Raw genomic sequence first — 144,179 nt, 5'->3', positions numbered from 1 at the left:
CATATGGTGGCATAGTAACAGCACGCATGGCAGTCTGTGTGTACACCATTTGTTTAAACACCTGTCCACATGCATGTGTGCAGGTGCTGGTCACAGGTGTGTCACACACCGTCCTACACTGCCATGTGCATACAGTCCGCTATGTCGCCTTTACATGACAGCGCTGCCATGATGCATACCCATCGGCCATGCGGGTTCGACCATATGTCACATTGCCACTGTAACCCCTACCACCACCCAAGTGCAGATATTGGCACAGCTGCCGGATACAGTGGTAGTATGCAGGATGCACCACATACTGCTGCACGCCTGCACAAATCCCATGTAGCGGGTGTGGCATTCCTAGCACTAACATGTGTGCAGGAATGTGTGCCCATGTATGCCACAGATCGGGGAACTATGTGCCACGTGCCACACATCACTGTACGCCATGGTAGACAAGCCGCACCTCCCCCAATGAACATAATACATGTGACAGATGCAACTATATAGCCAGACAGGGGGCTGTGCTCTCTCCAACCATGACCGGCAAGACCACGCGGGAGGGGAAGGACACAATGCACACCACATACCCAGTGTCACATGTGACTATCGCAAATGCTAATCAAACACATGAACACACTAAGACATACCTGGAGGCACTGTAGGACATGTCACGAACCTAACGAGCCCTCTGAAGCAGACACACAAGCTACTGCCTCCACAAGACATAGGACATGCAACACATAGTTCTCAACATCAGTGTGCTAACCTGGCAGAGCCCCAAAGGCGACACACACACTGCCAGACACACCTGTAATGGGTGACGCCACTGCCAGACACACCGACGTCCCACCCACCATACTGAACAAGGGAATGATCACAGTAGGCTGCTTGACGGGCGCTGGAATACGCCACATAACACACGCACTCAGGTCACTCCGCAGCATGTACAGGTATGACGCGGTCATTGCCCATGCTGGTGTCAACGACTGGTGGCATACCACCCTGGGATACATTACAGGAGACATAGAGGGCCACTCAGATTGTGTAGCCCAGGCCGGCATGTCCCTGACCCTGGGCAGTATCCCACCCTCATCAAGTATGATGCCACTATACTGGCTCAATGTGGTCACCCTTGATAATGTGCCTGGTTACCGGTGTCTGTCTGAGGGGATCCGGATTCCTCTTACCTGGGATGACATGCTTGGCACGCCACGCCCCTTCGCATGGTATGGCTGGCAGCTGTCACCCCCGGTCTTCAAGGGTTTGGCGAAGGCACCTGCCACCCCCACAGTGCTCACTGCAGGCACGGCTGGAATGATAAACCTACCACCCTACACTACAAGCCTGGAGAACACACAGGATAATACAGCTCACTGCCAGTGGTCTACGGCCAAGCTGCACACCCTCAAATGCCCTCCTCAGTATGGAGGACATCGATGTCAGTGCTGTGACTGAAACATTGGTCGGGGCTGCTGAGAGCACCCCAGCACTGTCGGGTCATACCCCATATCATGCGTTCAGGACCATAACCCGGACATAACACAGAAGGAGGGGGAGTCCCCATTTCCATGATGGATACACACACCTCCATGTTGGCAGAGATGCACGTAGCAGCGGGGAATATCCAGGTGCAATTAACCATGGCTAGGACTGCCCTACAGTATGTTGCATGCTACAGACCACCCTCCCAAACCCAGGATACCTGCACAGCCGTCCTGAAGACACTGGTGAGTGTGAATGCTCTCACAACACCGTCATATTGGGTGACATCAACCACCCATACATAGACCGAGAACATTACCCAGGACACAACACCCTACGCCAAAGGTCCCAGGTGTTCATACACCTGACTGCTGTGGAACACCCATGCACCATACCCACAAGGGGGGACGTATACCAGTTCTGATCATCACACATGGGGAGGATATGCTCCACACAGGATGTACATCCCTCAATGGTGATGTCAGACCATATAGTGAATCCACTGGTAATCCGCATCCTGCACCCAACACCGGCATGGGAGACCAAAGTGACGACCTCTCCACAGCGAACCACACACATCATAATGACCGTGTGGTACCCTACAAGGCCTCCATGCCAGTGGTAAACACAGGCCACACTGCTGAAACCCTTACAAATGCCTTCTCTGAGCACCCCCAGGGATGTCTGCACCAAGCGATCATGATAACATCAGGACCTTGTCCACCGAAGGCAGGCACATGGTCTGGTGGACCCCAGCCATTGACAAACTGTACAACAACAGTTGGAGCTAATACATGACAGAGCAATATCAGTACCAGGGAAGGCATCACTGATTAATACCGGCGTTAACATACGATCACACATACAATCATCCAAGGTCGCTTGTGGGAGTGGTACTGCAGAGGACACATAAGACAACCATAGGGCCTTCCTTATCTGTGGTAGGGAAATGGGTGGGAGCACACAGTCATGCCCTGAATTACTCCAGAATGGTACAATGATCACTGAACCCACAGACATTGTCAACAAACCAGCGGACATGTTCCATGCATACATCTACCCCCCCCCAAGAGGGGACGTATCCATCCCACCAGAGTCTAGCCTCCCAAACATCTCGTATGCCCAGGAGAGATCTGATATCTGTTAAGCGGTGAACACAGCACCAATAGGACCAGATGGTGTCCCTGGCTGTGTGCTACACAACCTCATTGAGGCCCTCGCCCCACACATAAGGCCGCTGTGTCATCTTAGGCTTACTACGGGCTAGGTCCCCGCTGGATGGCATACGGCAGCTGTGGTCCCACTACACCAGGGTAGTGCTCTTATGGACTGTAGACATCCCTGCCCTATCAGCTTGACAAGCCTTGTCAGCAAAGCTGTGGGGAGGTCCATACTGGAGCCCATAAGTACAGACAGTGGTGTACAGCCAATACCGGAACATACCCACATCGACTTAGTCAAGGGCAGATCCTGCCTCCCAAACCTGCTCGACCTGTCTGGAGGGGTCACTAAGGCCATTGATGGGGGGTACATCGGTTTGCACAGACTACCATGACCTGGCGGGAGTGTTCAAACAACACTCCACGTGGGACTCATGGAAAGGCTCACCAGCGTACATCTGGAGACATATGTCACACGATGGTTTGCCAACTGGATGGAGGTCACACCACACAGGGTTTGTGTTCCTGGTGCCATTTCAGACTCCAAGCTGGTCTCGAGTGGAGGCCCACAGGGCTCAGTCCTGGGCCCCCTCCTGTTCGGCATTCAACCTTCCAATGTGCATGCAAACATAGGGGGATTGTGGCAGACAAGGTATGCAGATGACTGCACACCGGCCACCATACTCAACACCCCATCAGACACGGACATCCACCTGGGGCCTCAAAGAAATGGATAACTGGTGCCAGAGCCATGGCCTGATGCTACATGCCAGGGAAGGTGCAGACCTACCCAGTGGGAAGGACATGTTCGCCCTGACGTACCATGTAGGTGGTAATCCATTAAACATGGTGGACGTGTTCAGGGACATGGGTACCACACCTGTCGGTAACCTCTGTCGACACTCACAATGCCAATGTGGTTGGGAAGACATTCCACTGTGGCCACCTGGTCAGGAAGGAATCACATCCACATCAGGGGAGTTCATTGTACCCCTGTACTCTTCACACATCAGACCAATGATTGCGTACAACGCCACATCTGGGATGTACCTAACCTGACACCTGCAGCACTCGGAAGGACCACAAATGTTCCACAACACAGGGATAAAGGTGCTGAGACATGTGTCACACGCTGCCCGACCAAGGGGACTCCGGCTGTATACCTTCCCAGCACGTCTGCTCTGTGGTGATCTGTGCCTGACATACACGGCCATGTCTGACCTGGTTGACATGGACATGTTCCACCTCCTAGGCTCCAAGCATACACGGGCACAGAAGCAACTGACAGAAACCTCAACACGGACATAAATAGGATGTGCTGGGGGAACAGGGTCAATGCCCAGAGACCCCCTACAACATGGAAAGGATTCCCAGCCCATGTGAAGCAGAGCCCCTGACTGACTTTGTCCAAGAGTAATCCTGACGTGTGGATGTGTGATCGTAGGTATGCGCCAGGCATCATCTCTGTGTCACTGCTGGACAGAGGGACAGCGGACCGATGGATGTGGTATCCTCATCCTAAGGGGTGGTGACAGCCACACACACTCTGGCTAGGCTTACACATGCCATAGGGCACATAGCCTGGTATGTACCTATGCGCCTATGTACCTGTGTAGGGGTCCATGCAGGTTGCGGGTACCTGTGGTATGCTGATATTGCCAGATGTGCCTGTGGGTACCCCACAGCTACATGTGGGGGACTGATAACAGTGCTCCCAGTAGGCACATGCAAGTACACCATAACTGGCATACAGGTTAACTGAACCAACATGGTGCTACACATGTAACCGCCACGCATACCGTGTACACAGATCAATGTATGCTGCACCTGCACTACATGGTATGTCTGCTGCATGATGTCAGTGCATGACCCACATCACATACGCACCTGTCACCTGTCATACACAACCACTGCAACCTACACATCACGTACTATGCGGACACAGGTATCACATACTCCTCTCACTATCTTGTCCACCCTGTGCATCAGAATATGTTTGCATAACCGTGCACCAATGGTGTGGATCACGGTGCTGCGGCAGAGGCTTCATCATATGCACAGGGTGATATGTGTGCCAGGGGCATAGGCTGTACCAATGGATGACATCATGTGTGTGTGTAAGGGCCTGTGCATTTACTGGGCATGACTGTGCAGAATGCATGTGGATGTGGTGGAGCCCTACAGTTGTGTCTGCTATGTGTGGGTATGTGTGTACACAGTTCAGCCATCTGTGATGCCTACACGGGGTATACTTGGCAGCCCCAGACTGTACAGTGCAGGTTGTGCGGCCACGTGACCCGTGCCTGCCTGGGGTCGCACGGGCACTACCGGGTGGAGGTATGGAGTGGCCACTCTCTGATGACACATGTCCGCTGGAACCGTGTCCACACTGGGACCATCCAGGGCCACGTCCACGTGGCCTGCTGTGTCCTGGTGTGGTTGGTGTAGCACCAGCTGCACTGCTGCTGCTACCAGCACTGTGTGAGTGGGCATGAGAGGTGGCATGCACACGTTGACCTGCACTAGGTGGTGTTGCTGGCCTACGGCCACGTGTCCTACGCCTCACCCCTACCAGGTGTTCCAGCACAGACAGCTCACGCTCACGGATTGACATGCCTCGGTCGAGGATTCCAACCATCTCACCTAATCTCCTATCCAGAACATCGGCAAGCTGCTGTTGAGCATTCGCCAATGACTGGATGTTCTCATTTAAGGAACGGATTGCGGCCCTCTGCAGCCTCTGCCCTTCTTGGTTCTGCCGTTCGGCACATGCCTGTTCTGCCATTACAGTCTGAAACATGCGTCTGGTGATACCAGCTGCTGCACCCTGTATGGCAGGTGCATGTCTACCAGTGCTCCTCCTACGAGCAGCACCACCCACATGCCTGTGTGGCACATCACCAGTCATTACACTGGCAACATGGTGTGTACCCGCACCTTCTGTAGCCACCACACATTCCGGCTCGGTGCCAACAGACGCTGACTGTCCTTCCTCTATGGGCAACGGTGATGTGGTATGTGTCGGCATCTGAACCGTGTGCGGAGATGAAGGGGACATAGGTGGGATGTTATCCAATGGCACAGCTTCTGCCCGTGACGACCCTGCCTGTGCCTCATGCACATGGTCATCACCGCTAGTATCTGTGGGGACACTAGCATCAGATGGACCGCAGGAGGGGAACGCACCTACAGCACCTGTGAATACAAAGACATACCGTAAGTCACATTACACACACGCAGACACACACGCAGACACACACACACACGCAGACACACACACAGACACACACACACACACACACACACACACATGCGGACACACACGCTGACATACACACGCAGACACACACACATGCAGACACATCATGCATGTGATATTGCAGGTGGCATGCAGCATTCCCACACCACAGCCCAGTGAATGCAGCCCAGACATTAATAGTGGTAGTATGCATACTGCCCTGGGGTGCACACTACATCAAGCAGGTGTCTTTTAGTAGGCTTGCAGTACACACATTCATGGTAGTTTGCATGCATCAAAATGATACACCGTGTGGCCACGGGCGGGTTAACAGTACACATGGCTGGCGTCACTATGTCATGTACACAGCAAACATGTGCGGTAACATGTGGACATGTGACAATGGTGTTCCACCACATGCACCACATCAAAACGGATGTCACAGTGCAGTGTTATGTGTACAGGCTGCAGATAGAATGCATGTGTAACAAGGATGTCTGTGCAGGTGTGGTTGGTGTGAGCTGTGCACATAGCTGTACAGTGGGGAGTACGGGCACTGTGCCACTGCATGGCAGCAAGACACAGGTATGTTTCTGTGCGATGCGTAACCTGGACGCATTGCATTGCCATGTCTGCAACACAGTCATGCTGTTCCACAGCACGTATATGGTAGACATTGGTGGCACCTCTATTGGCTGCAGACAGGCATTTCATTTGTCTGGTGTACCACATCAGATGTACAGGGGGTCCACTACAGCTATGACCGCACTATGTGTGGACAGGGTGCAACGGTGACTACCCACTGCGGATGCACTGTGTGGCAACATGCCTGTAGGTATCACCCATGGCCATGTTTGACTGGTTCATGGACAATTGTGTGTGATGGGCATCGTGTACACATCCCTGTGGTGGCCCATGTGACATACACCCGTACTAGTCTGATGTGTCACATTCCCGAAGGCTATGCAGACATTGTGGATGTCTGCTATGTCGCATGAGGTCATGTCATGGTGTGGCAATGTGGTGGACAGACCACCACGTGCATGGGACATGACATGTGCCATGTCACAACGTATGCACCCAATGCAGGGGCATAGGTCACAGTGGTAACACCTGTGTGCTGGCCAGATCACAGCTCACTATGTGGTACTGTGTGCATACCGCAAAGGCATACCGATGCATACTACACATGCAGCCATTGTAGAACACCTCCACCATTGTATGCATAGCTGACTGCACATATCACACCGATGGGTTATGTGGTGTCATGCCGGTCTATACTAACGGTTGTATCTACTGTACATGGGTGGCGTGTGTCGGGTGGTGCAACCTGTATACCGTGACTGGGGCAGACCCAGGTGTGCATGTCATACCTGGACACATGGGGAATATCTATACACTATATCATGCCTATTACTAGCAACAGTCTCACCTGTGATGGACCCATGTCTGTGCGACACGCCAGAGGTACCTGTATAGGGGCGACACAACAGTATGCACATTATCCATTACTATCGCCACGGTAAGCACTGTGCATGTCACATCATGTACCTGTGTGTTAGCATGTGCTATGCACATGTCTGCAAACACAACGTAGCATACTGTAGTACGCAGCTTGTGTGGCCATATACCTGGCATGTGTTGGTACATTATGTGGTGTACTATGACACCCACACCTACGTCAGTTATCATACAAACATGCAAGACTGACTTACCAGGCAGCTCCAGGCTCGTTGGTTGGGAGACACCCACCTCCACGATGGCAGCGAGTGTTTCTGCATGTTGTTCCATGGGTGTCCCCAGACTGGCCAGGAGCTCCTCCGTGTGTGTGAGTGGGGGCTGGGTTGGTGGCCCACCACCTGTCGCACCTTGTTGTCTGGCGATTGCAGCGGCACGCTGTTTCGCGTGCCGAATTAGGTCTGTGCAGTGTCTGCGGATCTGCTGGTAGGTGCGGTTGTTGCCGCCCACGTTGTTCACCCTCCTGCGCAAATCCTGCCACACGTCATCCCGCTGCTGTGCCTGTTGTGGCACATGGCTGAATAGTATATCGTAGTTGTCGTGGAGCAACGGTATAATCACGTCATCCTCCTGTCGGCTGAAGGCAGGCAGCCGGGAACGTGGCATTATCTGTAAGACATAATGATGTTGACAGGTCACATTTACACTGCTGTACTGGCATACTGCTGGACATATGTTGCTATGACATGTACAACATCTGCACAGTAATCTCTGCGATACATCATGGCAGTGACACAGCCGACGTGTTGCTGTCACACCATTAAGCAGTGGGTTTCATATCATATCTGTGTGTCACCTCATCACACTGTACACGCACCATGTTGATGTTAGCCTGCTGTGGACATGTGTACCTGCCTGCACCTGTGTCCATATCAGTTGGCACATGTCCCCATGTGACAGCAGTTCTACTGTTCACCTGGATGCTGTGTATATGTCACTAGGCATCACGTACGCGGCCATTATGAACGTCAGTGGTGGCACTGCACACATACACATGGACACCTGTACATGCATGTGTTGTGCCATGTACATCTACACAGCACTGTACGGGTGTTGGCCAACCTGCCACAGCTCACCTGTGCTGCACATGTGATACACATGGGACAATGTGTAACCATGTGACATTAGCAGGAAAGGTCATGCATAGCATGTGCGCACGCACGTTGTCCACAGCAACACACAGCACCTGTAACACCACAGGGTGCATCACTGCCACATTACTGCTGTGGACGTTTGATAGTGAAAGTGCCTTTTGTCCATCGCACCATGTAGGACTGTGATAGCACGTGCAGCCTTGCTGGGCAGGGCTGCATGGTATGGCAGGGTATGTCACATACATGGCACTGGGATGTGACCCACCTGGGGGGTACTGATATTGGCAGGGTGGCTGTCCATTCCATATGTCATTGCTATGTGTATATGGACATTACACATGTCTATCATCATGGTGTGGACACTGGCCTTCTGCAAGGTAGGCTGCACGCTGCTTGGTGGGGGTGTGTCTGGTGCATACAGGTATCGCACATCCATGCATACACATTAACCCTGACAGGTGCTATGTGCTGCGATATTGTTCAACACAGTGCTGTATGTGCCCACACACTGCTATTCCGTGCACATGGATGGTTGCCTGGCCTGACATGGGTACCACATATGTCTACATGCAGTGCCTGCTGCCACACCCATGTCAGCTGGTGCACCGCACAGCGCCATCCCTCCCACGGGGAACGTGGTGTTGGGCACAGCATAGGTATCCATGTATGGGGACAGGGATGTTCACATAGCAGGGGCACTGATGGTATCGTCGATCTGACCATACACGTATGACGCACCCCTCACACATACAGCCCATTCAGTATGTTGTTCGCAACACTGACACAGCTATACTGCTAGGCCAGGGACATTCCCAGATGTACATACACAGATGCGTGCACATCTGTCTGTGGCATGGGCTAAACTATTGGTGTGGTTCGGCACATAACGTGTTTGAGTGTGGCTGGCGCAGACCTACTGTGCACATGTCTACTCAGTAAGCCTGTTCTACAGTAGCCAGCGGTGATGTGCTGTGCACATATCAAATCTGCACATTGTGTTGGTGTCTGTCTGTCCACGGACCAGTGGTGGGACACACAGTGGTATTGGTGAACATATATGCATGCCACCCTGTACTGCTGTACTGCTAGCTTCTCGGGTGCTAATGTGTCATAGACATGCACACCTTACCCGAACAGGTGGTAGTGGGTTGCCACCCGTACCCATCTCCTCTTGTGGGTTGCTATCATCCAACATGCTCTTTGTATTGTATGTTCAGGCTATGCACCTGTGTGGGGCATGTGGGCATGCAGTGCAGTACTGCGTGCCTTTGCACCCATCGCAGAACATGTCACACAGGTACACTGGCAGCCATACACTTCACAGCTTGATGATGGGACAACACATGTTGTACACACGTAACACATATCCTGTGGGACATGGTCAAATGTACAGGCATGTCCAACAGTCACGTACCACTGCTACCCCTACATGACGGCTATGCAGGACATGTGGCGGTACAGCAACTGTCACATGTACACGTGCAATGCCCCCCTACCTACATGGCGTGGTACTGTCTGTGGGGCATATGCGTCTGCATCCATGCTATGGCCATAGATGACAGTTGTACATCGATATGTGCAACATACCTCATTTGGTGTTCTCATGTGTGCATGTTCAACATGTCTACGCATTGTTTGTGTCTGTCACACAGTCATTGTTGTACATGGTTTAGATGCCAGCCATGGCGTACTGTGTGTGATTCCAGGTGCTTCATTGGGATGCCAGCATTGTACATTATCACAGCGTATTCCAGCCATCACATAGCCGTCCTAGCTGACACTGTTATCCAGCCAGTAGGAGGTGTTCCGCCATCTGCACATACATCACACAGTACGAGGGCGGCTGACACCCATTCTGGGGACAGGGTTCTGACCGCTGTGGATGTGTGTGATGCTGTCGATGACCATGACTGCGCCTGATGGTCACATCTGGATGTCTAACATTCACAACACACACCTACCTTCACGTAGCAACACATCATCCACAACAATGGACATTCCTCCCAGAACACTGTGTGCAGTATGTCTGTATGACCACTGCAGGCACCACTGGTGGCCCCCAGCATGGCAGCCAACAGCACCAGTGTATATCCCGTGTGACCATGGGTTACACCATTCACAACACACCTGTCTCAGATGACCCTGTTGTGGATCACAGTGCAGTTCCACACATCATGTTACACTATACATCATGCACTGATATGTTGCGGACGTGTGAACATATGCACACATGACACATCACCTGGTACAACATGTCTGTCTTACCACACGTTATTGTGACCACCCTGTGATGGCATTGTACAGGCTACGTGGACTGGGACATGTGATGGCTCAAAGGTATATTCACCCTCCGGGTGTGTGTCTAGCCAAGAGTACAGTAGGCAGTGGTCTGAACACAGGGATACTGTACATTGGCCCACTCTGTCACTGCGACTGTTGACTATGCTCATACTGTACTTATACAGGCATGTGGTATCTGACCAGTATGACAGTCATGGTCGATCACACTACTGTGGCACACATGACCTGCGGACATCTGCCTAGGGTGTGGAGCCCACATGTACATCTTCACATGCTATGCTGCCTCTGCGGCGGTGTCACATGTCTGTCTCCAGCAGGGCTGTAACAGGCAGGCACGGCATGCGGTGATGTGGGACAATGCTTGCACCTTCCACTGTGCTGCACACAAGCAAGGCACGCACACTAGTGCACGCCTCACATTTATCTGCGGTGCCTGGGACCTGCCTCCATGCTCTGCACAGCACACCTGCAAGTCCAGATTGTACACGGATCATACCTCCCAGGCACATACCTGGACTGCAACACACACAGGTGAGGGGATCCCACATCACACAATGTTTTGCACACATACTGTATATTTGCCGAACACAATGCATCGTAGGTGCTCCATGTTCGGATACCCATGTTTGTGACCACTAGACACATTGTAACATGCAATAGAGATTACACTGTACACCACAGGTTACATGCTGGCTGTGTTGTCATACTGTACATTGGACCTCGGACAGCTGCTACTGCCATGTGCTGACAGCAACCCACACTTCCCTAGTATGGACTCCCATGTACCCACACATGCTTGGCCATGCACTCCACATAGCTGGGTGACACATTACACAACACATACCATACCTACACTACCCTTAGCATGCACGATACCTCCATGTGTCTGCTGTGTTAAACCCGGGGATATCCCCCCGCTGGTAGATGAACATATATGCTTCACGGCCCTGCTAGCCACACCCTGGACACACACCCATCGCAGCATACATGGTACATGTGCTCTACAGCCGGTACTACTGACGTCTGCTGACGGGGGTTGTTAATGGCATGGCACCCCGGCAGATGGACAGTGTACGTAACTATGCTGACACATATCACAGTGCACTTCCGCAACATGTACACAATGGTAGGGACCATGCTATTCCACACAGAGACATGGCGGTACTGGCCTTTTCACAGACGCCACGGTGGTAGTCATGTTCCATGCACATCTGCTGTATGGGTACATGTGCAGGCTGTTGCACGGCGGGTATGTTCACATGTGTGGGGTGCATCACTTGACAGCCATGGTGGGTCCTCGTGGTCCATCACATGCTCCAAGGCTAGCTACCTATACATGACTGCCGCACATTGCAGTGTGGGCCCTCAGGCAGTGTGGTGGTATGTCTGTGTTGTTTGGCTACATCCACATTCGATGTCGCATACAACAGTCACCCAGGCATTTCTGACTGAGATAATGTTGGCGACATGCCAGGCAATGGTGTACCTACCAACAATACACACTCTCACTCACTACAGGGTTGCAATCCATACATGGACATCGCAGTGTCCCTGTGGACACATACCTGGTACTGCCATGCACACGTTATGTCCTAAGACACTGTCCCAATGTCACCTTCCGATCTCCCTAGCTGTTATGTCCCGCCAACCTGTTTGGTATGTGTCTCCACACCAGCCCACTGAATTAACTGCTAGCCTGTTGTTGGACATTGTGTACCTTGACCGCCACACTACCGCATCTATCGCACTACACATGGGTGGTACTGCATTGCACGTGTGGGACTGCATTCGTACACCCATGACTGGACCATTCAGTATGGCACTGGGGCATGTCCTCACATACGTGCTTCACACACTCATTGATGACCTCCATGCCTTTACTGGCACCCTTGTTGGGCTTCTGTGTGCCACAGCACGCCACATACACATGCTGGCCACCTGTCATACCATTGCATGTGTGGTTGGTGTGGTACAGAGGGTAACAGATCAGACATTGTCCCCACATTGCCCTTCAGCACCATTCCACATTCTGGTATTGGCAATGTACACATCCACAGTCACATCATACCCTGTGTCTCAGGATGTTACGCTATATGACTCCTGGACAGGACACACAGTGGTGCAAGCATATCATGCTACCTACTACATGTCAGGTACATGTGGCATTACACAGTCCTCAGTCATGGGGCCCCTCATGTTCACTATTTGCTTACATACAAAACATGCTGTCACAGAGTACTGTCCATGCCTAGATATCCCACATCTACATACCTGGCACCATTGTAGCTCCACCAACTCATACTGATAACAACCGTACAGGTGTCGGTGTGGCAGATACATCGTGTGGGTGTGATTGCGTCAGGATGCATCACACATGGTGCATGCACATCACCTTTGCATAGCAACAGTCATCCACTGGGTATCACATGGATACTGTCCCCATACATGCATATCACATTGTACATGGTTGCTGTACACACACATGCCCCACATGGTGCTGTGGTTGCCGTATTCCACTGTGGCATGGGTACACATCTGCATGGCCACACATATCTGTACTGTGTGTGTTGCTGGTACATAGGTAGCCACTGTACCTGTGCCATACACACATCTACACACGGGCAGGGTTACAATAACACATTCGTGGTGTACCTTCCACAACGGCTACGACTTTACATGGCACGGCATTATCATGCCATGATGTGTACCAGGCTCAGACAGTTTACATATGCAGATGACAGACTGGGAACACATCTGTACTCATCTGCATACCACATACACAGGGGTGTCATCTACTCTGACATGGGTCATGTCCTCCGCATTACTGATGCATGTAGTACTCATACATGGCAATTGCAGTGGGCGGGGTGAATGGAGCACTCCTGCATATGTGCACACATGCCACATTGCATGGCCTGGGCTTCTGTGTTACTTCCGCAGACACAACACACACCATGCTGTGGAACATAGGTCCTGTGCACATCCCACAGGGACACACTGTGGCACTGTTCATGTGATAGCTCCCTTGCTGATAGGGTGACACATAGTCATGGTACCACCACAGCAGCAGTACTGTGTAGACATGCAGTTGACATCCACCTCTGCTGTTCAGTGGACACTACCATGGGGAGGTGACACTACTGTGTACACTGCACATGTGTTTACACATGGACCTGCCGGACTTCATTGTTGCACACATTGCACCTGCTACAGATCGTTTGGACATGGTTACTTGGTGTTCCTTCCATTTTGGATGGCTATTCTGCTACTACTCTGTCCCATATGTACAGGCCATACGTATCCTGTTAGTGTACATACCAATAGGCCATAACTCCATTATGCATGATATGCCTGTGATACTGTGTATGATGTCTGTCATATCCACCATGACAGCTTTACATTACACATAGTTGACATAGTAACCCCTACTGCAGGCATATGCACGCCAGGCGCATTACGTATGACATCGACGGTATATGCCCATACACATGTGTGCTGTGACAGTATACATACATGTCCTATCCCCTGCTGTGGCACTTCCTTGTTGGACATCCACTGCCAGCATCGGCATGGGGGGTGGCATTGTTCTGTGTTATGCCCCCCTGTGGCAGCCCTTGTGTTATCCCGCTGTGTACATGATGTCCCACTGCTGTGCACACGGTGTCCACAGTCGTTGGTATGCTCAGCGGATTAGCACTACATAACCACCTTTCAACACTCTCTGCATTATGGACAAGTATCCTTACTTACAAACACCATTCACATACAGTGCAGCTTCACATACACATCATGCATTACACACCAGTACATATCATGGGTTATACATACCTTTACTGTGTTTCCTTCCGCTTTCTCCGCTGCGTCTCGCTATTGCATTGTCTCACTCTATCCGCTTTTTGATTTGTAGTTCGGCATGAGCATACGGTTTGAATATCCTAGAGTCATCCTATATCCGCCTTCACCCGCGACATGTGGGTTCATCACACCAATAGCTGTTCCTCGGTGTGTAATTGTGCGCATATCACCTGTGCATCTACTCCATTCGCACAGTACGATCGTAACTAGGGCATGGTTGCATTCGCCTGGGCGCTGGTTATTTGCACTACCTTCGTGGGAGATGGTCTGTATTGTGTTATGTTATGTAACTGCAGCCGCTTTGTGTGGCGTCAGGTACATTTCGCAGTGGTGTTAGCCGTGGATTGTGTGTGTTGAGTATGGTATTATGTTCGACATGTGGGTGTCCCTGTCCTGGCGGCGTCTGTCGATGGCGTTTTGCATTCGGATGTGTAACATAGCTCTTGTATTCCTTAAACAACGGATGCAGGTATGCATCCGCTGATGATAGTGTTTCCCACACGAGATGTTGCCGTTATGCCGCTGTCATTGACTGCCTGTATGTTTGTGCTGCTATTGGCGGGCTTGTATCCCTTTGATATGTGCGATGGGGAATATCGAGGTTGTGGGTGACGGGTACGGGTGGGCCTTGCATTTCTACATACACGGTATGCTTGTGTGTGCTCCATCCCTGCCTGGGGAGCTGGCAGTTACCTGTCTGTTGTTCTGGGAGTGTAGGTTGTGTTGATGTCGCCTGGTGTCGTATCGCCTGCATGTGTGCTTCCTGCATGTATTCCTCCGCCACATCGGTAGTATATCTGCGGTTGTTCGCACGCGCGTCAATTATCCCTTGGCATTTTGTCCCGGATATTTACAGTCATTGTGGTCCTGTACTGGATGGCCTGTATGTTAGTGGTTGCCACCTATTCGGTGGCGATTGCTTGTTTGACACTCAGAGAACACACAGTGGTGTTTACGGCCATCGGCCAATACGAGCCACGCACCCAGTACCGCAGCGCGTTTGCATTTCGTACATGACTATTGCTGTGTAACGCTGTGCCGACGACGCTTTGCAATTAACATATCGGTGTCATACATACGGTCATGATTTGTACATACGCCCTTTGCATTTCATGTTGGCTATATTCCTGTGGTACATTCTGGGACATTTTCACTTTGTATCGCTTTACGCCACCGCCGCCTAGCCAGGAGGGCTCTCAGTACTACTTTGGGGGTACTGCTGTACATACGCCTGTGGTTCCTATACTGTATGCCTACACATGTTGTTCCACCCTGTCACATGGCACCAACATACACATTTTACAGTGGCACACACATTAAACTCACACAGTGGAACACATGACACCCTCACCGCGACACATACACATACCGCGGCTGTCATAGGACGGTTGCACACAGTACCTGCGGGCCCACATCACCGGTATGTGTCTACCTCCACCCTCATATCCTCATAATATTACCCGCTATGTACTGTTACTGTACCGCGTGGCTCGCATCATCCCACTCGCGATTATGCATTTAGGAAGGTTGACCTTCCATGGGTGGCGGTTTCCGTTCTGTCAACCCTCCTGATACTCTGGTTGTCGCTCATTATGTTTACTATGTACAGATATCGCTGCCTTACTTCTCTGTCACCTTGCATCCCTCTGATTCCCTGTCTTACCTGCCAACAGTCATCCACTGGGTATCACATGGATACTGTCCCCATACATGCATATCACATTGTACATGGTTGCTGTACACACACATGCCCCACATGGTGCTGTGGTTGCCGTATTCCACTGTGGCATGGGTACACATCTGCATGGCCACACATATCTGTACTGTGTGTGTTGCTGGTACATAGGTAGCCACTGTACCTGTGCCATACACACATCTACACACGGGCAGGGTTACAATAACACATTCGTGGTGTACCTTCCACAACGGCTACGACTTTACATGGCACGGCATTATCATGCCATGATGTGTACCAGGCTCAGTTTACATATGCAGATGACAGACTGGGAACACATCTGTACTCATCTGCATACCACATACACAGGGGTGTCATCTACTCTGACATGGGTCATGTCCTCCGCATTACTGATGCATGTAGTACTCATACATGGCAATTGCAGTGGGCGGGGTGAATGGAGCACTCCTGCATATGTGCACACATGCCACATTGCATGGCCTGGGCTTCTGTGTTACTTCCGCAGACACAACACACACCATGCTGTGGAACATAGGTCCTGTGCACATCCCACAGGGACACACTGTGGCACTGTTCATGTGATAGCTCCCTTGCTGATAGGGTGACACATAGTCATGGTACCACCACAGCAGCAGTACTGTGTAGACATGCAGTTGACATCCACCTCTGCTGTTCAGTGGACACTACCATGGGGAGGTGACACTACTGTGTACACTGCACATGTGTTTACACATGGACCTGCCGGACTTCATTGTTGCACACATTGCACCTGCTACAGATCGTTTGGACATGGTTACTTGGTGTTCCTTCCATTTTGGATGGCTATTCTGCTACTACTCTGTCCCATATGTACAGGCCATCGTATCCTGTTAGTGTACATACCAATAGGCCATAACTCCATTATGCATGATATGCCTGTGATACTGTGTATGATGTCTGTCATATCCACCATGACAGCTTTACATTACACATAGTTGACATAGTAACCCCTACTGCGAGGCATATGTGCACGTCGTGCACATTACGTATGACATCGACGGTATATGCCCATACACATGTGTGCTGTGACAGTATACATACATGTCCTATCCCCTGCTGTGGCACTTCCTTGTTGGACATCCACTGCCAGCATCGGCGTGGGGGGTGGCATTGTTCTGTGTTATGCCCCTGTGGCAGCCCTTGTGTTATCCCGGCTGTGTACATGATGTCCCACTGCTGTGCACACGGTGTCCACAGTCGTTGGTATGCTCAGCGGGATAGCACTACATAACCACCTTTCACCACTCTCTGCATTATGGACAAGTATCCTTACTTACAAACACCATTCACATACAGTGCAGCTTCGTCATACACATCATGCATTACACACCAGTACATATCATGGGTTATACATACCTTTACTGTGTTTCCTTCCATTTTCCGTTGCGTGTCTCGCTATTGCATTGTCTCACTCTATCCGTTTTTGATTTGTAGTTCGGTATGAGCATACGGTTTGAATATCCTAGGAGTCATCCTTATATCCGTCTTCACCTGCGACATGTGGGTTCATCACACCAATAGCTGTTCCTCGGTGTGTAATTGTGCGCATATCACCTGTGCATCTACTCCATTCGCAGCACGATCGTAACTAGGGCATGGTTGCATTCGCCTGGGCGCTGGTTATTTGCACTACCTTCGTGGAGATGGTCTGTATTGTGTTATGTTATGTGTAACTGCAGCCGCTATGTGTGGCGTCAGGTACATTTCGCAGTGGTGTTAGCCGTGGATTGTGTGTGTTGAGTATGGTATTATGTTCGACATGTGGGTGTCCCTGTCCTGGCGGCGTCTGTCGATGGCGTTTTGCATTCGGATGTGTAACATAGCTCTTGTATTCCTTTAAACAACGGATGCAGGTATGCATCCGCTGATGATAGTGTTTCCCACACGAGATGTTGCCGTTATGCCGCTGTCATTGACTGCCTGTATGTTTGTGCTGCTATTGCGGCTTGTATCCCTTTGATATGTGCGATGGGGAATATCGGAGGTTGTGGGTGACGGGTACGGGTTGTGGGCCTTGCATTTCTACATACACGGTATGCTTGTGTGTGTGCTCCATCCCTGCCTGGGGAGCTGGCAGTTACCTGTCTGTTGTTCTGGGAGTGTAGGTTGTGTTGATGTCGTCTGGTGTCGGTATCGCCTGCATGTGTGCTTCCTGCATGTATTCCTCCGTCACATCGGTAGTATATCTGCGGTTGTTCGTACGTGCCGACTATCCCTTGGCATTTTGTCCCGGATATTTACAGTCATTGTGGTCCTGTACTTGGGACGGCCTGTATGCTAGTGGTTGCCACCTATTCGGGTGGCGATTGCTTGTTTGACACTCGTAGAACACACAGTGGTGTTTACGGGCCAATACGTAGCCACGACCAGTACCGGGGTAGCACATGCGTATTTCCGCGGTACATGACTATTGCTGTGTAACGCGGCGTGTCGTTTTGCAATTAACATATCGGTGTCATACATACGGTCATGATTTGTACATACGTCCTTTGCATTTCATGTTGGCTATATTCCTGTGGTACATTCTGGGACATTTTCACTTTGCATCGCTTTACGCCGCCACGCCTAGCCAGGAGGGCTCTCAGTACTACTTTGGGGGTACTGCTGTACATACGCCTGTGGTTCCTATACTGTATGCCTACACATGTTGTTCCACTCCGCCTGTCACATGGCACCAACATACACATTTTACAGTGGCACACACATTACACTCACACAGTGGAACACATGACACCCTCACCGCACACATACACATACTGCGGCTGTCACAGGGACGGTTGCACACAGTACCTGCGTGGCCCACATCACCGGTGGCGGTGTCTACCTCCACCCTCATATCCTCATAATATTACCCGCACATGTACTGTTACTGTACCGTGGCCTGGCGATCATCCCGACTCGCGATTATGCATTTAGGAAGGTTGACCTTTCCATGGGTGGCGGTTTCCTGTTCTGTCAACCCTCCTGGATACTCTGGTTGTCGTTCATTATGTTTACTATGTACAGATATCGCGTCTTACTTCTCTGTCACCTTGCATCCCTCTGATTCCCTGTCTTACCTGCTGTACTTTATATATGTGTATGTGTACGGGTCCCATTCATAAGACCGAAACGCTGATTCCCCGACGCGGAAATTACCGACGCCAGATGACCGACAGGTACGTATACCGACAGGGTGATTCGCCGACAATGGAAAGACCGACAAGGGTAATCTGCGATCGCGACCCGGTAAGTGTGCGAAAGTGACGGAGGTAGGAGTGGTCAGGTAAGTGAGTTAGGGTTAGGGTGCAGGTAGGTGATGTGTACGTTAGTGTCGGAGCTTGGGCTAGGGGTGTGTAAGTGAGTTAGGGTTAGGGTGCAGGTAGGTGATGTGTACGTTAGTGTCGGAGCTTGGGCTAGGGGTGTGTAAGTGAGTTAGGGTTAGGGTAGGTGAAGGTGAAGTAATAGTGTCGGACCTTAGGGTTAGAGTTTGGGTCAGGGCTAGTGTGTATGGTATGTAGTGTCGCTTGTTGTTTACGTTCCGTGTGTCGGTGTTTTGGTGTTCGGTGTTTTGCGTTGTCGGGTTTGTGTCGGGTTTGTGTGTTGTCAGTTATTTGGCGTCGGTGAGTTTTGTGTCGGGGAATCGTCGTGTCGGTGTTTAGAAGTAGACCCATGTGTACATATATTTCTATGTGTGTAATGATATCTATCTCCATATCTGTATATGCACATATGTACATGTCTATATGTATACACCTTGCGGCGAACGTGGCAGCATACAGCAACGCTTCTGCTGTAGGACCCGCGGTTAAGGTGTTGGCTCCATGCTCCGCTGGCTGTTGGGTGCAGTGTTTGGGTGCTGCCTATGTTGGAGTCACACATGGGACCACCCATACGGTACACATTACGGGTGGCCATGTTTGTGTGCCGTCCATTTCACTGTGTGTGCAGGTAGGGAGGTGTCAGTCCATGGGGCCTACGCTGTCAGAGTATGTGCTATATTCCCTCTTTGCCAGGGCATAGGCATATTGGGTGCCCGCCTGCCTACTGGGGCTGGCACAGTGTGTTCATGGCGCTGAACCCTCTGTGCCTGTGCTGGCCTTGGCAGTTGTGGTGGGCTTTGTGGCCCTTCACCATTATGTCCCTGCAGCAGCTGTTTCCGCAGGATCATATTATGTAGCATGGCACATACTATGAATATGTGGGCACATGTGCCTGGAGAGTACTGCAGGGCTCCACCGGATGTATCCAAGCACCGGAACCGTGATTTCAGCATCCCAAACACACGCTCTATGATTATTCTGGTTTGTGCGTGTGCCTCATTATGGCATTCTTGCATGTGTGTGTGTGCATTTCTGATGGGAGTCATCATCCACGGCTCCAGTGCATAGCCAGCATCCCCCACAAGGTGGCCTTGTGTGATGTCCCCCCTGGCGAATACCTGATACAACTGTGAGGCATGCCAGATATGGGAGTCGTGGTAGCTTCCAGGGCTGCCAGCACACACATCCATGATAATGCCCTGCGCATTGCACACGACCTGGCAATTGATGGAGGGGAATCCCTTGCAGTTTATGTAGCGTCTACCCTGCTCCCCAGGTGGTGACTTGATTTGTATGTGCATACAGTCTATCGCACCCAGTACCTCCGGGTATTGTGCCACATGGTGGAAGTGGCGCATATTGCTAGCCAACTCCTCCTGAGATCTGGGGAAGTATATATACTCATGGGCATGTCGTAACATTGCATCCAGAAACTGGTGTAGTACCCTGGATGCTGATGCCTGTGAGATGCCCATTATATCCCCGGTTGGCCTTTGAATGGTACCTGTAGCCAGTATTCGCAAGCTTACACATACCTTTGTGTCCACTGGGATGGGCTCCCCTCTGTTGTTTCTTGTTCTCAGGCATGGCTGGCACAGCTCCGCTATTTGCTGTAACGTGTCCCTGTCCACCCTGTAACGCTCTACTATCTCCAGGTCTTGTAGCCCCTGGTAGGTTACCCTTGGTCTGAACACTCTGCTTCTCCTCTGAGGCCTACGGTAGTTGTCGGCACCCTCCTCCGCAACTCCATCTGTCTCTGACACATGCTGATGTATCACGGCCACGGCGGCACCCAACATATACATTTTAAAAGTTCCCCGTGTGTTTACACCTAGAGTGCGGCGTTTGGGAATACACGGCTGTGTGTTGTGTGCATTCACACTTTATACTGTTGTGCTGTACACCCGGTGATGTCATAGGGTGTGTCTGTGCGGCCGTATCTGTGGATTATCTTCTGTGTTTTACCGTTGGCACTGCAACGCTGTTGCCTTTGGTGTTGCATTACACTTGCCTGTATTGGTTTAGCTTTAGACCTTACCTTACTGTTTCTGCACGTTGCGCATACTATTTCCTGGATTGCATCCTGCAGTGCCCTGTCATGTGTCATTTCTGGGACATGGCATATCATGCATTTTGTCTGCCGCCGCCGTTATGCTACCTCTCTACTTGGCTGTGCTGTATCGGTTCTTCACTCTTTGCATTCTGCTACCTCCCCTACTTTCTTTGCATTCATATGCCTCCCCTATCCCATTTTGCGGGTTTCTGCATGCAGAGTTGTCAGCTGCCGCCAATTGGCCTTCGTGGGTTGATTGGTGTTGATTGCTCATTACGACTCCAATTACACTGCTTCCGCATTTCCTCATATTCTCCGCATCACCTTCCTGTATCCGTTGTTGTTGACGGGCGTCACATGACTGGGTTAGGGGAACGTAGTCATCCTTGTGCACATGCATCTCTGTGCGCATTGTGTGCTCTCAGCTCAACTATTTCCCCACACGCCGGTCCTGCTGCTGTGATGTGCATTGTACAGCCCATGTTTGCTGAGCTCCAATGTGCTTCCTCCTACAGTGGCACACCGCTCTGCGGTTGACATGTATTCCCTCTGGGTCACTCCTCGGTGTATTACCGCTGCGCCGTTTGGTGCAGCCTTACGCTGGCGGGGGTTTTGCGATTCAGTATTATCTGCCTCATTTGCATGGCATTGACTACTAATTCATAGTTACGGCGCCGAACACTGCTGCCACTCCTTGGCAACCCTTGCGCCGTGGTTGTGGCTTTCCATGCATACTATGGTGTATTGTGGCTGTGAAGCTGATGTGTATTATACTGCTCTTTTATGACATTGTCATATTATTTCATTGTTTAGCACCTTCCGCGGACATGTCCTGGGGTTCTGCTGTGGTTTCTGCGGACATACCATTTATGTCATTATTTACATTTTGTGCATGTTTTCTTTTGATATTCTCGGTGTCTTTCGCCATTGGCATGTTGCAACAGTATGATACCTGACGTTGACAGCCTTCCGTTACTCCTATGTCATGTTTGGGTATATGTAAACCATTTTTTTTGGTTTACATTGCCGTGCCCTTATGCTACGCCTGCGCCACTTTGTGGATCGCTATATGCCTTCATTTGCATGGTGCAACACCGCACATGGGGTGTTTAACATACCTACGCCGAGGCGGCGAACTCAGGCGCGCCGGTAGTGCACGTGGAATTGGATCGTACCTGAATCGCTCGGCGGCCATATCTGGCATTGTAGCGCCTACGCTATGCGTGCGCCTGGAGCAAGGTTCATGAATCCCAGGGGTAATGAATAATGACAACATGTAAGAGTCATAAACAGCATGTACCTCAGACAATGTGTATGACTACATATGGTTTGGGTCTGTCAATGTGTCAGGTTAATAGCACCAAACTTCTAAATGTGTCCCTGATGTTGTTATGCAGTGTCCCTGATTCAGTGTTCATTCTTCTCCATTCGTATGAGAGGTCTGATAGTGACAGAAAGTGCATATTCCACTGACTACCTTAGAAAGATGATAGAATAGGTTAGGGTTACTACCTATCCACCTTTGTGAGGGACAGTCTCCTTTGGGCAGTTGTGTCCTGCAAAATAATTAAAAATATGGAAAATGTCCTGAGATTTTAGGACAAAGATTTCCTATGTTGTCTGTTGTAGTTGCATAAAACAATTATTTTGTATCTGAAACACCTAAATGATATAAGAAACAGAATAAGCAACTATAATGCTACAAGAATAAGCTTTTATTTAGGCAAAACAGTGTAGTTCTTTCCTTTGTACTGGATGTGGGTATGTTTTGCCCTGCAAAATCAGATGTTTCTACTTAAAAGTCCCACCTTGGGCAATTGAAAAAGTGGCAACCCTGTAATAGGTATGCAGTAGCATGACTCGCCCGATGGATGTGGGTCCCAAAACCCAATTACTTGTGTGTATTGAAGAGTCTCGGTTCCCATGTATCAGCCAGATGGGAGCAGATTGTAAGAGGAGCACACAAATAATATGAATAAATCACTGGACAGGCCGCAGATTCCGTACTGTCGAATGGCATGATGTCGCCTAATGGGCAGCCATTCCCGATACTGTAGGCATGTAATCTGATGTAATACTCATCACAAGGTAATATTGTGGTCCTCGCTCCCACCCAGGGTGTGAGTGTCAGATACAAGCACCAATGTCGGTGCATTTGCAAGGGCGGGAGAGAGCGGGTGTAAGCCTGTTTGGCTACCAGTATGCGAGTATTGCACTGGTAAAGCAATGTAGAGGCTAACTGAGTGTGAGAAGCTGTAACCAGAGGTTAGCATTGCTTAACACCATGCAAACCCATGCACACCCGCTCACAACTGCTTTAATGTGCCTTACTCCCTCCTTATCCAATGGCCTTGTTCTGCCCTGCGACCAAATAAATGTCCTCTGCAAGGCTCGGAACCAGGACCCTGCACACACAGCTAATGTGATTTATCAATACCCCAAGGCAGATATACAGACAACGGACAGTACCACAAACATATCATACAGTGCAGTCATTCAACAGTATAGGAATGTATCCCATCATGTAGATGTATATGTGAGTGGTTATGTCCAGTATATAGGTACATACATATATAGAGATATATCAGGAACATATCATGCGGCAACAAAGCATTACAAATGAATGGAACGGGAAACACCAGCGATGCCTGTATTATGTAGTGTTATTGTTCTATGTAATCTCAAGACTCCCTCAGTCAGACGTGTCATTCATACACGCAAACAGTTGTACATTGGCCGTATACATCACTCTGTGCATGTAATGTACATTAACACAACAGTACCTGCCCAATCATTATTTGTGAACAGTACTCATGCAAGGTGCTGTGTGCAACATCCTCATCATGATAAAGGTAAATGGGGTAACCATAGAGGGACCGGTAGTGTTGTGTGTACAATAGGGTCATCCTCATCACATGTACCTGGACCATTTAGGAGTGATGTGCATACCAGGATCATGCATCTGTGGGACAGGGGTGAGGATAACAGGAGTATGTTGTGATGTATATTACAAGGGTATATGTGTCCAGTGGGCACGTGTGTGAAATGGACAGCTATGTATAGGGCAGATGTTGTCCTAGGAGCCGATTGGCCTTATGTTTCCATAGGGTGAGGGTCAGATGTGGGGGAAGGAGTGTAGGTATGGCTGTGGAGGATAGGTAGGGTAGGATCACAGACAAGACAGCATACAGGGTTGGTATATGACACGTGGGGGCATACACCTTGGACGGGGATGGGTGTTCGGCATTCACAAGCCCATGGGAACAGTGGGACGGAGGTCCCCAGCCATGGGCAGCCACCACTGCACCCAAACAGCTGCAAAGGAGGCAGTGCTGGGGGCTGTCCAGGATGGGCAGCATCACCCTGTAAATGTGACACTCCACCCTTGAGCTTGCGTATATGGCTTCGGAACCCCTTAGTGAGCCCCCAACACAACATGTCCGGGACAGCACGACAGCAGACATGTATCTGTCTGGTCCTCCTCCCAGGGGGGACATACCCCATCCTCAGTGGTGGTACCACCAGAAAGTGGTGCAGAGCCAACAGAGGTTGATGTCCAAGGCTGGGCCCCAGATGTGCTGGTGCCCGATGCCATAGTCAGCTGAAGTGGGACAGGAGGTTCTGCCGTGACCTCCCACCCATTCAGCCTATGGTGTTGCAGTTTAAACCCACATATGGCTTAGTGATAGACAACAGCATACAGGATTACCTACAACAGTATGCATAGATATCACCATCAACCCAACACAACAGATGGTATACATTTGCAGAGGGAGCACAACACATGCATATATACTGCATGCCAGCTGTACAATGTGTAGTAGACGTGTGACCGCAGCTATGAACAGTTGCCCATTATTGGCTTGACACTGGGAACCCTAGACAGTGTCTGTCATACCACTGTTTCATGTGACATATGTCCAGTCAGGGATGCAATGGCAGTAACATATCCCTATCATCATGTACTGTCTGCAATCCTCACACTATGCTCCTGCTGTGCACAGATGTGTGTTCAGTGTGTAACACAGGAAACAAATGGTTCCACACACTGACCAGTTCACAGATGGCCCTACAGATGGGGGTCCCTCACAAACAGAGTACTGTCATGTTGGTATTAAAACATGCAGAATAGCCATTACCACACACAACATGTTAAACAGGTAGTAGTCTCAATGCAGCATAGCTACACTTACATGCTGTAGTCATGTGTGGCACATCACCCTCCTGTCTTTAGGCTATTCCCCACTGTGTATGATGTTTGAGGTACATCCAGATATCATCTGTGATGCCGTTTCAGAACACCACATCCAGGTACCACTCACAGCGACTGTCATGGCCAAATACCAACATATTTTTCCTAGATAGTGTACTGTGTTTATCATACGAATGGCTATGGGAATACCATCACAGCTGTTCCACATGCAGTCAGCTAGAGGAGGACTGCAATAGGTGCAGAGGCCATCACCTGATCATGTTCATCACTTACAATACACATGCTGCTGCTGGGCAGGTGTACACCTCCACATCCACCAGAGAGTGTGTGGGTGGGACAGGCAAAGTACACCAGAGAAGGGCTTGGAGACCTAACCCTAAGCATTGTCTGCCACATGCCTAACAGTACAGGGGTCAAACCCCTGACTGACTAGTCATCACTATTGCATATGCATGATGTTACTACATGTGCCACAAAGCTGACATGTTGCTGTGCTGTAAGAACATATGTGTGTAAGTGAGAGACATCTGCAACAGAGATAGTAGACATAAATTAGGTGTGGCACATATGCCTGTCCACATGAACGGATGCCATTGTCACCACTACCACACTCTCTAATGGACTCACAATGACACTCTTTGCCAGGGCCACAAATACATAACCTAACTACTCTGTTTGCCACACTGCAGTAATGCACAGGACTACATGCACCACAGGGGATATCTGGAGGTTCTATGGGCTAGGGCATGTGAAAGTGTTTGACATCTGTTGGTATGCCAACGAGGGTTATACTGGGAATGACTGTGGTTGGGAGCATCATAACCCACACACAGACACAAGGTGTCAGTACTGACATGCATTTATGCATTGCTGCATGGGTGTGTAGTGGTTGGTTGTGCAAGATGGCTGTACAAGACTGGTGAGGGGTACTCCTTGGCATCGCATCAACCGATAATGGTGTGCAGTGCAGGGGTGTAGTGCCTGCAATGTCCCACACAGATGGCTACTGCATGATCTGTCCTGACATCTGGGTTACCAATGTGTACGGCCATAGCTTTGCAATGCATGCTACATTTGTGTTTGATAGTCCTTCACATGGACATTGCCTGGGACGTGCATGTCCCACAATACTGTACAGTGACATGTACAGGTGTACCTGGTTTGGCAGGCACATGTGTACACAGACTGTAATCCCCTGATATGCCAATACTGTCCTAGTGTGGTGAAACCTGCTTATAGTGAGCAGGTCGACCCTGCACCTGCATTGATAGTATGATACAGGTATTCCCTTGTGTCAGTGGCATTGGTCCATACAGGGCACATGCATATGGCATTGTATGGCCTCTGTGGATCAAATTTGATGGCACCACATATGTTGCAGGCATCCAGTGGGAACATAGTGAAGGCACAATGTCCGCAAATATGTGCCTATTGTACAGCTGTACAGGGTGCCATGTCCTCTGCAGGCCACTGCATTCACACCATGCCTACTATGTGTCATCAATGTGCATGGTACTAGCAACATAGTGGGATATCCTAGGCACCTGTGTTTGTGCATGGCACATGGGTGCAGGATGTATATCAGGTACAAGTAGGGTTGCATACGTTGTTCACCAGGCCTTTTGCCAGATGTAGGGGTATGGTTTGCCAACACAGTCCCATGGCTGACTTGACAGCTGTACTCCTCATGATGTGTCCAATGTGTCATAAAATGGACACCATATAGCAAAACTACAAAATCCACTCCCCAACATGTCCAGTGGTAAGACACTCACAGCCACCTCTACACAGGCTCTGACAGACAAACACACACTTGCTATGTCCTGTATATGAACCCCAACCTACCATATCATACTGCAGCAATATGCTTTTAGGGCACACGCTACAGTGAATATTGGGTTACAGCACACCTACAGATGTAGACCTAGGTGGGTGACAGCAGAGTGATTGACAAAGGTGGTCATGTGATTTGTACAGAGAGTGCATACTCTAGAAAGCACTGTACTTGTCTCATGCAGACAGACACACACACCCACACACACACACACACACACACACACACACACACACACACACACACACACACACGCATGTCTGGGAGTAGAACACCGACATAACTACTTTATTACACTACAGCATTACGCAGTTACAGAATGCGCTACCGAGATTACTGGGACACAGCACTCCCAGAGGTGTATTTGTAGGTGGGTGACATCATCAGCCTTGCAAAGGTGGGTATAGGAATTGTATGGAGTTTGACCAGTCTAAAAGCATTATTCAGTCCTCAGGCAGACAGGGACAAACACACATACCCACACACACACACTTGGCAAGTTTGGGATTAGAACACCAATCTAACTACTTTACTACACTACAGCATTACAGAGTTACAGAAAACGCTACTGAGATTACTGGGACATAGCACTCCAGAGGTGTATTTATAGGTGGGTGACACCATCAGCCTTGCCAAAGGTGGATATAAGAATTGTATGGAGTGTGAGCAGTCTAAAAGCATTATTCAGTCCTCATGCAGACGGGGACAAACACACACACACACACACACACACACACACACACATACACACACACACACACACACACGTGGTGGGAATGGAACACCTGTCTATCTATAGATCACTATTACAATTCTACATAGTTACGAGTTGCGCCACACAGACTACACCTTTCAAGGCTGTCATTATGACCTTATAGGAATGTGGACATCAACAGGGATGCTGGCAGTTAAGATGTACATACTTGTGAACCTGTGTGTTTAAAGTAGGAATCCATCCTAACCTGGAGTATGCCCATCTGTGGAATGGATGACTACTATCACTATACAGGGTTACAATGGGCATGCCCATACACAGAGGCACATAACTGACACAAGGTGTCACTGGGCATGCTCACACACTTAGTAGCACAGGGTTGTTTGGAATGCACTATTTGTCCATCTACACAAGGTTATACTGGGCATGCTCATACACTTAGTAGTACAGGGCTGTCTGAGATGCACTCTGATTCTAAACATGGAAGGCCACAGTGGCCATGCTATTACAGTTAGATGTAAAGAACACATTGTAATGGGCTCTGGTGTTAGTAGTTGTCATTGTTAGCAGGAAAGCTGCTCTACATATATCTGACACTGGTCTTTTACACAACGTCTGCTGCTGTCCATCATCTTAGATGTACCATCCTATACCAAGCACAATACCACCACTCGCAGTGATTTCTTGGTAGGAGTGGAAACTGCTTGACCAACACAATGAGCCTTGCTAGGAGTGGCAACTGCTTGACCAACACAATGAGCCAATGTCCTGCTGTAAGTACAAGATTGTCCAGTGTTTGTTATTCTGGGATGACATGACTGACAGTGGACAGGCCTTTGACAGATATCACATGCATCCATGATTCAAGGGAGTGGGGATAATACCCAAGTCACATTCACCCATATAGTGCCTTTCCAAGGCAAATGTACTAAACACAGGATAACACCCTGACACCTAGAGGACAACTGCATTGTATGCTTATGCTAACCAGTGCTAGATGTGTAGCATCCATAATCACAGCTGCTCACTGTAGATCCAACAATGGGGAGTACTGACATCTGTGCAGTGAGGAACACCTAGCTGAAGGCTCTGTAGTGCACAATAGCACTACCACCATATACCTCAGAACCAGACATGTGAGCCATAACACAGGTATGGACCGCTCCACGTGGTGGTGTCCCCACATACATAGAGGCTACTCTCATGTACTGACCGGTACCCCCACGAAAGACATCACAGATGAGTCAGGTGCAGGACAGTGTCAAACGCTGCATTCTAGGATGTAAACCACAGACGCCACCATGCCCTCGGACCACCAACACACATCCATACATGTTGTAGGACATATGAGTACACCACCATGTGACCCTTGACCAGTAGACTGTACAAAGCTCTACATCAACTGTAGAGAGTACCCATGTACTGACACAGTTGCATCATGTGTTATGCAATGCAATGATACCACTGTCTGTAACCAGGTCAGCTGTACACATACCAGGGGCCCTTGGTTATTTACAGCATTAGCAGATGACTGTTGCTGTGCACCAGTACACACCCTCATGTTTGGATATGACATGCATGTTCCTGCCCTGGATATGTACGTGCCACACACACAAAACATACATGTAAATAGCATAGCTGTTGCTGTCCTTTGTGCAGGTGGCTACAGCCATTACACACATGCAAATGGAATGTAGGTCCATGGCTGCTGAATGCTAACAGTACATAAGGTGTGATATCAATGTTGACAGAGGTAACATTCCCTCTATACCGGTCACCCATTACACTTATCATATCATACAACAGTCCATGTGTCATGTACGTCATTACACATGTCCACCAATTGCAATGCCTACAAACATGCCCAAATGACAGGATTGTAGGACCTACACACATGTACATGTAGTGGTGTGCATTCAGATACCATGTGTGTGCAGTTGCTAATATATGCAGGTGATGTGTATCTTAGTACATCATGCAGTTGCAATGCAGCCTCAACATTGCCAACTGTATATGATGATATGCTGAATGTACAGAAAGATGTACCTCAGGTATGGACAGATGTGTGGAAATAACTAAGTGGTGGGGCATCTTTGCAGATGGATGTTTGCTGAGGACAGCTCACAGGTGTGTCACAAGCGGTCCTACAATAACCTGTGTAACCGGTAAGCAATGGTTTTGTTAATTGAAGGACATAACACACAACATAGACAGCGGTCAAGGTGACACCGAAGATAAATCACTTGATACTTGTAACAGTTAAGACCTCCCATGTGCATATGTCAGCACTGTTGCCAAAGGAAGCGTCAGTACACTTTGTAATGTGTGCAATACTGCTGTAAGTCTGTCATACATATCATGAGCTAGGCAGGTGTTTGATTCACAGTATTGGCATGTGTGGTTGCGTGTGTGTCCATATATGTCACGTATGGTGGAGAATACATCTCAATTTTTACTCACTCTCCTGTACACTAGTGTAGACATCTGAACAGACTGCAATGTTGAAAGCAAGACATAGGCAGGGGCATGTATCTCACACATATGAGGTATCTGTATGTGCGTGACATCCATGTATTCAATAGTAAATGCCACAGTGTGTGTGTGTGTGTGTGTGTGTGTGTGTGTGTGTGTGTGTGTGTGTGTGTGTGTGTGTGTGTGTGTGTGTGTGTGTGTGTGTGTGTGTGTGTGTGTGTGTGTGTGTGTGTGTGTGGCTGTCTAGTCCCTGGAGTGAGGATGTATGTTACCATACTGAACTGATAAGACCCCTTCCCCCATCCAGGTGATGCAATCTACTATCCGTGATGATGTCCCTGATCTTAGTCCATACTGACTACCTGTACATGTGTTTTCTCTGTGACGTGTCATGTAGGTGCACAGTACTGTAATGATGATTTGCACATAGGCAGGGGTCATCACCTCAACAGTAGCAACTGTGTGTGAGTGTGTGTTACTGTGTCGGTGAATCCGTGAGTGTGTGGGTGTGTTACTGTGTCACTGAATACATGTGTGTCAATACCTGAGTGTGTGGCTGCAGTTGTGTGTTGGCATCCTGTCATGGGAACATGGATTGCTGCTTCCCAATGAGGCATCACACTTCCCACTGGCCTCTACTCTTGTAATCAGCTAGACTGCTCTCTTACCTCACCACTCCATGTAACTGTACCTGTTATGTCACCCAGTATGGATGTCATGTCTGTAGCCACAGTAGCTTAATACACAGCTATCATGCTCTTGGATCAGTAGACATGTTTGCAACATGGGGCATTCTCACTGTTATGTGGCAGCTATACGGTGCGTGGTGGTATATTCATACATACCTGTGAGTAGTCCACATTGACATATGGGAAACTAACTGCAAACATTGACATCCACCGGCACGTGCAATTAGACCTGAAGGAGGAAAGCAGAACATCATGACCAACATGCAGTTACTGTTGTTACACAAGGCACATACTGTTAACAGTACAAAATGCATTGTACACCTGTAGTACATGGTATGTCTGCTGCCTGTCAACAGTACTCAACAATTGTAAACTACACTTATCTTCCTAGTCTGTTCACCCTGTGCATCAGACCATATGAACATGTCCCTGCACCAATGGTGTGGATGTCAGTGATGTGGCACAGGCATCATCATATGCACAGGGTGATAATGTTTGCCAAAGGCCTAGGCTACACCATTGGATGACATCATGTGTGTGGGATAGGGCCTGTGATTTAATTGCGCATGTGTGGATGTTATGCGTGTGTGTGTTGCGGTGCCCTACATATGTTTCCAGTGTGTGTGTGTGTGTGTGTATGTATGCACACAGTTCTGGCATGTATCTAGCCTACACAGGGGTATTATTGACAGCTTTGGACTGTACAGGCCAGGTTGTACAGTTCACGGTGTCTGGCCATGGACATGTGACCTGTGCCTGCCAGGGGTTGCACGGTCACTACCAGGCAGAGGTGCAGATTGGGTACTGTCTGATGACACTTGTCCACTGGAACCATGTCTCTGTTGGGACCGTCCAGGGCCATGTGCACGTGGCCTGCTGTGTCATGGTGTGGATGGCACAGCACCAGCTGCACTGCTGCTGCTACCGCCACTATGGGAGTGGACATGTGAGGTAGCTCGTTTATGTAGACCTGAAACAGGTGATGTAGCAGGTCCACGTCCACGTGCCCGATGCCTCACTCCTACCAGATGTTCCAACACAGACAGCTCATGCTTGTGGATTGTCATGCCATGGTCAAGGACTCCAATCATGTCACCCAACCCTCTATCCAAAGCTTCAGAAATCTGCAGTTGAGAATTTACTGTTGCCTGAATGTTGTTGTTTAAAAAATGGACAGCAGCCCTCTGAAGACTTTGATCTTCTCTGTTGTGCCATTCAGCACGTGCCTGTGCCTCCATTACAGCCTTCAACATGTGTTTGGTGACACCAGCTGCTGCGCTCTGTCTTGCAGGGGCATGTTGGCCAGAGGTCCTCCTATGAGCAGCACTGACCACGTGCTTGTGTGGGGCATCACCAGTCAGTTGGCTGACACCATGGTGTGCAGGCACACCTTCCATAGCCCCCACACTTTCCTGTTCCAAGTTACCACATGCCAACTGTCCTTCCTCTATTGCCACTGGTGATGGGGTATGTGTAGGCATGGGATCTGTGTGCAGGGATGAGGGGGATATAAGTGGAATGGCAACTAATGGCACAGATTCAGCCCCTGACAACTCTGCCTGTGCCTCAATCATACATTCATCATCACTGCTAGAGTCTGTGGGGACACTAACATCAGATGGAAAGCAGGAGGGCAACACACCTACATCACCTGTGAGGGGCAGACAAGAACTGTACATTCCAATCTATACAACAGACACACATGCTATGGCACCCAACATGCATGTGATATGACAAAAGACATGCAACATGCATGTGATACAGCAGACAGCATGCAGCACAGACAATAATAGTGGTAGTTATCATACATACCTGGGTTGCACACAGCAGCATGCATGTGTCATAGCAGAAGTCATGCAAATTACACAATCAAAGTAGGAGTTAGAATACATCCCTGTGTTACAACATGTAGACCAGCACAGGTTAACAGTACACCTGCTTGATGTGTGGCATATGACCTAGACAATCACATGTAGTATGACATGTGATCTGCTGACATGTGCAATTACATGCATAGATGTTTAACACAATGGTGTCCTGTAAAATATACAGTGGGGTAATGGTGTCCCAATGCAGTGTTGTCTGTCCGCCCTACAGATATACTGCACATTTAGCTGATGTGCATGGCCATTGCAGGGAATCATGAGGCATCTCTATTGCTATACAGTGTGAGTTACAGACAGTTCATAGCCATGACTGTGTTCGGATACAATACATATAAACTGTGGAATGTGACCCACGTCACTGACATGTATACACACTAAACCATGATGTGGAATGTCTGACACAAATCACTGAAGGGTATACGGATGACACCCCTACACATCTGCAACCATATTGCTGCTGCCTGGCAACTATGGCCAGACAAGAAACTCATCAGTACACCATGTCCCACATGACATCTGTGTACCACACACACACACACACACACACACACACACACACACACACACACACACACACACACACACACACAAGGAGCAAGTATGACATTTATGTCCAACACCAGCAGGGGGAATGTACTGTATCTGTGGGCTGATGTGGATACTGTACAGGTGACTGCTGTCATGTCGTGACACACTCAAGATGTTCAACACATCATATGTGGTGGATTGATGTCACACCTACACAAGATGAGCAGAGGCCTGTAGGATGTCTAGTGTTCCACATCTGCAATATAACCATTACACAAAGGCCATAGTTGGACCATGTGTAGCCAATGTACGACAGGGTGTACACACAAGCACATCATGTCTACTGTGTGTGTTGCTTCATGTCTCTGGCCATCCTCCATGGCCATGTGTGTACATGTGTTGGCCAAATTATTGTGACGAGCATCTATTTCACATGTCTGTGTTGTCTCATATGACATACACCCATAGATGTCTTATGCTCCACTGATGACAGGGTTATGCAGACAAAGGGTGGTATGTTTGGTATGTGGGATACGTTTTTCAGGATAGTTAGGCAGTGTTGCAGCCAGGCCACTAGATGTCATGGACATGTCAAGATAGCACATCACATTGTGTGACATTCATAGCAGGGCTATGATCCACCCTAGTGAATCCCATGGGCTGGCCATACTCCAGCTCACTGTGTAGTACTGTTTGTATTACCCACATGTGTAGTTCTGATCTGTAGTACATGTCCCAACAGTGAACAGCACCTCCACCATTGTATGCACAGCTGTCCACACATCTGGCAATGACAGTTTGTGAGGATTCATGTTGGTGTTTCACATAGTTTGCAAGTGTTGCACATGGGTAGCCATTGTGATGCATTGCAGGTCCAACCTGTATATTGTGACAGGATCATACATTATGTGTACATGTGGTAAATGGCCACATGGCAGATAGATCTGTACATTACGATGCCTGATAAATAATAACAGTCTCACCTACATTGGGCTGCTGTTGCAGCGGAACACCAGAGGTACCTAAATAGGAGTAACACCGCAGTATGATCATTATCCATGCCTGTATGATAGCTACAGGGTGCAATGTGTATATTAACACATACACCAGTATGTTAGACTATACTTTGGTGTATGCACATGTGTGCATACACAGAGTAGCATACTATAGTATGCGGCATGTGTGTATACATGCCTTGCATATGATGTTTCATTACATATTGTACAGTGACACATGCAACTATATGGAATATAGTTGTTATTGGTGCAATAGTGACATACCAAGCAACTCCAGGCTCGGAGGTTGAGCGACACCCACTTCCACAATATCGGCTAAGGCTTGTGGATGTTGTTCTGCAGGTGTTCCCAGGTTGCCCAGTAGCTCCTCGGTACATGTGAGTGGGGGCTGGGTTGGTGGTCCACCACCTGTTGTACCTTGTTCCCTGGCGATTGCATTCACATGCTGTTTTGACCATCTAATGAGGTCTGTACAGTGTCTCCGCACATGCTGGTATGTGCAGTTGTGGCCACCCACATCATTAACCCTCCTGCGAAGTTCCATCCACAGGGCATCACGCTGCTGTGCATCCTGTGGCACATGGCTGTTTAGGATATCATGATTGTCATGTAGGTATGGGATGAGGGCCTCATCCTCCAAGCGGGTATAAGGAGATAGCCTTGCATGCGGCATACCTGGAAGACATAATGATGGAGACAGGTCATAGTAACTTACAGAGACATACAGAGCTACAGCTGAACATACATGTGTATCACATTTATTATGATTAAATAGTTGTCTTTGCAAATCTACATGACACTGACATGTTTGTGTCACATTATTATCACCATATATGTGTGTGTGCCACCTAATTACATTGCTCATACTCCATGTGGATGCTGTCTTGGTGTGGGCAGGTCTGTTTGCCTGTACTGGTGTTCCCACCTATCAGCACATGGCTGGATGTGTCCACATTAATGCAGTCAATCTTGATGCTGTGTATATGTCACATATAATCACTTACACTGTCTTAACGGACATGACCTGTGACCCTGCAGACCTGCTCATGGAAGGTTTTACATGTATGTGTTCTGCCATATACATCTACACAGCACTGTACAGCAATTCAACATCCTGCCATGTATCACCTGTGTTGCACATGTGATACACATGGGACACTGGCTAGCCAGATGGTATTTGCAGGGCTGGATATCAGCTATAGCATGTACAGTCAAAGTCAACTAGTAGGCTATATGCCCTGGGCCATGTATGAATCTAGGATGAAAGGTTACCTAGCTGTAGCCAACAGGCGGGTCTCTGGGGCCAGGTGAAGCAGTGCCACATAACTGATCCACAGGGTTAATGATACATTTACCATGTGGTCATCACACCATGTCTGAGAGGAGGGTGATGTGCAGCTTTGCTGGACAGGAATGCATAATATGGCAGGACTATGTAAAGTGTATGGGACAAGGATCTGTCCAGCATGTGGTGATCCTAGTACTAGGAAGGTGGATGTCCATGAAGTATGTGTGAGATCAGGATGTGTACATGTAGCATGTCCAACATCACTGGGTTGGACATGGATTTATTCAGGGTATGCATCATGCTACATAGTGGAGATGGGGAATGGGAAGGCTGGTGTAGGCCATCTGAACATGGCCAATACCCCTTAAAGGAAATATGTGATCTGATATGGGTCACCTGAGTGTTGTGTATGGCTGGACAATGATCTCTATATTCACGGATGGCACTCTGTCATGATTAGGGTTGCCATATATGATGACCTGACAGGTGTGGTGACGTAACTATCATAGGAAAGACAACTGCCCAGCTGGATCCCTTACACACAGTGTCTATTATGTTGACCGCTGCCTAGGTGGTAGTTCATGGGTACAGGGTTATTAACATCGGGGTGACAATGCAATATGTAGCTGTCAGACTGTGGCCATATGTCACACACACACCTCACCCACAAAGCCCCTTCTGTATGTTGTCCACAACACTCTGCGTCGGCTATTGCTCCTAGGTCATAGTCATTTGCATACTTCAATAGGCAGATGCCTTCTATTAGTCTGTGTGGTATGGACTACAATGAGAGGGAGTACAATTAATTAGCCCTGTCTTACTGTAGATGGCACTGGTGTGATATGCATTTATTATTCAGACACCTTCTGTAGTGTTGGTTCTGCCAGCAGTCCCGTTGCAAAACACTCCTGTGACATAGGACTGTACATCTAGTATACTGAGTGTAGGTGGAACACAGTATGGATGATGATGTCATATGACCTGGCAAGGTTATGATATGAAGTGTGGAATCAACCTTACTGTTATCTACATCTGTACTGCTGACATCAAATCGTTTGATCAAGGTTTATGGCCTTTCAGACTAGACTCAGCAGGGTAGTAGTGCAGTACCTCCCATTATCAGTGGTGTCTCCCCCTTTGTGGGTTGTGATACCTGTTGGTGTGCATCATTCAGTGTGTACACAGCCTAACATGAAGCTATGTTTTACATGATGTGTATGTGGAGAGCAACTTGTTTTGCCATATGTGTATGATACAACCTGGGATGTGGACAGGTCCCATGCAGCCTGAGTGCAGCTTGTACCTGCACAGTTGTGGGTACAGGGGCTCTGTGGTGTACATGGATATATGATTGTGTACCTGTTGGGGGGAGGCATTATGTTTATGTTATCCAAGACCCTATGTGGATTGCTTATTCATGCTCAGCACTTGTTCAGAACTTGTAAGCACTATGTAAGCTATTAATTACTATAGCACTCAGTCTTCCTCATTACCTAGAGGTAAACAGGTTATGTACATACTTTTCTCACTTGCTTAGAGTAAAAAAGCTCTTGTACTCACTTTCTTCACTTATCTAGGGGAATTAGTTTTATATTCAGGCATGTCCAAGGGTCAGCTGCCAGTGTTCTCTCCTGTCTATCTGATGAATCTAGACATCTTGAGGCAATGTAGACATTGCCTCATGTACACAGACAACCCTCTCCGCCTACCACCCAACACTACAACCTGTGAGATGCACTTATCTAGCCAAACTGGAGGTAAAGCTTTCTCCAAACAAGACTGACCCTGACAGTTATGTGGAAAAGGTAAACATTCACACCACACCACACTCATCACATAGTCTCACTGAATCTACCCCACCATTAACTGGGAAAACTACTCATGTACCAACTCATTATCTCAACACTTTCTGGAATTCATAAACATCAATGCTCTGGATCAACTTATCCGCACACCCACCAGGGGCAACAATATCCTAGACCTAGGCATTACCAACATGAGTGACCGGTGTTCCACACCTGAAGTCAACTCCTCGTTGGTCCAATCCGACCATAAGCTGAACACCCTTGATATCCACATCCCACCCCCACCCCCCATTAAGGAAACCACAGTATAATATGTCTACGAAGCCAACTTCATGCGTCTTAAGACAGATGTGGTGAACTTCATGACACCCATGCAGATGGACAATACTGTTACAACTGCTGAATCCCACACAAATGCACTCTATAAGCACTTACACGAGTGCATGAATCGTGCTATCCCAAACAGAACCAGGACACTATACTCCTAATTAAGGAAGCCAATCTGGTGGTCCCCTGCCATAAACAAACTGTACAACAGTAGGAAGACACTGTTGCAAAAGAGAGTACAGTCCCATGTGTAGAGGAGCTCCCTGGTCAGCCTCAGTAAGAAGGTGAGATCCCTTATAAGATCCTCCAAAGCTAGCTACGGAAACAAAACTGCCACTAATTCCAACAACAACCACAAAGCATTCTATAGCTATGTCAAATATCTCACTATCAACACCCAGATCTGCTATGAGTTACAGCTCAAAGGCACGAACATTACAGAACCAACTGATATTGCCAACATCCTGGCAGATAGGTTCAGTGCTACCTTTCCCCCCCTCTCACCCCCTAAAGGGCCCATATCTATACAGGAAGAGTGCAGAGTCCCTGTAATCACAACTACGCAGGTAAAAACTGCACAATCTAAAGCCAATATCACAGCATCCATGGGACCAGACTACATCCCAGGCTGCATTTTACACAAACTTCAGAACGTACTGGCTCCCCACCTACGCATCATGTTCAATAATAGCCTCACATCGGGCTTTGTGCCCCCTGAATGGCACACAGCAACAGTTAACCCACTCCACAAAGGTGGCACCACAACGGACCACAGGACCTATTGCCCAATAGGCCTGACTAGCCTGGACTGCAAGGCTATGGGGCACATCATCATGGATCTCAGTCACAGAGACATTGAGTACCTCCAAACCTTTGACCCCTCCCAGTTTGCCTTTGTTAAGGGCAGACCATACCTTCTAAACCTGGTGGACTTCATAGAGACAGTTACCAAGGCATTAGATGAGGGTAAGGAGGTCCACACAGCCTACCTTGATCTCTCAAAGGCTTTCAACACCATTCCCCCTTCTGGAATTATTGACATACCCATCCACCTGAACATTAACCCCTACGTCATGTGATGGTTTGCAAAGTGGCTCATGGACAGAACTCACACAGTGGGAGTTGCATACCCTAGGTCCGACTGTATACCAGTTACAAGTGGCATCCCCCAGGGCTCAGTCCTAGGACCCCTCATGTTCGGTATATAATTCTGTGACATACAGGCAAGCACAGGAAGGCTTTGGCTGAAAAGGTTTGCAGACGACTGCAAACTAGGGGCCATAATTGTTTCCCTAGCTGATATAGACACCCTATGGAAGGGTCACACTGAGACGGATACCTGGTGTCAATATCATGGCCTCAAGTTGAATGCCAAAAACTGCATAGTCATCCCCTTTGGATGTAACTAATTACCCGCGGACTACCACATAGGTGCTAGTCCCCTACATACAGAAGAGGTAATAAGGGATCTGGGAACCCCAGTAGATGGCAATCTCTCCTTCGATACCCATAATGACAAGGTGGTTAGAATATTCTTCTACGTGGCCCCCCTAATCCCTAATGGGTTCAGATCCAGAACAAAGGAGGCCATTGTGCCTCTCTACTCATGACTTATTAGACCCATTAAAGGATACAATACCCCATTTGGGATGTACCTTACAAGACAACTGCAACAGCTTGGAAGACCACAGCAGTACCACACCAAGAGGATTACTGACCTCAAACAGATGACCTATGCAGCCCAACCTAAGAAACTCCAGCTGTACACGGTTGCATTCCGCATACTCACAGGTGATCTCTGCTTGACATACAAGGCCCACTCAGTATTGCTGGAAATGCTCCACCTAAACAGAAGCCCCTGAGAGCCACATACACTAGGGATATACACCTAACCACAATGATGACTAGGACATGCTGGATGGATAGATTCCTGACCCGGAGACTCCTCATGCTTTGGAACATGATTCCAATATACATCAGGCAGTGCCCTCACTAGCACTCTTCAAGGGAAACCTTGACGGGTGGATGGGAGACAGACATGTACCCCAGGTATCACTGCAGTGGCTCTGCTGGACAGAGGCACAGGGAACAATGGCTCTGCCATTCAGAGCACAGGGAACTAACCTAAGGGGGTGGTGAAACCAACACACTCTAGCTAGGCTTATAAATACCCTTGGGCAGACAGTCTGGTACCTACCTTTGCACTTATTACATGTCTTATGTACATGGATAGTTAACTAACTCTTCCAATTTACTTTGCTATCATGCTGATAAACTGTTAGGTGACTGCACGACATATGTATCCTGTTATTGTGTATTGTAAATGCCAATAGACATAACTAATGTTTGTCTAACATAACAGTAATGCTATGTAACTTGTAATACATATCTGTCTACAATACTGTACATTACACAGTTATTGGCACAATATCCCACAAAGCAAATCATAATTGCACAGTGGGCCAACCTTTGACATGTTATTCTCAGTAATACACCCATACACATGCCTACTTTTACAATATATCAACATATACTATCCCCTGTTATAGCACATACTTGTTGGACCAGCCCTGCCACTGACATCGGCTGGTGAGGAATATTTGGGTTCAAAGCCCTTATATAGCATCCCTTGTGGTGTATGCAGTGTTTGCCTTGTGACCTACAGCAGTACACACATAAATACTACAAGTGTTACTATGCTCAACAATACATCACTACAAGATAACTGTTTCCACTATATGGATTGGGTGCACTTTAAATATTACAGAACAGGTACTACATACACAGACATACTGAGTGTTCTACATACCTTATTAGTAACCCAAGGTGTCGTTGACTGTTAATTCAATCCTTTTCAGTTTGTGTTTCAATCTTCTTTGTAACGTTCCGCTGGTATATACAAATGGTTTGAATGTGTGATAAGCCATCCTTTTCTAGTTAAATATCGGTAACATGTGCTATCCTGACCACCAATTGGTGTTCCAAAGTAGTTAATTAGATGCACCTTAGCTGTGCAGCTGCTCCATTAGCCAATATCATGGCAACAGTGGTATATAATTGAGTACTCCACTTGGGCATTGTCTGTTTGCCTTACTTTCAAGGAAGACGGCCTGGATGTGTTATTTGTGATGTATTTCAACAGCCATATGGAGACAGACAGAGATATATTAGCTTCATGACTCCCGTGGATTGTGTGTAGTGGCTAGAAGATGTTGTTATACATAGTACAGCTGTTATATTTCAAAACATTATTACTTATGCAGGGTTTGTTTGTACCTGATACTTCTGCAGATGTTTCAGTCTGGCAAAGATGTTTGGGCAGCTCAAGGCTGTATGGCTATGCATGAACTGTTAGGTGGTTTACAGTGTGCTCACCAGACATCCTTGGTTTTGTGTACATGTGTATCATACTGTGCTGTTAATCAGTAATTGGTAACACTTCCCGGTATACACACAACCCTCTAAAATGGGATTAGTGCAAACAAACCCTGTAACATCAGCAGCTGTTCCATTGTATAACAGCAACTATTTTACATAGGGCCATGTTAGTGTGTCTCTGACAAGGTATGTTAAGGCTTCTGCAGATGTGGTACAGTGAGTGAATGATTTGAGATGTTATTACAGCTTGTATTGTAATTTGTTTGGGTGTAGGGGTGATGTTAGTGGGTGTACATAGCAGATGCAAGTGTGTAGGAACTGCTTTTATACATAATCAATATGTGCATGAGGGTTCCTTCCTTATCTGAACACCTATCCTTTAGTGGACTAATACTATGGTAATTGCAGACTGATTCATTAAGGCACTGTTAATTGGTTCCTGTATAGCATGCAGGTGATGTTAGTCCTTGAATCCTTTCAGCAATACATCGGAATGTAATAAAGTGTTGCTACATGAAAGCTTTGTATTTCTGTCATAGGTATTTGCAGTCATTGAAGTTGTGTTGGTGACTGACCCTCATTGGCTAGGGATTGCCACCTTTTCAAATGGCCATAGTGAGACATTTTTGGGACACACATCAGATTTTACAGGCCGACACAAACCTATGGTCAGTACAAGGGATAGAACTTTCCTTTTTGCCTAAATATAAGCTTATTCTTGTAGCAGTTTAGTTGCTTATCCTGTTTCTTGTAACATGCAGGTATTTTAGATACAAAAAGAACTATTGCATGCAACTATTACATTACATATGGGACATTTGCCACGTTTAATATATTTGATCAGGACACAACCGCCCAAAGAGGGACTGTCCCTCGCAAAGTGGGACAGATGGTAACCCTATCATTGGCTCATGTCCATAGCACATATTTGTAATAGTGTATAGGCATATACTTTCCATATCCTTTGTTCATAAAGTTTGGTCGTGGCCGAATGTGTGATTGCTATGGTCCATGTTATACTCATATATCAGCACTTCAACTGCTGTATACAGGATACCTACGGAATCCTGAAACCACACAATTCCGACGCCCACAGTACCGGGCCCACCCACATTATCGACAGCGACAGTAACTCGCAAAAGTAACACAAACATGGAACACACACATGCACACACAGACACACTGCTACCCACCACATCCAAACAAACCATCCTACGTATGAGCAGGTGGGCAAGCCCCCCTACACCCCTCATGTGGGAGTCTGCACCCCCCACATCCCCCCTACTTTAATATTCTACCTCCTAGATCGTACAAACAGATGTACAAAGCAAACCCACACATACACATTACAGTCCCCCAGGAACACACCACACTCAGAACACACACTTACACACACTACAGCCCTCAGAAACACACTTACACACAGTAACCTACCTGAACCACAACATCAGAAGCGCTGACTAAATGTCCCGTAACATCGGGATTTTAAACCTCACGCTTCTGGTGTTTCAGTACTGTGGTCTTTTGGACTTTAAGCCTTGTGATTACACATGTCGGTATGTCAAGCAGTCAGTGTGTGGTAGGTATCCCATTTATATGTACCTCCATGGTTATGTAGATGTTGTTAACCTATTTATATATCTATGTATATATGTATATCCCTATATATCGACATATATCTCTCTCTCCCTCTCTCTCTCTCTATATATATATATATATATATATATATATGTTGATTTATATATATATATATATATATATATATATATATATATATATATATATATATATATATATATATATATATATATATATATATATATATATAGCATACACCTTTCATTGGGTGCATGCCAGTTTGTTCTATTTCCACACATTCCTACCTTTTGTGTTTTAATCTGTCAGTATACACAACTGCCATTGGTACATCTCAGGTAGCTTAGTGGTAGGTTATTGTGAAGATTGTGTACATGGTTGTGTGTACTAATCCTGGGAGTGGTAATTTTACCTCTCAGAGCAGGCACTGGTAGTGCAAGGGTGATTAACGCACATTTCAGCGGTTGTGTGTTCCAAATGTTTATTATTCTATGGAATACCACCTATATATGCAAGCTGTGATTAAGGTATACTATGTAACATGAAAATCATCTGAGAAGATTCCTGTCACAGGTACTCCCCATTATTTGGAACTACATTCCAGATTACATTATACGAAACCCCTCAATAACACTCCATGGAGTCCTTGCAGAGTGGGTGGGGAACAGTGGATAAACCCCAGGCATCCCACAATTGGCTCTGCTCCACAGAGGGACAGTTACTTAATCAATGGGGTGGTGACAGCAGACACTGTTTGGCTATGCTTATGAGTGGCTTTGGGCAGTTAGGCATGTACCTACCTATGTATCTATGAACCTATACATACAGTATGGATACATGCTGATAGCTTAATTTACTGTTCAGGTATTGAGTTACCTTGTGCTAATGGCAGTTGTGTGTACAATAGTTGAGGGCTACCTATGTAGGATGCACATAGTAGACCACCTATACATGACAATTTACAGGTGGTCGTGTGTGTGTGCATGGGCATGGGCATACTGGGCACGCCTCCGTCTGCCTACTGGGGCTGGCACAGGATGTTCATTGTCTGAGTCCCTCTGTATCTGCGGGGCCCTTGGCAATGGTGGTGGGTTGTTGAGGGCCTTCACCATTCTGTCCCTGCTGCAGCTGTTTCCACAGGACCATATTGTCTAGCATGGCACATACTATGAGGATGTGGGCACACATGCCTGGAGAGTACTGCAAGGCTCCACCAGATATGTCCAAACAACGGAACTGTGATTTCAGCATCCCAAACACGCACTCTATGATGATTCTGGTTTCTGCGTGTGCCTCATTAATGAGTTCTTGCGTGGTTGTGTGTGCATTTCTGATGGGAGTCATCATCCATGGTTCCAGTCCATAGCCAGAATCCCCCACCAGGTGGCCATATGGGATGTCCCCACTGGCAAATACCTGATACAGCTGTGAGGCATGCCAGATGTGGGAGTTGTGATAGCTTCCAGGGCTGCCATCACGCACATCCATGATAATGCCCTGGGCATTGCACATGAACTGGCAGTTGATGGAGGGGTATCCCTTGTGGTTTATGTAGTGCCTACCCTGCTCACCGGGTGGTGTCTTGATGTGTATGTGCGTGCAGTCTATTGCACCCAGTACCTCCGGGTGGTCTACCACACAGTGGAAGAGACGCATATTGCTGGCCAACTTCTCCTGCATTCAAGGGAAGTATATGTGCTCATTGGTATGTGGTAACATGGCATCCAGAAACTGGTGGAGTACCCTGGATGCTGATGCCTGTGAGATCCCCATGATATCCCTAGTTGGCCTTTGAAAGGTACCTGTGGCTAGTATTCTCAAGCTTACAAATACCTTCGTGTCCACTGGGATGGGTTTCCCTCTGTTATTTCTGGCTCTGAGGCATGGCTGGCACAGCTCAACAAGTTGCTGTATGGTATCCCTGTCCACCCTGTAATGCTCTACTATCTCCAGATCATGTAGCCCCTGGTAGGTTACCCTGGGTCTGAATACTCTTCTCCTCCTCCGGTGCCTGAGATGGTTGTCAACATAATCCTCCACACCACTGTCAGTCTCCAACACATGCTGGTGAATCAAAGCTATGGCAGCCCCTAACTTGTACATATTAAAAGTTCCCCGTCTGTATACACCAATGGTGCAGAGCGTCTGGGGGGCTTTCACACCTTATACTATTGTGCAATGGATGATGCTGTTGTAATTGGGTGTTAATGTGCAATTCCAGCTGCAGGGTATCTTAATTATGGGTTTTACAGCAGGTATTGCTATTGGGGGGCCTTTGGTGTTGACTTACTCTTGGCTGGCGTGATTCATCTATTGCCCTTTACTTCACTTTTCAACCCGATTCCCCGTCCATTGTTAGGCATGCATCCAGCTGCCTGCTTTCTTGTTTTGTACTTTCACAACTCAGAATTGTGTTGTGAAATGTGTTATGTAGCTGATATACTGCAAGTTTGCTTTGTTCTGCTGTGACAGTTCTCTTTTCTTTGCAGTATGGCACCTCCCCTTTCCTGTTCTGCAGGTAGCTTCTAGCAGCCTTGTTAGCTGTTGTCAATGTCCCGCTGTGAGTTCCTGGGTGTTAATTACTCATTTGTACTCCAATTACCATGCTGCAGCATTTCCTTATTGTCTTTCCATATCCTTCTTGTTTCAGCTATGGTGCACTCCATGCGCAGCCATTTACCAGGTTTCGAGCGCATTTTCAGCCACGTTCACATGCACTTTCGGTTACCTTGTGTGCTCTCAGCTAAGCAAAGCTATGGCTACTTCCACACCCCTATCCTGCGGCTTTGCTTAGCAATGGGCAACCCGGATTAGCAATGCTCCAATGTGCTTACAGCTACGGTCGCGCACCCCCTCTCTTGATGTCATGTTTACCTCCAAGCCACACCTCGGTGTTGTACCGCTACGCTGTGTGGTACATCCTTATGCCGGCGGGGAGTTTGCGATTCAGTATTACTTGACTCATTTGCATGGCATTGACTACTAATTCCTAGTTACTGTGCAGAACACTGTCACAGACCCTTAGCAACCCTTGTGCCATGGTTGTAGTGTAGCATGCGTGCCATTGACTATTATGGAGAATTAATGAATTGTGTTACATTGCAGTTTTATGATATCTAAATATATTTTCATTGTGATCCCATTTGCGCACCAATGCATTGCGGTTTTACTTTGCGTTAGTGTGACCATGACATTAAATGTTATTTTTTATGTGTTGTGCATTTTTTTTAATGCCATTGGCTATATATTTAGCCATTGGCATATATTAACATTATAATACTTAAGTTTGGTCCGCTTTCATGGCTCCAATTTTATGTTTGAAAAAATGTAAACCTTTTTTTGGTTTGCATTGTTTCATGCTTATGCTACGCCTGCACCACTTCATGAATCACTATATACCTTCATTTGCATGCTACACTGTTGCGCATTGGGTAATTAGCATACATGCGCTGGGAGCTGCGCAGCTGTGGCGTATGCTGGTAGTGCACGTGGAAACAGCTTGTACCTGAATCGCTCGGCAGCCATATTTGGCGTTAGATCACCAATGCTACACCGGTGCCTGGCGCAAGCTTCATGAATCCCGGGGATTATCTAATTAGAACACTATAAATATAAATATAAATATAAATATATATAATTGTGTAATAATATCTAACAAGCATCCATCCATATGTATTAGAGTGCATGAAAACAAAATTATTTACAGCTCAGAAAAAAATGCCAGTGTTTTGCAGCTGAGAGAAAAAAATACCTGTCATGACAGCTTTCATGTTTACAGCCCCAAAAATATTTATACAATGAAATCCAGTAGACAAACCACACAAAAATACAGAAAACAGTAGACTGCTTTCTGTATTTTTGTCTGCATTTTAGGTGGTTTTCTACTAGTTTTCTTTGTATTAACATTTTAAGGGCTGTAAACATGAAAACTGTCATGACAGGTGTTTTTTTTTTCTCAGCTGCAAAGCACTGACATTTTTTCTGAGCTGTAAATAGTTTTTATGCACACAAACATATGGATGGATGCTTATTAGATATTATTACACAGATATATATTTATTTTATATTTATAGTGTTCTAATTAGATACTGGGTGGCCACGGTGGTGCAGTGGTTAGCATTGTCGCCTCACAGCAAAAGGTTCTCCAGTTCGATCCTCGGCTGGGGTGCCTTCTGTGCGGAGTCTGCATGTCCTCCCTGTGGTTGCGTGGGTTTCCTCTGGGTGCTCCAGTTTCCTCCCACATCTCAAAGACATGCAGTAGGTGGATTGGACACTCTAAACTGGGCGTAGGTGTGAGTCCGTATGTGTGTGTGCCTTCTGTGGAAGGTTGGGTGCCAGGCTGGCAACTCGACACTGTAAAACTCCACTACCAATCATGAGTGGACAGGTGATCCGCTGTGGCAACCCCTAACCGGGAAAAGCCAAAAGAAGAAGAAGTGTTCTAATTAGATACTGTTTATGGTTAGATAGGTATATGTATTTTTCTTGTATCAATCTAGTTAGCTCTTTTTACTTATCGGTCTATGTATAGGATTTTAGTTCTTGTCACACACCTGATGAAGGCTTTATTGCATTACTTAGTTGAAAGCGATTTTAATTAAAAGTCAGTCTTTTTACATGTATGTTATGGTTTTCTTAATACCTGATTTTGTAATGTGGGTTGTAAATAGACAGATAGGGCAGGATTTACGAAAGCTTGCACAGAGTCTAAGAGTAGTGTAAGACTCCAGAAACCAATATGTCTGCCGAGCAATCCAGGAACAGCCAGCAGGGGCATGCATGTAAGCTCATAAAACTACTCTTGCACGGACAGTTTTAGGTTATGCAGATTACCTCATTTGCTGCTGAAAGCTATGCAAATGAGGTAAATTTGCGATCCAGGAAACACTAACCTGTCCGAGTAAGAGTAGTGTTATTTGCAGAAATGTACTTGGTTGGTAACTGAGTACCATTCTGCAAATAGCAAAATGGAGCAATGACAGCTCCAAATAAAGGATGCATCCAGTTGAGGAAGCATGCCAATGGCCAAATAGAAGGCCATTGGCATTTATATGTGTTGCAAAAAATTTTAAAAATTAAAAATTTTTTCCCCGATCCCCGATGTTTAAGCATAGCGCAGCGTCGTGCAAACTTGCGGGGCTCTAAAAAACAAAAAAGTAAATAAATAAAAGCCAAAAATAGGCATTTTGTTACAAATATACATCTGCCATGCAAGTGAATGTCAGGCTAAAGACAACATGGCTACTGAGTAGTGGTTGCTAAGGGGGGAAGCTCAGTGTGAGAGATGTAACCAAGCATTAGTAGGCAATCCTATGCAAATGAGTATAAGGATAGTGAATCCCAATTTTCCCTGCTATGTGAACCATGTCCCTAGAGTGTAAGAGTAGGATTACGGGAGTAACAGAGTAGTAGATAGGTGGCATCATGAGGGGGGTATGTATCAAAGACTGTAAGCCCATTGGAGCAGAGTGGCATGTGTCTGCTGTGAGTTATTGAAGACTGGAAGAGGCGTGTCCCTAGTTGTCTGAACTGAAAGCCAGAAACCGAAGGCATACGATGTGGTTACCACCAAAGTTTCTTGCAAAGATGCTTACACTGTGTGCTCATGTGTGCCCACCTGTAAACCCATGTAAGCCGGTGTGCACCTGTGTAAGCCTGTGTTAGACTGTGTAAGCCTGTGTGTGTGGATGTCCACCCGCCTAAGCCCGTGTAAGCCTGTGTAAGACTGTCTAAGCCTGTGTGCGCGGATGTGCACTCACCTTAGCCTGTGTAAGGCTGTGTGCGCGCGTGTGAGCTTGTGTGCACGTGTTTGCGTTTGTTTGCATGGCACTGCCCCCTGTGGAAACAGAAAGGGAAAAGGAAGGAAAAGTAGTAGTAGGAAGTTAACCATGGAGAACTAGCAGAGCTGCCAGGTGAAATCAATCGGAATCAGCCAATTACACAGGCAGTACACTAGCCCAGCCCAGCACTTAAAACTCTGCAAACAACATTCTCCCATGTTTTACTCAGAAACACTGTAACACTGCAGTATAGAAAGATTAGTGAAAACTTAAAAAGCTTAACTGAGACAAAAAATGATAGGGGCTGCCATTGCTATTATAAGGCAACATGTGCAAGATGCTGAGGGTGGTGCCATTGAGAATGTTGCTGAGCAACCCACAGTGAGGAGACGGAGAAGAGTGTACAGACCCAGGGTAACCTACCAGGAGCTACATGAGCTGGAAATAGTGGAGTGCTATAGAGTGGACAGAGAGCTCCTGCAGCAAATTGTTGAGCTGTGCAGGCCATGCCTCACACACAAAACCAACAGAGGGGAACCCATCCCAGTGGAAACCAAGGTATGTGTTGGCCTAAGAATACTAGCAACAGGTACCTTCTAGAGACCAACTGGTGATATGATGGGGATTTCACAGGCATCAGCATCCAGGGTACTGCACCAGTTCCTGAATGCCATGTCAGCACATGTCGGTGATCATGTATATTTCCCCAATTCCCGTGAGGTATTGGCCAGCAATATGCATCTCTTTTAGCAAATAGTGGAATACCCTGAGGTAGTGGGTGCAATTGACTGCATGCACATACACATCAAAGCACCAACCGGTGAGCGGGGTAGGGCGTACATCAACCGCAAGGGCTTCCACTCCATCAACTGCCAGGTCATGTGCGATGCCCAGGGCAAAATACTGAATGTGTCTGCTGGCTGCCCTGGAAGCTACCACGACTCCCATATCTGGCATCTGATGCAGCTGTACCAGACATTTGCCATTGGGGACATCCCTGATGGTCACCTAGTGGGGGATGCTGGATATGCACTGGAGCCGTGGCTTATGACACCCATCAGAAATGCACACACACCTGAACAAGAACTCCATAATGAGGCACACGCACAAACACAAAATGTAATCGAGTGTGTGTTTGGGATGCTCAAGTCACGGTTCTGGTGCCTGGACACATCTGGTAGAGCCTTGCAGTACTCTCCAACTACATGTACCCAAATTTTCATGGTATGTGCCATGTGCTACACAATATGATCCTGTGAAAACAGCTGCAGCAGGAACAGCATGGGGCAGGGCCAAACAGCCCCCACCATTGTCAAGGCCTACACAGGCACAGCGTGACTCAGAGGAGGAACAACCTGAGCCTGCCCCAGTAGGCAGAAGGAGGCGTGCCCAGTATGCCTTGGCCTTGGCAAAGAGGCAACGCATAGCACATACACTGGCTCAGTAGGAACCCTGGAAACGATACCTCTCCCTGACTCGCACATAAAATAAAAGGGATGCCTAACTCGACACTACCTGTTCTCAAAAATGTATAGGGAGTGTAGTATGTGCATCCGACATAGGCAGCCCTGCAGCACCACCGGAGGCATGATTGTCATGTTTTAAGCAATATAAAGCAGTGCTAAGCAGCATTTACCAATAGTTAAAATACGTAAACAAACTTGCCTGTGCCAACTAGTGCAATGTTAGGCAATGTTGAGCAATGTTGGACAAGGTCGGGCAAAGTCATGCAAAGTTGAGCAAAGACAGGTAAACATGCTCATATTAGCTTTACTGTCCCTTAAGCAGTCTGGTCTGCCTAGCATGAAAATAAAAAGTAGTGACAGGGCTCAAACCCACGATACAGTGCACCATATTCACAGTATTGCACCGCTAAGCCATGATAGCGTTTCAGTAGCACAGACACAGCAGGACAATTGTACAGTAATGCAAACACAAAGAAATGCTGTAACATGCCTCTAAAGGTGCATATGGGTAACCTTCCCCACAGGCCTATGCAGACAGAGAATATCAGGCCAGGCAGTGTGATGTGGGCTGTGTAGGCTATGAAGTTGCAATCTAATATATGTGGCATTGGATGTGAAGAAGTGTAGTACATTAGTATGCCTCAAGCCAGTACAATAGGCAACAGTACAGACTGAAATGGTGTACCGTACAAAGCAGTGCAGGCATAGCAAATGTGTATAAGTGTCAGGTGAACCCCTCATCGTATGTACACTCACAGTAACAATCAAGTGTGCCCCTGGGTAGAAATGTACAAAGAATAGCTCCCCCTCCCCTGTATGTAGAAATGTTGATAAGTCTAAGCAAAGTGTCTCATGGAAGCCCTGCAGGCACAGCATGATCCCTGTTGATCTATGACACAAAGGTGAGGCCTGCTGTAAAAATACAACTTGATTTTCCATACACATATAGTATAAATGTCTATACTGGGCGTGCTCACACACTCCAACAAATGTAGTGGATTTCGTTCAGCATCACAGAAAAAGGTCATACTGGGCATGCTCACACATTTAAAAAACAAAGCAAATGTTAGGCAACAACATACTGAAAGGTCATACTGGGCATGCTCACACACTTATGCCAAATACGGAGGTGATAATAAGTGATCTATGGACAAATGTGAATAGACATCTCTACTACCAGAAACACATTCACAAAGTTGTCAGAAAATCATGCTATGTGTTCACACAAACCGCCAAGGTCTGTGCATGTAGGTCAAAGGAGGTTCCCAGTACTCATCAGTCATCAGACCCATCAGAAAGTACCACAACACACTTGCGATGAATCTGACTAGGCACGTTCAGCAGCCAGAAAGACCACTGAAGTACCCTAACAAGAGGATTACTGGCCTCAAAGAGTAGCCCCATGCAACAAGACTGAACGTAACCCAATCTGTACCCTGTTGCATACTGTCTACTCAGGAGATCTCTGCCCAACAGACAGGTCCATGTCATGGCTACACTCAGATCTGTTCTGAGTTACAGCTCAATGGCACTAAATATACGGACACAACTGATATTGGCAACATCCTTGCAGATAGGATCAGTGTTAACTGTACCCCCCTCTCACCCATGAAAGAGCACATCTCTATAATGGAAGACTGCAAAGTTGCTGTCATCACAGCTGCACAGGTAAAAAGCATTCTCCAAAGCCAGTATCACAGCAGCCATGGGATCAGATAACTTCACAGGCTGTGTTCTTCACAAACCACAGAATGAACAGGCACCACACTGATGTACCATGTGCAGTCATAGCCTCACCTCATGCTTTGTGCCTGTTGAATGGTGCACAGTGACAGTCATCCCACTACACAAGGGTGGAGACACCATGGACCCCAGGAACAATCGGCCCATTAGCCTGATGAGCACGCTCTTCAAGGCCATGGAATTTATCATCATGCAACATATAAAAATTACATTTGTAATCCCTAAACCCTGGACCACAACCATGTAGGGATTGTAAAACGCAGATCATGTCACCTAAACCTGAGAGATGACATTGAAGCAGTCAACAGAACCGTCGACAAGGGTAAGGTGATTCACATAGCCTATGTTGATCCTGCCATGGCTTACAACACCACCGCACACTCTGGAAATATAGATAAACCCACTAAACTAGGTATAAATTGCTATGTCACAAGATGTGCTGATAACAGGCCTACTGACAGAACACACACTGTGAAAGTAGCAGACTCCAAGTATGACTCTGGACCAGTGATGAGTGCAGTACCACAAGGTCCAGTCCTGTGTCTTGTCCTGTTTAGTATGTACTTCCCTGAAGTAAACTTCAACATGGAAGGTCTGTGGCTACTGAAGTTTTCAGAGGACTGCAAACTAGGAGCCATAATTGTAAACACTAAAGATGTGGACATCCTACAAAAGGGCCTCACTGAGACAGATGGCTGTTGTCAAAGCCATGGGCTCAAGCTCAATGCCAAAAGGTGCATTGTCATCCCCTTTGTTTAAGGCTCTGTAGCCAAGAATGACAATATAGGCAGTAGTATACTTAACACTGAAAGTGTGACAAGAGACCTTGGGTCACAGGTGGACACTGGACACAACGGTGATAATCACATCCACACAGTAATCAGGAAACCCTGCTATGTGGCACACCCCATCACAAAATGTGTCTTATGCAGAATAGAAGAGGACATTGTTCCCCACTACTCATCACTCACTAGAACTATAAAAGAGTACAACGCCACTTTTGCTATGTACCTCACAAGCCAACTACACCAACTGTAAAGCCTGCAGCAATACCTCACAAAGAGCATTAGCAGCCTGAAATACATATCATACACAGACTATAACAAAATGCTCCATCAGTACTCCCTTGCATATCGCCTACTCAGATGTGTTCACTGCCTAACATACAAAGCTACGTCAAATGCAGAGCTGTTGGACATGCTCCACGTAAAACACTCACAATCCCCCTGACCTTTGGACCCAAAACCATGAGTGAAATACAAAAGGAAGGGGTGTACACATTTACCTTATGGATACCCCCACCTCCAGGTTAGTAGCATAGCATGAGGCCTTGGAGACCATGCAAGTGCAACTAAGATTGGGCAAAGCTGATCATCAGATTTTAGCCTTCTACAGATCACCTACCTTGTCACAGAACCTCACACAGTATTCCTGAGAACAGTGGAATAAATCAAGGTCCTATCAAACAACATTATATGAGGTGATTACAACTACCCAAACATTGAGTGGGAGAATCACTTGTGTACAACGTCCATTGCCCAATGTTTCCTAGAGTTTAAAAGCTCTAACACCCTGGAACAGCTAGTCACCATGGCCACTAGAGGTGACACCATACTGGACATGATCATCACCAACATGGGGTACCAGTGTTCCACAACAGAGATAAACCCTCACTGGTAATATCAGATCATAAAGTAATCACACTGGACATCCACATCAAGTACCCCCACCCAGCCAATGAAACCACCGTGAAGACATTTTCAAAAGCAAACTGCACACGTCCCAAGACAAAAGTGGAAGGTTCCAAAGACCTCTTGCTATAGGAGAATGGTATACAATCTGCCAAATCAGTTACAAGTGCACCCTATGAGCATCTACAGGGATGCATGGATCGAGACATCACAAATAAAACCACCATGCACTCCTCCAAAAATAAGAAAACAATCTGGTGGTCATTGGCCATAAATAAGCTAGACAACAGAAGGAGGAAACTAACACCTGATAGAGCCAACTTCACTAAAGGAAAGGCATCACTGATCATTATTAGGAAGTAGCAATGATCGCTCATGGAATCATTCAAGGACACTGTCAAAAGACAAATTGCCAAGGACTGTAAGAATAGCAACCACAAAGCTGCTGTAGCTTTACCAGATATGTAGGTGTCAACTTCCAAATATGCTGTCAGCTACTGACAAATGGTAAGGAATACACTGAACCGACTTTCATTGGCCACATCCTGGGGGACAAGTTCAGTGTAAACCTCCCCCCATCACCCCCAAAAGGGCATGTGTCCATCACAGAAGGATGCAGAGCCCCAGACATCATGGACATGCAGGTAAGGACAGCCCTCTCCAAAGCCAAGAACACAGCATCAATGGGAATGGATGGTGTCCCAGGCTGTGCCTTATACTAGGCCCAAAAGGAACTACACCCTCACCTACATTCACTGCCCAGACTCAATCATACCACAGGGTATGTACACAAAGAATGGCATACGCTAACAGTCATCCAGCTCCACAAAGGGGGTGCCACAACATAACCTGGAAACCATTGCCCTATATGCCTACTCAGCCTGGTCTACAAAGCTATTGATCAAATTGTCATGGAACCCATAAACAGAGACAATGGGGACCTCCAGACACTGGACTCTACACAAGCTCACCTTGTTAAAGTCAGATCCTGCCTCCTAAACATAGTTGACATACTTCAAGCAGTCACCAAGGACATAGATGGAGGTGAAAGTAGTCCACACAGCCCACCTGGACCTCACTAAGGACTTACCCACCATTCCCCACTCTGTCATCATGGACACACTTACCAGCCTGAACATCAACAGCTATGTCACAGGATGTGTGGCCTAGTGTCTCTCAGATCAAACACACATGTTCAGAGTTGCAGGTGCCATGTACGACTGTAAGACAGTCACAAATGGCATCCCACAGGTCTTGCTCCTGGGACCCCACCTGTTCAGTGGACACTGCTCAGAGGTACAGGCAAGCATGCAAGGAGTATGGCTGAACAGGTTTGCAGATGACTGCTAACTGTGGACAATAATCGACACACACATCCTCCAGAAGGGGCTTACAGACACAGATACCTGGTATCAAAACAATGCCCCAACAAGAATGACAAAGAATGCATAGTCATCCTGTTTTGCTAAAACAAAGTGCAAACAGATTACCACATAGGTGGTACACCAGTATGTATGGAGAAAGTCATGAAGGCCCTGGGGACACAGTTAGATAGTGAACTCTCCTTTGATGATCACATGGCCAAAGTGTTGAGACATTCCTTCTATGCAGCCCACCCATTGTCACCTAATGTAACACACTTTGTCTAGTCTGATGATGTCACCATCCTACAAATATACCTGTGGAAAGGAGAGCTCACAGTAATGTGTATAGCGTGTCATGTAAATGCATACTCCTGTAATAACATAAAGCATTTAGGTAGGGATTTGAATCCTGCACTTGACATGTGTGTGTGTCTGTTTGTGTGTGATCTCCTTAGAGAGGAGCAGCCTTTTTGGAGAGTAGTCAAACACCTTAAAAGTGGTATACTAATCTTTGTCAGGTCTGATGATGTCACCACCATACAAATATACCTGTGGAAAAGCCAGCACACAATAATGTGTGTAGCGCGTTGTGTTAATGCATACTCCTGTAGTAACATGAAGCAGTTAAGTAGGGGTTTGAATCCTGCACTTAACAAGTGTGTGTGTGTCTGTTTGTGTGTGATCTCCTTAGAGAGGAGCAGCCTTTTTGGAGAGTAGTCAAGCACCTTAAAAGTGGTATACTAATTTTTGTCAGGTCTGATGATGTCACCACCCTACAAATATACCTGTGGAAAAAGAGCTCACAGTAGCGTGTATAGTGCATCGTGTTAATGCATACTCCTGTAGTGACATGAAGCAGTTAGGTAGGGGTTTGAATCCTGCACTTCACAAGTGTGTGTCTGTGTGCAATCTCCTTGGAGAGGAGCCAGCTTTTGGGAGAGTAGTCAAACACCTTAAAAGTGGTATACTAATCTTTGTCAGGTCTGATGATGTCACCACCCTACAAATATACCTTTGGAAGGAGAGTCCACAGTAATGTGTATAGAGTGTCGTATAAATGCGTACTCCTGTAGTAACATAAAGCAGTTAGGTAGGGGTTTGAATCCTGCACTTGACAAGTGTGTGTGTGTTTGTGTGCTAACTCCTTGGAGAGGAGCAACCTTTTTGGAGAGTAGTCAAAACACCTTAAAAGTGGTATGCTAATCTTTGTCAGGTCTGATGATGTCACCGCCCTACAAATATACCTGTGGAAGAAGAACCCACAGTAATGTGTATAGCACGTCATGTAAATGTGCAATCCTGTAGTGACATAAAGCAGTTAAGTAGGTGTTTGACTCCTGCACTTGACACGTGTGTGTGAGACTGTTAGTCAATGGGTTGTGGGTTTTGCTTTTACTACTGTATGGCTCCAGCATGTGCATTGCACATGTGAGGTAGCTGTGTGGCAAATACATATACGTACATGTGACCTCAATTATTGCATGTGTGGGAACCCTGCTTTCTCCAAGAACACATCTGTAATCTATTCAAGAGTGTGCTGCTTTCCGGACCTTAGGTCACATCTGTATGCCTGTGACAAGGCCAGCCACTGCAGTGATCCCAGGCCTAGGTCAACTGTGTCACACACACTCATTATGGTTTCCATAGAATTGTGTGAGTGAGTGTTTATGGCCGAGGTAGATGTCAGACCTGTTCAAACGCAGCAGGGTCTATCACTGATGGCTATTCATTATAGGTGTACAACAACCTTTGTGGATATGCATGCAGACCCCTTATTGCTCATGTGATCCACCGAGAGATTCAAACATACCTTTGGAAATGTGATTATCAAAGGAGAGATGACGTACCACTTGGTTGCATGTACACATCGGTACGTGTTCTTCATGTTGGTAGCTAGTACCTATGTGGTACTGTGGGGATACTATGTTCCGTAAAGGTGGATGACTATGCTTTGGTTGGCTTACAGCTTTACAGCATGGGTTTGACAACAGGGATCTGTCTGTGTGATACCCTTGTGGAGGATGTGTGTGTCATCTATAGAATGCATTACAGGCCACAGTATGCATCACCACATGTGGACGGACATATCCCTGCTGTGACTGCTTGTACCTAAGAGAGCTATATGCCAAACAGGAGTGGTCTCAATAATGTGTGCAGGTGAATACCACTGGTTACTGGCATAGTATAGTACCTGAAGTGTCCAAATGTTACTGTGTGTCCTACATCTGTGTGTCAGTTGTCAAGACATCATCGAACGATTGGTTATGGTCAGGCTGTTGAAGTTGTGTATACTACCAGAATGCAAATCAGTGACAGATATTAACAGTATCACCCACAACACAGTGTCTAACCATGTCATACACACATGTGTAGTCAATTTCCGAAATGTGTGTAGTACAATGCATACTGGCCACCAATCAAGACTATGGAGTGTTACTGTGTAATATAGGGCATGTCACCCTGCCCATGTGTCCACTATGCATGTACATGCAGACAGTGCACCTCCACCATGTTCACAAATGTACACCTGCAAATTTGTACCACACATATACCACACATACTGTCCACTCTCTAACACATGCTGCCAATACTACACACATCAGCCAAGTGGCACGTGGGCGGACTATACACTATTGGAACTAACACTGGTGTGAACATTACTACATTGACAATCATAGCTTACATGCATCATGCATTCTCAGCCACACCTTCAAGCATATCATCACACTCTACTGCTGACAACATGCTAACATTGCTATACTGCTATTAAGTCACCCTGTGCATCAGCACCATGGTAGTCTGTTCCTGCATCAATGTCACAGATGACAGGAGGTGGCACAGGATTTATCATATGCACAGGGTATGTAGTTGGTTTGCCAGAGGCCTACAGTGAGCCAAGCAATCAACATGTATGTGTGTGTGTGTGTGTGTGTGTGTGTGTGTGTGTGTGTGTGTGTACTGCTATGGGCCAATGTTGATGTAATGTGTGTGTGTATGTGGTAGCCCTAGGTGTGTTGTTTATGTGTGTGTGTGTCTGCATGCACACAGTTCCACCATGTGGCTGCCATATACGGGTATTTGTGGGACAGACACAGACTGTACCTGCCAGGCTTTTCAGATCACCGTCTCTGGCCACAGATACGGTACTTGTGCCTGGCAGGGGTGCTACTGACACTATCAGGTACTAAGCCTGACTGGGTACTATCCCCAGAGGTAGATGGATATACACTGGACCCAGGCCCCTGCTGGGACTGTCCAGAGCCACGTGCACTTGGTCTTCTAGGATGGTCTATGAACAGCCCAGCCCCAACATTGCTGGGGCTGGTACTGGCACTACGGAAGCAGCTGTGACTTGAGGGATGTCCACAGCGACTGCCAGCTGCTGATGTTGCTGGCATACGTCCATGTCGACATCTCACCCATCCTGCACTGTCCCAACACATGGAGATGACATTGCGGAGGACATCTAATGTCTCACCAAAACGTCTATCCATGACCTTGTGTAATTACGAATGGCACCTGCTAGGTCACGGGTACTGTCATTTAACGTGGTGTTATGTGCCCTCTGTGCCCTTAGTCCCTGTCTGGTGTACCGTTCCATACATGCCTGTGCCTCCATGACAGCCTGGAGCATGCACGGGGTTGTAAGACCTGTGGCACATCTGCCAGTGGCATGATGGCCAGCAGTGCTCCGACGAGAACCCCTGGACATCTGCCTATGTGGTACCCTTCCAGACATCTAGGTACAGCTGCTGTGTTGGGATGCATGTGCCATAGATACTACACTGTCCTGGCCAATGCCCGCTGTACACTGTCCCTCAGCTAAGGGCATTGGTGGTGGATGTATTGGCAGTATGACTGTGTGCATGGATGGGGTGGACACTTGTGTACTGTCGATTGTTGGCTCAATGACAGACCCTGGCAAACATGCCTATGCCTCAACACACCTATCATCATCATCATCACTATCATGCTCAGTGACATCAGTTTCCCTGCTGCATTGAACCAGCCCAAAATCAGCACCTGTGAGAGGGAGACAGGAAACACACTTTACAACCTGTACATGATGTCTGCACACATGCACAGATGCACACATGAACACATGCACACTAGCACACATGCACACATGATCACATGCACACATGCACACATGAACACATGAACACATGCACACATGAACACATGCACACATGCACACATGAACACATGCACACATGCACACATGAACACATGCACACATGAACACATGCACATATGCACACATGAACACATGAACTCATGAACACATGCACACATGCACACATGAACACATGAACACATGCACACATGAGCACATGCATACATGCACACATGAACACATGAACACATGCACACATGAACACATGCACACATGCACACATGAACACATATACACTCCTCACTACAACAGACACACACAGACACACACACAGACACACACCACCAGCAATACAGAACATACTCAATAGCGTGTGATGGTGGGGTACAGTATCACAAGCCAAACATTTATATCAAACATGACAGCATGCAGGACTTGTGTTGCTCAACAGCATGCAGTGTGAGTGTAGACAGCCCTTCCTAATAACAGTATACATGGCTTTGATGCATGTGTGTTTTGTTCAGTGATTGGCCTCACCCTGGAACGCAATGTGTACATGGACACAACATTGCTGTGCAAGTATTAACATCTCTGCAATGTCCTGTGCACCATCACTCACAGGTATACATACCATGGCTGGATGTGTATCTGTGTGTCACATAGATATCCATTTCTGATTAGAGCATCTTTGTCTTTAGCAGACAATTGTGGACACAGGTTTAGCACATGCATGCTATGTATACACACAGAATGAGTGGTGCATGTATACCTGATGGGATACCATTGCTCAACATAGACATTGTACAGTGGTTATGTTGAGTGTAGGACATATTGTGGACATGCTAGTGCCAAGCATGACATGGCATGCTACCACACAACTGCAACATTAAACTTCACACATACACAGTGTGTGTCATGTGAACTATACACTCAATAGTATTACAAGACATGTGTGTCACTTTGTACAAATGGTGATTGCTATGCAGATTGTGTATCAGTGCATATGTTTGCACACACACAACACTGAGGTGCCTAGCAATTAATGATATGTGTAGTACTGTGGCCACTGTGACTGGATGTGGTGTAGCACCATGTGGCATCATCATGCAACATCATGTGGTCACTCAAGGCTGCTAATGTGTACCAGACTGGCACATAGCATGCTGTACCTGAACTGCAGTACCATGGCTACATTCACCATTTCACGGACAGTTGTTACATGGGTTCGTAAGGTGCACAGTAGGGGGCATTACCTAACATGAATGTGTTATGTGTTGAAGAGTGTAGCACAGCCACATGAGAGGACTCTACCCCTCAGGTATGTTATGTGTGCTGTGTGGATGAAATTTGGGATACTGAAGTGTGACCTTACAGCATGTGTCTGAATAGGCCATGTGTAGCATGTTAACATGTACTGCATATGACACAGTTGTGTGTGTTGTGTGCATGTGTATCAACTGTGCCTATCCAACATCCACTACAGTGTTGCCACAATTGTGTGGGATGCTCTGTGTATTGCATGTGTTTGAGTCAGCTACTCATGTTAGTGAGATGTGCATAGTATCACAGCAAACATGCACAGCATGCATTATGTGCTGGTGTGTGATGTGTACATGGCCTACACCTCACCTATGACATGCACATTTATTTAGCAATAATAAATGTAGAACACACTCACCAGCATGGGTCTGCTGCCTTGCTGTCACATCAGAGGGACCTACAAGGGTATGAGACAGTTTGCCAGTGGCAAAAACTGTGGCATTGCTACTGTGTGTTTGCAATCTTACAGTAGTACAACTGTTGACAGTCACAGGCCTGCATATTATATTCCAAAATATTATTACTGCACAACACTAGGCACCGCATCTTGTAACTACACACTACACATCTCACATAAGCATGATCTACCAATAGAGGTAACAGTAGTGTACAACTATGCCATGTTACCTGCACGCTCCATGTCAACTTGCTGGGTGGCTCCGGTCTCCATGATGATGCATGTCAGTATTTGTTGTTGCTGTTGTTGGCCAGGAGCCACCTGGCTCAGGAGCAGCTCCTCCAATCCTATGAGGGGGGGATGGATGGCTACCCCACCACCTGTGACAAGCTGTTGTCTACGGATATCAGATGCATGATGCCGGACATGTCTAATTAAATCACTGCAGTGATGGTGTACCTGCTCATATGGCCGGTTATGCATGCCTAGTAATTTACCCTACGGACAAGATCTTGCCACAGTGCAGTCCGCTCATGCTGGTCCTGGCTGTTTTTTGAGAACAGCATGGTGTAGTGTTGAACCATGGTATCCGTTATCACATCATCATCTGCTGTGCTATATGAGGGATTACGATGGTGGGCCATGACCCTGGAAGACAAAGAAACAATATGTGTGAGCAAGTCAAGTGGCACACTTAACATTCTAAAATACGGATATCATTTAACTGCCATATGTAGCAACCTATTGGCTGTCGAAGGATACACACTTTCAATACCACATATCAGTGCTCAACCCACAACTGCCTGACAGTGCCTGGCACACTCCATATATCAAACCATGTTCTGCACAGCAACAAAGATTAACCAGTATGTAAGACTATACAACAGTATATGGCACACTGTATGTGACACAATGCACCACCTAGCCACAGGGGGTATATATCATGCTAATGCATAATGTAACATGTAATCCATTGCAATGTTTGTAGGGTCCAGTCACAGTATTACCAGCATACCACACTAGTTATTGATGGCAAACCCCTGCCTAACATATGTGCTCATTTGTCAATATGGGTGGCATACTGCTGTACTACACTATACATGTTGCTAGATACACACCTATATCCTGTAACACACATATGACTGAAGCCATGGTACAGGCATACACACACACACACACACACATCAGATATACATACCAGACACAAAGGTATGGCAACACACATGACCTTTACCTGTGTACCATACAGTACTGTGTGTCAGTAGTTACAAGACTTTATGTCTGAGGTATGCCATCTGGAGGACTACGGGTAACAAACAAAACAGTGGTCCCAGGACATGTGTACATACACCTTGCTGTGCTGTTTAGGCATACAGCTTCAGGTTGTACTACAGTTCATTCAGGGGTTTGATTCACCAGCAGTCACACTCAATAAGCATACATGCACTGCTGTAGCCTACAATGGGACACCCCAGTCGACACCAACGCACTACGTCAGACCTTCTGCCATACTGCTTTTTGTGTCTAGCAATAGCATACACATCTTTTGCTGGAGATGACAGCTAGGACACTACATACCATGACAGAAACAGTTTCCCACTTAGCTATCACACATATACAGAACTCGGACACATTCACCAACACATTCACCATCACACTCAGTCAACCTCACAAAGCAATTATTGCAACATGTTCATGTGGGTGTGTATCAATTAGTAGGTAGGTTATAGGCTATTGGCCCTAGGACCTATAGATGTCTAGCCATAAGCTACCCTGGCCTTTGACACGTGGGTGATTTCATTTCATGTGGCCCTGTCAAGCAGAGCCACAGAGGTGATTCCCAGGGTGTATTTTCAATCTCACACATAATCATCAGGTTTATATATGACGACTGCTAATTAGGAGCTTCATTTGCTATTGATAGGTGGTTTGTGCCAGGGTATGGGATGTCTCTCAGATAGGGATCTATCCCTCCAGCATGTGCTGTTTATTGAGGTGACAAGGTTTATATCCCTAGAGCGTGTAGCTCGTAGGGATTGTGATCTGATTACGTGGAGCATGTGCAACAGCTCTGGGTTTTACATAGCTTTGCATGTTAGGCAGAGGTCACCTCTGGGTAGACGGTATGCGACACAGTCTTGCTGTAGGTTTTGGGATGGTCTGCATAGGGCATCTGTTTGAGGTTGGTATTACCCTTTGTGAGGTATGTCTGTGTCCTTTCCAGTTACTGTAGATGTCTTGTGAAGTACATACCACATGGGGCATTGTACTCTATAATGTTTTTTTTGTGTGTGGAGTAGAGGGGAACACTGACCTATACTTCCCTGGATGACACACCTTTTGTGATTACGTGTGCCATGTGGACAGGTTACATGACTAGTGTGGCACTGTGACAATCAAAGGGGAGACTACTGTCCACCTGTGTCCCATGGTCTCTTATCACACCTTCAGTGTTAAGTAGACTACCACCTATGTGGTAGTTAATGGGTACTGAGTTTTTGCAATGAGGGATGCCAATGCAGTGTCAACATTGAGCTTCAGTCCATGGCTTTGTCACCAGGCATCTGTTGCAGTAAATATGACCCTGTCTCTCTCTCTCTCTCTCTCTCTCTCTCTATATATATATATATAAATATATATATATATATATATATATATATATATATATATATATATATATATATATATATATATATATATATATATATATATATATATATATATATATATATATATATATATATATATATATGTGTGTGTGTGTGTGTGTGTGTGTGTGTGTATATACACACATACATATGAACATCCATTGGTATACATATTGATATACATATAGGCACATATACAGTCCACCTTTCATGGTGGGAATATTGAGTATAGGAAGGTTGTAAGGTATACAGTTATGTCATAATATTGCACAGTGTTGTGCGGAATGCATTGAAGGTGTTCTCAGCCCATGTAGCTTTAGCAGGCCTCACTGGCTGCAACACTGCAAACCTGATGAATCATACCCACAGCGTTCAACCACCACATGTCATATACCAGCACTGAAAGCTGTCTGGTTTGCCACACACTACAACCTATATAGGAATATGCACATAACAACCTTCAACAACATATATGTATCCACCTTTCACAAACAGTTGCAGTATGTCCCTTGCTCTATGCACTTGTACAGATGCTAATATATCTGACACAGACAGATCTCTCCATATGTGTGTGCCATACACACACAAGGACCACAATGTTGTAAGTCCATGTACCTCACGGCTGACCTGTTGTGCCTTGCTGCAACATGAACAGGTGTCACATGTGAGCACACAGTGATATTAGAGGGTGTATATATAGCTGCAAATGCTTAATTACCATACTAGCCTGGTACAGCTGTTGCCATTGCTAAGCTATACGTTGATATGACTATCATGCATTTGTTACTCTGTCACATCCATGGTTATATAGCTGTATGCGCTACTCCCCCAAGCAGACATTGTCCACACTACTGTACAGAACACAGTTAACATGGTTCAGATGTTTGACATTTAATGCTGAGCTACATATATCACAGTTATGGCCCACTGCACACAGCTACACACTGATATGTCCATGGCAGTAATTATGCAGGGCATCTGTGCATAGATACGTACTGATGCCACATATTGATGTTTCAAAGTATGTAGAGTGGTCTTCAAATACATCTACTACATGCCAGTAAATACATATCTGTTACATACCTTTCCTTTGTATGGGTTTATATTTCTCACTTAGCTGTCTCTTTGGCTGAATGTAATATTTTGTTTTATGTTTTATTATTTTTTGTTTTTATTAGTTTATTTTATTTTTTTTCCACTGGTGCGGGTGGGGATGTGAGTCTCTCTCTCACTCTCTCTGTCTCCGTGTGTCTCTCTCTCTCACCATCTGCAATGGGATGATTGCATGTGTGGCCAGCAGGTACACCATGCTTTTATAGGTATCTGCACATGTGATGACCTCTGCACCAATTGGTGGCCACCATTTGGTAATTGCATGCAGCCTGCTGTGTGGTAATTGCAGTACTCACTGTCATAGCAACCCAATGCTATTAATTGCTATGTCAGATAGGCATAGCCCTTTCAGCTTTCCAGAGTGGGGCCCATGCTTGTTTGCTGTGGAGACCATTGTGTAAGTCAGAAGGTTGGTATAGTCCTTATATCTGTAGCTAGGGGTCTAGCCATTGATATAATTGCTGTACTCAGACCTGAATGTTACCACTTCCACTACACAGCTGTCAGTGTAGAATTGTACTCACCCCTACATATGCTAACACAAGATACACGGGAGTATATAGTTTCTTTTCTACTTATACAATTTACTGCCATACAAAAGTAGTTATTGAGATGTATTCATTTGGCACATGAATTGTTTGTGAACTGCTATACTATGAATATTTATTCACTCACTTTTGAACAGTTTGTGCTTTTTTACTTTTGACATTAGCACAGGCTGCTCAAGAAAACTGTATAAATTTCTGTACTGAGTATGCCTACCTACATCCTTGGTAGACCCTGAACATACAGGTTTATTGTACATTTGGGTAGGGGTGCAGTAGGACAGAGAGCATTATGTCTTAATGTGTGAACTTTATCTTGCTGGACTTAAAGGGTTGCTGTGTACCTCTTAGTTTACCAAGGCAAGTAGTCTGTCTGTGTAGTTCCCAACAGTGGACCTATCCAGATGGTAGCCCGAGGTTAGCCTGTTATTTGTTGTGCATCACACTGGTCTTTTCAGCACTGGAACAATGGTATTGTCACATTTGGTTGCTACCAGTACATGGCTACATCCCTTGGTATTTCAGTGTTGTACTCCTACATATTGGGATGCTTCTGGAACTCCTTCCAAAGCTATTTGCACAGTGTGTAACAGCAGAATAGCTGATATGCCTGTGTGTTTCTGCCTCTGCCAGGCCTCTCAAACACTCAGGTACATATTTGAACAGACTCAGGGTAAAGTGGGTCGAAGTGAGGTACACCTTTACAATATTAGTAACATTAGGTTGAGACTTTGAGAGAACCAGAGCATATGGATTAATACACATTTCCTGAAGTACAAGTGGTGTCTAACTCTTACATTTTGTCACAGTTGGGGAGTATGGCATCTACCCTAGTCAGGTATGCTAGTATTTGTCCTGCTATAATACTGTGTGGGGGTTGTAAAGTGCTGCTGTAACATTATTTCCTGCTAGAATGGCTGGTTCTCTTTTCACTGTCATGTAATGCAATTCCACAAGAACTGCTGGTAAAGATCCACAGAACAGGATTGGTGTTATAGCATACCTATTTGGCCTTTACATTCACTCATTCTGATACGTGATATATTGGATTCAGCACCAATTTGTTGTATGTTTACCATGGCTCAGTGGTACTTTATGCAGTCTAGTGTGTACAAGGTCAGGGGCTTGAGACTGACAGAGGTATTTTATTTTGCTGCTGAGCAGAACAAGGGCCCTGTCATACAGAGTGACTAAGGCACTTTTAAGCAGTTGTAAGTGGGTTTGTGTGGGTTTGTGCGATGCTTAGCTAAGCGCACACAAGCTTAGCTAAGCTCAGTCGCACAAACCCGCTAACGACTGCTTAAAGGTGTTTACTCCCGCTAACCCCCACGCTCATTTCTTTGAAAGAAAAGAAAATGGGGAGATAGGAAAGTGGTGAAAAAAGGGGCACAAAGAGGGAAAGACAGTAGGGAAAACAGCTCAGGATGTGCAGGACGGGTGTAGGGAAGGTCCATAGCTGCCCATTTCTTTAACAGCAACAGCTGTGCATATACTAGTAATTTGAATGGAATTTTGAAACCTTCCACCCCTGAGAGAGGGGTGAGGACAACAAAGTATGTTGTGCTGCCAATTAAATTTCTGTTTGTGTCCAATGGACATGTGTGCAAATTGGGCAGCATGTATGGGGCGTAATTTTTTTTGAGTGCAGATTGCCCATTTTTTTTTTTCTGGTGAGAGTGGAATGTGGGGTAGGGGAAGTAGGTATATTTTGGGAGGTAGGTTGGGGAGGCAAACAGACAAGACAAACAAGAAGCATACAGGGGTGGAGTATGACACATGGGGTGGGTGAACACTATTGATGGGGAAGGGTATTTGGAAATCGTAAGCCCATGAGCCTACAGATGGCAACAGTGGAACTGAGATCCCCACCCATGGGCAGTCACCACTGCACCTTCACAGCCTGGGGGGTGGCTGTGTTGGGGGCTGCGTAGAAGGAGCAGGCTCACCCATGAGTTGCGCCACTCTTGCCTTGAGCTGGCGTAGAGGATCAGTGACTGAATGCTGGATCTCCCTATGCACCACAGCCCAGACCTTTCAGAGGGTGATTGGTGGCCCTCCTCCACCCACGCTTGCACAGGGGGGATGAGCCACATCCCCTGCAGTGCTTCCACCCAAAGGTGGCACAGGACCAACAGAGGAGGAGGTCCGGGCTGGGTACCGGAACTGCTGGTGCCAGGTGCCATCGCCAGCTGAGGTGGGACAGGTGGGTCCACTGGGACCGGCCTTCCCATATGTTCTATGTTTAGGAGGATTTAATGACAATATGGGTCAGCAATAGCCAACAGCATTCCAGTTTAGTTGTAACAGCATACAGTAGTATTCCCATTAACCCAACACACCAGAGTTCCAACAGTTGAACAGCAAGCATAACACATGCATATATAGAACAACAGTGGACATTCCAACAGCATGCAGGATTTATTGGTGGCAACAGGCCACCAAGATTGTGGTATGTGAACAGGGCACATGCATCGAAGTAAATGCAGATATTTATATAATAATAGGACATATGTCCCAACAAATGTTATGAGATTAGACATACCCATTGAGGTGTGGAATTGCATTGTTTATACACATACAGTAGGGTGTAAAAAGATACCTCCATTAACAACTTATCTATACTTATAGTTTACACTACATTCCTATTGATTGCAGTTAAATATCCCCTACATGTATTATTACACTAGGCAATGTCCGTTAAATTGTGAAATGGGTTTTGCTAGTTCTTGATATACCTGACCTGTATCTGACATACAAACTGTCCTGGATGCAGATGTTACTGCTACATATTTATATTTTTCATTTATATTTCTGTATCTACATATCTGGATGTGTTCAGGTGACATTATCAGGTATATGTTAACAGCCCCCTACATTTCTAGCAGCATACTGACATTTCTGGGGAACACATTAACAAGCTACTCATGTGCCAGATTAACCTGTACATGCTGGCCATTAACCGACAGTTGAGGGCTGTATATATGCTTAACAGCTACCGGCACTCCCTTCATCCACTTTATATGGGCCTACCCATGTGTGGGTTGACTGCATTTAATACAACAGTACTATTTCTATTATGCAAGGGCACAACAACATATCGAAGAAAGTGACACAGACACACTCTAGGAATTATACCTTTATTAATAACATTACACACTTTTCTAGTGGCTCTCTCAATTATTTGATATATCAGTGCATGCAGAGGTCTTTTATTCAATACTTTATATACCTTTATTAATGGGTTACAACACCTTTTCACGCTGTCTCACTTATTTTATATAACAGTACATGCAGAGAAGTTATTCCACAATTTCTATACCTTTATTAATGGGTTACAACACCTTTTCACACTGTCTCACTTATTTTATATGACAGTACATGCAGAAAAGTTATTCCACACTTTTTATACCTTTATTAATGGGTTACAACACTCTTTTTCAGGCTCTCTCACTTCTTTTATATGACCACACATGCAGAATATTTACTAACCTGCCTGGTGGCGCAGTCTTAGCAGCCTATCTGCATAGGCTTGCTGATTCGCAGCACGGACACCTGCAGCTGTGAAATAAATTAAGGGATATTGAGACATACCTATCCATAATATAGACTATAATAGCAATTCTTACATACTTCATTCCATGGCTACATACTCAGTAGTGAGGCATTTGGCATTCCACAGGCCTCCTGTATCCAGTGGTTCAGTTGGTCCTCCTTGCGTCTCTTCAGGTCTGCATGGTGGTGTCTGACCTGCTCACCAGTCCGAGGGACACCTGTGGCACTGGTGCGATCATGTGCTAACCGATTCCAGGCTTCCACTTTGTACTCCGTGCCCTGGAACTGGCCCTGCAGGAGTCTTGCATCATGATAATGGACTAGGAGCCAAACCATATATTTTGACTCCTCAATGCCCCACCGTTGCGCTCAAAAATGAGAGCCCTCTCCAGCACCGGCCATACTGTCTGCAGATGGGAGCTACAACCAGTTATGGCAATTATTCCCACCTATGGAGCTTAAATATGCCTCATTTCCCACACTTATTTGTGATTGGCCTGTTTTGAAAAATCTCAGCTAAGAGCAAACCTGCTTAGCAATGGGTAAAGTTCCATTGTCATGTTTGAGTGTGTTGGAAATGCATACATATTTAAAGCTGTCATGGCTTAGTGGTTTAGTACTGTGATTATGGTGCACAGTATCCCAGGTTCGAGGCCTATCATTGCTTTTTAATTTACTACTGGCCAGATGGGATAGGAGGTGTGGCTGTGTTTAGCCGACTTTGCTCAGCTTTGCCCAACGTTGCTCGACATTGCCCGACGTTGCCCAACGTTGCGCTAGTTGGCGTGATGCGCAGCTCCACGCAAAAATATTGCGCTAGTTAAAGCAGTGCTAAGCTATAAGCAGTTGGTCTACGCTGCCAGATGTTGCCCAACGTTGCGCTAGTTGGCGCGCTGCGCAGCTCCACGCAAACATGTTTTGTTTGCGCTAGTTGGCGCGATGCGCAGCTCCGTACAAAACTGTTGCTCTAGTTAAAGCACTGCTAAGCTATGAGCAATTATACTTCACTGTGCTTAATACTAATGGACTTTGCTTAGCAGTGCTTCACATTGCTTAAGATACGTTACTTATGCATTTATCAGTATGCATGACCATTCCACCTTCTTATATATATATATATATATATATATATATATATATATATATAAAATATTGTTCACTAACGCATAGGCCATTTCAATGCATTTTACTGGGATTTAAAAGGTAGATGTCAGGAATTCTTTTTATGCATTTCCTACAGAAAATAGGTAGTAGAGTGGCAGGACTCGAGCCCGGAATGCATACTCTTTGTGCAAGGGCTCTACCACTACGCTATTTCTATTTCCCTTAATTTGCATATAAATAGTTTATTATCCTCTTCGATGTCTACACTGCTAACTGCAGCTAAGCAATGGGCAAACCCGTGCATACACATGCAATTACGGGCAGCTATGTCGGGAATAATAAAAAAAAAGGAAACCTTTAAATTTTTAACTTGTAAAAGGATTTAGAATGTGGGGGAGTGTAGTGTTGCTTTTGTGGACATTTGAGCAGACTCGCTCATTTCTGTTGACATTTGCTGTTTATGCACTTGCAGGGGTGTGGATATTTGGACTGCTCGGCACTCTGACATGCCCCCTGCACTCGTGCATGGTCCATGTAAGCCTTAGAGTTGAGTCAGCGTGTCCTCATGAATATGCATGACGTGCTGACATCATACTCTTACACTGCAGTGTAACACTTAGTTAGACTTACACAGAGGATTAGTGAATCCCGGCCATAGTGTTTTTCTTGGCTAGGATTTTGTTTGATCTAATCGGTAGCAGTGTGTGGGAGTGGGTACTTCCTGTTCTTAAATGCACTTTTACAGCCCTGTTTATATTGTGTGCCTAGAAGAGAATGATTTAAAATTAAGCAATGCATATATTTTCCACACCTACTGTAAGTGTAAAATAGCTGATATTTTTAGCATTGTAAAGTATTTCTGATTTTTATTACTGAGGATTGCTTCTCTGTGATGAATAAAGGTTTGTTGCTTCGGAACACTACCTGGGTTTCATGATTTTTGGAAATTATTATGACTGAGCTCATCAACAAAGTTTTAAGACTACTAGTTTCTCTGTTCTTTATTTTTAGTTTTTTTATGCATACATGCATGTATATATATATATATATATATATATATATATATATATATATATATCTAATATATACGGGTTCCCTTCAGAATATTGAAGGTTTAAAACTTTGAATTTCATATGGTTGAGACCATATGATCAAAGTTTTAAAACTTCAAAATTCTGAACGGAGATCTCAATACAGTGAGGAATAGGAGATTTTCCCTTTTCCTCGTGGTAGTGCGATCTTGGCGTTGGTATATTTAAATAGTGGAGGGTGGGGGGTGCAGGTGGGCTTGCCCCCCCCCCCTGCAAAAACATTGGGGAACCTGTTTTAGTTTTTGTATTTATTTTAGAATATCAAAGTTTTGACAATTGATCATATGGTCTTGACCATATGCAATTCGAAGTTTTAAACCTTCGATATTCTGAAGTGAATCCATATAGATATATATATATATATATATATATATATATATATATATATATTTACACACATACACACTTACATGAATACACACACACATACACACACACACACACACACACACACACACACACACACACACACACACACACACACACACACAAAGAAAACCATTAATAGATATAGTAATATATTTTAGCTCACTGTTGTCAGGTCACACACATTGCAGACTATTACAAAGCCCCAAGACATTCAAACACACACACACACACACCCACACACACACACACACACACACACACACACACACACACACACACACACACACACACACACACACACACACACACTATCTGTTATCTATAAGTAATGCCCTTTGCATATTCTTTTGTATCTAGCTAGCGACTTAATTGAAGCTGTTAGTGTTATCACTGAAATTCAGTCAAAATAGAAGTACTATAAATAGCTCTTCACAGCTCACATGCACTCATGTTATAAAGCTCTGGAAAATACTTACAATATCCATGATTGATTTTCCTCCCCTTTTTCTATACCAACTATGCATGTTTTATTTGTTACATTGTATAACTTGCTTGCAATAATTATTGACCATGGAGCTTTTATTTCCAGGCATCCACTGAAAAGAGGGCTGACAAGGTCCAATCTGACTTTCCAAGTAAGTAAATGCTAATACATAACTAAATAAAACTGTTGGTATTGCTTACTTCTCTAGTACTACTATTCTATGAATCTTATTTATACATTTTGCTACTATGTGTATGTACCTATATATATATATATATATATATATATATATATATATATATATATATATATATATATATATATATATATATGGTTCCCATTCAGAAGCCTGAAACATCATAAGCCTGAAAATCAAAATCCTGAAACCAAAAGCCTGAAAATTCAGAATCCTGAAAACTCAAAATCCTGAAAGCCCAAAATCCTGAAAGACCAAAATCCTGAAACTCAAAATCCTGAAAACACAAAATAGACATACTGATGTCATTGTGGCTTTGCTATTGTTAGCCCTGTGGTGTTAGGTCATGCGTTGGGGTCAGGTAAGTGTCGTTGGGTTTATGTTAGGGTTAGGCGGTTTAAGTGAGTTAGGGTTAGGGCAGGTTAGGCATGTATGCAATAGTGACAAATATTGGGGTTAGGGGCGGTTTAAGTGAGTTAGGGTTACGTGGGTCAGGTGAGTGTGCGATAGTGACGGACCTTAGGGTTAGGGTTAGGGTCAGGGTCAGTTGGTAGATATTAGTGTCTTTATAGTGACATATTAGCATTATTTGTGTTTTCAGGATTTTGAGTTTCAGGATTTTGGTCTTTCAGGATTTTGGGCTTTCAGGATTTTGAGTTTTCAGGATTCTGAATTTTCAGGCTTTTGGTTTCAGGATTTTGATTTTCAGTCTTATGATGTTTCAGGCTTCTGAATGGGAACTATATATATATATATATATATATATATATATATATATATATATCTATATCTATATATATATATATATATATATATATATATATATATATATATATAGTGTGTGTGTGTGTGTGTGTGAATGCGTGTGTGTGCGTGTGTGTGTATACATACATACACATATTTTGCATTCACTTACTCTGCCAAAAATGGGCTCTAGCTCAGTTTGACAACCCAGGTCAATAAATGGAATGAATGAATGAATAAAATGCTTGACATGCTATTAGAGAATGACTGTTATAGTGACATTTCTAAAAATGAAGCATTTCATGCAGAAAAAAAATATTGATTTTTTTTTAATGGATTTGTTTGCACAAGGTTTCATTGATGATGCACTGGTACAACTTTTTAGTGTTCTGAATCCAAAAGTAGGATGCATTTACTGAATACCTAACATTCATAAAAGTATTTTAGATTGCCCAGTAAGACCAATTGTGGCAACAAGTCATTCAGAAATAAAGCCACAGACATATGTACAGAATATAAATTAAACCAGTATCTAGGCAGCAACATTCCTTTATTCTGGATTTAACTGATTTAGTTTGTAAAATTAATGACACTAACATTACCAACGATGATATATGGTCACAAAGAGTAGTATACAGGACAAAAATAGCATTAAATTCTTGTTTGAATATTTGGAGTTAGTTTTGAAAATATAACTGTTTGATGACTCAGGAGAAATTATATTAAAAAAACACACAAGAGTGGCAATAGATACTACTATGATCCCAGTTTACTGGTTTGGTTTTAGCATACTAGGAAAGCCTATTTTGTACATAGCGGGGTTTTTTTTTTTTTTTGTACAATGTAAAGTCACATTTTTTTTGGATTGGAAGTTTATGCAAACTTGATAAGGTTAATCAATATTCAAATCAGTCTACAACATTTATAAACTAACTCCAAATGAGGATTTGAATTCTGTTGTTTTTGGATGTGATAATTGGTAGAAAGGAAGGTAACATTTAAATTTCTAATAGCTTGCATAAAAAAACTAGTAGAATACTTTTTATTTTACTGGTATACATGACAACAGTGCTAAATTTAACACTGACAAAAGTCAGAATATACTTACTTCGAGATTAACAGCTGATGTCTCGGGATTTTCTATAGAAATTGACACTTTGAATAATAGATATGTGGTCTAGGACTATCTACCCCATGAGTCCACTGGTGTCATTAATAAGGCTGTGGAAAAAAGAGAAAGAGTTTAGCAACTTTGGGTTACTGTAAGTTATATTGAGGATTTACAAATAATTAACAAGACTATTCTGGGCTATAATACATCTAGGATGTTTACTTTCACTACATTGTCTCACAGAAATAGAAACACACTTAAGAGAAATTACATAATTTGAGTGCTCCTAAGGAAATTAAGACAATTCTTCGTGAAATGTCCACTTTTACTAAGAAAAAAAGCTTTATTCTGGGCTACTTATATAGAAATGTAGCGGTGGTGTTTAAATCTAAATCCCAGTACAGCAAAGAGCATAGCACTTGTGGGTAATGTGTGTATACTTTCTGTAGATAAATGTCCAATACTCAAAGGTACTTAAGTAAAAAAGCCACATGAACATATAATATATGGACACGTATGTAATTAAGAAGAAAAATATCAAAAATGTATTAATCAAGCATTCTGAAAAAATGTGTGATTTTAAATGGTTGTCTCCTACATGCTTACATGAGTAGAAACAGGTCTTCAAGGTGGGGAATTAGACTGTAAGGAATGCTACAAGTAATGGATTTTACAAACTAACAAAATCCTGGTATGAATGAATGAATTACATTTTAAATGTCAGTTAAAACATGGCTTTAAAACATTAATCTGTTTAAATTGATCCACATTTTTATTTGTTTATTCCAGGTAGACATATTTTGTGTTTATCTAAAATTTTTTTGAAACTCTACATTATGAACTTGTTTTAATATTTTTGATTGGTTTATTGTATTTGATTATACAATTTGTGTCTTAACTATTTAAGTGTTTCTGCTATTGCACTGTAAGCCTGATTAAGTTTCCATGTTGAGTAAGAACAAAAAGGCACATTGTCATTGAATCTCAGCTTTAATAAACTACAGGCATTGTAAACTTTATGATGCACTATTATTTTTGCAATTATACTAAAATAATAATAGCACACACATAAAATTACTATAGAAATAGAGAATTATGATTTTGCCTGACCTTAACCAAGATGTTACATGTTCAAAAAGTGGATTTCAAGATATTTACCTCAAGAGAAGAGCAAAGCAAAGCATAAATTAATCTTGACATCCATTTTAAGAACATATAATTACTTGGTTATGATTGAACAGACCAAATCATAATTCTCTATAGTCAATATGGAGATTTATCTATACTGCCAGTTACATGGGGGAGAAAAAAGTGTAGGAGAGCCGTGTATTTTAAAGCTTTGAAACCTATAACAAACTTTAGCTGTTGCTATATACTGGACCATTTAGAAAACAATGAAAGAAACTATAGGAATGAGAAGTGTTTTATAGATCTGACAGCTTTACCAGAGTTAGTGATGACTCACAGGCAGCAGCCAGAAAGGAATTGTATCTAATTTTGTAACTGCTTTAAACACAATAGCACCAGGTGACTTCAAAGCAAAGAAAGTAGGTTGCGGGAAGCAGCTGAGTGTGTGAGGCTAACCAAAAGGGGTGGGGCTATATATAGGTCAATAATCATTTACTTGTGATCAGTCAACAACTGGGGTCAGTCAGTTTCACACACAGTCTCAGTACCTACTTATGCAACTACTTCACATACTATATACACCTCAAATATCTGGTTGTAAGCAAATTAAAAAAAAATAATAACAGTGGTCACAGTAAAATATTTAATCTTGTTTTACTCAAACACACAGACACACAAGCCAGATCAATGAATGTTTAACTGATCAAATGATAGTAGGGCTCAGCCATATTAATTGGCAGACTGCATTTGTGCTCAAAAATCACACCCTCTTTATTGACTGTGTACATCTCAGATAAAAGATTCTGGTCAGATGAATGAATAAATACATAATTATTGTCCTTAGTAATGAATGTCAGCTCATTACAGCCAGTCATGTACAGTGCAACCAATTACAAACCTCCACAAATCAAACACACACAAACATACATAAGTGCCCAAGAAATACAGTCACTTCATTGAGTGATATATACCTCTAATTTATGAATGCAACTGGATGAATGAATACATCCAATAATTCGTTTTATCTGTTGAACATTAACTTCATGTCTCATATCTGCTCATGAACTCAGAAAAAAATCTAAACTAGTCCTAGTTACCAGCAAACAGTTCTCTTACCAACAGAATCTCTTCTTCTGGCTTTTCCCAGTTAGGGGTCGCCACAGCGGATCACCTGTCCGCTCATGATTGGCAGTGGAGTTTTACGGTGTCAAGTTGTCAGCCCGGCACCCAACCTTCCACAGAAGGCACACACATGCACATATTCACACCTAGGTCCAATTTTAGAGTGTCCAATCCACCTACTACATGTCTTTGGGATGTGGGAGGAAACCGGAGCACCCGGAGGAAACCCACGCGACCACAGGGAGGACATGCAGACTCCGCACAGAAGGCACAACAGCCGACAATCGAACCGGAGAACCTCTTGCTGTGAGGCGGCAATGCTAACCGCTGCAACACCGTGGCCGCCCTTACCAGCAGAATCTCTAATTTTCTTTATTTCATATAGGTTCATAGGTTCATAGGTTCATAGGTTCATACTAGGCTATCTGCCCAAGGGCATTTATAAGCCTAGCCCATAGTTATGTGGCTTTCGCCACCCCTTTAGTTTGAATAAAAACTATGCCTATCATTTTGCTGTGCCTCTGTCAAGCAGTGACACTGAAGTAATCCCTGGGGTATATCTGCAATCTCCCATCCATTGGTCAAGATTCCTCTTGAACAAGGCCAGAGAGGTGCTCTGCCTCACATGTACCGGGATTTTGTTCCACAGCATAGGGAGTCTCTGGGTGATGAATCTGTCCCTCCAGCACGTTCTATTTATAACCGTGTCAAGGTTTAAGTCTCCGCCCTTGTGGTTCTGAGGGATCTAGATTTTTTGAGGTGAAGCATATTCATCAAATCTGGGTTTGACATGGCCTTATATGTCAGGCACAGGTCACCTCTGAGCAAGCGGTATGAGACTGAATAGCTGGAGTTCTTTCAGTCGGGCAGCATAAGACATATTTTTGAGACCCTTTATCCTTTTGGTGAGGAACTTTTGGGGCCTTTCAAGCTGCAGCAGGTGTCTGGTCAGATACATTCCGAATGGGGCATTGTACTCAATCATAGGTCTAATGAGTGATGAGTACAGGGGGACGATGACCTCCCTTGATCTAGATGTGAATCCCTTCATGATCAGGTGGGCGATATAGAAGGTTTTCCTAACTACTTTAGCAACATGAGTGTCAAACGAAAGGCTACTGTCAACCTGGGTCCCCAGATCCCTGATGACTTTTTCTGTGCTCAGTGGATTGCCACCTATATGGTATCTAGGGGTAACCTTGTTTTTCCCGAAAGGTATGACTATGCATTTTTTGGCGTTTAACTTCTGGCCATGGCTCTGGCACCAGTTATCCATTTCTGTGAGGCCCTTTTGGAGGATATCTGTGTCAGATGTGTTTTCGACTATGGCGCCCAGTTTGCAGTCATCTGCAAACTTTGTCAGCCATAACCCTCCTGTGTTTTCTTGTACTTCAGAAAAGTAGATGCCGAACAAGAGTGGACCCAGGACTGAGCCCTGTGGGACATCACTTGTGACAGGCTTTGAGTCTGACATGGCTCCAGCAACTCTGACCCTGTGGGTTCTGTCACTTAGCCAGTTTGCAACCCATCTTGTGATGTATGGGTTTACATTCAAGCTTATGAGTTTTTCGATGATACCTGAGTGGGGTATTGTGTCGAAGGCCTTTGCCAGGTCGAGGTAGGCTGTATGGACTGCCTTTCCCTCATCAATGGCCTTGGTGACAGTCTCGAAAAAGTCAACCAAGTTTAAGAGGCAGGATCTGCCTTTGACAAAGCCAAACTGGGTTGGATCCAAAGTCTGCAAGTTCCCTATGTCTTTATTTATGAGTTCCATTATGATCCTCTCCATGGCTTTGCAGATAAGGCTTGTCAAACTAATGGGGCGGTAATTTCCAGGGTCTGTGGGGGCACCGCCCTTATGAAGTGGGACCACAGTCGCCATGCGCCACTCCTTGGGTACGTATCCTGAGGTGAGGCTAAGATTAAACAGCTGTCCTAACTGTGGGTTTAATTCCTCGTTGAGTTCGTGAAGCACACAGCTGGGGACACCATCCGGTCCCATGGATGCTGTGTTTTTTGCCTTAGTGAGGGCAGTTCTCACCTGGGCGTTGGAGATGTTTGGAGGGCTACAATCCTCTGGAATAGATATCTCTCCTTTTGGTGGGGAGGGGGGGGAGAAGTTTGCACTGAACCTGTCAGCCAGTATGTTGGCAATGTGTGTAGGTTCAGTAATTTTCACATCATTTTGAACTAATTCTGAGCATATCTGGGAGTTTCCTCCTAGGTTTCTAACATAGCTAAAGAAGGCCTTATGATTCTCTTTAGAGTCCTTGGCGATTTTTCTCTCAAAATTTGCCTTGGATGATTTTATGAGAGCTCTTAGTTTTTACTTATAATGATCAAAGGTGTCTTACCTTTCAAGGATTTTGCTCTATCTTGTAGTAGCTTCCTCCTTTTGTTGTAGAGCTTGTTTATGGCTGGGGTCCACCAGACTGGACGCTTGCCTTTGGTACAGAGAGTCTTAGTTTTGTTTGGGATTGCCTGATCCATGCAGTCCTGTAGGTGCTGGTAGAAGGAATTTGTAAGTGATTCAGCGGTTTGAGTAATGTTTACCACTGGCTCAGGGGCCTTAAAGGAGACCACACTAGTTTTAGAAGTGTGAAATCGGCTTTTGAGAAGTTTTTCACTGTGGTCTTTTTGTTTCAGGTGGGGGCGGGATGAGGACCTCCAGCGAGATTAGTTTATGATCTGATCTCACCAGAGAGGGGTATACTTTCGGTGTTGAACATTTTGATCCCATGTTCATGATGATGAGATCAAGTATGTTTTCTCCTCTTGTGGGGATGGTGACTAGTTGTTCCATGGCATTTGAGTTTATGAACTCCAGGAATCTTTGGGTTAGAGTGTTCGGGCTTGAGTAGTGTTCCCAGTCTATATTAGGGTAGTTGAAGTCACCTAGTATGATGGTGTTTGGAGATACATTTATCCCCTCCAATGTTTTCAGGAAGGCCATGTGAGGTTCCTGAGTTTGAGAGGGTGGCCTGTAACATGCTACAAATTGCAGAGCAGTCTTGCCTATGGTTAATTGCACCTGGATGGTCTCCGATGCATCGTGCATTGCCACCAACCTTGAGGTGTGGGTGTCCTTTATGAATATGGACACCCCCCCTCCTTTCTTGGTGTTGTCCGAATTTTGGGGCTGGAACGCGTGATATGAGGTGAAACCTGTTAGTGCTGGGGTGCTCTCAGGAGCCTTGAACCAGGTTTCTGTCACAGCACAGACATCGATGTTCTCCATATTGAGAAGGGCCTCGAGTGCGTGCATCTTGAGATTGAGACTTCTGGCATTGAGCAGCATTACCCTTAGTTTTTTTCCTTTTTGGTGTTCTAGGGTGGTAGGTTTAGAATTTGAGCCTTGCCTAAAAAAGGCACTATGGGGGTGGAAAGAGCCTTTGCCAATATCCGGAAGCCCAGGGGTGACAGGTGCAAGCCGTCCCTTGCGAAGCAGCGTGGCTTGTCCAGCATGTCATCCCAGGCAGACAGACATTGGATCCCCTTTGAATGACACCAGAATTTAAGCCAATTATTAAAGCTGATCATCTTATCACTGTATTGTGGCATCATTCTAGGTGATGGTAGGATACTGCTCAAGGTCAGGGTCATACCTGCCTGGGCTACATAATCAGAGAGCTCCTCGATGTCCCTTTTCATGTAGTCCAAGGAGGTACGTCTCAGGTCGTTGACACCAGCGTGGACAATGACTGAGTCGTGCTTGTACCTGCTGTTGAGAGACCTGAGTGCTTGCGTTATGTGGCGGATTCTAGCGCCCGACAGGCAGCTTACTGTGACCTTCTCTTTACTCAGTCTGGTGAGCGGGACGTCAGTGTGTCTGACTATGGAATCACCAATGACAAGTGTGTCTGGCATTTTGTTTGGCCTTAAGGGCTGTGACTGTTTGACACTCTGACTGTGTGGTCTATGTGTTGCATGTGTTGGGTCGTGAGGTGGTAGTTGTTTGGGTGTCTGCTTTGGTGGCCTCTGCTGTTTTGGTAAATTTTTGATCAGAGCCTCCGAGTATGTCTTTGTGTGAGTATGTGTATGATTTGAAGTTGTGATGGTACCATGTGTGACTGGGTATGTATTGTGTGTGGTTACCTTCTCCTCCTGTCTGGTCTTGCCAGTCCTATGTTGAGAGAGCTCAGCCTCCAGTTTGGCCGTATAGTTGCATCTCTCGCATGTATTTGTGTTTTGTGGGAGAAGGAGAGGATTGTCTGTGTACATGAGGCAATTGTAACATTGCCTCAATATTCCCAGGTTCACCAGTTGAGCTGGAGAGGACACTAGCAACTGATCCCTCGACATACTAGAAGTAGTAGATAAAGAGACTTTCAAAGGACTCCGGGGGAAGTGGGTTTTAGGCTGGTGGGGTACTATCTATAATAAGAGTGCTTTATCAAGGTGCAAGTACTGTAGGAGTAAGTGCTAGGCTTTACAGATAGAGAATAGTCTACTTGGGAATCAAGTAGAGATGAACTTTTCAGTTACAGGATATGCTGGTTAGATCAGCAGTACAGCTCGAGGAAGGTAGTTCTAAGGGAAAATTGGAAGAGTGGAATTTAGATGGCCCAAATAGTTTAACCTTGTTTAACCGCCGCTGCTCTTGTGTGCAACAGTGGTAACTCCACGCTAAATCGCACTTACGCGCATTTAGCGTGTTTTATAGCAGGGGGCTGAAGGGAGCTAGGAATTGGCCCAAAACGACCAATGGACTACTAGTTTCTGGCTGAAACTTCACCAAATCAGACAAAAAGGCCGCTCAGTGCTTCCCACCCCCACTGGTAAGCAAAGAAACTTCCCTCCTTCCTAATAAGGCAATGGATCAGTAACAGGAACTAAAAACAAAGCCCAGGGATCAGCAACTCTGAAACTGGACTACTCTAGTTCAGTAAGGCGGGAAAACAAGAGATTTTTTTGTTTTATTACAGAGACAAGGAAAAAAACAGACAGTAAATGCTATAAATGCTGTAAATCGGCTAGCGCACTTTAGTGTGTAGCCTACAGAAACAATTTGCAACAATTAGTAACTTAAAGTGCAATAAACAGTGTAAAATGCAGAAATCACTTAAAGTAGCAGTAAAACAGGCAAAATGCAGTTGCTAGCTTAAATAACAGTGGGAAAGCCACAAAAAATACTTATATCTGGTAGAAAGTCACTCTTTTAGCTCTCTGCTGCTTGGATCACTCTGCAGGCCACCACGAGGATCTGTGCTGAGTTGGTACAAGCTGGAAAATGCGTGTTTAGCATGTTTTATAGCAGGGGGCTGAAAGGAGCTAGGAATTGGCCCAAAATGACCAATGGACTACTAGTTTCTGGCTGAAACTTCACCAAATCGGACAGAAAGGCTGCTCAGTGCTTCCCACTCCCACTGGTAAGCAAAGAAACTTCCCTCCTCCCTAATAAGGCAATGGATCAGTAACAGGAACTAAAAACAAAGCCCAGGGATCAGCAACTCTGAAACTGGACTACTCTAGTTCAGTAAGGCGGGAAAACAAGAGATTTTTTTGTTTTATTACAGAGACAAGGAAAAAAACAGACAGTAAATGCTATAAATGCTGTAAATCGGCTAGCGCACTTTAGTGTGTAGCCTACAGAAACAATTTGCAACAATTAGTAACTTAAAGTGCAATAAACAATTCATTTACTGGGGGTAGCATGATCACAGCTGGCCATTTGCCGATACTGTCTGCATATCTCTCTTCTCAACATAACTTCTTTTAACTCAACAAACTGAACTAGTTACCCACACAAAACTTTGAGAGACTATAACTGATGAAAATATGAAATTTTACTTTAATCTAAAACAAGCAGTAAAAAAACACCAACACGTTGGTGCTCTCTGTGACAACCCACCACTACCAACCAATATATGATGTGGGTATCCCACCTCTGGGCCAGTAATCAAGGAGCCTCAGTCTTCACCACTGGCACCTGTGGGGGGATAGCCACATCACATATTGGCTGGAGTGGTGGGTCATCACATATTTATTGGTTGGTCATGGAGGGATCACCACATCACATATTGGTAACAGTGGTGTGGTTATTGAACTCCTGCAGCCTGTAAACAGTGTCACTAAAGAAGGTGTTTGTACTCTCAAGCAGCCACATGGTAAACATTCAGAGTTTCATATCGCAATAGTTTTATTTTTATTTTTTTTTTTTGTTAGCTTAGTTAGTCAGGGAGAGAAGACAAGGATGTCAGCAGAGGATTATGGCAAGCTGAAAAGGAGCAAGTTGGCTGAGATGTGTAAAGCGAAAGGACTGGTGCTTGCCAGCCTGACTAAAGGGGAAATTATTGCAGCCTTAGTCATAGACCAGCAACCAGGAAGACAACCAGACTGGTCCTGGGGATGTGCAACTTTCAGAAAATGGACAATTCAACTTTGCCTCAGAGGACTTAAAAATCTGTCTGGAGTTAATGAGACTTGAACTGGAGGCCAAACAGATGAAATTGAAATCAACAGAGAGACTGAGATTTCTGGAAGCCAAAGAAAATGAGAGGCAGAGGCAGCATGAAAAGGAGATGCTGATTCATCACCAGGGTCATGGAGGTTATGGGGAAGGGAATAACCGAACCCCAGAAGCAATAAAGGTCAGTAAATTTCTTCCACAATTTACAGAGGGTGAACATTTTGATAGTTTTATTCATATGTATAATGTTGACCAAGGGCACTGGGTACAGTTCCTGACCCCCTTACTCCATGGCAAAGCTGCAACTGCTGTTTCTAAATTGTTTGATACTGATTGCTTAAATTATAATACAGTTAAAAATTATTTATTGGAATGCTTTAAGTTAACACCTGAAGCTTACAGAAAAAAGTTTTGTGAGCATGTAAGGCAGATGAAAGTGTGTGTGATTATATTGCTGAGTTAAGCACTTGTTTTCATACGTGGATGAGTTGGGTGTCAGGCCACCACTTTTGAAAAGTTTGCAGACCTTTTGGGAACAGGCCCTTAGCACTTTGCCTGAGGACATGAGAATCTAGTTGGCAGATAGGGAATGCAATAAAGTAGATGAGTTGGAGAAAAAAGGAGAACTATACCCAGCAAGCAGGGTATCACTGCACAGGAAAGGGATACCCAGTGCTGCACATGGGTATAAGGGAACCCATGGTAGGAAGCCTAAACTGCTCCAACAGAGTCTTCCAGTAACAGAGGAAGCCACTAGTTCAGGTACATGGCCAGGATCAAGGCTTAAATGTTTCAAATCTAACCAGTGGGGCCATGTAGCATACAGATGTCCACAGAGGCAAGGTGGGGAACAAAAGGTAGGGGAGCCAGCAAGTGGGAATAACAGAATGCCTGTGGTAAGTTATCTAGAGAGAACAAAGATACCAAACTACCACAAGAGGTTATATACTATCTTAGTAGATGGGAAACAGGCCATTGCTAAGAGAGACACAGCCTCTGACCTAATCATCGTGAAGTCTGAAATGGTTAAAGAGAAGCACTACTTGCTGGGGCAGTCTACTTCAGTCAGAGCTTTAGGAGGGACTGCATTCCAAATATCTTTGTCTAGGTTCACCTTGACTGGAGAGTAAAAAAGGAAGCAAGCAAGTAGGTGTGTACCTGCAGATGACCTGATAGGGAATGAGTTTGATAATGCAGTACCTTATGTGCATGCAGTTACACACAATCAGGCTGGGAGACAGGCATGTGGGTCTGTTAGCCTGGGGGGGGGGACCCAGACAGACTCCACACTTGAATCCAGGACTGGTGAGGTGGCTACTTCAGGGTGGGAGCTACCCTGTAGCAGTAAGACTGAAGGTGAGCCACAGCTGCTGGTGGGTACTGAGGTTCCTTTGGACAGAGTGACTGCAAAGCCAGAGGTGAGTAGTAGTACCCAGGTTGACTGTGAGGCACCACTGTCAGAGGATATTAGACTTCCTGTGGAAGGGGAGCTGGGAAGGGTTACAAAGAGAGGGTTCAGACAGCCTCAGCTCCCAGACCCTACATTACAAGGCTTGAGGGAGGTAGCTAGGGAGGCATCTGATTCTCAAGGAAAAGGGGATTCCATATACAGGAACAAAGGGTTACTGTATAGAGAATGGACCCCTGAGAGAAAGGGCTAGAGGGTGAGAAAATACACTAGTTGGTAGTGCCCAGAGCCTACCATCTGGCACTTCTAACCATAGCCCATGACATTCCATTTGCAGGTCATATGGGCATAAAGTGTACCGAGAGATGTGTTATGTAGAACTTTTATTGGCCCGGGATTGCAAGGGATGTAACAGGATACTGCAGGACCTGTGAGCAGTGCTAAAAAGTAGGCAAGGCAGGAGGCAAAGTCAAAGCTACTTTGATGCCTTTGCGTGTGATTCAGGAGCAAATTCAGAGGGTAGCTATGGATATTGTGGGGCCTCTGAGTACCCCAAGTTCCATAGGGAAGAGGTATATCCTAGTGGTAGCAGAGTATGCTACCAGATACCCTTAAGCAGTGGCCCTGCCCCCATTGAGGCAGAAAAGGTGGCAAATGCTTTGTTAGAGATTTTTAGCAGGGTAGGTTTCCCAAAAGAAATACTGACTGACAGAAGTGTTAATTTCATGTCAGGTCTGCTGGCTTGTCTGTGGAAGCACTATGGGGTGAAGCAGCTAAAGACCCCCCCCCCCCACACACACACACACACAGACTAATGGACTGGTGGAGAGGGTAAGCTCTACAGTAAAGACCATATTACGGACATTTGCAGACCAGTTTAAGAGGGGGTGGGAAAAATATTTGCCCCATCTGTTGTTTGCTTACAGAGAGGTGCCCCAGGAATCCACAGGTTCCTCACCTTTTGAGTTGCTGTATGGGCATAGGGTGAGGGGACCTTTAGATATGATTCACAATGAGTGGGAGGGTGAGTGTGAATCCCACAAGGAGTCTATTGTGGCATATGTCCTAAACCTCAGGACAAGGCTCAGGGAACTCATGGGCTTGGCCCAGCAGAACTTGGCAGGAGTCCAACATCAGAAAAAAGTCTGGTATGACAGGAATGTTCGAGCCAGGGAGCATGCTGTGGAGCAGCAGGTTATGATTCTCATTCCTGTCAGATACAATAAGCTGCAGGCAGCTTGGGAGGGACCCTTCAAAGTGGTAAGGAAGGTCAGTAATGTTAACTGCTTGGTAGAACTTCTAGGCAGGAGGCAGGGGCACAAATTGCACCATGTTAGCACCATGAAACCTTACCATGATAGGGAGGCCCTAATGCTAAGCATTTGCAGTAGAAGGCAGGAGGGGTCTGAGGGGGATTTATGGCTACAGCAAGCCAGCCAGCAAAATCCCAAGTTACTATGGTGGAGCCTAGGGTTGCAGGCATATGATATGACTGTGCAACACAATAATGGGGCCAGCAATGCCAAGGCAGCTGAGATCTCAACTCTATAGCTGTGCCTGTGGGGAATCTTACTGGGGATTTGGAGTAAGAGGGAAAAAACAACCATGGACTGACTGTGATCTCTGTGTGCTCTTAGGGGAAATTGTACTTGATGCAGAGAGCTGCATCTGGAAATACTGTGTGTGCACCTGTTATCCTCCCAGTGAATGTCCCCCACTGCTGCCAGTGGTGAGGTTTGAGACTCCTTGATTACTGGTTCAGTGGTGGGTCATCACACTCTCTACAGTATAAAGTCATACCTTACAAATGATTCTAGGAAAATTATTACCACAATTTGGCTACTCCCAATCATTGTATATGATGCTCCCATTTTTATAAATTTGCAAACCACCCATTACTACTACTCAAGCAATACTACAATAAGGTAATACATTGCTGTTAATAAACATAGTATAAAGTTATAACAATATAGTTATTTTTGTTTAAAAATCAAATTGCACAGACATTTGTCTTTCATTATTTACGTCTGTGACTTATTTTCAACTGCTATACTTTATTTAATAAAGTTAACCTTAAAGAAATTATGTTATCCGTACATTTCCTTAATATATACAGTGTTTGCTTTTGTCAGAACAAGCAAAAAAAACCACACACACACACACACAAATGCACACACACACACACACACACACACACACACACACACACACACACACACACACACACACACACACACACACAAATGCACACACAGGCAACAGCAGCAGCAATAACAACTCAATATCAACAAATACACATGCAGATGTCATTTTCTAAGTGCAATAAAGCTTATTCAAGGTGGCATTAAGATGAAATAATTGTCCTTTTATGGGTGGTGAGGCCCTCTGTTCTTAAGTTTCCTTAAACCATGTCTATGTCAGGCTAGTATAGCACTCCTTGTTCATGAAGACTGTGAAAGTGTTGATGAAGAGTGTTACTACATCAACCACTGAACTGTTTAACAAAGAAAACATGAATATGCGGCTTCTAATGCTCTTTATATGTTTGCCTTCTTTATAAGTGATGTAGAAGATGAGATTATGCGTTTCCAAGTGATTTTGTTACTAAGAACAGTGTGTGAGGTAATGGTTTCTGAAAGTTACTTAGTAATTTGGTCAGTATCTACTTCAATATATTATAAGCCCAAATGATTGGTCTATATTATAACAACGAATGAGCAGATGATTGAACGTTGTTATATCGACCCCTAAATCTCGAATACTCAAAACAGCGAACAACCAGAACAGCTATTTTTTTCCCAGGGAAAGAAATCGCTGTTCCCCAAAAAAAAAAAAAAAACAGTAAACACTAAATGAAGTGGGGGACTTCACCCCCCAACCCCCTCCTACTTAAATATACCAACTTCGAGGCTGCACTACAGTGGAGGAAACGGCACAACCCAGACAGCCGGCCCAGTGATTTCTTTCCCTGGGAAAAAATTTGCTGTTCCGGCTGTTTGCTATTTTGCCAGTTCAACACTTAGTGTTCGAACTAACAGCATTCTATCATCTGATCATTCACTGAACTAAAGTAGACCCCTAATGACATTGTCATTCTGCCAACCATGGCTGGTGTCAGGTCTAGTTGGACATAGCTTAACCATTTTGTGCAGGGGGCAGATAAGTGAGAAATACAAGCCTATGTTTTGGTAGATGCACACTGTGAAGATTTGCACTTTTACATATATATCCTCTCTGACTGGCTAATAAGGGTGAAAAAAGAGTGCTAACAAATACTATAGTTACATGTCGGACTCTTTTACCTGTCCAGTCCTTTTTGTAGATCAAGGAGTCTATAATGATGGGTTTTCTGTCAGTAATATAATGTTTGAGCCATGTTTTTCAAATAGCTACAATATATGGTTTGTGATTTAATAGCAAAGCCTGATGTTTCTGTAATTTTGTCGTTCTTATATTTAAATTGAAATAACATACACACAAGCAAAAGCTACTCCTAGGAGAGGTTTTTCACTGGGACATGAACCCAGGACTTCCAGCATTCTATGCAACTGTCAGCATCTTAATGCCACTGTTACACAATGCATGGGAGGGCTGAGAGCAACTTTGGTGACTGCTACGTAATGGTCTCTGAAAGACATTTCCTGACTAGCCTGCATTTGTTTTAGTGTCTCTTGCTAGCTTTAAAATCAGAGATGTAAAGATGTGTTTTCTGTTACTGCTTATAATTTGAGCTTGTTACATTTAAACATTTCAAATGCAGGTTTATTATGTCTAAAATGTTCATAATTCCTCCTTTGTCATTCTTTCTGTTTTTATATTCCTGCCACCTGCCACCTTTCCCAGCCCCCACACAAACACACATACCTGTGGTTATAAGCACTCTCTGGTAATCTGCTCCTCCTTTACTTTATCCTCTGTTTGTCTGCAGTTACTACATTTGTACTTGTACATACATCATACCACACTGCTCCCTGCTCATGCTCCTCATACCCCACTTCACTGAAATCCGGATAAGCCATACCAGTTTTAGATGCCTTGGTCTGCTTAGATGACCTTGTAATAGTTATGCAGTATACAGGTTTGCATTTCAGACCAGAATTAGTTTAACAAAGTTCGGCAACACCTGGTTATCTTAAGCAGTAAGTTATACTGACATTCATTGCAGGACAGACAAGTATCATGCTGATGCGTACTGTTTTGAATGACAAAAATGGATTTTATAGTCACTTTTGATTTGGAACCAGTGTCAAATACATAGTGTCTTTAGGAAGATATGTGTACATTTGCACATGTGAGCAAATGAGTTTGCACATAAACATACTTTGGAGGAGGGAGATAACATCATGTTCTTGCCTAGCATTCTGTACTAGATTTTCACACCAAGAACTAGAGAATTTTAGGCCTTAATGACATAACCTTATCAGTCTGTAGTGAGATAATTAAGTGAATTTGAATATGCGGTACTATGTTGTTCTGTTAAAGGCCTCTCTTGGAGTGTACCTCACAGCTGCACTTGTTGTCAAATAACAGCATGACTTCCTGCAGTAGAAGATCCCACTGAGTCATTTAAACCATCTGCCTCTGATTTAGGCTTGTCCATTTCTTGAAGAGCTTTTGGTGTTTTAAAATATTTCTTGCTGGTATTGACTTTCTGTTGCTTCATTCAATTCACAATTGCAACTAAAATGCATTTAAAAGCTTCTGTTGTTAGGGTAAAATACTTTTTAATCAACTGATAACTACAGCACATGCCCCTTTAGGGTGGAACAGAGAAAGAGGATCCACTGGTCCTGTTACACTAAGATCTGCATAGCTCTGCTTTTTGCAATACTTTAGGAGATGTAATTCTGGAAACATGGTACATATTAGGAATTTGTATACTAAAATCAAGTCTGCATTGTGTATATCCTGCTGCAGGTGTGCACTCGTATGGGGAGTGTTGGTCTGGATTACTGTTGAATGCTATATATTAATATTTGTTACTGTCGCCTTTAATACTTCTCAGAAATAGAATTCTTGCACGTAATCCCTTTAGAACAGTGAGCTGCTTCTTTGACATAAAAACACTGAGCAAAGTTTGATAGACATAAACATTTGGCAAGTAATTCTTCCCAGAATGACATTTTGCTCCAGGTGAAAAACTTTTCATTGTATAATTTTAGTAAACTAAGAATTACCTTATCGCCAATATAGTTGCTTTAGCAACATGTCTGAGGAGTGTATGTGGACATTAGTGACTTATTTATTTATTTTTGTATTTGCTTTTGTTGATCAGAAAAGTACAACTGAGCAACATTGCCCCTTTTCAGTGGAGGCCCCGGGAGAAAAGCTCCACAGTGTGCAAAAGAGTATAATATATAAACACAAAGTACGAAAGGTATAAGACTAATGCAATGGAGAGTGATAGCTACAGGAAAAGAGAAAATAATCTGCATACTATAATATATATATATATATATATATATATATATAATATTTACATGTAAAGTAAATACAAAATAGAAAATATACAGTATATGTATGAAATGCAAACTAGCAATTAACTATGTAGTTAATACAAAAGAATATGTCTGATATGTAATCTCAGTTCTTGATTTGGATATTGACTTCCTAGCCCCTGAACTACTTGTGGGGTCCTCACTCTCATAATCTTTTGAAGAGCAAAACAAACACAATTACATGCACATCTCCAACTTCAGCAGTGCTAAAGTGGTACTGCAATTAACTTACAGCTACCCAGGGATTTTACACCACCACAACCTCTTGAAATTTCATTTCCAGTTAGTACTCTTGTTGTGAGGATTAAGAGGCATTTAGCTTCATCTTCTCATGTGCTAATGTAGCACTCAAAACTCTTTGAGGCATCACTGGTCATCTAATGGTAGTATACAGGATAGTTAGTGGGTGGAGGTTGCTATTGATAATAAAAGCAAAACTTCTAGAACTTTTCACACCAGAACTAAAAACATGAAGTTGATTGAGGCAAGCATTTGCAAAAAGGTGTGGCTTTGAGTTATTTTTAAAGTAAACCATCACAAAACAATACACTGAAAGTGGATAGGTTTTATAGCTTTATAGTTTACAAAGCAGTGCTAGACTGTGATGCCACCATGAGGATAGTAATGTATATTTTTATTTTCTAAAATTTTAAGTAAGCCCACTGGACACGTGTCTCTTTAAGGGGTGACCTGGGAACATCATCTGGTTAAGTGACTAGCTCAGAGTCACGCAATAAGCTAATGAAGTTAAAAAATCAACCACTGTACCTTGGTTCAGATCGTTAACCTTTTGTGCTAACAATGTAAGCTACAGTAAATAAATTGTTTTTTAAGTGTGCAACATTTTGTCCAGCACAAAGGCACTAAATGTCTTAGCTTCAATAATATAAAGGAGATTAAAACTGTACAGGAATACCAACAAAAAATACTTATGTCTTTAAAATAAGGTACACTGGCTGCATTATTAACTTTGTTTAAAGGTTTCCAATGAAATATTTTATTATATGCCCCATATATTTTTTTCTTTAATAGGAATATATACTATTAAAATGGAAGTTATATTAGTGCAGAGGTAGTGTGCAAGAGTTTGGTATACAAATCAGAAGTTTCTGGTGAAAGTCAGCTGGAGGGGTAGGGTGGGAGTGCAGCAGTCCACAAGTCAGTATATAGTTGAAAACAATTATATCTACAGCCCCAGATGTCATTTTAATCACCAGTCTGTAGCAGGTGATCAGATTTCAATGCAGATCAAAATGTGAAGCCAACAACCACAACATAGTCCACGAACTTCCATTAAATACAACACACACACACACACACACACGCACACACGCACACACACACACACACACACACACACACACACACACACACACACACACACACACACACACACACACACACACACACACACACACACACACCATGTGTGCGAATTCCATGAGGTACATTTCAGAAAATACATTGTTTATTTTGCTGACTCTGTGTCACCAGTTTAGTGAATGCCATCCACAATATCACAAATCTATAAGTGAGAATGAGCAACAAAGAATCCTAGCAAATATAAAAACTACAAAAATGAAAGTAACCAAAACTCACATACCTAAAAATAAAGAAATAAAAACATTCCACAAAACATTTTCTGTAGAGAGGCAAATTGTCCTGCTCCTCCTCATGGGGAGGGGCTTTGCCCCATACCACTTCACTTAAATAAAATAATTCAGCCATCAGATAACTGTGAGGAAAGGGCAGGCAAACCAGAAAAGGCTAATCTCAGCTCACTCTGAAAAAAGCACTGTTTGTATTTGCAGTCAGGGCTGATATGAAAATTTATAACCACTAAACATTTCTCGTTTGTCTCCTTTTTTGGTGCGGTAAGTGATACCAGACAGCAGGGAAACATGAAAGTTTTTATCTCATGCCTTTTCTTTTCTTTAACAGTCATCATAGCAGTTTTTTTTTTTATCATGCTAGAAATGAACTTAATTCTAATATGGTACTACATACAAATTTATGATTCCAAAATGTACACAGTGCTGCCATTGGATTTTGCTTGTAAAACAGAAATAAAGATTAAAGGGAGAAAATGCAGTCCTGGACCAAAAAATAGTCTCTGAGAGTAGAGAAAAGACTATTGGGGTCTCACAATTTCTGTTCTTTCCTTCTAGGTCAAACTTCCATTAATTTTATAACATCTCAGAAAAACATATTTCATTTATATAGGTTCATACTAGGCTATCTGCCCAAGGGCATTTATAAGCCTAGCCCATAGTTATTTGGCTTTCGCCACCCCTTTAGTTTGAATAAAACTATGCCTATTATTTTGCTGTGCCTCTGTCAAGCAGTGACACTGAAGTAATCCCTGGGGTATATCTGTGATCCCCCATCCATTGGTCAAGATTCCTCTTGAACAAGGCCAGCGAGGTGCTCTGCCTCACATGTACCGGGATTTTGTTCCACAGCATAGGGAGTCTCTGGGTGATGAATCTGTCCCTCCAGCATGTTTTATTAATAACCGTGTCAAGGTTTAAGTCTCCCGCCCTTGTGGTTCTGAGGGATCTAGATTTTTTGAGGTGAAGCATATTCATCAAATCAGGGTTTGACATGGCCTTATATGTCAGGCACAGGTCACCTCTGAGCAAGCGGTATGAGACTGAATAGAGCTGGAGTTCTTTCAGTCGGGCAGCATAAGACATATTTTTGAGACCCTTTATCCTTTTGGTGAGGAACTTTTGGGGCCTTTCTAGCTGCTGCAGGTGTCGAGTCAGATACATTCCGAATGGGGCATTATACTCAATCATAGGTCTAATGAGTGATGAGTACAGGGGGACGATGACCTCCCTTGATCTAGATGTGAATCCCTTCATGATCAGGTGGGCAATGTAGAAGGTTTTCCTAACCACTTTAGCAACATGAGTGTCAAACGAAAGGCTACTGTCAACCTGGGTCCCCAGATCCCTGATGACTTCTTCTGTGCTCAGTGGATTGCCACCTATATGGTAGCTAGGGGTAACCTTGTTTTTCCCGAAGGGTATGACTATGCATTTCTTGGCATTTAACTTTAGGCCATGGCTCTGGCACCAGTTATCCGTTTCTGTGAGGCCCTTCTGAAGGATATCTGTGTCAGATGTGTTTTCGACTATGGCGCCCAATTTGCAGTCATCTGCAAACTTTGTCAGCCATAACCCTCCTGTGTTTGCTTGTACTTCAGAAAAGTAGATGCCGAACAAGAGTGGACCCAGGACTGAGCCCTGTGGGACACCACTTGTGACAGGCTTTGAGTCTGACACCAGCAACTCTGACCCTGTGGGTTCTGTCACTAAGCCAGTTTGCAACCCATCTTGTGATGTATGGGTTTACATTCAAGCTGATGAGTTTTTCGATGATACCTGAGTGGGGTATTGTGTTGAAGGCCTTTGCCAGGTCAAGGTAGGCTGTATGGACTGCCTTTCCCTCATCAATGGCCTTGGTGACTGTCTCGAAAAAGTCAACCAAGTTTAAAAGGCATGATCTGCCTTTGACAAAGCCAAACTGGGTTGGATCCAAAGTCTGCAAGTTCCCTATGTCTTTATTTATGAGTTCCATTATGATCCTCTCCATGGCTTTGCAGATAAGGCTTGTCAAGCTAATGGGACGGTAATTTCCAGGGTCGGTGGAGGCACCGCCCTTGTGAAGTGGGACCACAGTCGCCGTGCGCCACTCCTTGGGTACGTATCCTGAGGTGAGGCTAAGATTAAACAGCTGTCCTAACTGCGGGTTTAATTCCTCATTGAGTTCGTGGAGCACACAGCCGGGGACACCATCCGGTCCCATGGATGCAGTGTTTTTTGGTTTGGAGAGAGCAGTTCTCACCTGGGCGTTGGAGATGTTTGGGGGGCTACAATCCTCTGGTATAGATATCGCTCCTTTAGGGGGGGAGAAGTTTGCACTGAACCTGTCAGCCAGTATGTTGGCAATGTGTGTAGGTTCAGTAATCTTCACATCATTTTGAACTAATTCTGAGCATATCTGGGAGTTTCCGCCTAGGTTTCTAACATAGCTAAAGAAGGCCTTATGATTGTCTTTTGAGTCCTTGGCGATTTTTCTCTCAAAATTTGCCTTGGATGATTTTATGAGAGCTCTTAGTTTTTACTTATAATGATCAAAGGTGTCTTACCTTTCAAGGATTTTGCTCTATCTTGTAGTAGCTTCCTCCTTTTGTTGTAGAGCTTGTTTATGGCTGGGGTCCACCAGACTGGACGCTTGCCTTTGGTACAAAGAGTCTTAGTTTTGTTTGGGATTGCCTGATCCATGCAGTCCTGTAGGTGCTGGTAGAAGGCATTTGTAAGTGATTCAGCGGTTTGAGTAATGTTTACCACTGGCTCAGGGGCCTTAAAGGAGACCACACTAGTTTTTAGAAGTGTGAAGTCGGCTTTTGAGAAGTTTTTCACTGTGGTCTTTTTTATTTCAGGTGGGGGCGGGATGAGGACCTCCAGCGAGATTAGTTTATGATCTGATCTCACCAGTGAGGGGTATACTTCCGGTGTTGAACATTGTGATCCCATGTTCGTGATGATGAGATCAAGTATGTTTTCTCCTCTTGTGGGGATGGTGACTAGTTGTTCCATGGCATTTGAGTTTATGAACTCCAGGAACCTTTGGGCTAGAGTGTTTGGGCTTGAGTAGTGTTCCCAGTCTATATTAGGGTAGTTGAAGTCACCTAGTATGATGGTGTTTGGAGATACATTTATCCCTGTGTCATAGTCTGCAACTCCAAGTTTAAATAATACACATGCACGAGAATAATGTTCTAAATAATGAAAAAAATGAATAAAGACTCTCATAATATGTGTTTTAGTATTGTTTGTAGAATCTAGTTTATATGTTCTGATGGCATATAAAATTACAGAAGCTTAAAAGTTGTGTTGAAAGTTAAAATGATTGGCTAACAGCAAGAAGTCAGCATATTTAATTTTTACTATTGCTTGCTCTTCATTCTGCACGAAGGTCAGATGGGTGAGGTGCTGCAGATGTAAACACAAAGAAGAATGCCTTCCCTTTGTGCTGTGGTGAATATAACTGACTTGTTTTCAACAGAGTCTGAAGAAAAATGTTGTGCAACCTGATAGTGTATTAGATTTGTAAGGAATGTCAATCCTATTATGAATCTAGGAGGTCTAACAACTTATACTGTACTGGCCTATAAGCATTCCATTTTTTTCCATATTCCTTCATCCTAGTCAGTCAACACTACCTCCCACTTTATCCCACATTTATAACGAAAGCTCACATCTTTCCTCAGATACTACTGGAATCATCTTGTGATATGTTAAAAGTAATCAGAAAGGTTGCTTGTTCTGCACTTGAATACTTCATAATTCTGGGGGAAATCAGACCTATCAGTCTACATTACTTTGTCGACCCTCAGTTTTAAAAGTTCATTCAGAACCTATTTATTTATTTGTGAAAAGGATGGTGTCTACCCCCTTTGATGTACCTATAAAAAGTTTTCATCTCTTTTCACAACTGAGTTTGCTGTGCTGTTCTGCATCATGGGCCTTTGCTATTCAAGACCGCTTTCTCTCTATCATTTGTTTTAGCCCATTCTCTTCCATGCTTCCTTATACTTCCCAAATAGGTTCATAAGTTCGTAGGTGGTTACTGGGTTATTAACCCGAAGTTCTTTACAAGGCTAGCTCTATGTTCCCAATATAATACTAGAGAAACCCAATATAAAGGATCTTGCCTAAACTCAAGATCTTAGTAATGACTGCCCATATCTAGGAAGGTCATACGTGAAATCCCCAGCAGGTTTCCCATCCAGTTATCCAGGCTACACTTAAACAGGATCATAGAGGGGCTTTGTTTGATGTCAACTGGCAGCCTATTGCAGAGGAGTGGCAACCTCTGAGAGACATATCTGTCTCTCCAGCATGTCCTATTTATGTCACAGGCCAGGTAAAGGTCCCCAGAGCTGGTGATCAGTGTTCTATTTGACTTGCGGATGTACAGTATTTCCATTAGTTTTGGTTCCAAGATTGCTCTGTAGGCCAGGCATAAGTCTCCTGTAAGTAATCTGTACGCTACTGAGTACAGTGACTTCAGTCTGTCAGTGTATGACGTGCTGGAGACCCTGAATTTTATTGATTAGAAATCTCTGACGTCTCTCAAGTTGCTGCAGGTGCCTGGTAGGGTACACATCAAAGAGAGCACTGTACTCAGTTACTGGCCTGATGAGGGTTGACTACAGGGTGTTAGGATCTTTTTTGCTCTTGAGGTAATGCCTTTACTAATGAGGTGTGCAATGTAGAATGCCTTCCTTACCACAGTAAACACATGCTGGTCAAAGTTTAGGTTACAGTCAACTTGCATTGCCAAGTCTCTCACTACTTAGGGTGTTATTATTTATATGACAGTCTGCAGGGATATTGTTTTTACCAAACGGGATGATAATTTTTTTTGCATTGAATTTGAGTACTTGGCTTTGGCACCAATCATTGGTTTGTATAAGTCCTTCTTAAGGCATATTGACATTGTTTGGGGATTCAATAATTACACCTAATCTACAGGCATCAGCAAACTTAGTCAGCCACAGCCCCTCTGTTTTGGCCTGAACTTCTGAGAAGTATATTCCACACAAAAGGGGGCCCAGCACTGCCCATGTGGAACCCTACTGGTGACAGGTCTGCTGGTTGAGGTAAAGTCCCCAACTTTGACTGAGTGAGATCTGTCGGTGAGCCAGTTAGAAACCCACCTGATGACATAAGGGCTAATATTCAGCTGGGAGAGTTTATCAATAATGCCTAAATGTGGGATTGTGTCAAAGGCCTTGGCTAAGTCAAGGTAGGCTGTATGAACAAATTTGCCTTTGTCTATGGCTGTGATGATGTTTTCAAAGTCCATCAGGGTTAACAAGAATGACCTGCCTTTGACAAAACCAAACTGTGTGGGATCAAGGGTTTGGAGATCATCTATATCCTTATTTATACAGTCCATGATGATTTGTTCCATGGCCTTAGAGCTAAGGCTGGTTAAGCTTATGGGTCTGTAGTTCCTAAGGCATGTTGCTGTACCCAGTTTATGAAGGGGGATGACAGTTGCTGTTTCCCATTCAGCAGGTACAAAACCAGTACTCAGGCTGTGTTTGAAGAGATTACCTAATGGAGTTAGCATGATTGGGGGGGGGTGGGGGTGAAATTTTTGCCAAACCATAGGTTAGCTATTTTCACAGGATCAGCATGTGTGATGCCATCCTCATCTAGTTCAGCACAAGTCTGGGTCCTACCTTTTATGTTACAGATATAGCTGAAGAATGCCTTATGGTTATCCTTAGCTATGGTTGCTAAATTTTTTTCGAAGCTGCCCTTAGAGGATTTTACACGTTATAGTATTTCTTTGCTCAGGCAGAGGAGAGGGTTCTTCCAGTCCTGGGACCTCTTTTTTTGAATCTTAGACAGCAACTTCTTCCTCTTGTTGTATATCTTATTAATGCTAGATGTCCATCAGGGAGGTTTGTTTTTTCTTGAGGATCTTGTTTTGATCCTATCAGGTACAGTGTGTCAATACATTTGCATACGTGTTTGTACAGGGCATTTGTGTATACCTTAGTATAGTTGTCAATGCCATCTGTGGGAACAGGAGCTTGGAAATGATTTATGCCATCCCTTAAGAGGGTATAATTAGCTTTGGTGAAATGTTTTAGCCTGATTTCATCTGAGAGGGGTTCAGGTATTATAGCTACTTCAAATGTGACTGATTTGTGATTAGATTTAACGAGTGAGGGTCCTATACTTGTAGAGGTGTAACAGTCATCCATGTTGGTGGGGACTAGGTTGAGAATATTTGAGCCCATTGTGGGGTTGCATACTATTTGTTCCAGGACATTAGTGTTAACAAAGTCCAGCAACCTTTGTGTGAGCATGTTAGTACTTGTATCAGTTTCCCAATCAAATGAGGGATAGTTAAAATTGCCCATGACTACATTGTTTGGTTGTAATTTCATTGACTCAAGTAGGTCCAAATAAACAGCGTAGGTATCTTGGTTCATTGAAGGGGGCTTATAGCTAATGATGACTTGAAGGGGGGGGGGGTCTTACCTTTGTTAGTATTGTACCTAGTCAGTCACTGTGGCTAGATAGCATGTGCATATAAGTTACTGAGCACGTGCAAGATCAGTGCCATTTTGTATAGTCAGTCAGAGTGAATGCAGGGCATGAATGGAGATGCACATATGAGTGTGTTTGAAGTAATGAGTTAGTCAGATAGCTTAAACAGATGTTCCAGTTACAGTTCCTGATGTGTTTATGTACAATAAACAACTTGAACCCATCACAGTGCCTCAGTGTCTCATTTGATACATGAGACATGCAACATGCTGTCAGAATGGGATCCAAAGTAAAGCACCTCACAAACCATGAGGCATGAAGTTAGAAGTGAAGGAATATACAGGAGCTAACTCACAAACAGGTCAGTTGTCATTCAAAGGTACTTACACTCGCACTTAAACTAATTTAAATGATTTTTGGCAAAGCATTCAAAATGTTCAAAATAATTACAGAGATAAACAAAATGTCCGAAATTGTGACAAACTGATAAAAGTATTTGCAATAAATATAAAAGTGTTCAAAATAATTTCTGAAGTGCTAAAATGTATGAAAAGGCTAAAACTGGTGCATTTTTTGTAATGTACTACTTTTTCACATTAACTTAAACTTTTCAAGGTATCCAAAATGTCTGGAGTGTTTGCCATGTTAAAGGGAAGCCTTTTCAGAGAGATTGTTATGCAGCTGAGCATAATTACAAGTACCTGGTCTATGTCTATATTTAACTAAATTTTGTTGTTATGGCAGAGAGATTTTGCAGACCTGGACCACTGGTGTTTGATAATACTATTGCTGAGAAAATGCAAGAATATGATATTTTTATAAAGGCTGCATTTTCTGATAAAGATGCAAGTACAAAGGCATTCATATTTTTTAATTTAGCTGGCTCAGAAGCCATTGAGTGGGAACGTTCATTTGTGTATGTACATACCATATATGCATGAGAAGGGAGAACCACCAAATTGTGATACAGCTGAAACTTGGGAAGACCCTGACTACTTAAAATGTAATTTTAGAGAAATTAATATTACAATGGAAAGGCACATGTTTTACGCAAGAAATCAAAAGCCTGGTGAAACTATAGCGGCATATATTACCGACTTAAGAAATAAAGCAAAAACATGCAGATTTGATCTGAGAAATGAGTTGATAAAAGACAGGTTTGTGTGTGGTGTTAATAATGATGCAGTGAGAAAGATTTTGCCTTGAGACAGTGATTTAATATCGACCAAAGCTATAGAGATTTGTCAAATATATGAACTTACAGAAAAGCATACGAATATGCTTACCAATGAGAAAAACATGCATGCAGTGTCTGCTAGTGCAAATGTTGATAGCGTACAACATAAAGCTAAAATGAAAAAGAAATATAAACCAAAGGGTGTGGCAGTACCTAACCTTGATTATAAACTGAATGGGGCCACAACACTTGTTAGCTGTCGTAATTGTGGAGGCAGTCATGAACCTAAATGAGAGGCGTGCATAGCTTTTGGTTAGTAGTGTCATATATGTAAAGAGTGGAATCATTTCAAAAAGCTTTGCAAGTCTAAAGTAGCACATACTTTTATTAAAAGAAAGCATCCAAAGAAGCAAGTAGATCAGATAGAGAGCTGTGAGCAAACTCTCTATGTTGACGGTGCCTCTGTGATTGATGAAACAGTTAACATAGTAGATTATTATTTGGTGGCAAAGAGTGAAATATTTTATACTGTATGGATTAATGGGAAACTTGTAGAGTTTAAAGTAGACACTGGATCCAAGTGCAATGTTATATCAGCACAAATGTTTACTAAAGTAAAAGCTGGTAAGAAACTTGATTCAGCAAAGTGTGCAAAACTAGTTGCTTATGGCGCTGAAGAGATTCAGACTGATGGTGCAGTAGTCCTTTCATGCCATTCTGCTGGAAACACTATGACTTGCAGGTTTACATAGTCAAAAGACACATGCAGTCTGTTAGGTCTCAAAAACAGTTTGAGCATGGGACTTATTTCATTTAATAAAGAGGTCCACCATATAAGTCTGAACAGTGATAGTTTTAACAGAATATTTTTAGTGAATATGCTGATATTTTTCACAGACGAGCTTGGCAAACTTCCAGTCACATATTCCATGAAGTTAAGCCATAAAGTAAGTCCAGTTGTCAGACCAGCAGGGAAGATTCTAGTAGCAAAGCAGAGCAAAGTAAATGCAGCACTAGATAAAATGATGAATTTGGGTGTAATTACTTCAGTAAAGGAACCAACTGAATTATTATAGGGGCAATGGTGAAGAAGAACATGATAGAAATATCAAGAAAGTTCTAGACCATGCCTGTGAACTAAATCTTAAATTGAATCCTCAGAAATGTAAATTCAAACTGAAAAAGGTTACTTATGTGAGTCATTTGTTTACCAGTTCTGGCTTACAACCAGATCGTCTAAGCAAGCAGCAATTCTTGAGATGCCAGTTCCAGAAAATGCCATATCTTTACAACGTTTTCTTGGTATGGTCAACTATTTACGAAAGTTCATCCCAGACTTGAATGAGTTTTCAGCACCCTTACATGAGTTGACATGCAAAAATGTAAATTGGTCCTGGTTGGAACAAAACCAAAGAGCATTTGATATTCTGAAACAGAAACATTGCCATTCCACCCACATTTAGATATTATGATGTTCACAAACCTGTAACTCTTTCTTGTAATGCTTCAAAGTATGGTCTTGGTGCAGCATGTCTTCAGGAAGGCATACCAGTAGCCTATGCATCCAGAACTTTAACCCAAACTGAAATGCAGTCTGCACAAATTAAAAAGCAGCTTTTAGCAGGAGTGTTCACATGTTCAAAGTTCAATGATTATATTTATGGAAAACCTATTCAAATAAGGACCAATCACCAACCTCTAGTGACAAGTCTGAAAAAGACAATATATACAACTCCAGCACGTCTGCAATGCATGATGTTAAAACTGCAAAAGTACAATTTCAATACAGTCTATACCACAGGCAAATATCTTTACCTTTCTGATGCTTTTTCGACAGCACCCAGACAAACCACAGAACAGCATGACAATGAGAAAGCAGACTTTGAAGTCATGGAAGTCAGAAATTTTTCCTCATGATGTCTTGATGAACTCAGACATCACACAGCCTTGGACTCAATTTTCCAGAAGCTGGAACATTTTATCATTCAATGATGGCCAGCACTACAAACTAGTCTCCCACTTGACATACAGAAGTATTTTCCTTACAGAGATGAACTCATGATGGAAGATGGAATCATCGTGAAAGGTTCTAAAATGGTAATTCCTTCAGCATTACAGCAGGAATATATCAGAATTTTGCATTGTGGTCACCCAGGTACTGATTTAATGAAAAGAAGGGCAAGAGGCATAGCATTTTGGCCTTCTATGTTAAAAGATATAGAGAAGGAAACTCTAGCATGTTCAATTTTCAGTAGTACTAAATCGCACCAACAAAAAGAACCACATCAGCTAAACCAGATTCCTGAATTACCATGGTCGATGTTTGCTACTGATATTTTCAAATGGAATGGAGAGCATTATTTAATGTTAGTAGACTCTTACTTGAATTGGTTTGAAATTGCCCTTCTTCCTAACTTAATGTCTAGCACTGTCAATATGAAATTGAAGAGAAATTTTTCTGTCCATACAAAGTCATTTCTGACAATGGAGCAGAGTTTACAAGTCAGCAGTTCAAAACATTTGCTGAATCTTGGGACTTTGTCCATGTTGCTAGTAGTATTGAGTATACATGGTCCAATGGATTAGCTGAGTGTGCAGTTCAAAGTGAGAAACATTTATTCGGTACCCCAATGTTTTTCTTAACTTCTCAGAAACAGTCCTCGAAATAACTTGCTTAGTTCACCTGCTCAGAGATTAATGTCCAGACAGATGAGAATGACTTTACCAATCAGTAAACAATTGTTAGTGCCAAATGTAGAGAACAACAGAGTAGTCAAGGCTCAACTATCAATAAAATGTTAACCACAAACGTTGTACTAAGATACATCCAGGAAACCTCTTAGACCATTAAGACAAGGAGAAGTTGTGAAAATGCTAACATCTAAAGGATATGACAAAGTGGGTATCATCAAAAACCTTTGTGAAGAACCGAGATCTTACATCATACAGTCTGAAGGAATGGATTTCAGAAGGAATCAAAGACATTTATTGCCAGTCTCTGAACCAGTGACACAGCAGATTGCCTGTGCCAGAGACTCTATTTCTCAGAGTGACTCTACACTTGTTTGAATTCCAGAGGATAGTGTACTCTCTTCAAGTAATCCTGATGTAATTCCAGAAATTCCAAATGTAAAATAATCTCCAGAGACTGCCCCTTTTGCTAAATTCAAGTCAAAGTTTTTATGTGACCAGATCGAGTAGAATTTTCAAACCCATTTCAAGATACACAGTGACTTGGATTTGAATTAATTTGTTGTTATATCATCATCAGCAGCCCCCCTTTTTACCATTTGTCTACATGGGGTTGGGGTATCTTGTTGACTGTCGCCAACTCTCTTGATTCAATATCACACTCCTCCCTTCTTCAACACTCATGCCTGACTGTCGCAGATCTTCTTTCACACAATCCATCCACCTCTTTGCTGGACATCTTTCCTCTTACCTTGTTCCTGTCTGTCCCAAATCTTCATCACCAGATTGTCTTCTGCTTTTCTACAAGTGCCCAAACCACCGTAATCTGTTCTTTTTGATCTTTTCTGCATTTGGAGCTAATTTGGCTTCTGCTCTTATGTCCTCATTTCTTCATCTGTCCCACAGTGTGCATCCTACCACCTTTCTCAGACACTTCATTTCCATCACCTCTAGTTTCTTCAACTGTTCTGCCTTTACTGCCAAGGTTTCTGTACCATACAATAGTACTGGTTGCACCACTGTCTTGTACACCTTACTTTTCAGCTTCTTTGGCATTCTTCTGTCATAGACTACACGTGATACTCTATGCCAGTTGGCTGCAGCCCACTGATTCTAGCTTTGACCTCTTCATTCAAACTACCCTTCTCCTCAACCACCCCTCCCAGATACTTGAAGCTGCTTACCTGCTCCACTGTCTTCGCTTCTATCTCTATTCTCAGCTTCTTCTGATTTCCCCAATTTGCTGCCATTACCACTGTCTTATCTGTGCTTAGTTTCATCCCATGTGCCTTCAGATTTGCATTCCTTTCTCCTATCCTTTGCTGAAGTTCTATCTCAGAGTCTGTCTGTACTGCCACTTTGTCTGCATACAGCAGTTTTGTTGATCCGTCCCCTCCAACCTGTTTGCTAATGTAGTCCATCACCAGTATGAACAGCAATGGGTTCAGAGCTGAACCCTGGTGAACACCCACTCCCACTGGGAATCCCTCTGTGAGGCCGAACACTGTTCGTACTTGAGTCACTGGGTCCTTGTACATAGCCTGCACTAATTCTACCAATGTTTCTTGGACTTCAAACCACTGCAGTACTGCCCAGATTAGCTTTCCTGGGATCTTGTCATATGCTTTCTCCAAGTCTAGGAATGCCCAGTTGGACTCTATCCTCATGTCTGGCTTCTTCTCAAGTATCTGTCTTAATGCAAACATCGGGTCAGTTGTGCTGCATCCTGATCTGAATCCAAACTGCTCATCTCCCATCTTGCATTCAACTACTCTGTATATCCAAAAAAAATGCCACAAACCAGTGATGAACTCCATGAAAAAATAGTAGAAACAGCAAACCCAATTAATAATCCGTGTTGAAACAAGACGGAAACAAGTTGCTGAAGACTTCAATTCACACCAAATTGCTACAGGACAGCGATTTATTAAAAATATGTTGGCGCTTTCATAATGATAAACATTGCTTCATCAGACAAACCTACATCTTCAACAGTCAAAGTTTTTATGTGACCAGTGTGTCCCTGACAGAGTGCTCTTCAAACTATCTGGAGATATACAGAGCTAAGTATATTTTTCTGGCACTTCAGAGTTGTGTACTGGTAATTGTTGTTTGTCTAATTTTATATCATTGCTGGCTGACTTCAGAGTTGTGCACTGTTATTTTTGCTTCACTGTATAGTATTTCAGATCTCTGCTGAAGGTGGTTTCCCATACCCACCCTCCCTATTCCTGTGTTGTTGTTTAAATTTGGAGGCTTTTACAGTTGCCCGCCCCCACTGTAGATTTGATCTGGGACACTCCCTCCAGTCCCATCTCTTTACCTCATTCTACCTAACAGACTCCTTCTGCACTTGTTTTTAGTCATTTTTAATTTAATTGCATTTTTTAAATTGTTTGGTCTAACATTGCTACATACTCAAGTGTGCTAGCTTGCACTGCATTTGAATTGTTTTTACTGCTGTTTTAGCTACTTTTCTGTATATATATATATATATATATATATATATATATATATATATATATATATATATATATATATGCATACCTTTCCTGTAACTAGTGTAGTCCAGATTCAGATTTGCTGTATCCAGGACTGTATGTAAGCTTCTAAGTCAAATCTTTATCCAATGCATAAATGTCCCTTTCTACTATTTCACTAAAGGCATCTAGTAGAGGATGAAGATTCGGAACATAAGTACTCGGTCTTTTGAGTTGTCTATTAGTTATTTCATCTTTGTCCTCTGTATATAGCATTTTCAATTGTAAATTCCTCACAAAACGTTTAATATCCATTATAGTATCTGTTACATTACTTTGTTTGGATGGAATAAAGGATAGACCTTTATTAAGAACTTCTAACTCAAACTCATTCAAGGGCCTATGTGAGAGATTCCAAACTAAGTCATTCTCTCCCACATTTTCTTTAAAGTTGGCTCCTTCATCTCCATTCCTGAGGCTTTCCTCTTCTGCCTCCCTCTGCTCATTGAGCGATTTCTTCCTCGGCCATTGGCTTCCATTGAAACCATCACTTAAAGCCAGAAGAATGAGATACAAATGAGTCTATATTAGTATTATAACTCTAATAAATATTTTACAAGGGATATATTTTATACATATATATATTATTAGACATATATGTAGGTTTTAGAATATTGTTTATATAGATGCACAATATCTTTAGTACTTGTATATGTATAGTTATGTTTATATATGTTTTTATTTGTATATTTGTCATGTATATATTTTATACTTGTATATTCATGCATTTTATTTGTTCTGCTTTAATTGTTTAATTATTTAATTGACAATTTATTGTATTAACTGATTTAGCTTTTGAGCTATATATTCGGTCATCTGAAAGATGAATTTGTGATGGTTTGAAAAAGCTACTCAGCGAAAGAGCTTACCACTTATTTTGAATAAAAAGTTTTTATCATTAACTTTTTGGTCTTTGATGGTGGAATATTTTGGATATATATGAAGAGCTTTTATGGTCTGAATAGACTTATGTGCTGTGCTTTGCACTATGTTTCCATTTTTTGCATTTTGATATCAGGTCTGAATAGACTTTGACTTTGCGTACATCCTGAATAGGATAGACTGTCTGCTTGGTTTGATCCTGAACGGAACTCATTATTTTCATATGAGTTTTGGTACTTACTTTCCTCACTTGCTTAGAGAAAAACAGCTCTTCTACTCACTTTCCTCACTTATCTAGAGGAAAATATTTTTTTATTCAGGCATGTCCAAGGGTCAGCTCCCAGTGTTCTATCCTGTCTATCTGATTAATCTGGGCATCTTGGGGCAATGTAGAAAAAGCCTCATGTACACAGACAACCCTCTCCTACTAACACCCAACACAACAACCTGTAAGAGATACACTTATCTAGCCAAACTGGAGGTAAAGCTCTCTCCAATCAAGACTGAAATTGACAGTCAAGAGGAGAAGGTAAACACTTGCACCATACCACACTCATCACATAGTCTCACTAAATCTACACCACCAAAATCCACACATAGAAATAGAAAAACATTCACGGAGGCTCTCAATAATAATCTGCTCAAGCAACAGAGACCTCCAAAGCAGAAATGCAAGCAACCTCCACCCCCCCCAACACAACCCAAATGACACATAGCCCACAGAGTCAGTGTGCCACTCAACCACAGCCAATAAGGTAACACAACGTACCCAACACACTAATCATAGGTGACTCTATAGTCAGGCACACTGATATCCCACTCACCAGGCTAAACAAGGAGAAGGTTATTGTCAACTGCCTGTCGGGTGCCAGGATCTGCCACATAACCCACGCACTCAGGTCACTCCACAACAAGTACAAATATGACTCTGTCATTGTCCATGTTGGTGTGAATGACCTGAGACGTACCTCCCTGGTCTACATGAAAAGAAACATGGAAGAGCTTTCCGATCTTGTAGCCCAGGCAGATATGACCCTAGCCCTGAATAGCATTCTGCCATCACCCAGAATGATACCGCAGTACATGGACAAAATGATTGACTTCAACAATTGGCTAAGCTTCTGTTGCCATTCTAAAGGGATCCAGTATCTGTCTGCCTGGGATGACATGGTCAACAGACCACAATGCTTTGCCAGAGATGGACTGCACCTGTCACCCCTGGGATTCCGGATACTGGCTAAGGTTCTTGCCGCCCCTATAGTGCCTTTTTTAGGCAAGGTTCAAATTACAAATTCACCACCATAACAGGAACAGGCAAGCATAAACTGAGGGTGATGCTACTCAATGCTAGAAGTCTAAATCTCAAAATGCACTCACTCGAGGCACTCCTTAAAATGGAGAAAATCAATATCTGTGCAGTGACTGAGACCTGGTTCAAGGTTCCAGAGAGCACCCCTGCACTACCAGGCTATAACTCATACCACACTTTTCAGCCATGTAACCTAGACCGGAACACTAAAGGCGGAGGTGTGTCCATATTCATTAAGGATATCCACACCTCCAGGCTAGTTGCTCAGCATAATGCAGCCGAGGTTATCCAAGTGCAACTAACTCTGGGCAAAACTGCAATCCAAATTGTAGCTTGCTACAGATCACCCACCATACTCCAGGATTCCTACTCCTCTTTTCTTGATGTACTGGAAAATATTAGGGTTCAAGCAAACATCCTAATAATGGACGATTTCAACTACCCCACCATTAACTGGGAAAAGTACTCATGTACCAACTCCTTCGGTCAACGCTTTCTGGAATTCATAAACTCCAATGCCCTGGATCAACTTATCCACACCCCCACCAGGGGCAACAATATCCTAGATCTAGTCATTATGAACATGAGTGACCGGTGTTCCACACCTGAAGTCAACGCCTCATTGGTCCGATCTGACCATAAGCTAATTACCCTAGATATCCATATAAGCCAACTTCATGCTTCTTAAGACAGAAGTGGTGAACTTCATGACACCCATGCAGATGGACAATACAGTTACGACTACTGAATCCTACACAATTGCACTTTATAAGCACTTACATGAGTGCATGGATCGTGCTATCCCAAACAGAACCAAGACGCTATCCTCCAAAAAAGGAAGCCAATCTGGTGGACCCCTGCCATAAACAAACTGTACAACAGAAGGAAGACACTGTTGCAAAAGAGAGTAAAATCCCTTGAGTGGAGGAGATCCCTGGTCAGCTTCAGTAAGAAGCTGCAATCCCTGATAAAATCCTCCAAAGCTAGTTACGAAAACAAAATCGCCACTGATTCTAAAGACAACCACAAAGCATTCTATAGCTATGTCAAGAATCTCAATAGCAACACTCAGATCTGCTCTGAGTTACAGCACAATGGCACTAAATATACAGACCCAACTGATATTGCCAACATCCTGGCAGATAGGTTCAGTGCTAACTTTACCCCCCTCTCACCCCCTAAAGAGCCCATCTCTATACCGGAAGAATGCAAAGTTCCTGTAATCACGGCTGCACAGGTAAAAAAACACACTCTCCAAAGCCAAGAACACAACATCCATGGGACCAGACAACATCCCAGGCTGCATTCCACATGAGCTATGGAATGAACTGGCACCCCACCTAAGTACCATGTTCAGTCATAGCCTCACCTCAGGCTTTCTGCCTGCTGAATGGCGCACAGCGAAAGTTATCCCACTCCTCAAGGTGGGAGCCACCACGGACCCCGGGAGCTACCGCCCCATTAGCCTGACGAGCCTGGTCTGCAAGGTCATGGAATGTATCATCATGGAACTTATAAACAAAGACATTGGTAATCTCCAAACTCTGGACCCCACCCAGTTCGGGTTTGTAAAAGGCAGATCATGTCTACTAAACCTGATAGACTTCTTTGAAGCAATTACCAAAGCCGTAGACAAGGGTAAGGTGGTTCACACAGCCTATCTAGATCTTGCCAAAGCTTTCGACACCATCCCCCACTCTGGAATTATAGATAAACTCACTAAACTAGGTATAAATCCCTATGTCACAAGATGGATTGCCAACTGGCTCACTGAAAGAACCCACACTGTGAAAGTAGCAGACTCCAAATCCGACTTCAGACCAGTGACAAGTGGAGTACCACAGGTTCAGTCCTGGGTCCTCTCCTATTTGGTATCTACTTCTCTGATGTACAGGCTAACACAGAAGGTCTTTGGCTAACAAAGTTCCCAGATGACTGCAAACTAGGAGCCATAATCAAAACTCCTAACGATGTGGACATCCTACAAAAGGGCCTCCTGAGACAGATGCCTGGTGTCAAAGCCATGGCTCAAGCTCAATGCCAAAAATTGCATTGTCATCCCCTTTGGTAAAACTCTGTACCCATGAACTACAACATAGGCGGTAGTATACTTAACACCATGTGATAAGAGACCTTGGGACACAGGTTGACAGTAGTCTGTCCTTTGATAATCACATCATCACAGTAGTCAGGAAATCCTTCTACGTGGCACACCTCATCACAAAAGGTTTCTCATCCAGAAAAAGAGAGGTCATTGTTCCCCTGTACTCATCACTCATTAGACCCATTATAGAGTACAATGCCCCTTTTGGTATGTACCTCACAAGACATCTACAACAACTGGAAAGGCCGCAGAAATACCTCACAAAGAGGATTACCAGCCTAAAACAGATGCCCTACGGAGACCGTCTCAAAAAACTCCAGCTTTACTCCGTCACATATCGCCTACTCAGAGGTGATATCTGCCTAACATACAAAGCTATGTCAAACCCAGAGCCGTTGGTCATGCTCCACTTAAAGAAATCCCAATCCCTCTGAGCTACACGCTCTAGGGACCTAAACCTTGTCACCACAATAAACAGAACATGCCGGAGTGATAGATTCTTGTCCCAAAGACTTCTCATACTCTGGAATAAACTACCTATCTATATCAAACAAAGCTCCTCATTAGCACTCTTCAAGAAAAATCTTGATGATTGGATGGGAAATAGGAAATTTACCCTGGGGATCATCTCTGTGGCTCTGCTCGACAGTGGCACAGGAAAATAATTTTCTTGGGTGGCAAAAGCCAGGGTACCTTTTTGGCTGGGCTTGCATAGGCCCCAGGGCCAATAGCCTAGTACCTACCTATGAACCTATGAACCTATATACACAATTTTAAAACACAATAAACCAATTACAGCTAACAACTACTTTAAAAACACACCCGTTCGTCAAGAAGCATGCAAACGTAAAGTAAAATCTTATTGTGTTAGTCTAAAGCATAGCCCCCATCATTTCAGCTTCTTGGATTTCAAAACAGGTTTCAATGGGACTGAATCATTCAGTCCAAACCCACGATCAGCCTCCAGCCTCAGTATCCACTGCAGTTCAATATTCTCAGTTCTGTTTGTCAGGTTATCCATTCTGACATTCTCTTTCAAAACATGTAAAACTTGAAAAGTAAAAACATGCTCTTCCCCTGCAAATAATGTATGCTTAGCCAGAGCACTGTATGCAAAGCTCTTCCTAGTGCAATATAGATGATCCCTTATCCTCTCCCTTAACCTACGGTTAGTTTTCCCTACATAGAACTTGAAGCAGATTTTACAGTGTGCTACATAAATAACATTCTTTGTGTTACAGTCAGCTGAAGTTCTGAACTGCCATAGGGAACCTGTTCCTGGGTGCTTGAAAAACCGTGATTCATCTCTAAAATCACAGAAAGCACATGCTTCACATTTCTTAGTGCCCATGTGGCTCCCTCCAGGTGGATCATGACTTTTTGGGTAACAAAGCATTTGCTTCAATGTCCTCATATTTTTATAAACAAACCTAGGGTGCAAGCCCACAAGTCCTGCAGCCCTCCCATCAACCTGTAAAATATGCCAGTTGCTTCATACAATGCCTCTCACCTTATTAACATCACTGGTGTATGACAATACAACTGGAACATTAGTATTTCCCCTTCGTGTATCTACCCTTTGCACCCTATCACCAGAAAAATATGCTTTAGCACTACCATTCCTTTTATTATTAACCTTATTATATGCCATATTAACCTCAGCTTGGGTGTAACCCCTAGTCATAAATTCATTTTTCAAACATTCCAAGTCATTTTCAAAGTCCTGACTCTTGTACGACAAATGTGATACCCTCATTGCTTGACCCTTTACAATATTAGGGAAGATATGTTGTGGATGCATACTAGCCCTGTGCAGGAATGCTGAGCGATAACATTCCTTTCGGTGCATCTTATTGGAGAAACTACCATCCATTGTTTTCACCACTTCCACGTCCAAAAAATCAATTTTCTCAGTTGAAAATTTCATGGTGAAATATAAAACGTTACTACTCCTATTCAGCTGACGCACAAAAGCCATCAATGTCAGTTCATCCCCTTTCCATTGTAAAAAGAGATCATCAACAAAGCATCGATAAAAGCAAACATGCCCATTATCGACGCTTAAACTGTTATGATACTCCCATTCTACCATGACCAAATGCACATAGGAGTTGGCACAACTGATGTCCATCGCCACCCCTGCCATCTACCAGTAACAAGTTCCATTAAACAAAAACAGATTGTGCTCAAGAACCAATTCAAGAAGTAGACTCATAAATTCACCTGCTGACTGCTCAATTGGCCATGCCTGGTCAAGTACGACTTCACCATAGTTATACCCTCTTGACTGGGCATAGATGTAAACAATGACACTACATCCAAGGTAACTAGAATATCTAGTATATGCCCAGTAGCACCAGTAACCACACTATACAAGTCACATAAAAATGCTCAGTGTCTCTCAGTACTGTGTTACAGTCATCCAATACCTTTCTAAGTTGCCTTTCAAAATAAATAGAGATGGGCTAGGTGAACAACCCACTCCCGCTACTATAGGTCTAAACGTAGAATTTAAAGGATTTTTATGGATCTTTGGCAGTCCATGAAGTTGTGGAACAAGGGAATGGTCAACCTTGAAGTTCTCATATAGTTCTTTACTAATCAAGGCCATACAAAAACATTTATAAAGATAATTCATTATGCGTTTTTGCATCCTCCCTACCATGTTCACCTCAACAATTCTGTATACATTCTCATCCTGCAACATTGATCTCATGCTTTCAAAATATTAGTTTGTGTCCATCATCACCACCGGACACCCTTTGTCCGCTGGTCGAATAACCAACTCTGTCATTGCCCATGTTGGAGTGAATGACTTGAGACATACCTCCCTGGACTACATGAAAAGAGACATGGAATTGCTCTCGGATCATGTGGCCCAGGCAGGTATGACCCTAGCCCTGAGTAGCATCCTGCCTTCGCCCAGAATGATACCACAATATAAGGACAAAATGATTGACTTCAACAATTGGCTAAGCTTCTGGTGTCATTCAAAGGGGATTCAGTATCTGTCTGCCTGGGACGACATGATTGACAGACCATGATGCTTTGCCAGAGATGGTCTGCACCTGTTACCTCTGGGATTCAGGTTACTGGCTAAGGCTCTTGCCACCCCTATAGTGCCTTTTTTAGGCAAAGTTCAAAGAACAAAACCACCAACGTAACAGGTACAAGCATGCAAAATCTGAAGGTAATGCTACTCAATGCTAGAAGTCTAAACCTCAAAATGCACTCTCTCGAGGCACTCCTAAAAATGGAGAACATTGATATCTGTGCAGTAACTGAGACCTGGTTCAAGGCTCCAGAGAGCACCCCTGCAATACCAGGCTACAACTCTTACCACACTTTTCGCCACCAAAGCAGGACCGAAACACTAAAGGTGGAGGAGTGTCAATATTCACCAAGGATATTCACACCACCAGGCTAGTTGCCCAACACAATGTGTCTGAAATTCTCCAGGTGCAACTAACACTAGGTAAGACTGCAATCCAAATTGTAGCTTGCTACAGATCCCCCACCATACCCCAAGATTCTCACTACACCTTTCTAAACATACTGGAAAATATTAAGATAGAACCAAACACCCTAATACTGGGTGATTTTAACTACCCTGCCATTAACTGGGAAAGCTACTCATGTACCAACACCTTTGCCCAACGGTTCTTGGAATTCATAAATTCCAACGCCCTGGATCAACTAATCCATAGTCCCACCAAGGGCTCCAATATCCTAGACCTGGTCATTACCAACATGGGAAATCAATGCTCCACACCTATGGTCACCCCCTCGTTAGTCACGTCTGACCATAAGCTAATCACCCTTAACATCCACATCCCACCACCACCCCCCAGTAAGGAAACCTCCATAAAAAACTTCTCCAAAGCCAACTTCATGCTACTCAAGTCAGAAGTGACAAACTTCATGACACCCATGCAGATGGGAGCTGAATGTTCAACTGCTGAATCCTACACTAAGGCACTGTATGAGCACATCCACTCATGCATAAATCGTGCCATCCCAAATAGAACCAAGATGTTCTCATCCAAAACAAAGAAGCCAATCTGGTGGTCCCCTGCCATAAACAAACTTTGCAACAAAAGGAAGAAACTGTTGCAGAAAAGAGGAAAATCCCAGGATGCAAAAAACTTCCTTACCAGCCTCAGTAAGAAACTGAGATCCCTCATAAAATCCTCCAAAGCTAGTTACGAAAATAAAATTGCCAAAGATTCCAAAGACAACAACAAGGCATTCTATAACTATGTCAAGAATCTAAATGGCAATGCTCAGATCTGCTCTGAGCTAAAATAGAATGGCATTAAATATACTGATCCCAAGGATATTGCCAATATCCTGGCAGATCGATTCAGTGCCAACTTCACCCCCCCCTCTCACCCCCTAAATGACCCATCTCAATACCGGAAGATTGCCAAATTCTGGTAATAACGGCCACGCAGGTAAAAAACGCACTCCCAAAGCTAAGAATACAGCATGCATGGGACCAGATGACATCCCGGGCTGTGTACTACATGAACTACAATATGAACTGGCACCTCACCTAAGTGTCATGTTTAATCATAGCCTCACATCAGGTTTCGTGCCCACTGAGTGGCGCACAGCTACAGTTATCCCACTCCACAAGGGGGGATCCACCTTGGATCCCGGAAAATACAGTCCCATCAGTGTGGCAAGCCTTATCTGCAAGGCCATGGAGCGTATTATCATGGAACTTATAAACAAAGACATTGGCAACCTTCAAACACTGGACCCCACCCAGTTTGGGTTCGTGAAGGGCCAATCTTGTCTCCTGAACTTGATTGACTTCTTCGAATCAGTCTCCAGAGCCATGGACAAGGGTAAGGTGTTCCACACAGCCTATCTAGACCTTGCCAAGGCCTTTGACACCATCCCCCACTCTGGAATCATAGATAAACCTACTAAGCTGGGCATTAATCCCTACATCACCCAATGGGTTGCTAACTGGCTTACTGATAGAACCCACACTGTAAAAGTAGCTGACTCCAAATCCAGCTCCAGACAAGTGACAAGTGGAGTACCTCAGGGTTCAGTCCTGGGACCGCTCTTGTTTGGCATCTACTTCTCTGAAGTACAGGCCAACACTAAGGGACTCTGGATAACAAAGTTTGCAGATGACTGCAAACTGGGAGCCATTATTGAATCCCCAAATGATGTGGATACTCTACAAAAGGGCCTTACAGAAACAGATGCTTGGTGCCAGAGCCATGGGCTCAAGCTCAATGCCAAGAAATGTATAGTTATCCCCTTTGGGAAAAAACATGTATCCGTGAATTACCATATAGGTGGCAGTACACTAAACACTGAAAGTTTGATAAGAGACTTAGGGACACAGGTGGACAGTGGTCTCACCTTAGATAACCACATCACCACAACAGTCAGGAAATCCTTCTATGTGGCACACCTCATCACTAAGGGCTTTTCATCCAGAAAAAAGGAGGTCATTGTCCCACTGTACTCATCCCTCATTAGACCCATTATAGAATACAATGCCCCGTTTGGTATGTACCTCTCAAAACATCTGCAACAACTGGAAAGGCCACAGAAATACCTCACTAAAAGTATCACAGGCCTAAAGCAGATGCACTACGCTGACCGCCTTAAAAACTCCAGCTATACTCTGTCGCATATCGTCTACTCAGAGGCGATCTTTGCTTAACATACAAGGCCATGTCAAACCCAGAGCTGTTGGACATTCTACACTTAAAGAAATTCCAATCCCTCAGAGCCACACGCTCCAGGGATCTAAACCTTGTCATCACAATAAACAAAACATGCTGGAGGGATAGGTTCCTGACCCAGAGACTCCCCAGACTCTGGAATAGATTGCCCATACATGTCAAGCAGAGTGCCTCTTTGGTCCTCTTCAAAAGGAACCTTATTGATTGGATGGGAGAAAGGAAATTCACCCCGGGGATCATGTCAGTCGCCCTGCTAGACAGGGGTCCAGGGAAGTAAATAGTGTGGGAAGAAATAGCCAGGGAATTGTTATGGCTAGGCTTGTATAGGCCCTAGGGCTGATAGCCTAGTACCAACCTATGAACCTATGAATTCCCCATTACCTTGCAAGTCATACAATGCTTTTTGTTCATCACTAGTCAAATTACCATTGGTCATAAACTGTTTCTTCATTTCAAAAAAATTATATTAATCAGTCTCACATGCATGTAGGAATACTTCAACAGCTGGAGGTATAACAGGCATATATACAGTAGGCTTTTTAAAAAGACGTCTGTCTAACTGTACATTATTAATAAAAGACATTTTCAATGAAAGATTGCGTGCAAATAAACATAACTCAGTCAAACAGTCAGCTATATCAGAAGGAGTGGTCGGTATAAAACCCAAACCTTTGTTCAAGTGTGATAGTTCCACTTGCGTTAACATGTGTTGGGAAATGTTCCAAACTAACCTAGTTGAACTAGTGCCCACATCTTCTACAAAGTTCTCAAGTTGTTCGTGGGTGGTGGCTCCTTCCTCTTCTGCCCTCCTTGTTGACCTTCCTGCTCATACAACTTCTACCTGCTCTGGCGAAATGGAAGGGGAAAGGTAGAAAAAACCTGCTCTCTGGAAGGTTCAATAATTTTCTGCCTCACTACTGGCACTTGCTTAGCCAGTTCCATGACCGTATGAGAGCTAGCAGCCTATAAGGGTTCAGCCATCAGTGTGGAGTATGTAGAGGCTGCTCTCATGGGTGATGTTATCCCCTCAGCGGGCCGCTGATTGACTACAGCATTGGAATCCAGCTTCTGGCCATCTCGCTCAACGTCCTGAAAACTTTGAAGAAGATGCAGGCACCAGTTCAACTGGGTTAGTTTGGAACATTTCCCGACACATGTTAACACAAGTGGAACTATCACTCTTGAACAAACGTTTGGGTTTTATACAGAGCATTCCTTCTGATATAGCTGACTATTTATTACCAATGGTAATTTGACTAGTGATGAACAAAAGTCATTGTATAACTTGCAAGGTAATGGAGAACTGGTTATTCGACCAGCGGACAAATGGGGTCTGGTGGTGATGATGTAGCAGTTTGGTGTGAATTGAAGTCTTCAGCAACTTGTTTCTGCCTTGTTTCAACACGGATTATTAACTGGGTTTGCTGTTTCTACTCTGCGTATCCATTTATCAATAACTCTCTCCAGAACTTTCATGCAATGTGATAGGAGCTTGATGCCTCTGTACTGCCCACAGTGGATGTCCCCTTTGTTTTTATACACTGGCACGAGTATGCTTATTCTCCATTCATCTGGGATACGCCTTTCTCTCCACACTGCTATTAGTAACCTCAGGAGCCATTTCTCCCCTATCTCACCCCACATCTTTATCATGTCTGCTGTGACCTCATCTGAGCATGCCACTTCTAGGGTGTCTTCTTCTCTCATCGTAGTCTGTTTCTGTGGCAGTACACCTTCTGTGTTTTTATTCAGGAGCTACTGGAAATACTCCTTCCATTTGCCTTTGATGTCCTCTGGACTGGTGAGCAGGTTGTTGCTGGCATCCCTTATGAAGGGTGTTTGACTATCTTTATCTTTCTGTCTTTGCCTTGCAACCTGATGCAGTTTCTTTGTGCCCCTTACTGAGTCACTTTCCAGAAGTTGGTAGAGTGCCTCCAATGCCCTATCCTTTGCTATTGCAACTTCTTTCTTAGCTTCTTTGTTAGCCAACCAGTAGTCCTTCCTAGCCTGGTCAGTCTTTTCTATCACCCACTTCTTCCTGCACCATGCACTCCTTCTTTCTTTTGATGACTTCCTGGACTTCTCCATTCCACCACCAGCTTTCCTTATGTACCTTATTTCCATACCTGGCTTGGCCACATATCTTTTCTGCAGTCCTAACACATGCTGTTTTTAGGCGCTGCCTTTCTTGTTCAACTCCACCTATTTCCTCCTCTTCTTGGGGTGCTAGAGCCCTGAGTAATACCTTGAACTGCTGTACTTTATCTCCAGTCAACTTCCAGGTCTTCAGCCTGGTCTCTGTTGACCTCAGAGGTTCATAGGTTCATAGGTTCATACTAGGCTATCTGCCCTGGGGCAATTACAAGCCTAGCCCGATTTTGTTTGGCTTACGCCACCCCTTGATTTGAGTATACTGTGCCCTTTTTAAGATTTAGTTTACTGTGCCTCTGTCTAATAGTGACTCGGAAGTAATCCCCGGGACAAACCTATGATCCCCCATCCACTCATCAAGATTCTTCTTGAAGAGATTCAGTGAGGTGCTCTGCCTAACATGAATTGGAATTCTATTCCAGAGTGAAGGAAGCCTCTGGGTTATAAATCTGTCCCTCCTGCAAGTTCTATTTATTTCTGTGCTGAGGTTCAAGTCCCTCGAGCATGTGGCTCTAAGGGATTTAGATTTACTGAGGTGGAGCATGTCCATTAATTCTAGATTGGACATAGCTTTATATGTCAGGCATAGATCGCCTCGAAGTAGGCGGTATGCAACTGAGTAGAGCTGGAGTTTTTTTAACCGAGCAGCATATGGCATCAGCTTGAGTCCCTTGATCCTCTTGGTGAGGTACTTTAGGTGTCTTTCTAATTGCTGCAGGTGTCGGGTAAGGTACATCCCAAAAGGGGCATTATATTCTATGATAGGCCTGATGAGGGATGAATAAAGGGGCACGATTACCTCTCTTGATCTAGATGTGAATCCTTTCATGATGAGGTGGGCTATGTAAGGTCTTTCTAACCACTTTGGCAATGTGGTTGTCAAAGGAGAGATTGCTATCAACTTGGGTCCCCAGATCCCTAATTACTTTCTCTGTACTTAATGGGTTACCGCCTATGTGGTAATTTGTGGGCACATTGTTTTTGCCAAAGGGTATGACTATACACTTTTTGGCATTTAGCTTTAGACCATGGCTCTGGCACCAGTTATCCATCTCTGTGAGACCTTTTTGAAGGATGTTTGTGTCAGCTGGAGAGTCGATTATGGCACCCAGTTTGCAGTCATCTGCAAACTTGGTGAGCCATAGTCCTCCCACGTTGGCCTGTACCTCGGAAAAGTATATACCGAACAAGAACGGTCCCAGGACAGAACCTTGTGGGACGCCACTTGTGACCGGTTTCGAGTTTGACATTGCTCCAGCAACTCTCACTCTTTGGTTTCTGTCTTTGAGCCAGTTTGCGACCCATCTTGTGACACAGGGGTTTATATTTAAGCTGGATAGCTTATCTATGATGCCTGAGTGGGGTATTGTGTCAAATGCCTTTGCTAGGTCCAGATAGGCTGTGTGGACTACCTTCCCTTCATCTATGGCTTTGGTGACTGTTTCAAAGAAGTTGACCAGGTTCAAAAGGCAGGATCTGCCCTTGACGAAGCCGAATTGGGTAGGATCTAGTGTCTGTAAGTCCCCAATGTCTTTGTTTATGAGCTCCATGATGATCCTCTCCATAGCCTTGCAGACTAGGCTAGTCAGGCTGATGGGGTGATAGTTTCCAGGGTCTGTAGAGGCTCCACCTTTGTGGAGTGGGACCACTGTTGCTGTACGCCATTCTGTGAGCACATATCCTGTAGTGAGGCTGAGATTGTACAGCTGTTTTATTTGAGGGGTTAGTTCTTCTTGGAGTTCATGTAGGACACAACCCAGGATGCCATCTGGTCCCATGGAAGCAGTGTTTTTTGCTTTGGAGAGGGCAGTCTTCACCTGAGCATCAGAGATGTTTGGGAGGCAGCCCTCTGCCGGGCTAGATACTTGCTCTTTTGGGGGGGAGGGGGTGGAGAAGTTTGCACTGAACCTGTCTGCCAGGATATTGGCAATGTCTGTGGGTTCAGTGTATTTTTTGTCATTTAGAATCAACTCAGAACAAGTCTGGGAGTTGCATCCCAGGTTCCTAACATAACTGAAAAAAGCCTTATGATTGTCTTTAGTGTCCTGTGCAATTTTTCTCTCGAAGCTGGCCTTGGAGGATTTTATGAGGGATCGTAATTTTTTGCTAGTACTGATCAGAGCTGCCTTCCCTATTAGGGATTTTGCTCTATCATGTAGTAGCTTCCTCCTTCTGTTGTACAGTTTATTTATGGCTAGGGTCCACCAGACTGGACGCCTGCCTTTGGATGATTGGGTCTTGGTTTTGTTTGGGATAGCATGATCCATGCATTCTTGGGGATGTCCGTAGAATGCATTTATATAGGATTCTGCAGTTTGGGCCGTAGTTTCCACTGGCCCTGGGGCCTTGAAGGATTCCACTTTGGTTTTGCGAAGTGAGAAGTTCGCTTTTGAGAAGTTTTTCACTGTGGTTTTCTGGGTTGGGTGTGGGGTCGGGATGTGGATATCCAGTGAAATTAATTTATGGTCTGATTTTACCAATGAGGGATATACTTCTGGTATGGAGCATAGAGTGCCCATGTTGGTAATGATCAGGTCTAGTATGTTATCCCCTCTTGTGGGAGTGGTGACTAGTTGTTCCATAGCATTTGAGTTTATAATTTCCAGGAACCTTTGGGCTAAGGTGCTGGGGCTTGAGTAGTGCTCCCAGTCTATGTTTGGGTAGTTGAAGTCGCCCAATATAATGGTGTTCAGAGAGATCTTCATGTTCTCCAATGTTTTCAGGAAAGCCGAGTGGGATTCCTGACTTAGAGAGGGTGGTCTGTAGGATGCTATAAACTGAAAAGCAGTCTTGCCCACTGTTAGTTGCACATAGATGATCTCCGATACTTCATGCAATGCCACTAACCTGGAGGTGTGGATATCCTTGATAAATATGGAAACTCCCCCTCCTTTTGTGGTTCGGTCCGGGTTTTGGGGCCGAAAAGCATGATATGAGGTATAACCTGGTAGTGCTGGGGTGCTCTCTGGAGCCTTGAACCAGGTTTCTGTCACTGCACAGATATCGATGTTCTCCATATTGAGGAGAGCTTCGAGTGCGTGCATCTTGAAGTTAAGACTTCTGGCATTTAGCAGCATTACCCTTAGTTTCTTGTTCGTTGTGCTGTCTATGGAGGTGAGTTTGACTTTTGAGCCTTGCCTAAAAAAGGCACTATGGGGGTGGCAAGAGCCTTTGCCAATATCCGAAAGCCCAGTGGTGACAGGTGCAAGCCATCCCTAGTGAAGCAACGTGACTTGTCGAGCATGTCATCCCAGGCTGACAGACACTGGATCCCCTTTGAATGACTCCAAAATTTTAGCCAATTGTTAAAATCAATCATTTTGTCTTTGTACTGTGGCATCATTCTAGGTGAGGGTAAGATGCTGCTCAAGGTCAGGGTCATACCAGCCTGGGCTACATGATCAGAGAGCTCCTCTATGTCTCTTTTCATGTAGCCCAGGGAGGTACGTCTCAGGTCATTCACACCAGCATGTACGATGACTGAGTCATATTTGTATTTGCTTTGGAGTGACCTGAGTGCTTGCGTTATGTGGCGGATCCTAGCGCCTGAACAGGCAGCTCACTGTGACCATCTCTTTGTTCAACCTGGTGAGCGGGACGTCAGTGTGTCTGACAGTAGAGTAACCTATTACAAGAGTATCAGGTGTGCTATTCAGCCTTAAGGGCTGTGGCTGCTTGGCACACTGACTTTGTGGGCTATGTGTTGTGCGTGTTTTGTTTTGGGGAAGTGTTTGCTTGGATGTCTGCTTTGGAGGTCTCTGTTGCTTAGGTAGATTTTTATTTAGAGCCTCTGAGTATGTTTTTGTGTATTTATGTGTTTGGTTCGCTGATGTGGTGGGACTATGTGATACTGAAATTGTGTTGTGTGAGGTTACCTTCTCCTCCTGACTGGTTTCACCAGTTTTGAGATGAGAGAGCTCAGCCTTCAGTTTGGCTATATTGTTGCATCTCTCACATATATTTGAACCTGTTTGGAGGAGGAGAGGGTTGTCCGTGTACATGAGACAGTTGTAACATTGCCTCAAAATTCCCAGATTCACCAGCTGGACTGGAGAGGAAACCATTGACTGACCTTTGGACATGCTAGAGTAATATAGAGAAACTGAATTAAGACGGACCAATAGAGGTCAAGGTAATCATAGAGAGTATAAGAGTAAGTAGTGCTTATGGTTTAATAGTGCTAACTTGTAAGATTACTTATTTGAACCAGTGAAGGGCCTTAGAATGATAATATGGTGTTTAATTTGAGAGATAGAGCAGTTCTAAGGGAAAAAGTGAACAGCAGACTTTGTGGAGCCAGGAATAATTTAAACCCAATTAGGCGGCGCTGCCCGTTGTTGCGCTATGCACAAAAATGTGCAAAACCGCGCAAAAGAGGGTTTTAAGAGAGGGAGATCAAGGCGTTTGGAATTGACCCAAAATGGCCAATAAAACTACAGTTTCAAGGCAGTAACCACTCCCACAGAGGCAGGCAGGCTGCTCAATGTTTATCACTGCCACTGATGAACAGAGAGACTTCCCTTTAGCCCAAGCAAAAAATGGCCTCCAAGAAACTTACAAACAGTTCAGAACAGCAAGCCTGTAACTGAACTTTTTTAAATCTCAGAAAAGTGGGAAAAAAGCAAGTTTTTTTGTTTTTTTGTTTTTTTAAAGATAGCAGAGCCTTCTATGACCACTGCTAGCAGCTGATTATGGCAACTAGTGGTTTATGCTGTGGTCCAACTGCTTCACTGGGGATGACTTTGCATTCATGGATTCTACCCCAGTGCCTTTTCCTTACTAGGAGGAAGTCTACCTGAGTTGCATGTCTTGTATGTGAGCTTGTGACTCTCTCCCTTTCTAAACCATGTGTTGGCTACTATCAAACCCCACTCATGTGGACACAAGCAGTCCTCATATCCTGTTCTGTCTGTCCCGATACGTGCATTCAAGTCACCCATTATCAACACCAATTCATGTTGTCCTGCTTTATCTAGTAGGCCCTGCAACTGCTGTCCTCACTATCACAACCCTGCTGTGCGGCATAGGCATAGGCTGAGATTATGAATACTGCCCTATCATTACAGTGGAGTCTGACTAACATGAGTCTGTCATTAATTCTGATGATATCCCTTACTGCCTTCTGAAAACTCTCTCACCACAATTCCTACACCATTTCTAGCCTGCCCTCCACCTGAGTAGTAGACTCTGGATCCCAAGCAAAGCTGCACTGCACTGCCCTTCCATCTCATCTCTTGGATACATAGGATGTCCAGCCTCCTCCGTATCATCATGTCATCCACTTCCAAGCTGCATCCTGTCAGTGGACCTACATTAAGTGTAGCAATTCTCAGTTCATGTTTGGCAGGTTGGTTTTACATCCAGCTTTCGCTTAACAGAGCTATCCCAGGTAATCCAGGCTGGGCAACTAGACACTGGCCAGCCAGTAGCTTATTGACCCAGGGCTGCACACTCCACATATACCCCTCCCACTGTTAGCAAGGGTCCCTGGCATGAGTCAGAGTAGGCCAGGTCCTCAACCCCCTTATCACCGGTAACTACCCTTGCCCATTTTTGACTGAATCACCTAGAGCCAAATGAGTGGCTAGCCCTGCCACAACCCACAGTCTGTGATCTGTGTTCTCCTATCTTGAGGACACTGCACACCATAGTAGATGCCCAAAGCGGTTGGTCTGTACAACTCTTCTCCCTATAGGGCACCATGTAGAGTCTGTGCTGCTGCCCACAGCTCCATTCATTGGTGAGTTTGAGATGGAAACACTCAGCATGCTTTTCAAACATGGGAGAAACCCCATGGAGACACAGGGAGAACATGCAAACTTGGTCGATAGTCAGGATCGAACCCTGTACCTTGCGTATGGGAGGTGAAGACCTTACCCACTAAGTCATCTGGTCTCTTTTATATTGTTGTTGTTATATGTTGATGTGATATGTAGCATGTTAAAAATATCTTGTTCTCTTATTATATGTCAAAAAAATCAAAGAGGGAGGATGCAGATCATTGTGTATAAGTTATTGAGCATGTACAAGATCAGTGCCATTTTGTATAGTCAGTCAGAGTGAATGCAGGGCATGAATGGAGATGCGCATGCGAGTGTGTTTCAGGTAATGAATCAGTCAGTTATCTTCAATACATGTTCTAGTTCCAGTTTCTGATGTGTTTATGTACAATACACAACTTGAACCTCAGTGTCTCATTTGATACATGAGACATGCGACATTGCCTACAGTTAGTTGAACTTGGAGCAACTCCATAGAGTTTTCACATCTAGCTAGTCTAGAGGTGTATTTATCTTTGATGAATATAGATACTCATCCTCCTTTGGTTCTCACACATTCATTTTGTGGTCTGAAAGTGTGGAAGGCATTGCAGCTTTGCAAGGCCAGGTTAATCTCTGTGGCCCTGAACCAAGTTTCTGTGACTGCACAAATGTCAACATCCTCCAGGGAAAGGAGTGCCTCCACAGAGTGCAGTTTCTGAATTAAACTCCTAGCATTTGGCAGCATATTTAGTTGTGAGTTATTTTCACATTGGAAATTTTGTTCTTGAGACCTTACCTAAAAAGGGACTATGGGGTAGGCAAGTGACTTAGCAAGTAACCGAAAGCCTAGAGGTGACAGATGAAGACCATCTCTGGAAAAGCAGTGTGGTCCATCAACCATGTCATCCCAGGCTGACAGGAACTGTATCCCCTTAGAATTACACCAGACACTAAGCCAATTACTGAAGTCAATTATTTTTGTTTATATTGTGTTATCATGCTAGACGAGGGTAGAATGCTGCTCAAGGCTAGAGACACACCTGTCTGGGACACACATTCATAGAGCTCAAGTCATTTCTCCCTTCATATAGCTCAGTGACTATAAGAACATCTCAAGTCATTCACACCAGCATGAACTATGATGGAGTCATAATAGTACTTGTTGTTAAGAGGCTTGAGTTTTTGTGTGATTTGATGGATCCTGGCACCTGATAGACAGCTGACCATAACTTTCTCCTTGTCCAGCCTGGTGAGTGGGACATCTCTTTGTCTCACAGTGGAGTCATCTGTGACTAAAACATTTGGTTTAGATGTGCTTTGCTTTAGGGGCTTATTTGGTGAGACACTGGTGTTTGTATTTTTATATATACTGAGTGTTGTAGGTGTTGTATTAAGTGTAGTATGTTTGTGCTTGGAAGGTCTCTGGTGTTTAGGTAGATTTCTAGTGAGTACCTCCACATATGACGGTTTATGTGTTGAGTGCATAGTTGTGTAGGAGGTGTAGTATATGAGCTGACAACCTGTTCAGTGTTACTGTACCGTGTGCGAGAGAGCAAGGATTCCAGATTCTTAGTGTAAATGCATCTCTCACAAATTATATTTGGGTAATTTAGGAGTAGAAGGATGTCAGTGTACATGAGGCAGTTGCTACACTGCCTCAGGATACCCATGCCAATCAGTGGCAGGAAAAATGGAGGGAAATTGACCATCCATAATGCTAGGTTAAATCCTATTTTCACAGTGCAGAGAGAAAATGGTGGGGTGTAGTATAACTGGGTGTACTAAATGGGGTCTATACTAATGGGGTGTTCTATAAAGGGTCTATAGTAGTGGGGGTTCTCTGAATGGTATGAGACTATTGTAGATTTGGTGGTTTTAGGACCGTTTAAGGAGCAAAAGTGCAATTTAAGGACTTCTCGGCCAGATCATGGGCAGCTCCTAAGGGAAAATGTATCTACTGAAGGTTTTGTATTTGTAACTGCCAATGGTTACTCCCACTGCACAGTAGTATATGATGGTACATGTAGGTGCATTACACGTAAAGAGAAGAATACAGCAGAGCAGTGGCTGGTCACCTAACTCTGTGGAGCTGTGTTAAAACAAACGCAAACACAGAGTTTATGTAGCAACAGTCAGCAAACTGAATTAAACAATTTAACTGATAAAAAAGCTCAAAACTGAACCCTGTGCCAGCAACCTTCAATCAGATGAGTCCTAACTGCACTCTCCTGCCACAAGAGTGCAGGAGGGCCCTCTCCAACAAAAGATGGCCTGATTTAGTTCTCAATTTAACAAATAGAACCAGATTCAGCAGGCCTGAATCTAGTCTATGCTACAGCAGACAAAAAGTGCAACAAATCAGCAAGAACAGTTTTAAAAAATCAGTAATATAGCAAAAATACAGTTTAAAAGTGCAAAATACACTATAAAATTGTATTTCTGGTTAGCAGGATGCAACAGATTCCTTGGATTGCACAGATGAATACAGCAGAGCAGTAGCTGTCACCTAAATCTGCGGAGCCATCCTTTCTTCTTTACCATTCCTGTAACTTCTTTTATGGACCATCTGATATCACTTTGATTTTTGATTAATTTACACAATGGTCTTAAAGGTCTACACCCGCTGTGATGGCAGCTGTAGCTACCCATGCTCCCATTTTATTTACACTTTTTCTAGATACATGTGGCATGAGACACTTTTCCATTTTACTAAAGTCAATCTGACTAAAGTCCAGTAGTCTAATTTAAAATATATTGGCTCTGCAGATACATTTATAAGGAAGACATCACACTGTTAGGTAATTATTTCTTCATCTGACTACTAAATTCAATCCAAAGTCCTTTTTTATTCCCATTTGAAAGCACTATATGTAAAATCTTTCATTCATAAGCAACTACAAAAACAAACTGTCTCAGTTTTAGATTTTTAGGACTTCCAAGCTTGTACTGCATTGACAGGAAGCTTCAAATGTTGCTAAATGGTCTGGCTGCTAACCAATGTAAAATGTTTAGTGGCATGCAAAAGTAAACCTAAAGTGAAATAAGCGTCAAATAGATTTAAAAAAAATGCTGGTAAAACAGAAGCTTAGCAAGCTATCTACAAAGGGTATATAAATGTTTCTTTAGAATGCTGCAAGGGCTCAGCTCAGCTGCATAGATATAAAAAAAACAGGCTGTTTAGTGCGACCACCCAGGACCGGCCTTTGGTCAATTAGTGCCCTAGGCAAAAGGTCTCCACAGCGCCCGCCCAACACCACACTGTGCCCCCATTCTGGTCTAACTACACAACCCAGATTACTGGAAAAGTGCCATTGCTGGAGCAGTGCCCTAGACGGCTGCCTAGTTGGCCTATGCCTAAGGCTGGCTATGAGACCACCCCAAGACCTGAGAGATCATGATTTCATGGGTATGGTCAACTTATAAAATATATCTTTTAGTGGTAAGAAACAGTATGAGACTATTTATTGGCTTCTTTAGTAGATAACAATAATTTGTAAATTGTCTCTCACTTAATGGAATGCACTGCACCTTTAATTTTCTAAAGATGGGCTGTGGGTGGTGATGTAGAGTGGTCCACCCTAGGCTGTAATAGGCTTCTGAATGAGACAATGGATTCAACATTAACGACTCCCTATGGGTCTCTTTTGGAGAGTTTGTAAGGACATGTCAAGGATGATCCAACACAAGGAGGTATGGGAGATGAGAATGATCCACTACAAGATGAAGTTAATCTTAATCAGTCAGCAGCAAATGCAGAAGTTGATCTTGACAGCACCTTATACAGCTTTTTTTGGGAGTAAAACCCCACTATGTCCCAGTGTTGTGAACTTTGTCCCATACTCCTTTATTTAAATGTACTAAATCCACACTCATACAGATGTCTGGAAAAGAAAACTAAAATGGATGAAAAACAGTTGCATAACTATGATCTTGCAAAACAGCCATACAATGTACATATTTTGGTTATTAGGAAGTTCATAGATTAGTACTAAGCTAACTGTCCTTGTGAGCCATTTTAAGCCTAGCCAATTATCCCTTGTGAGACTCAAACCCTGCACCATATATATATATATATATATATATATATATATATATATATATATATATATATATATATATCTACACACACACACACACACACACACACACACACACACACATATATATATATATATATATATATATATATATATATATATATATATATATATACATATATATATATATATATATATATATATATATATATATATATATATATATATATATATATATATATATATGTGGGTCTACTTCTATTAAGCTGACAGCCCATTTCACTGAAACCCATTTCGTTGACAGCTCATTTCATTGACAAACATTCTAGGTGGGGGGCTGCACCCCCCACACCCCCCAATGTGGGGGCTGTGCCCCCCACCCCCCAACTATATATAACAACTCCACAGTCGCACAACAGTGGGGAGGGGGGCAAAACCCAGGTTTTTGCCTTGAATACTTTTGTCAATGAAATGAGCTGTCAACGAAATGGGTTTCAGTGAAATGGGCTGTCAGTGAATAGAAGTAGACCCATATATATATATATATATATATATATATATATATATATATATATATATATATATATATATATATATATATATATATACACTTTGCATTTCATATATGTTCTTATTCCCCTCTTTTTTGGGACCAAAATGCTGAAGACCACGTTACTGAACTCCCAAACTTTTCTCACTGCAAGACCCATGTTAGCTCTCACACTTGGGTCTACATACCTTCTGGACGCATATTAACAATCATTCCTGGGTTTACACTGGTAGGGGAATTATTCGAAACTGTTAGTCTTTGTGGTTTTTAGCATTTTGTTAATCAGTGTTATGGTCCCAGGATTGTGCATGTCAAGCTTGTGGACTTCAAGATTGTGATAGCAAACCACATATATATGTGTGTGTGTGTGTATGTATGTATATATATATATATATATATATATATATATATATATATATATATATATATATATAAACACATATAATATCCATATAAATACATATATAATATATATATATATATATATATATATATATATGTGTGTGTGTGTGTGTGTGTGTGTGTGTGTGTGTGTGTGTTTGTATGTATATACATACACACACATATACAGTGGATATAAAAACTGTACACACCCCTGTTAAAATGCCAGGTTTTTTGATGTAAAAAATGAGACCACAATAAATCATTTCAAACCTTTTCCCACCTTAATGTGACCAATAACCTGTACAATTCACTTGAAAAACAAAAAATCTGTTAGGAGAAACAATATAAAAAATAAAAAACATACAATAAGCTGGTCGCATAAGTGTGCACACCCTTAAACTAATACTTTGTTGAAGCACCTTTTGCTTTAATTACAGCATTCAGTCTTCTTGGGTACACACCTGCCATCAATTAAAGAAACTCTGATTAATCACAAATAAAGTTCAGCTGTCCTAGTAGAATATTTTTGACATTTACTCAGTTGCCTGCTACAGTAAAAGCCATGGTTCACAGAGACCATACAAAGCATCAAAGGGATCTCATTGTTGAAAGATATCAGTCAGAAGAAGGGTACAAAACATTTTCCACAGCATTGCTTATACCATGGTACACAGTGAAGACAGTCATCAAAAAGTGGAGAAAATATGGGACAACAGTGTGGTTACAGAGTAAAACAACCCCTGCAAGTACGGCACCTGCACGGCCTCAAAAAGGGAAAATCCAATACAAGAAAACACAGAGGCCAGCAGACTGTAGTATGGAAATGCTTTATTAAAGCATATATAAATAGAGCAGTCACAAACCAGTTTTGGCTAAACAGGTTAAGTAGCCTTCATCAGTGCTAAATCAAAAGCCATTAAATCCATTGCTCTTATATACTACCAGGTAGAAGCAAAATTCATGCTCATTGGTTGTTCATAAATATTCATTAAGCCCTGGTGGGAATTAACCCCCCCCCCCCCAATTTAATAATCCATTTCTTTTCTTTTGTATTTAGTATTGAGTGACACCCAGCTTTATTTGTTCTATTCCCCACAATCCTGTCTATAATAATGAATCTAAAATTTGCATTCTTAGGTTCATAGGTTCATAGGTAGGTACTATGCTTTCGGCCCGAGGGCCTACATAAGCCTAGCCAACAAGGTTCCCTGGCTTATGCCACCCAAGAAAGTTATTTTCCTGTGCCACTGTCAAGCAGAGACACAGAAGTGATCCCCGGGGTGTATTTCCTATTTCCCATCCACTCATCAAGATTCTTCTTGAAGAGTGCTAATGAAGAACTTTGCTTGACATAGATGGGTAGCTTGTTCCAGAGTATGGGAAGTCTCTGGGACAAGAATCTATCCCTCCAGCATGTCCTGCTTATTGTGGTGACAAGGTTTATGTCCCTAGAGCGTGTAGCTCGGAGGGATTGGGATTTCTTTAGGTTTAGCATGTCCAACAGCTCTTGGCTTTATATAGCTTTATATGTTAGGCAGAGATCACCTCGGAGTAGGCAATATGCTATGGAGTAAAGCTGGAGTTTTTTGAGATGGACTGTGAAGGGCATCTGTTTGAGGCCAGTAATCCTGTTTGTGAGGTACTTCTGTGGCCTTTCCAGCTGCTGCAGATGTCTTGGGAGGTAAAAGGGGTGTTGTACTCTATAATGGGTCTAATGAGTCTCGAGTAGAGGGGAACAATGACCTCTTTTTCCTGGATGAGAACCCTTTTATGATGAGGTGTGCCACGTAGAAGGACTTCCTAACTACTGTGGTGATGTGACTATCAAAGGACAGACTACTGTCCACCTGGGTCCTAAGGTCTCTTATCACACATTTGGTGTTAAGTAGACTGCTGTCTATGTAGTAGTTCATGGGTACAGAGTTTTTACCAAAGGGGATGACAATGCACTTTTTGGCATTAAGCTTGAGGCCATGGCTCTGACACCAGGCATCTCTCTCAGCGAGGCACTTCTGTAGGATTTTCACATCATTTGGCGACTCGACTATGGCTCCTAGTTTGCAGTCATCTGCGAACTTCGTTAGCCAGAGGCCTTCTGTGTTAACCTGTACTTCAGAGAAGTAGATACCAAACAGGAGAGGTCCCAGGACTGAACCCTGTGGTACTCCACTTGTCACTGGATTGAGGTCAGATTTGGAGTGTGCAACTTTTACTGTGTGGATTCTGTCAGTGAGCCAGTTGGCAACCCATCTTGTGGCATAGGGATTTATACCTAGTTTAGTGAGTTTAGCTATAATTCCAGAATGGGGGATGGTGTTGAAAGCCTTGGCGAGGTCAAGATAGGCTGTGTGAACCACCTTACCCTCATCTACGGCTTTGGTGACTGCCTCAAATAAGTCGATAAGGTTCAATAAGGTACAATCCTGGTAGAAAAGGCAATAAATAGAAGGTAGTTAATTTGCTGGTTGAAGAGGAGTTAGTTCCATTAAAAAAAAAAAAAAAAAAAAAAAAAAATGGCCATTCTTGTGTTCCACTGATTGTTTATACAAAGCATTACTTTGTTTCTTAGTCCTAATGTCACTGCAATATTCAGATATGCGTAATCTCAAGGTCTAAAAGTTTGCCCTATATAAAAGTCTGAGCAGGTGTATGTCGCAAGATAAATCACCCAGTCATTTTCACAACTGGCATAAAACCTGATGTCAGAAACAATACCTGTGTTCCTGCTGGTAAACTGTCTGGATTTCATCAACCTATGGCAATTTATGCAGTGTCCACAGGGGACACAACCAAAAAGTAAATTACCTGTTGGAGTTCTTTGAATGGGATCCTGAGTGTATCTGGAGCCATGTTTGAAGTGATTAAAATGTGATCCAAGGGTCCTCCCCCTGCAGAAGGAGAAAATACATCTGTCCCGAAGAAACTCCGATAACCTGGTGTCCGCTAGGAGGATATTCCAATGCCTCTGGACACAATCTAATAGCTTATTGGTGTTTCTCCCATAGGTGGTTACAAAACAGATCCCCGAATCACCTCCCAGTGTTTTACCTTTGTACTTCAGTAGGTCCTTTCTGAGACCCAATTACTGGCAGTGAGTATATCACCAGTTTTGTAACCCCTGTTTTTGAACCTCATAGTCAGGTCCTCCTTGAAATATTCGTAAGTGGCTGGATGTGAGCAGATATGCTTCATCCAAAAAAATTGGGATTTGGGAATATTCTTAGTAATATGTGGTAGATGAAAACTAGATGCATGTAGAGGGGAGTTATACTGTGGGTACTTACGGTAAACCTCTGTATGTAAAGTATAATTCACATTTCTGATAACTAACACATCCAAAAAGGTTATTTTTTGGGCATCATAGTTGACAGTAAAGGGTATTCCCCATTTATTGCTGTTCAGGTATTCCACAAACTCCTGAAGATATTTAATGTCTGCTCTCCACACCATCCAGCAGTCATCAAGATAGCTCCTCCATATATCGATTTCATCTAAATATATGTTATGACTGGTCTCATAAATAAGATGTTCTATGAACACCTTAAAATGATCGGCATAAATGGGGGCCAAAGATGCCCCCATGGCTGTACCCTGAACCTGCCAGTAGTATTTGTTTTGATAATGAAAAAGGTTGTAAATATTTTGTTAAGAATTGGGAAAGTGATTCCATAATAGAACCTTTACCTGAGACAATGGCTCTTCCCAGTGGATAACTAAGATCTTTATGTATTTTTGGAAATAAATAAAGATATTGGCTCCTGGGATCAGATACTGTCAAATGGTATAATGCTGTGTCAGATATGATGCTGTCCTCCTTAGCAGACAGAAGAAATTCATCAATTTGTTTCTTAAAACTAGGACTACGATCTAAAGGTATATGTACATAGTACCGCCCATCATTCAATTGCCTTTCTGCTTCAGCATTATACTGCACCCAGTTCATAACAACCACTGCCCCAGCCTTGTCTGCAGGTAGAATTACCAAATTTTTATTATTTTCCAATTCCTGTAAAGCCTGTTGTTCGATCTTTGAAAGGTTGTTGGGCTTGATCCCCAATTCCCTGAAATAAAAATGTAGATCTTTGAGAATACTTGTTTGAAACATCTGGACATTATGATGCATAGGGGGGGGGCATGAAGTTGGATTTATGGTACTTAAAGACATCATACTCTCTAGAATTGTTAAATGACTGAAAATGCAGTTTCAAATTTAGCAGACGGCAAAAGGATGTAACATCCTGTGCAAGAGAGTCCTCAGAAACAAAGAAACCAGGTACAAAATTTAACCCTTTATTTAACAATTGTATGTGACTTTGTGACAAGAATTCTGATGAAATATTTAACACATTATTCCTTCCAATTATTTCTGTATCATGAGTCTGAGTAGGCCCTCTATACTGTCTACCCTTGGTGTGTTTTCTCCCTGCCCTCCTTGTCCTGCCTCTAAATGGTTTTGTGAGTTGCTCCATTTGGATAATGGAGAGTCTGTAATATGCTGTTCATCTAGGTCTGTGGGTGAAGATGAATCATCCCCAGATGTCCCATTATGAAGTGATATGGACTTCTTAAGACTGGACCTGGGCCATTTATGTTTGAGAGTTCTCTTATTCGCATTCTCAAATTTAACATGTTTGTTTGTGCTGAAGGGATTACCCTTGTCATAGTCCCTCATATCTCTTTGAAACTTGTGCATTTTTCTTTCCCTGAGTTGTTGTTCTTAACATATAAGGCCATGTCAAACCCTGAGCTGTTGGGACATGCTCCACTTAAAGAAATCCCAATCCCTCAGAGCCACACTCTCCAGAGATCTAAACCATGTCATCACAATGAACAAAACATGCTGGAGGGATAGGTTCCTGACCCAGAGACTCCCCGTACTCCGGAATAGACTGCCCATACATGTCAAGCAGAGCGCTTCCTTGGCCCTCTTCAAAAGGAACCTTGACGATTGGATGGGAGATAAGAAATTCACACCGGGGATCACGTCAGTTGCCCTGCTAGACAGGGGTCCAGGGAAGTAAATATCGTGGGAAGAAATATCCAGGGAATTGTTATGGCTAGGCTTGTATAGGCCCTAGGGCCTATAGCCTAGTACCAACCTATGAACCTATATATATATATATATATATATATATATATATATATATTTACTGTAGATATATATATACTAAAATCGTCCAATATGCAGACGACTCAACTTTGATCTGCTATGCCTCCAACTTTACAGATCTCAAGTCTCTAACCCAAACCACCTTCTCAACCACTGAAAAATGGATGCATCAAAACCACCTTGCACTTAATGCTACCAAAACTAAGATTCTCCTATTCTTTCACTCTAAATCCACCCCCACTGAAAAAAACCTCTTTTATTATTACTAGCCTAAACAACTCCAGCACTGATATTGTTCCCTCCGCCAAACTCCTAGGTGTCACCATTGACGAACACTTAAAATTCAACATCCACATCCAACTCAACTTAAAAAAACCCACATAAAACTCGGCCTACTGTACAGAAACAATCAATTCCTCTCACCCTCTACTCGTCACACCTTGGCCACTACTTATCTCCTGCCATCTCTTCTATATGGTGCTCCTCTGCTTACAACTCTATCTTCCACCCTAACTTCCAAACTAGAAGTTTGCTACAATAAAATCTCCAAATTTGCCACCAAGGCTAACTCCCTCACCCATCACTGCTCCTTGTTACAAACTCTAAATTGGCTTGAACTCTCTAATCAACTACTCTACCTCCAAATAGTCTCTGCCCACAAACTAATATTCCAACCCACCAGCTGCCCCGCACAATCCAATATTCTTCAACCTTATACACCCCCCAGACCCCTCAGATCTTCCCACCAAAACCTTATTTCCATCCACAAACCCAAGCACCCTACTGGTCAATTTCTACTCTCCTATTCCCTAGCTAAAAAAATGGAATGCCCTACTCTCTACTTTAAGGACATGTGACTACCTACATTCCTTCAAAACACAGCTCCATTACTGCTTGCAAACTCAAAGAAAATGTAACTGCTCTCTTTATTCTTCACCACCCAAGCTCTCATCCCCCAACTCTCCTGGCTAAACTTCCATACCTTACTAATTTTCCCCTATCCTTCTTCATTAATGTAACCAACTTATTTATATCCTCCTTTGCTATATGCCTCTCTTCCACCAGGACAATCCTCATTTAACCATCCCATTTCCTTAATTATTATCTACTTAAATATTGAAAGCTTTTACCAGCTGTCTATGGAACTTCCACCCAATTTTTGTCTGTAAAACAAATAATTTTTTGCTTATATCTTGTTTATGTATTTTATTTTTATTTTACTTGTACTTTATTGTAGAGTCACTATTTGAATTGTAACTTTGTTCTGTGGAGCTTTTCTCCCCGGGCTTCCACTGAAAACGGGCTCTTGAGCCCAGTGGACCACCCCGGTCAACATCTGGAATAAATAAATAAATAAATATATACATATGTATGTATATGTATATGTATATATATATATATATATATATATATATATATATATATATATATATATATATATATATTTATAGGCTTTTGACACTTTGCTGAGTCTTTTGTACTCACCACATAACTGTGGTCACAAAAGAATGATTTCACAGGAAAACAAACATCATTTGTAATTTAAAAACAACACAAAAATAAGTGTTCTTGTAAGTAAGCATACTGCAGCCACAACATCCCTTCTACTCTTATATACCAACTATAAGGTTGATCTTTCTCAGGTAAAGGAGAAATCCTTTATGCACTGCAGCATCCATTTTCTTCATAATGTCTAGCAGCTGCTCAAAAATGATCACAAGTAAGTGTGTCAATCCACTGACTTTTCATCAACTCACATTTTGTTGAATCACATCACTGAAACAATTGTTGAAAATTCATTATGTCAGTGCTAGGTCCCATGGTGTACAGGGATAAAGTTCTTACTGTGCCCCAGATGACTCATGTTATATTAGCAGCCTGGGTACTGGTGGGGACTAGATAGGGGGGGTGATGGCAGTAAACAGCCAACGCTCTCTCACACATCCTCAGGAGAGGGAGGCAGCATAGCTTGTCTGCAGTAGCAGCTGTAAGAGCCAGGTGGGCTCTTTGCTGCAAGAGGTATACCTCTTGGTTGGGAGGTTGCACATCTGTAGAACCATGCATGAATCTCCTGAAGGCAACACTTTTTGAGCTAGCAAGGCTGATATGCAGTGGGAAGGCATTACTGCACAGACCTTGTAGCAATATGATGCCACAACAGCATCCTTGATCCCCTAATTGACCCCAGGTTTAGGCCAAATTGTAGGCCAGGTTGAACCAGAGATAGGCTAATGTGGGTCTGGAAGACAAGGTGAATAAGGACAGGAGAAGAGATGGTATCAGATGATGATCAGCTGAGGAAAGGAGGTGCAAAAAAAAAAAAGTCATATTTATCAAGTCAGAATTCATTAAACTTACATAGAGCAAAACTACATTAAAAGTTTTTCATTTTTGCTGGGGACAAGCCCTATGTCTCTATATCCTCTTATGGTCACACAGCCACAGAGAAAAGAGAAAAGATCACACACACTGAATCATTGTTCGTGCTCAAATAAAAAGTGCATCAGCAGTGATTGTCTATATGTAACACTGAACAGCTGTTAGACAGTTCACCAGATAACATCTACACACATTTCTACATAGTCTAAGTTGTCTAATATATAACTGCTACCATTTTCTTTGAAATGTGAGAATGTGTATCAGCAAAATGAGCTTTTACTCCACCCTACACCACCTTAGTCATATGTGCTAACCTTAATCTTAACATTATGCCTGCCTTTAATATCATCCCTACGCATTGTTATTAAAACCCTCTCCATAACAGAACCACTAAGCAAAACACACACACACACACACACACACACACGCACACACGCACACACGCACACACACACGCTCACACACACACGCTCACACGTGCACACACGCGCACACGCACACGCGCACACACACACACACACACACACACACACACACACACACACACACACACACACACACACACACTCTATCACCACCTGTCAGCTAAACTCTCCAGCATTTACCTCTAACTTGATCTTACCCACTGGAAGCAATGGCTACCCAAGAGATTTTGGCTGTGTTCATTAATAAGGCTAGCTGAGACAACTTATGTAGCTGAGTGATTCTCTAAATTGCTGGGCTGAGAAATGTGTCAGTGTCAGAAAAAACCTCTCCAAGTAGGACCAGGTGCAAGACAGGAACTGATACAAGTAGACAAAAAACGCCAGCACCAAATACAGTGAAAAGCACCAAATAAGACTAATAAATGAAATACATAAGTATTTTATTAAAGTATAATAAACATCCTTCCATGGTTACCCTAACATAGTTACTATTTTCATTCCCACTGAGGAAAGCTTGTTGCCTGAAACCGGTCTGGGATGTTTATTATACTTTAATAAAATACTTCTGTATTTAATTTATTAGTCTTATGTGGTGCTTTTCACTGTATTTGGTGCTGGTGTTTTTTGTCTGCTGGGAAATGTTACCATAGGCATGTCTTGGGGTGAGAGCACATGGTTAATTATTACAGGCTGCTCCTCCAGAATGCCTCATTACTATTTGCAATAGGCAACAGAGACAGCCCACCATAGTGCTGCACCATAGTAAGGCTGCTTCTCTGAACCATAAAAGGTTATTGTGAGGTATGCACAAGGCTTACATGTCACAGTAACCTTTCTGAGCTGGAGCCATATTTTTTATTTTAAATTTGTTTACCAGGGTAGTGCAGTGTTCACTACTAACCATTTGCAACTGCTGCCTGGGTCAAATACTTCACAGTGAAGTAAAAGAACAGAAAGGTAGTAAACTCTACACATCAGTAAACAGAAATCAGTAGCAATTATTAAATATAGCCAATAATTATGAAAGTAACGGACACATTTCCATTTCAAATGTTCATTGCGATGGAAATTTTGTGTGGTAATGAGAGTAGAGGCAGGGTATGTTGGGTGAGGAGGAATTGAGATGTGTTAGTAGATAACCGAGTGCGCAAGGTAAGGGGTGATATGGTACTCATGTGATAAGATAGGTATGTATGGATGTATGCATGTATGTGTGTGTTTATTTATTTATTGATATGTTTGTTTGTTTGGTTGGTTGTTTTCATTTGTTTACCAGGGCAGTCTGGCTAGGTGTAGAACCCCGAGGCCTAGGGAGAAAAGTTCCACTGGTGCATGTAATAGAAGATACAATATAAATTAACAAAGGTAAATCAAACATCAGTGTCATCTTTGACAGTACAGTATTAGATAATGATACGTAGTGGCATATTAAACCGGTTCACATTACATACAAGCATATTGATTGAAAGTGTACATTCACACTGCTACAACCACGATATCATGCTGAAATGCAATATATTATATACAAACATTTCTAGGGAAACAGATGTAAACATGGATATGCATCATAACTTTTATAGATGCCTGCATTAAAGTGGGAGATAGACAAGCTGTTTAACTAGCATTAGGGTAAAGGTGTAAGTTATATGTATTACAATGTTAGCTGTGGGCAGTAGTGCCAAGAAGCATTAGTCTAAGACGGGAGAGTGTAGCAGTGCTTACTAGAGACTTATACAATGTAGATTATATTAGCAATTGAGTCTTCACTGTTTATTACTATAACACAAATGATTTGGGATGAGAGAGATGCAAAAAAAAGTGTTAAGGGAGAGGACTGCTTGCGTTAGAATTAGTTTGGTGAGGAGCAATAGACAGTAGTCTTTGATATGGTCCTTTAGTAATCTTTGAAAGTGGACAGGTTGTTATTGAACCAGTGGGAGAAATAGTGAGTTGCATAGTTTCGCAATGTGAATGGAATAAAGAGCTTTCCCTGCTGAGTTATTGACTTTGTGAGTGAATAGTAAGGATTTGTTTATTCACTGAGCACAGACTTCTGCAGGATAGGTAGATTTGGAGGATACTTTTCAGGCTGGAATACCTATTAGCTTTATGTACGAGTTTGTGGAATGCAATGATGTTCCAGGGTTGGCATAATAGTAAAGGTGTTTACCTCACAGACACAAAGTATAGGGTATGAGTCTTGCTTTTGAGGGAAATTGACTTAGGATAAAATCGTCCATTACTGCAACTAGCCAAGTATATTTCTTTTGGGGGAAGAAGGGGGTTGGCATAATAGTTAAAGTGTTTACTTCACAGGCACAGAGTACATGATTTGGTTATCACCTTTGAAGAGAAATTCACTAGGCTTAAAATGGCCTGTAAGTGCAACTAGCCTAGCACTTACCAATGAATAAGTAGTTGTGAATTAACACATGTGATGAGATAGTTCTAGCCAGTTAAGTTTTTTGAGGGCAGTGCAGTGATGGGACGTATTATGGAGATTGTAGGCACACCTGACAAATTTGCTGTAGTACTAATGTAGCTTGGAGAATTGGTTGGTATAAAGTGTGACATCCCCATGCTAGGCCAGTAACCAAGGAGGCTGAATCCTCACCACTGACACTGTAGAGGGACATTCACTTGGAATGCAAATGGACACACTAAGTATTTCCAGATGCAGACCTCTCTGCCTCAAGCACAATTTCCCTTAAGAGCACACATTGAACACACTGAGTCCAGGGGCTGGTTCCTTACTTTCTTTTTCTAGATCGTCACTAAGACTCCCTACTGGCAAAGCTTTAGAGTTGAGTCCTTAGCCGGGATTCTAAGCCGAGTCCTTCAGCACCCTCTCTGTGAAACCGGTGCATTGTGTCCCTGCTCCAAGCAGCTAGCACACACTCTTTGAGATTTGATTTCTGGACACACAGACGCACACACACACACACACACACACACACACACACACACACACACACACACACACACACACACACACCTGGGAAAGGCTGGCATAGATTCACCTGCTGTACCCCATTCTGCCCAGATTGCAAGGCAAATATTACTGCCACCAGAACCCCTGCCAACTTTTTAAGGCTGTTACAAGCATACCGAGTTATACTGAGTGAAATTAATATTAATACAAATGGCAATGTTGACCAAACATCAAGGCTTTCATGAGTGGCCAGAGTTTTCACCAAATAAATATATGCAAATACTCTCAAAGCTTAAATATTTTCTAAAAAAGACCAGCCACTATAAAAACTTTAAATATATTTCATAATAAATAATAAAAGAACAAGAAAATACTTAATTATTTTTCTAGTAAACACCGGAGTTTCAGTCACAAGGAATATTAAAAATAAACTGATGGAAAGTTTCACACAATTATAGAAAAACAGTATTTAGCTAGTCTCACCATCTATTCCTGATTGACTAAAAGAATAACTGTTTCTACTTACTGAGTAGAGCAAGGCAAAATGGGTGAGTGGTCCTTATTGTCAGATCCAAGGCAGAATACAGAATGCTGCTGAGACTTCAGTCTCCTCCAATATTAAAACATTATTTCTGTACAGAATGACATCACACACATCTGGTCACCTGACTCTATTTCCTGCACTATCCCTATCACTATAAGCTACCAGGGTTTAGCACCTATGTGCTGCAATACACACAGACAGAGCTTTGCTCAGATGTAGTACAGCTGCTGGAATTCATAAAACCATAAAACCATTCCACTCTTTCTACAGGAGCAACTAGCTATTCTCTAGTACAGACATTACTCCTCTGGCTCCATTTAAAACTGTAGGATAACATCTTTATGGGTTAACCCATAAAGTAATTTAATTTCAGATATATTTTGCAAAGTCAGGTGGATTAAGATTAACCTCTTCACTTCCAGTATATGCTGTTGCAACCTATACATTTAATTCAGTTAAAATAATGTTGTTGTCTTTCGGCTTTTCCCGGTTAGAGGTCGCCACAGCTGAACTCCAGTCCTCTAATGATTGGCAGTAGATTTTGACAAATGCCGAGGTGCCAGCTCGACGTTCAACCTTCAAAGAATACATGCACATTTATTTTCCTTCCAGCAGGGTGCACTGTTGATACATTTTAACACAAGCAAACCTAACACATACCTTTTCAGCACAAGCATCTGTACCAATCAGTTTGATATACAAATGACATATAATTATTTACAAAATTCCAGCTAACTGTGCTGGCATATATTACAAATCCACTACCCTATTTCTCTTGGCATGGCTGGCAGTACCTCCTACCATCACATGACTATTTACAAATATAGGCAAGACATAAATTAATATTGGTAGTAGATAGGTGGATGCTATAGTTTTTTTTTTCTGTTAGTTTCATTGAGGTACTGTTTTATTTGGTATAATGATCCAAGTTTTTATGTTTCTTTTTGATTATGTCTTGTATATGCAGATCAAATTTTAGAATTTCATCTGCAGTAACACTTAGCAACTTAGTATATGTAAGCCACCATATTTGTGTATTGTTTGAGAAATTGATTTTGAAGTCCAGATTGGTGTCTGAGTGAGATTTAGGTGTGAAAAGAACAGGTTTTATTTTTATTTTTAATAGAATTTAGCAAAAGTTGAGAGCTGTTTAAACCAAGGTTCAAAAAAAAAAAAGGACTCTTAGGTATTGTTAGCTATTTACATCATACCTCTCAGATGCCCATATTTTCGCAAAATATATTCCTCATAAGATTTGTAGCTTGCTGGCAAATCATTGGGGGCTGAAAATACTAAATAATGGCTTACATTTGAGTTTCAGAATTTATATCTGTCAGAAAAAAGCATGCTAACGTAAATCCGGTTATTATAGCAACGTTTTATTTTGTGTGAACAATATTTAAAATCTGACCCTATCTTTAGGCCTTCCTACCATTATTTTGGACTTCGTTCAGATTTCTTGAGCTAAGAAGTTGGGAGGTATAACTCAGGTGAGAGCTGAGTCTTCTGCATACTGAACAAGCAATGCTTGCACAGAGGCTTTGTGGAGGTCATTTATGAAGATATTAAATAGCAGGGGTCCTAAGAAAGATCCTTGAAGTACCCAACAGTGACTGCCAGAAAGGAAGATAGTGCTGACTGCTACTTTACAGCTTGGTGTCTGTTAGTAAAAGTGCTGCTGAACCATTGGAGGCTGGAGTGTGATAGACTAATGCACTATGTTTTTTGAAAAAGTTTGTCATGTGAGGCAGAGTCAAAAGCTTTAGATAGATCCAGGAATTGTGAGGAAGCCATTTTGCCATTGTTTCTATTAAAGTTGATGGTACTGACAACATTCAAGGCTGCAACTGTTGTGATATGACTTGCTAGAGTAAAAATGGCTACAGCACCTGCTTTTTTATCTTTCCTTTCAGTATGAAGTATACTGTAGCCTGGAAGAAGTATTTCCACAACTGTGGTTTCAGGTTTTAGCTTAATTTCATTTATGGAGGGAATGTCTGGGGAGTGGTTATAAATCATTATATGTGGGTCTGTGAGTTTATTGTGCATACTTAGATTGATAATGAGAAGGCTTAGAGGAGCTTTAATGTGAGGTTTGGCATGTAAGTAGGTAATTTGTTTACTGGATCAGGGTTAGGGTGAATGTCCTCTCACTGAAGTATGGTAAATGGAAGGAAGTGTCTGCAGAGGGAAAACATGTTTTTGGTCTGTGGTAGTGTGGGAAGTGTGGGTTGTGTTTGAAACCGCTTAATGTCGGCAATGATGTAAAAGTAATTGTTGGTGTAGTCTTACAGGATGGGGAAGTCATCATTATGTAGTTATCAATATCAGTGTCTTGAGTAAATGTAAAGGAGGAGATAGGTAAGAGGATGTTGGGATGAAGGAAAGAGAGGTAGGGTATTAGGTATGAGAGCGACATTAGTGTGGTAGTAATTAATACGTTAATGAGCATTGTGAGGTTTGGAATAGCTGCACTTCCAGAATAGATATGATTATATTATATAAAGTTTCTGATAAAACATTGACAGAGCAATTGGTAGAGTATGTGTATGTTGCAGTGGCTAGATGTTACAGTATGTTATAAACTTTTGTCTGTTAAGAGTTTATGTAAGGAATAAAATGCAGAAAAAGACAAAGGTAGCATTGATACAAAAGGCAGGAGACAACAGTCAATCAACACAGACATAAAAAGGGAAAAGAATTAATGATGGGAAGGTTTGAACTGCAAACAGGGTATGTGGGATGATACATAAGAGAGGGGAACACCACAGTGAGGATTAGAGAAAGGTAAAGGAGTCCTGTCTAGCTGGCCGAGAAGAGAGCTATCATGACATTAGTCACCTGTGTCTGATGTAATGAGTGGGCTATACCTCTGGTCACCCAATGGTTGAAGCCAACCAGTCATGTGAGTAGCCTTATCATGCCAACAGGTGCTCCATGATATCAGTGTGGGCATCCAACTAGGCTGCTGGACCTCATGGAGGGTGATTAAGAGGGACCACTCCAAGACATTCTCAGAAGAGCTTCTGTTCCTACTCAAGAGATGGCCACAGAGGCTACCAGTGAGCCTTCCAGGTTACTGTAGGAATGATGACCTTTGCCCACTGCATAGATTTATGTCTTGTGACCATTGATGACCTACCTCAAGGCACATGACTCTGCATAGACCCATGCCCCACCCTCCATTCCAAAGTCTGTATCACACCTGGACAGGAGAAGGAAAAGAAAAGAAACAGAAAGGGAATAAATAAAGCACATTACTTCAATAAATAAAACACATTACTTCAATAAATAAAGCACATTACTTCAATAAATAAAGCACATTACTTCACATGCATTTTACAAACATAACTGCAATTGCAAACTATAACCATGGACATAATATATATATATATATATATATATATATATATATATATATATATATATATATATATATCCAGCCATCTGGAGCCTATCAGGCAAGATTCTTCCCTGTTACTTTCTCTCTCTGTATCTTTGTCTCTTTCTCTCTTGCTCTCTCTCTCTCTCTCTCTCTTTGGCTGTAAAGTAAACAGAGACAATTCAGTATACTGTGACCTGTTCAAAAGAAGACAAGAAAACAAACAGACAATATCAAAACATAAGCTATATACATGTCTTACTATAAATGGATGGTACACTCCATGATCTTTGCCTCTCACTAGCACACCTACAGGTCACTATAGCAATGTCTGCACTGCTTACCAGAATGGGTTATGCCAGTGGCATCACTCACAACTATAACACGATGGTGTCAGGCATCCACTTTATATAGTGGGTGATCACAATAACATAGCAGATGCTCGTGATAATCCCTGTGCATCATATTTAAAGACAGTTTAATCTCTTGGCTGCAATGGGAAGCAGCTTTGTTGAAAACAGTGCCAGAAGGCACCATGTCCAATCTAGTGATCTTCATGAAGAGCAAAAGGGTAGCCCTGTGTGCTCAGCCACACATTTTGACATTACTTGATGTTCATCTTCAGGCAGCAATGGTGTGGTAGTGAAAGTATTATTAGTGCAGAATTATGATCCCTCATTAGACCCATTATAGAATACAATGCCCCATTTGGTATGTACCTCTCAGGAAATCTGCAACAACTGGAAAGGCCACAGAAATAACTCACTAAAAGAATCACAGGTCTAAAGCAGATGCCCTATGCTGACCACCTTAAAAACTCCAGCTATACTCTGTCGCATATCGTCTACTCTGAGGCTATCTCTGCTTAACATACAAGGCCATGTCAAACCCAGAGCTGTTAGACATGCTACACTTAAAGAAATCCCAATCCTTCAGAGCCACACGCTCTAGGGATCTAAACCTTGTCATCACAATAAACAAAACATGCTGGAGGGATAGGTTCCTGACGCAGAGACTCCCCAGACTCTGGAATAGACTGCCCAGTTACTGTAGTGCTCTTATACACCACTGTCTTTCTAGTTGCCTTCCCCTTATGTTAATTTAACCATATATCTCATTTTCTCTCTCTTTTTACTGGCTTTTGTGAGTAAGCACAAAATTATCATTTTATGAAATCACTTCCCTTCAACTATTTAAATTTATTGGCCATCCTACTGCATTCCATAGTACCAGAATACAAAAATGACCACCCCCTTTCAATCTGTCTTGCTGTTTTAAAAATAGTGACTCTCCACTAAAACTTAACTTTTTAGTCAGGTAAAACTTAAGTTACCTACTTTCACATCTAACTCCTCTAGTGCAGACTGCAGTGTTTAGGACAAACCATTTTTTTTTTCCTCTTGCCTTTAAGCATCCCTGTGACTAGCACTTGCTTTAAAACCTGCTGGAAAGCACTAGGGAGTCAAACTGATACAAGCACTCAACTCTCCTTGGTAATAAGGAGAAATTAATCATAGGCACCAAAGAGCCTATAATTGCAAAGTACCTTGCTAAGGTAAGGGAAAACAGCTCTTGTACTTTACAAAAAAAAAAAAAAAGCACCAAAACAGGCATGTCCAAGGGTCAGCTTCCATGATTTCTCCTGTCCACCTAGTGAAACTAGGCATACTGGGGCAATGCAGCAATTGCCTCATGTACACAGACAACTCTCTCCTCCTAACACCCAAACCTACAACCTGCGAGAGATGCACTTACATAGCCAAACTGGATGCAAAGCTCTCTCCACCTAAGATTGTGCTAGACAGTCAAGAGGAGAAGGTTAACACCCGCACTACACCTGAAGCAACACATACCCCTTCTAAACCCACACCATCAACACCCACACATAGCACCACTAAGCCCACATATGTGGAGGCCCTTAACAGTAACCTGCCCAAGCAACAAGGACCTCCGAAGCTGAAACGCAAACAAACACCAATCACAACCAAAGTGTCACATAGCTCACGACACCAGTATGCCACACAACAACAGCCCCTAAGGCAAGACAACGTACTCAAAACTTTAGTCATAGGTGACTCTATACAGGCACACTGATGTCCCACTCACTAGGCTGAACAAGGAGAAAATTACAGTCAGCTGCCTGTCGGGTGCC

The sequence above is a fragment of the Protopterus annectens genome, chromosome 3.part1, assembly GCF_019279795.1.
Source record: "Protopterus annectens isolate FY-2018-M chromosome 3.part1, PAN1.0, whole genome shotgun sequence".
NCBI classification, from domain to species: Eukaryota; Metazoa; Chordata; order Ceratodontiformes; family Protopteridae; genus Protopterus; species Protopterus annectens.
This window is presented reverse-complemented; position numbering follows the sequence as displayed.